Source organism: Anastrepha obliqua, chromosome 4, assembly GCF_027943255.1.
Source record: "Anastrepha obliqua isolate idAnaObli1 chromosome 4, idAnaObli1_1.0, whole genome shotgun sequence".
Taxonomy (NCBI): domain Eukaryota; kingdom Metazoa; phylum Arthropoda; class Insecta; order Diptera; family Tephritidae; genus Anastrepha; species Anastrepha obliqua.
The window spans coordinates 50848314-50953942 of record NC_072895.1 but is presented as its reverse complement, the minus strand read 5'-3'; the positions used below and the strand labels follow the sequence as shown (position 1 = coordinate 50953942).

Sequence of the window (105629 nt, the reverse complement as noted above, 5' to 3'; positions counted from 1 at the left end):
GTTTCTAGTCGACACGGGGGCAAACAAAAATTACATCAGTGAACGCGTAGCACGCAACACCGTGCCAGTGGAAAAGCCATTCAAAGTAACCTCTGCCGGTGGCGACATAAAAGTAGACAGAAAAGTATGTGGATATTTTTTTAAGTTTGTAGGCAAGGACACTCCCACCACATTTTTCGTCCTCCCAGGACTCAAATCGTTCGACGGGATCATAGGCGACGACACGTTGACTGAAGTCAAAGCGGTAATAGATAGAGAACTCAACGTCCTGATGCTGAAACCAAATGTAGTATTGCCCCTTAAGCGAAAAATAGCGCAACAAGTTAATAAAATAGAAACAAACATCCCGCTGGATCCAAATATCACTAACCTTACTAAAAATAAGCTCTACCAAATATTAAATAAATACGAAACCTTGTTTGGTCCGGTTGACCGCAGTATGGAAATCCAAACCAATGTCCAAGCCGAAATAAGAACTAATACCGGAAACCCTATCTACACAAAAAGTTACCCCTACCCTGTAAACATGCGCGAAGAAGTTGAGAAGCAAATCCAGAATTTACTTTCAGAAGGAATAATTCGTCCTTCAAAAAGCCCATACAATTCGCCCATATGGATTGTGCCGAAAAAATCTCAGTCTGATGGGGAAAAGAAATATCGAATGGTCATAGATTTCAAGCGGTTAAACGCAGTAACTGTCCCTGACACGTATCCTATACCTGACATTAATGGCACCATCGCGAGTCTTGGTAATGCTAAATATTTCACAACACTTGACCTCACTTCGGGATTTCACCAAATTCCAATGAAGGACAGCGACATCGCAAAAACGGCATTTTCCACAATGAATGGAAAATACGAATTTTTGCGGCTTCCTTTTGGTCTCAAAAATGCACCCTCTATCTTTCAACGAATGATAGACGACGTGCTCAAAGAATTCATAGGTCGTACATGTTTCGTATACATCGACGACATCATAATTTTCAGCAAAGACCAGGATACTCATTTAAGGGACATCGAGACCATTCTCCACAGGCTTTTGAACGCAGGTCTCAGAGTTAATCTAGAAAAAACGCAATTCCTTAAAACAAGCGTAGAGTTTCTAGGTTATATTGTGACCTCCGAGGGAATACTCCCAGACCCAAAAAAAGTAGATTCAATAAGAAAAATGCTTCCTCCTTCCAGCTTAAAGGAACTTAAAAGTTTCCTAGGTTTAACATCATATTATAGAAAATTCATCCGAGATTACGCTAAAATTGCAAAACCGCTTACCAACCTCACACGAGGAGAGCACGCACAGATAAAGGCAACGCAATCCAAAAAGGTACCCATAAGCTTGGACACAGAAGCGCTAAAGGCATTCATTGATCTCAAGGAGATACTGACGACATCGGAAGTCCTAACCTTCCCCAACTTCGACAAACCCTTCAATCTAACAACTGACGCCTCCGACTTCGCTATTGGTGCCGTGTTGTCACAAGATTACGATGGTAAGGATAAACCAATAGCATTTATATCAAGAAGCCTAAGTACTACGGAAGAAGCATATGCGACCAACGAAAAGGAAATGCTCGCCATTGTTTGGGCATTGGACAATCTCCGGAACTACCTATATGGCGCTAAGAGAATACGAATATTCACCGACCATCAACCATTGACGTTTTCCCTCAGCAACCGGAACTACAATGCAAAACTAAAGCGATGGAAGTCTAGGATCGAGGAATATAATTATGAAATAATATACAAACCAGGTAAATCAAACGTCGTGGCAGACGCTCTTTCCCGCTTAAAAACTCAGGCGAATCCCCTTACATCGATAAGCGACGACGATTCAACAGGCAACACCGTCCACAGTGCGGAGCAAGACAATTCGGATCTGATACCGTTCGTGGAAGCGCCAATAAACGCATTCAGAAACCAACTTCTATTTGGAGGTAGGTTGGAAATATTCGAGGAACCCCATCCCGGTTACTCGCGACACTATCTAGGGTCAGAGGGAATTAGCGAAGCAGAGCTTATCGACGTCCTCAAGAAAAAACTAAGACCAAACGTAATCAATGGTATTAAGATTCCAGAAGCTCAATTAGGACTACTCCAGAAGGTATATTTAGAAAATTTTATGCAATATAAGATCCGAGTAGCTCAGACTATGGTAGAAGATTTGAGGGATCCGGATAGGATTTGCGATATAATATGGGCAGAACATAAAAGGGCTCACCGCAATGCCACAGAGAATAAGAAACAACTCCTGGAGAAATACTACTTTCCCAGAATGAACAGTATAATCAAAGGATATGTCTCGTCCTGCGAAACTTGTAAGGTCAGTAAATACGATAGGCATCCGAATGCACCAGAGCTGCAAAAAACACCAATCCCATCACGTCCTTGTGAGATAATCCATTTGGACATTTTCGAAATTCAAGGGGAGAAATTCCTCAGTGTTATCGACAAATTCTCAAAATTTGCGAAACTTTTCCATTTACGTAACAAGTCCACTTTGCACCTTAAAGACAAAATAATAAAACTCCTACACTATTTCACAACACCTGATATTCTCGTGACCGACAACGAGCGCGGTTTAATTAGTCCAATTATCCAGAACCTGTTAGACTCTTTAAGAATAAAATTGTATCGCACACCATCCCAAAGAAGCGAAGTGAATGGTCAGGTAGAAAGACTCCACTCTACCTTAATTGAAATAATTAGATGCCTGAAGATAGACAACCCAAAGTTAAGGACAAAAGAATTAGTTAACATAGCAGTGGATCGATACAATAATTCAATTCACTCGGTTATAAACCAAAAACCAAGTGAAATATTTTTTAATCGAGCAAAATCCTCTAACTATCAGGAGCTGTTAGAAAAAAGTAGAAAAACTAATAAATACTTGAAAGCCTTGCTGACAAAAAAACAGCTAGACCAGATCAAACGTCACAATAAGAAAAGATCTCTTCCGGAGCGTTATGACGAAAACGATGTCATATACGTAAAGGACAAGCAGATTAAGGGAAAGCAAAAACCCGTGTATAAAAAAGAAATTGTTGCAAAAGACAATAAAGTATCAGTCACCACGCTAAGTGGCAAGAAAATACATAAAACTCACATAAAAAATGTGAGACGCAGGAATACATATCCTAGCACCTAAACAAAAAAAATATAAAACAAACAAAAAATTTTTTAATAAAAAATAATAAAGAAATATAATGAAATAAATTAACATAAGAAAGAAAACTTGGTACTAAGGGGTAGTTAATCTAACAAGAGCGGGCTTGTAAGTGGGACAAATCGTGCCTTAACCGGATAACGCGATTCTCCATAGCTGGTTCGAGAAATGATAACACCTCTAGTCCAGAACAAAAGGAAATGGTCATTACTACAAGAGCGGGCTTGTTAGTGGGATGAATCGTGCCCTAGTAGGCTCGTAGTGCCATCGAATTTGACAAATGGCTACACTACTTCCAAACGGGATTCTGGCGATCTCTCCGTAGCTGGTTCGAGAACAGTATGGCCCTCTGTCCTATACCAAAATTTAAAATGCCTCCCCCGCATAATCGGCTGGAGAAGAAAGAAAAAAAAAAAAATTTTAAAATGCCTCCCCCGCATAATCGGCTGGAGAAGAACAAAAAAAAAAAATTTAAAATGCCTCCCCCGCATAATCGGCTGGAGAAGAAAGAAAAAAAACAAAATTTAAAATGCCTCCCCCGCATAATCGGCTGGAGAAGAAAGAAAAAAAACAAAATTTAAAATGCCTCCCCCGCATAATCGGCTGGAGAAGAAAGAAAAAAAAAAAAAAAAAATTTTTTTTTTAAATGCCTCCCCCGCATAATCGGCTGGAGAAGAAAGGAAAAAAAAAAAAAAAAAAAAAACACAAACCCAACATATTTCCCATTTTGTTTTTTTCCTAATTTTCTGTTCCTTTTCATTTCTATTTATGAATATTTTTGTAATAACAATATAAAGTAAATTTAAACAAATTTTTCTTTTTAATATTCCCTACTAATCATTATAAAAAAATCGTTTTATCCAAAAGAAAAAAAATATACAAAAAGAACATAACTTGTAAACCACTTGTAAACTTTAAACCACTAACACACTAACAAAATAATATCGCAGGAAAAGCTAAAATCCTAAACCAGGATAGTAACACTAGTTTAATGATATTCAATCTAATCCTGAGAATTCCGCTTACTAATAATACCTTCCTACTATCAACAACATTTTTCGCTTTTTACGAAATACCTTCTTAGAACCTAACAACTACTAACTTACTAACTACATTAAAATAGAATTAACATCTTGCGTTGCAGATTCCCACTGCTGGCAAATGCCATCAGCGGTCTGAACATTTTCAATTACAAGGCTCCGATCGTAACAATCCAAAATGGAAACGGGTGGATCATTGGCGGGTCATTCAAACTGGTACACGTCATCAATCTACAACAATATGCTACAACCTTGAGGCAAATGGAAAACTTAACAAACCGAATTGAGGACCAGATATTAACACAGCACTACATCAATCAAACGCTAGAACGACTTCATGAACTAATGGGCAACACAGGTAGAGCAAGAAATACTCGATCTATCGACTGGCTAGGCTCAGCGTGGAAATGGATAGCAGGATCACCTGACGCAACGGATTGGAACAATATCCTGCACAGTCAAAATCAAATAATTCAGAATAACAACCATCAGTACAGGGTTAATAAGAAACTATTCACGGCTACACAGGAGGTATTGGAAAAAATCGACGAGGTCGTGGATCGCACGAATAACGTGGTAAAGGAAACAGAAATCATGGAATTCAGACAAAACGCACTTCACAACATTTTTCTTCTTCGCGAGGATGTAAACGAAATGGTGCGGGGATGTCAGTTGGCAAAGAATGGAATTGTCAACACCAACCTACTGGATATGGACGAAATTAACCAAATTCTATCAGAAATAGAAACGCTCCCATATCAGAATATAATAGAAGCAATCGAATATGGCCAACCGTCGGTACTGACTAACGGGACACTTCTCCTCTACGTCCTTTCAATGCCAAAAGTAACAACTAAAAAATATAATCTCCTGGTTACTCGTGCTGGAATCTATGGAGGCAAGCAACTAAATCTCCCTTTTGACAGGATGCTTGTCAACCAGGAAGAGACGTACGGTCTAACAAAGAATTGCCTGGTAATCAGCTCGTCCACGGTATGTAAATCAGAATCCTTGATTAAACTGGAAGAAAGCAGTTGCCTACCGCGACTCCTAAAAGGTGGAGAAGCCAACTGCGAATTCATCAGACAGAATGGGTCACAAATAGAGCTGATAAACGAGAACACCGTGTTTATATCAAACTTCCAAGGAGTAATCAAAAATAGCAATGCCTCTATTACGGTAAATGGCACCTACGTAATCCAGTTAAATAACGAAACAGTCACCATTGGTGACCAAGTATTTTCTAGTTATGAAACTATTATCGCACAGGCCCTTCCAGCAGTACTATCGAAGGTGAAGAGCCATACAATGAAGGTCAACCTAGAATACGTCCACGACCTGACCATGGAAAACATAAGGTATCTTGGGTACGTTAATGAAAAGGTAAATTTCTCTCTCGCTTCAGAAATCCTCTCGATATGCGCAATTGTTCTTATTGCCGCCATGCTGTGGAGATGCTACAATAGAAAGCTAGACCTTCCGCCAGTTGAAATCCCGACTCATTGGTCAGATAACACTAACAACAGCAAAATAATTAGAGGAAAGTCTGCTCCTGAAATCCATCGCCTGGACAATAGCCTACCAGCCACACCAGTCAGTATCAACATGTCGCCAGGAAACTGTAACTACTCTCTACAACATTTTAACCCCTCACAATTTTCGTCTTTTGATCTGCGAGACGCAGATCTTTAAAGGGGGAGGAGTTATGTCACCACTATACTTCCCAACGTCGCACCCTGTGATCACATTGCACTACACGTGAGTTCATAGCTCCAATTAAAGTTCACACAAGAACTTTCGCTGACGCGACACACGCGCAAGCGATCAATTGCAATATCCAATGCTTGGGAATTGCAAGGCCAGCATATTGGCCAACACGCGCAACCCAACGATTGCGAAATACCAGCAAGTGGTGGGAACTGCAACGTTGGCGAATTAGCTTAGGTTAAGAAGCTAGTTGGTAAGAATTATAATTTGTAAAGTTTAGTTAGAGTCAGAACCGCAACTAGTGCGGAATAAAATTTATTTGTGAAAACCTAAAATCGCGTTTTTTATGTTATCGGTGAACAGTTGGTTCACCGCAACTTTAATTTTTTCAAAGCCCCTATCGGTCAGGGCTTAAGTTACATACATTTTATTTGTTCATTGACTATAAAAAGAAGTAAACTGAAAAGTTTTGAAAAATACGTTAGAACTTTGAGATTCCGTCAATGTTGAAAAGTTATACTCGTTTATTTTTAGCATTTAGCCTTTTTATAATATAAATATTTCTTACTTTAATTTTTTTAGAGTAAAATATGATATTGAAAAAAAAATTATATTATAAGTTGGGAAAAAATTATTTTATTTAAAAAATTTTGGCAGAGAAATTTATTTTTGTTCTTTTTTGAAATAATTTTCAAAATACTGCTCTAGCGAAGCCCTAGCATACGTATTCGTTAAATGGGCTACTCTAGCGTCTCACATTGTATATATATATATATAAATATGTATGTACGCTAGTAACTGCGCACTGAGCACTATTTTCACAGATTTTTTTGTATGTTGAAGCTGATCTCCATTGAAAGGCTATTTTTAAGTTACACCTACTTACAAAAGAGACGTGTCCATATGTGAAAATGTGTTAAAACATAATAAAATTAATTTTCAAACTGCATTCAATCAAATATTACTTCAGATTAAGGATACCGTTTTTCCTTGTAAGGCATTGAACTGTTTAGCTTTACTCTAAATTAGTCATATTTATTAACTATCTTTTATACCTGTTCAAATTTTAAAAACAGTATAATTTTTTTTCGAAAAATTGCTATTTGGGATAAGCAAGAATAAGCAGACAAAGCGGAAATGAAAATCTACGGTCTCCCATTTCTATGATATATCGGCTGATTTGTTATTACTTTGTTTACTACTTTTTCGTACATACTGCGTTAAATATGTTAACTCTATAGGACTTATGGACAAGTGTTAACATTTTTTTTTTTGATAATTTATAATATTTTATAACAATTTCTTTATGGATGTGTAGTTAATTCTCCTACAAAAACTATACAAATCCAAACACTTAACCTTGTGCAAATTTTAAATAAATTTAAGGGGTTAGGGATAGTCAGAATTTTCAAAAAAAAAATTTCGTATTCTTAAAGTATCTTAAAAATATGGTGTAAAAATTTGCAGTGAATCCGACAAATACTTTTCGAGTTATTCAACAATTAACAAAGGGCGCTTGGGCGCTCCGGAGCGTTCGAAAAAATGGATGTTGCACGTATGAAAGTGGCAGATAGGCGCGCTAACGATAACACTCGAGAAGGTAGAATGCTACGTAGGCAACAACAAATCGATATTTTGGAAGCTGCTATGACGGCTAAAGAACTATTATATGGCTTACGAATAGATGACACAGTGTAAGTAATTAAATAATTCGTATAACTCTATATAAATCGATAGCAAAACTTTAAATGCGTTTTTCACAAAACTATACTTTTTCAGCTGGTGATCAGTGTAACTTAAAAACCGCTTGGTAGATTTTAATAAAATTTATATTGCTTTCGAAAAACACAAAAAACACGTGCCTGATTGAAGATTTTTTTTTCTTCAAATTTTTCGATTTTTTTTAAACAATTAGTTCTCCGTTTTTTTCTCGAAAATCTGAAAAATATTTCCTGAGGCCGCCATATTGTTAATTTTGTAAAAAATTAAGCTTCGTTCATGCACAAGATTATCTATTAATAAAACTAATTTCTCTTGTCCGATTGATTTGAATCTGAAAGGACTTGTGATGATCCCGCAAGGGACTTCTGGAGACGCGGGCTCCTCACAAACAGCGATAACTCTTACAATTACTAATTTTTTTTTTTTTTAATTTTGCTAAACTCAAGCCACTATGTTTTCATTTTTGTAAAATACTAGGAAAAAAACAATTATTGAAAATCATCATTTTTTCGGGCCTCTGACTACCCCCAACCCCTTAATAAATTTTTATTAATCATTTTTAGAAAATTTTCGAGTATTCCATTTTATAGCCCATATTTTAAGGATGTTGACGATGACATTGTTGTGCCTTATTTTATATTAAATTCAAATAATTATATATATTATATATATATATAATTAGCGCGGACACCCTTTTTGGGTGCTTGACCGAGCTCCTGCTCCTCTTTGTGGTGTGCGTCTTGATGTTGTTCCACAAATGGATGGACCTACAGTTTGAAGCCGAGTCCGAACGGCAGATATTTTTTATGAGGAGCTTTTTCATGGCAGAAATACACTCGGAGGTTTGCCATTGCCTGCCGAGGGGCGACCGCTATTAATTTCGATTTTTCACCCAGATTCGAACCGACATTCTCTTTATGTATTCCAAATGGTAGTCACACACCAACCCGTTCGGCTACGGCAGCCGCCATAATTAATTTTAAATAATTACAATGGCATAATAACATAGCATAAATAACAGAGCATACGGCTTACGGTCGTTAGTCGAGTTTTGCACATAGCTATTGTTTACTTATTACTTTTTCAAAAATGATTCCTAAAATGAATATATAAATTAATCGGTATACAGCAAATAACGGTCAGGTTACGAGAATTCATTAAAAATAAGCTCCCTCTATTTGAGGAAGCCGGATAAGAATTTGTAGAGAGCTTTTCAATCATTTCTGTTCAAAATCATTTTTGTATTTAAGAGATCCAATGTACTTTCACCAAAATGGTCATAATGAAAATTTGTATAGGCAGAAAAATGATGTGCTGAATATTTTCTGGGACATTCAAGTTACAAAGGAAAGGGCACTCAAGCGCGAAAGATCAAACTTTAGCATGTACAGGCAAGTTGTCACTGAAATAGTTGATGTTTGTAAGCGATAGACCAGGATACGAATCGGGAGATGTAGATTTTTTGGCTGAGTTTAGAAATAATGAGAAATCTCTTCCAGAATATATGCTTTCACGGAAGTAGAAGAAAAGACATTTAGAGGATCCATATTCAAAGTTTGCGATAAATCTTTTCATATCTTAGCCCATGTACATAAGACGAACTGTCTCTTTGGCAAAGAGATACCAAAGTCTGGCATTTTACAGAGAAAACCAATGCAAAGTACCTATATAATACATAGGTATGAGCTCTAAGAGCATGAAAATATTGCGGAAGTAGATTGGTTTCAATGTGGATCGTGTAATTCGGCGTGTTTGGAGGGAAAAATATCAGCTTTTTATTAAAAAACGCAAAAGTCACTCCACTGGCTTACATTTTTCTATACCCCAAGCCTGTACACCAGAAAACATAATCGATCTTGAACACGCATCAAACAAATTTGGTGTTTTAGAAGTAGAAATCTGAGGGTTATTCATATAAATATTTTAGCTATATAGCGTTTAGTGCTCTTTGAGAGCGGGTAAGCTTTAAATTCAAGTGTTTGTTGTAAGGCAGTTTGTAGTTAATCAATACGCCGAGATATTTTTATTCAATGACAGTCTCTCTTTCATTGCCAAACTTCCAACTGTATGAAGCAGGAACTCTGGTGCACTCCCTAAACACCACCACATTTAGACTTAGACAAATAACTTTAAACAAGTTCGGACTTGACAGGCAACCTTGTCTAACGCCTTGATTTACAAACCGTGAGGAGGAGAGTTGCTCTTGCAGCCAAATCTGGTTTGATGTATCTATGTAGAAAAGTTTTGGAATTTCGATTATTTAACTAAAAAGGCTATAAGGAGCTAGTCTATAAATATGCATACCTCGAGAGATAGTATCGAATGCACATGAGAAGTCAACAAAAAATGCAAATGTTATCTTTTTAGTCTTAAAGTCAAGATACACAATTCAAGACATGTCAAAAAGAGTATCTATTGTTGAGTATCCTCTCCAAAAACCTGTTTGAAATTCAGTAATTATTTGTTCATATCCGCTCAAACATTGGTGGGTGTTAAAAGAAGACCAATAAAGACGTTGCGCAAAGTATCAAGCAGAAAAGACCCCTATAATTTGGAGTGGGACACGAATCTCATTTTTTGAGCAGACAAACGAATACAGATTTTCGAAACGCGATTGGAATTTGGTTTTTTTTTAAATATTGTGTTGAAAATTAATTAATTATTACATATACTTATATACTATAATGTGCAAGTTGAGCTGGGTCAAACATCGTACTGGTTTTTGACAAATTTTTTTGCTTACGTCCTTGTGCGCGTTCTGAAGAATATGAATATGAAGAATGCTCGAACTTATTTTTATTAAGCGAAAATACAAAAAGACCACCATTCAAATAATTATTTTAAATAAAAGTCAACGCAGTTTTCTAGCCACTTCAAATTTGCTTTTTGCTATACCGAAATTAAATGGCATATAAAGTTGCGTGCTCAGAATTTTTCTACAGATTCAGAATAAAAAGTCTGAAAGTTTAATGAACAATTGTTGAACTAAAAAAGAAGAAATTGTGCAAAGTTTCAAGCTGTAAGTTGTTGCTGTAGTATACCTATGTTTTTTTTTAATTAAAAAAAAAAATTCATAAAAAAATAAATAAATTGTCAAAACTTCGCAATATGTCCCGCTGCTACTATTGTGTACACAGGTGTAATTATGTAATTGGATTCACAGGTGATTGACTAAGGTATTCCTCCAATGTGCTGTACCATAGTGATGCGTTGTTGTAGTTGTATTAATGCATGGGCCTACCATTATATGCCGCTTATGAATGGTAGATGGTTTTTAGGAGAAAATTTTTCAAGAACACAGACCGCCTTATGGCGACCGCTACTAGAAGAAACTATTTTAGTATATAATTTGGTGTTTTATATCCACAGTGGACACTAAAGACTAGAACAACAGAGTAAATTATAGTTACACCGAAGCTTCGCCATAATAGAAACTCAATATATATGTTCTTTTGACGCCCGAACCATCTCAGAAGTACATTTTAAATAATTAATGTAAAGACTAGAAAATAAAATATTAAAGTATTAAATATTGATTAAGGCACAGCTCCACCATATATGGAACTCATTACTTCTCCACATTCACAGCGTATTCTATAATTATTTGATCACCGGTGATAATCATCTCAGTAGAAAATAGTGTTTTTGAGAAAAATAAAAAAAATAAATAATTGGCGCGTACACTTCTGTTAGGTGTTTGGCCGAGCTCCTCCTCCTACTTGTGGTGTGCGTCTTGGTGTTGTTCCACAAATGGAGGGACCTACAGTTTCAAGCCGACTCCGAACGGCAGATATTTTTATGAGGAGCTTTTTCATGGCAGAAATACACTCGGAGGTTTACCATTGCCTGCCGAGGGGCGACCGCTATTAGAAAAATGTTTTTATTAATTTTGCTTTCACCGAGATTCGAACCAACGACCTCTCAGTGAATTCCGAATGGTGATCACGCACCAACCCATTCGGCTACGGCGGCCGCTTCCAGTTTATTATTACTTGTGAGACATGCAGCTATTTTCTGGTATCACATTTTCGATCCATGGTCTAGTGAAAGTAGGACATTAGTAAAAGCAGCCAGTCCCTTTTCTTTTTACATAGAAAGATGTGCATTATCATATGGCGGTAGCAGTTAAATAAATTTAACGAAAACACAATTAACAACAATGCACTATGTTGCCAGAGCTGTTAAATCACTTAACCCAAATCACATTCGGTCAATTCAACTGTCAGCACTTTCTAAATAACACTCAAAATAGTTATCTATTATTTCTTAATTTTTTGTTTGTTTGTGGAACAGCACTTATCACTTGGCTCTTAAAGGTCAACCGTTTCGAACTTACGCGCCTCATATCCTGCCGCTGACTGTGACTTACCGTATTTGAAACGGTTGTTTTATCTAATTTCTTTCTTAGCACGCAGCAGCGACTATTCTAGCGCTGGTTCATACAATTGGGGCAATTCTACAAATAAGTATCTGTATGTTTGTATGTATGTATGCATGTCGACACAGGCATAAATAAATGTTCGACGATATTGCAGTCATAGGCACTCTGTGTTGGATTCACATTATTGGCCCAATCCATTTGCCCTACTCTACTTACACACGCACACACCTGCAATCAGCCACATCCCTGCTGGAAAAAAACAAACTAGTGTGGAAATGTTGGTGCCAAGAGAGAGGTATTTAATAGAAGAAATCACAGGGAAGTAAAATTATTAGTTGACTTTTATAGATAAGAAAGTGAATGCTGGCCTATGTATCTATTTCAAAAACACTATTTCTAAAAATATCCTAAATCCTAGCGAATAAAGGCAACACTTTATTATCCTTCTTCTTCTTTATTTTAAAATTCTGAATACAGATCATTTTATCGCATCATTCATTTTTATATAAATACAGGGGTATGACAAAAAATGTCTTTTATTGTAATATTTTACTTTTTAACAAAACTATTCAACTTTACTTTGGGGAAAAGAAATGAAATATTTTTGCGTAAAATTGTAAACTTTATTGAAGATGTTGCCAATTGTGAGATTTGGTCAAATTTGCACAATTTTGTTGCCATTTTAAAGGTAGCTTCATAATGTTTCTTTCATAGAAGTATTGGCCCTTATAGGTGAAAAACTCTAGTAATCGATTTTCAAAATCTTCCCCTGATAGTACTTTCTTATTTGGTGGGTGCATTAAAATTTTCCAACCAAGCCCCCGGAGTTTTTGACGAGTTACTACAGACGTGTGTGCAATTGCGTTGTCCTGATGGAACACAGCACCTCTTCTGTTGGCCAATTGTGAACATTTCTTCAAACGGTCCAATTGATGGCAATAGAGATCTGAATTTAGTGTTTCGCTTTACGGGAGCAACTCATTATAAATGATCCCTTTCAAGGCCCACCGAAATACACATTACAGCGTCCGGCACTCGAAGTGTAACCAATTAAAAAGGTCATAAATTTAATTTGGAAAATTACTTTTATTCAATTCAAAGTAAACAATGTGTGAAAATAACACAAAATTAAAAACCAATTTTCTTTTGCTCGATATGACCACCTTTTGCCTTGACTATGATCTGGAGACGGTTCAGAAACGAATCGCAATCTGCCCGAAAGTGCCTTGCAGGTATTTTGGCCCACTCGCGGACAATGACTTTTTTCAGCGGCTCGCGACTAGTGAATCTTTTAGTTCGGGCCTTGCTGTTTAAAATGGCCCAAAGAGAATAACACCCATCTGGTGAATTCCAGAGGCATTGTGTGGACGTTATGAAGTTCGGAACGTCGTTTTTTAGCCATTCTTGGTTCACTCGAGCTCTGTGAGACGATGCCGAGTCCTGTCGAAACGTCCATGGCCTGTCACCGAAATGTTTGGCTGCCTACGACTTCAAAGCTACCTTCAGAATATTTTCCCGATAATATTTCGCATTTATCTTGACGCCAAGCACGATGAAAACGATTGGAAAGTGCCCATCTGCGGTTAGAGCGGCTCAAATTATTACCTCTAGCGGGTGCTACCTCCTGCTGGCCAATCGTTGACTCAAATTCTCGTATGAACGGTCGGTCAAATAAGCCCTATCGTTTTGAGAGTTTACGAATTGCTCAATTTGAAAAATTGTCTCATCAGAAAACACTATGTTCGGAAATTGACCGCTTTCGGCCAAGCGAAGCAACTCCTTCGCTCTCTCAAGTTTGACTTGTTGCTGCTTCAGTGTGAGAACATGCGCCTTTTAGATCTCGTAAGGCTTGACTTTGAGATCATTTTTTAGTATGAGGCGGATGCTACGGTCAGATATTTTCAGTTCTTTTGCCATTTGATTGGCACGTCTTCGGGGATTTCGCTGAAGTCGCTCCTTCACTTTTTGAACCATTTGACGTGACGTTGCAGTCTTTTGATGACCACCTCCATGACGTTTCACGATGCTACCAGTATCATTGTTATGAGTAATGGTTAACATAAGCAAAAAGATAGAACACGAACTGGTTGGGCTGAAAAGTGAACTGGTAGTATTGGAACTCAGAACTACTAATTTTCCCTGCAGGGATGTAACTTCCCACATAAGCTCTCGTATATTCATATATTTTCGTGTTCTTATTTGCTTTTCCTTTCCTTCAATGCAGTTTAACATTTTGACGATTTGCATATCGTTTAGCTTTCGCATGTTTCCTTCCTCTACAGACAACACTTTCACTGTTTTTCCATTTCCTTGTCTGCTCGCCCTCAACGAATCGTATTTGCTCTACAAAATACACATACACACCATAGCTATGCATAGATATTCCAACAACTAGTAATTTTACAGTTCAATATTCATTTTCGCATTTCGCTTTCGTTGGCGTCCACAATTTTCACTTTTCATTTTCCACTTCCTCTTTCACTTTCGTTGAAGAAGGATTTCTAGAATGTTGCTACTTTTCTGTTAAGCTACTGTTGTAGTCCGCTTTCAGGCGGGTGTTGTTGTTTTCAACCTTTGTTGCTGTTAGCATAATTCTGTTTTCTGCATTGTTGTTGTTGTATGCTAATGGAATTTCACTGTTCGCGTGCTAAACGAACTCCATTCATAATGTGGTGTCGTATTTCTTCTACGAAACTATTGCATTGTAGTATCTACCGAAATTCTTCTTCATATACAACAATATTTTGCACAACTCCTGCTACTTCTTTCCTTCGCCATTACTCTTTATTAGTTGAAGTGGATTCAACTACACACCTACATACACATGTATACATACATATTAAGGTACAAACTAGTCTAATAGGCCCAGACCAAAGGTGTGGCATGTTACACCTTAGTAGCTGTGAATATTCAATACTTGCCACCTTGATTTCTTCCATTGGCATACAAATTGCTGAAGTGATGCCTATGAAAGTTAGTTTTATGACAGGCCGGATAATGCAGTAAATTTATTTTTCAATATTTCACATATCCATCCGGGAAAAATATGTGCTTCGTGCATGTGAATCGTGTATATTCAACTAAATATAGGCAAACCTAAGAATATTTACATATAACAGGTGTTTTTTTAGGCGCATGGAGTTTTTGTAGCCATGCCTTCCTAGCAAACCAGCGAACCAAGTAAACACTTGCGAGCGATTTTCTATTAAGGGATGCAAGCATTTTTTTATTTCTAGGCTTCTTTTGTAATACACTGGAAAAATTTAAAAAGTATTTAGTATTTTCAAATTGAAAATTTCAGTGTTGAAAATTTTGGTATAGAGTTGTTTAAAGTTAATTATGTTCCTTCATTTTTAAAATTTTTATAATTTTTGTTATAATTTTCTTTTGGCAAGATTTTTTTTTTTGTTAAACATTTTTGGAAAATTTTGTTTGTTTGTTTATAATTTGAGCATAAAATATCAAATAGCAAGCACCCACAGGATATTTTCTCTGGCATGAGTAGGCGCTGGTGTCCTATAGCTGCAACTCGAGCGTTGGTTAGCTTGGTAGATGGATCTCTCTGTAACACCTTTCTAAACCGTCTCTGCACTTTCATTACATACTCACACTTATGGGAACACTTTAAAAAGAATTTTGCATAAGATATACCTTGAAAAGAAAAAAATAAACCAGAGAAAACAACACATTAAAGTTCGTGTACCCTTTTTGGGGAGTCTGCTTTTCACTTTCTTTTTATTCATTGCCATCAGGACCGAACAATCTTCAACTTTGCAATTTCGAACTATTCGTTTTTTTTAAAAGCCCTCTGAGATTTTCGATGTGGTTCGGTATATCGGTTTCTATACATTGTTTTTTTGCCATGCGCTACATTTCAGTTGGTTGTCCTGCTTATAAATTTTGGTAACTAATATAACGTCATCACAATTTGTGTACCACATCTACTCCAGCAACATGCCTCGCGCTAAATTGAATAAATTTCGATGAACGAACTCAAGATTTTCTTTTCAACGAACGTTTTTTTTTTCATCAAAAGAAAATAAATTAATTTTACTTTTTGTTAGAGCCCAGAGACTGTACTTTATTTTAGACTCTAAGTGTTTTTTGTAATTTCCAGAGACTTCTTCCAAGAAATAATTTTCCGCAGTTGTTTTTACACAATTTCCTTCTGACTGTTTTCACTGCATTGCTCAAAAACACTTTTTTTTTACTTTTCGCACTTTCCGTTAGAAATCAGGACATTGCTGAGGATCCTTTTTCCCGGAAAAATTTCTGTTCATATAAGTTTTTTTCAGCTACTGCACAGCGCTGAAAATGATCGCCGTTTAGACATAATTTATTTGCAGACGGGATTTTGCTTATTGAAAACTCTGAAAAAATATGAAAGTTTACTTACATGGAATTTATCGAAAATACAGCTTTTCTCCATTACAATAATTTTCTTCTTTTTTTTTTGTGTGCATATTAAGGTTCGCAAGAAAGTAGAGAATGATATCACTTTTCTTGGGTAACTAATGAAAGGAAAAAACTTTGATAAATGGAAAATTTTTTGATTTTCACTCTCAATGTTAAGGCGAAACGTATTTTTTGATCAGTTTATTAATTTTTCTTAAGAAGTTATTTAACATTTTTTTATTTTTTCCCAAAATTAATGGTCGCAATAAGTTGAGATTTGTGGTTTGGATGGAAAATCTGGAACACCAAAACTTCTTGAAAAAAATATTCTGAATAAATCTAACCATACTCAAGAATAAATTTATAGATTTAGTTTTTCATTCCTTTTTTCTTGTTAACAAAATCACTAAGACTTAATTCTTATTTCATTTACTATCCAATTCATAGGTGAAGCTTCGATATATTATATTTAGTTTTACTTTTTGAAAATTTCTAAAGGTCTTATTTAGAAACAAAAACGAGAAATGAAATAAATTTCTACTATTTTCATAGTTTGTTAGAATTTTCTTCAGTGCCTATTCATACATATTTGTTAGTTAGTCAACTGTAGCTATTTATATACCATATTTGTCCATGTATATTCGTTAAACCGTTAAATGTCAGCATATTGAACCCTAATCGATTTCTTATTGCTCAGACTAATAACTGCAAATTACACTTTTGCTTAGTTATTTGTTTTGTTATTGCTTTTATTCATAAGTGAATTTTGACTAATAGTGCGTAGTATGCTTTCAGGCGCATTTGAGCACACATTTAAGGATTCCAAAAAGTAGTCTTAAACAAAAATTAACCGGGTGCTTATGAAAGAAAAATACAAAAATAAAATCATATGTAGGGTGAATAACAGAAAAGTCCAAAGAAACTTTAGTACAGGGTAGCCCAAAGAAAACTGTATACATTCGTTTCTTTAAACAGATCACTCAATAAATGAATTACACCAAAGGGCAGCGGGGCGTATGCAGGCGTTCGGCCAGCATTTGGATGTTCACACACTGTCAGGCACGAAGTACGAAGGAGGCTAAGCAGTTTCTATATAAATACACATATATTAATGTTACACCAACAACAAATAGTTTCACAAAAGAAAAGAAATAAACATAAGTTCAGGCGCCAACCTCATAGCACATAAACGATAATGTGGGACGTGTAAATCAGTTATTTCCTGATAATGCGGAACGGCCTAAATTGCCAAGATTCCTTAATAAAAAATAAGAAGCATTGATCCTACAGAATGCAGCATCGCTCACTTTAGATTTTAGAGTTTCTAAGAGACTGCGAAAGATCTTAGCTTACCTCAACTCAACGAAAAAAACGGCAGTAGGTACACGAGGGGATGTTAAAGAGTGCACGGGATGGAAAGTTGAGGAAAATAGTAATTATTCGGCTCTATGTACTTTGTATCAATAAGTTTCAGAATCAGTTCATTGTGGAAAAGGAATCATCAGATATAAAATATGAAATCCAATAATTAATTAGTGATCCGGTATATTCAAGAAATTGGCAAAGTCAATTGTAGACGCTCAGCGCTCAGTCCGACTGATTAAGGTGATGATCTCAGATATGGTTGAAAGCACTTTAACACTTGTTAAAAAAAACTTTTTCTGAATATGATAATTTGAGGAAGAGAGAAAATGTAGAAATTGTGATAGTATTCAGTCGTTCATTTGAACGACATATACAATGTTTTAACTAATTATAGCACTAGGAATTAGTGATAAGTTTTTACCGCTTATTTGGTTGTTTTATAATTTAAATTTCTGATGATCTTGGGCGATCCCTCCTTATAACGAATGTTCGAGAATTCTTGTATACGGATGAAAATACTCAACATCTTTAGTAGAAAAAAATTATCAAAAATCAACGAGATTTTTGAGCTACTATAAAATTGTTAACACGGAATTTTTCGAAAAATTTTGAAATTTTTTTGAATTTGCAAAAATTTAGAAACATGGATTTATATGAAGACTGAACTATATATTCTCAAAAATAAAAAAATGCGTGTAGCGTAGTACACATAACAGAAGTGAAACTTTCAAGGCAAACAAGGAAAGAGGGAAAGACCCGAGAGAGAACGAGAGAGAAAGAGAGAAAGAATAAATATCTAAATAAATTCGCAAAATTTGCAAAGAATACAAATAGACAAAATTTACACAAAAATCAAGAGCAAATAGCCAAACATATGCAAACATATATCTAATATATGTATATATGTACTTTTACATATATCATACATATGTATGTATGCATTAGGCCGGGTCGATTTGTGGGGAGGCAAAAAAATCGCCCATTGCTCTGTGAAAATCATATTCTAGGGATCAAAATAAGAAACTTTGCCGAAGGAACCATACCTCTAAAACGAATTCTGATGTCCGCCAATTTGGGTCGAACGAAAAATCCCACTTTGACCCATTTAGAGTGCTCCAATCGAGTCCTAATGTATGACCGACCCCCACTAACTTTGGACGGCCGATCCACCCATGCCAGTGGCACACCCCCTGGAACTCCCCTGGGGGGTTCCCCATACAATCATTTCAAAATATCACCGTTTTTGGCCTTTACATGAGAAAAGAAACTAAAAAGTTCGACCCAAATTGGGGGACATCAGAATTCGTTTTGGAGGTATGGTTCCTTCGGCAAAGTTTCTTAGTTTGATCCCTAGAATATGATTTTCACAGAGCAATGGGCAATTTTTTTGTATAGTGTATAAGGATCAGAAATTTCAGATGAATTGCGACGAGTGAAGCCTAGAACCGAGTAAGATTTTGAAAGAGTTCTTATGCGTACATTTTGCCTATCCATAAATTAAATAATAATAGTGGTTTTGTTAATTCAATTTATTTATCTTCTATATATTCAGACAATAAAAACATTTTCAAGCATAGTGTTTATGCACTATGTTGTATATGTATTTGCTTTACATCTATATAATTTGTTGAAAAAAACTTAAGATCAATTCGAAAGCTATGATTTGTTTAAAATCCTAATGAAAATATCACTACAATAGCGCACAAGCAGTACGAACTAAATACATACAAAACATACTCGTACAGTACGCCAACTGCATCACATACTCGTACAATAAATATTCATATGATATGTATGTAAATACGTGTATTATATAAGTATGTATATAAATTAAATATCTATAAATAATTTTCTTTTCGAATTTGGTCACTGTAATCCATACAAAATAGATATTGATGATGGGTACGAGCCAGCTTCATTTGCTTCCTTCGTCCGTTGCTAAGTTTATGGGATTGCTAAATTCGATGTGATCGCGCATGAGTAACTCTTCTGAAATAAAAAGGAAAAAAGTATGAAAATAACTTTTTTATACTATGTATCTTCCATCAGAGAATTTATTGAAAAAAAATTATATATACAACGCATCGCTTGCATCATTGTAACATAAAATGCATACAGCATACAGCAGAAGTCTTGATACCACACCGCTTCAAAGATGTTTTATAAAAAATATCACGAAGGTTTTTGACTATTTTAATGTTTCATTCAAAATTAAATAAATCCAATTATTCCCGTGTAAAATATAAGAAAATATAAAATATAAACTAGCTCATTCTCAAATAAGAAGGAAAAACCATATCGCACCCTAAATACAAAAGGGTCACAACTCAAAATTTTCCACACTTGAGCTTGACTTGTTTACAGTAGCACAGAAAATACTCTTGATACTTTTGCAATAAAGTATTTATGTATAACAAGTTTAATAACGGTTTGAGAAAAATTACATTTAATATTTAGTAGGATATTGTGGTAATCGAATAACATCTTTTAATCGGTCAAGCATTGAGTGAATCAAGTTTTTTGTATAATCCGAATCCATATTTTGCCATTCGACTTGGGGCAAGTTTTTAAGTTGATTTTTGGAAGTTATATGGTGTCTCCTTAATCGTTTTTGCAAAAGATCTCATAAATGCTCTATAAGGCTCATATCTGGACTCTGTGGATACGTTGATAACAATTGAGGTACCTTATGTATTAACCAAATCTTCACTATGTGCGCGGTGTGTTTGGGAGCGTTGTCCTGCTAGAAATAATCCCATTTTTTCAGCTCTTTGTAAGAAGGATTTTTAAATATACTTCTTTTGTCATTATTTCATCAATAAAAACAAGATTGCCAACACCTGATGTGGACATGTAGCCCCAAAATATGATGCCTTCACCTCCATGCTTGACCGTTTAAATTATATTTTCTGGATTTAATCCTTCACTTCGCTTCCTCTACACTTTGAGTCGCACATCATATTCTATTATACTCGTATTATATTTAGACTCGTCGGAGAAATTTACTTTGTCCCAGAAGTAAAATTCTTTAAGTTGACAAAGGGTTTTTTCTAGCATGCCTTATATCCATTTCTTTTGATTGACTTTCGCACTGTATACGATGGAACAATGGTGTTTAGAGATGTTTGCAATACAGTAGCTATATTCGGAACACTTTCGAAATGATTTTTTTCTATTGTTCTCTTGATAAGGCGTTCATCTCTCTCAGTTAACTTCCTATCGTGGCCTGATCTCTGCTTATTTTCAATCTTTTTCTCATTTTTGAATCTTTGTATTACCTTTGGCACTGTTGCTTTACTTCTGCTAATGGTTTTCCCGATTCCTGAATATGATTTTATGTCTTTATGCATGCGTACAACAATTTCTCTCTCCTCCAATGTCAATTCTTTTCCAGACATGATTGGACACATACAAAAGTAAACACAGATGCGCCAAAATGAACAATGAATTTCATCAGTAATACTGAAAATAGTCTGCCAACAAATATTATTTCGACGCATCGCAAATCAAAACTAGTGTTATTTCGCGCTTTGGCTACTTCAAAAGGCGAGCGTATCAACACTTCTGATGTTCGAATTTCTTACTTACAGTTACATTTTTGCTTGCCGTTGTTGATGCAGCGGACAAAGTTGGTTCTTTGTTTTTATATATTAATAAAGTTTTTCAGACTCTATAATAATGTGAGAAATTTCTTATAATTATTTTTAGAAATGGTAGGGCATTAAGATTTATGCCATGCACTGTATGTAGTACTCATATAGACACAAATGTTGATATTAATTTTATTTTTTATTTAATTTCTGAAATCAATAAATAATTGAAAAAGCAACTTTAAAAAAAATAAAGTTAAATTACAATACAATCCTTGTCTAAAAGTTACATTACAGTAGACAGTTTAATTGGGCAGAAAAACATAGTTTAGAATTCGAAATCTCACTGATCTTATGAAGAGAGCGAGCAATAACAGTATTGCAGGCATAATTCGTTCTTAACCTATTCAAATGGAACGCATATTTATTCCATAAAGATCAGGTAGGAGCCGAGAAGTTAATTATTTCTAGAAGAGAGGAACAGTCAATTCCGCCCCTGATAATATTAAGCAAAAAAGACAGCAACAAAATCGATCGTCTACTATTTCAAAAGAATTAGAAGAAAACGGAGTTTATATGGTGTGTCAGGATCAGCAAAAGCCCATAGCTTTTAAAGCTTGTCGGTTCTGAGCGATAAGACACTTAATCCAATAAAAATCCTACAAGTAAAAGAACATCATTAAAAAGTTGTCACCTTTGAATTGAACTTTTTAGTTATTATTTTACATTTCCATGGTACTATTAATCATTATTCTGGAATAGTACAGACTTCGATATTCAAAATAGATTTTGATTGTAAATTATAATAAAGTTCTGGGTAAATCAGTAATTTTTCTTATCAATTTTTCAAATTGCTCTGGTTTCTACAAAAACAAACTTTGATAAAAAAAAAGTATTTTTTTCTTAATAGTAAAGTAAAAGAAACAAAAATTTGATAGTCAGCAGCCAGACTCGGAAATCGTGTCGACCTGTATTATACTTGCACTAACCGCCCTAGCGACTACAAAAACAAAATGTATTAATAGCCGCAGCCGTAGCGGCCATCATTCTAGTTGCCATAGTGCTGAACAGTCTGAAATAGCCGCGGCGGCGTCGAACAGTTTCAACTATTGTATTGTACAACAAAAACTCATCATGAAATATATATAAGGCAACGCTCTCCCCCTCCTTTTCCTCTACGTTATATCTTTTTTCTCTCTCGCAGAACGAAAAAGCCCAAAACGTTGCATGGCCTTGAAATTTTACCCTCCGTTTTCGCTCGCCCATCGACGCCTAAGAAGTTTCACTTCAAAAATATTAAAAATAAATAAGAATTCAATAAAATGTAAAAGTTGTAAATAAGTTATTCAACGCAGTGTATATACCCAGCTAATATTGAGAAAAAGTGTTCTACATCATCTTCAGTCGCGACTTGGGCATCGCCACTTTTGCTGATCCCTCTCCCCTCTTTTTTGCACACTTGTAATTTTAATTTCTGCTCGTATACACCTAGTTGCAAAATTATAAGCACACTACTATTTTTTTATAAATATATATTTCATACAACAGCAAAAACCATATATAATTAAAATTTTCAAAAATTTCTCAAATTTTTCTTGATATTTTATCAAAACTTTCAAATTCTTAACCAGAATTCTCAGAATTTTTTTGGGTATGCAGCTTTATAGCCTAATGAGTTTTGGTAGTTTCAAGTGGCTATTTATAATAATATAATAATAAATAAATCATCACCTTCACATTCTCTTACCTTCCACATGCTCCTGCTCAAAGTCTATTATACTCCTGACAATATTATTTATAAAATCTTGTGTAATCGTCTCCGTAATATTAACCGGATCAAAGTAGAGATAGCTGCGCCGCTGCCGAGCACTGGATTCCGCCGTCTGCTCATCCAGCACGGTTTGCTGTGCTGGCAAAGAACGTCGACTACGAAACAAGGCCAAGCTGATATGCGACTGCTGCAACGGTATATTGTTTGAGCCAAATTCCAAACACTTGCCATTAACGCAATAACGCTCCTCTATATTCGAACATTTGGTGCCAAGCGGAAAATGGCCATAACGGCCGTTAACCAAATAGAAACGATATTTTATAAATTCGTCTTGGCAACCAACACGACAACTCCTATCTGGCTCGTCAACACTCGCCGCAATTTGCGTGCCATAGCCGGAGAGGCCACGCACCTTTAGTTTGTAGCGGCCACAAGTGTTTTCCGCGTGTTCGGTGGCCGTCAGCAAACGCTCACAAGGCTGCAATAATTCAACCAAAATTAATTCAATAATATAAAAGAAAATAAATTTGAAAAAAGGTATATAAAAGAAGTGAAAATTTAATTTGCACAGAATTTGCGTACCTTGGCAGTGTGCGTGCACAGTTGAATGTTGTTGGCACCAGTACGACGCGAGGTCACCACTTGAATGCCCTTCGATTTGGCCATACAACTCGAGTGACAGCCCGATTTGACAATCCACTCCGACTCCGGCGACGCCGTTGCTGCTGATGCTGCCGGGTTCACGAGTACTAAAGAAGCAGAGACGGGGGGTAGCGGCTTCGGTGGTTGTGGCTGTGCCACAGGTTGGGCTGAGTCGCGTAGTGGATAATTGTATTTATTCCACGGTTGATATGCGTCCGATTTACGTTTGTAAGGCGGTTCCCGCTCCTGGCCATGGAAACTGCGCACCGCCACCTCTAAAATAAATATCAAAATACAAATGGTGCGTGGGAGGCAGATATGAATTAAAGTTGTACAATCTAATAAACCCTCTATAAAATAAAGAAATGCAATGACTCACCGTTCTCGTATTTACTGCGATATGTTGTTGGCGCATAGATGTTGTAATTTGGTATGTTGTTGTTGCCATTTAAATTTTTATAATTTACTGTCGGACTGCTAGCAGCAGTAGCATGCACTGTATTGTAGCGGCGACTCTCCGATTCCTCTGCACGTTTTGGCGGTTTGCGTTGCTGGCAAAAGTTCGGATCCAATTTGTAGTAATTTTGTGTGGAATTATCACAAGAAAATTTCTCGCAACGCCCGGCCACACAATAAGAAATATCTTCGGGTTTGTAAAGTATTGAACGACAGCTGGTGCCTTCTGGGAAAGTCCATCGACGCGTTTTGGTGCCATTCGATTTCGTGCGACAATATACTTTGCACGATTCCTCTGCAATAAAAATTTACGAGCTCATATAAATTACTCGCATAAATATTCAAAAACTTTTGTTACCTACCAATATCGCCAATTATTTGCATTCCTTCGCCCGACAATTCCGCATCCGATTTTTGCGCTCGACTGCATTTGTCATAGGCGAATTCGTCGATTGTCATAACGATTTTCAAGCTGTAGCAATTCTTGTCTTTGCACGTCTCATACTTAGCGTTGCTTCCAAGACAACGCCTACGATGATCAACGCATCTACGCGAGTACGTTCGCAGACCAGTGCTGCCTTCGAGCAAGCGACGAGAGGGTCCATAAAGACAGCCAGACGCACATTCACTTGCCTCGCTCCACTCACTCCAACTTAAGGGCTGCGTTTAAAGTGAAATATGGAGAATCAAATGAAATTTGTATTTAAATTTAACTTCAAGAATGTTGTCATGAGTAAAAACTATTATTTCGAATACAGATAATAATATAGGGTGGTTTTTTAGGGCCTCAATAAAACGAATGACAAGGATTAGTGTCAATGTTTGGTAGTTAACTACAAAAATTTGTGTACTTCACCTGATCACGATTTTGTTTTTTAAATTCGAATCTAAATTTTTTGGGCTAAGACGGCATTATTGTAATTTATTTTAAAAATTTTACATTAGGGTGCATACAAAAGAAAAGTATACAGTTATTTTATCTGATATTTAAAATTTATTATATTTTAAGACTTCTTTTAAAATACCTTTTTTATAAATAAAATTTCTTTCTAAGCACATTTTTCTCAAAAAATCACCTCAGATGATGGAAAAGTTTGAGTTTAGGTCTGCATAACAATGGTTAAAATTTTTGTCAGTGTAATCAAAGGAGCGCTGGTGCGTTGTTATTTTCTACAAAAAAAAACACACAATTGAGACGTGAATCGCTTCATTTTGAAGAGATGAAAAGAGTGAAAACATTTATCCAAAATGATGTCTTAATTGTTATGGGCAGTCTACAAATAAGCCAGTTTTCAGAAAAATTTAAGACCATCTCCAAAATAATTGGATCACTTAGGATGGAATCACTCAGGTGTGAAAGTTTCAGAGCTTCACTATGTGGGGTTATAGGTAATTTCGCAGGTAGGTAGGTGGGTGTGGTAGCTGAAGGACCAGTCTAGCACTCCCCAAGTAACACTTGGTACCATTTAAAGTTCTCTAGTGGGCAGATATCTACAGCCAATGTGATTTAGGTTGGAGCACTGCACCAGACTGTCGAAGAAATAAGCACCCAGTGACCTTAATCGTGTGGCTGCCCAACCTGTACATTTACAGGGAAAGTGCTCAAATGTCTCCCTCTCTGAAAGGTCCCCACAGCCTCGACAATGGATATTAAATGGTAAACCTACCTTTCCTGCGTGTGTGCCGATCCCCCCATGGCCAGTAAACATAGCTAACAGTTTGGGAAATGAACAGCATGGAGTCCACAGAACTTTCGGCGTCCTATTTATTCTATTATACTGGGCCCAAAGGGTTTTCGAAATAGCACACGAAGAAATAGATTTCTATTTCTTCTGCGCTTTACTGAGAAATAAGTTGGGCAATTCCCCTTTAACCGATGATACCTATGACCGGATGGGAGACCTCTGAAACCAATTCAGTCAGTTCCTTCGTGGCAAGCTCATCAGCAATTTCATTTCCCTCTACGTTCGTATAACTTGACTCGTATAACATTCCTCACAGGAATTTACCAGTTTAGATCTGCAACATGGCGTCGTCAGAGCTTTGGAAAAAATGTTAATATCTCCCTTGTCCAACGTTCCCTAAGTATTTTGCATGCTTGCAGGATCGCAAAGGCTTCTGCCTGAATAACACTAGCAGTATTCGGCAGATTAAGAAAATAAAAAGATAAATTGGCTGATTTAGAGAAAACCTATGCTTCGACTCCAGATTCCATCTTGGAGCCGTCAGTGAAGACGTCGATCCAATCCAGCATACTTAGAAAGATTACCATGACACGACTCTCAAACTCCAATTTGGGATAAATTTTTACTAATAATGTTTTTTTTTTCGGAAATACAAGGTGAAGTCCAAAATAAACAAAACTGAGCCAAAATGGAAACGACAGGAGCTTTGTTCTGATAACTTCGAGTTTTTTATTCAAAATAGTCCCCTTTGGCCCGATACACTCTTTTGCACGATCTAAAAGCTTTTCGAAAGAGTGCTTCAGGTCATTGACCAGAATGCCCTACAGTATGTCGCTACAAGCCTTTTGGATGGCCTCGATGGACACAAAACGTTTTCCTTTCATGGCCAAATGCAATTTTCCGAATAAGTAGAAGTCACAGAGAGCCTTATAAGCGAATACGGTGAGTGATTGCTGGTTAAAATGCGATTTCTAGTCAAAAAATTAGTCACAAGAGTGGATCGATGAGTTGGTGCAATATCATGCAATAAGCGCCAGCTTCCTCCTTCACGTTATTCAGACCGAATTCGTCGAATGCGATGCACTAAACGCTTCAAAACGCCAAGATAGAAACTTGCATTGACGTTTTGGCCTATTGGCAGGAACTCTTTGAGGACAATTCTTTTGGAATCGTAAAAACAAATGAGCATCGACTTGATTTTTGGCTCCGCCAAATGCGAGTTTTTGGGTAGTGGCTCGCCTGGGACCTTCCACTCGACACTTTGACGTTTAATTTCATGTTCATGTTGGAAACACCACGTTTCATCACCAGTTACAATATTGTAGAGGAAGTTCTCGTATTTTCTCGCCTCTTTAATTAGGTCTTTCGAATGTTGAATTCTGAGCAATTTTTGGTCCTCACTTAACTTGTGCGGAATGAAACGTGCACAGATCTTTCGTGAGTCCCAAGTATCAATTAAAATGCAATAAATCGATGTTTTGGAGATATTCAACTCTGATTCCATCAATTTCAAATATAATTTCTGTTCATTTTTGATCAATTTACGAACAATTTCGATGGAGTTTTCGGTGATTACTGATTTTGGGCGGCCCGTGTCTTCATAGCCATTTATGTACTCACAACCAACTCTGACACGAGATAGACAATCATCGCCATAGATTTTTTCATCAATACAAATATTTCGGCAAACGTTTTACCGATATTAAAACAAAATTGGATATTGGATCTTTGTTCGAAACTCATTTTTGTACCGATGACACAAACATACTGATGCTTTAGACGGAATAACTTCGCTTCCACTCAACCGATTGTCACCCAGCATTCACTGGAAATCAGCTAAGAATGTAACTTCCAACGCATTAACTCACTAAAAAGATGGTATCATCAAAAACATTTTTATGACGCCAGTCCTGGTTATTTTCTACTTCACTTGTATGCTAAGCATGCCCACCTTAGATTGCAATACAGTTCTGCGAGATTTTAAATGTTTTCAGCAACGATAATAATCGGAGGTTTTTCTTGAGTGCTTTTTAACACTGAATACCTATCTAAAATCAAACGAGGTTCATCACGTCAGGATTTTCATTAATTCCAGATCAATTAACCCAGACTTGACCACTTTTGTAATTTTGTAATTTTTTCAAGAAATTTCACACTTCAAAATTGTATCATGTGGTACAATTTCAAAATTGTACGATGTGGTACGTTTCTTAAGGCTTTACCTTCATATTTAAATGGTGATTTAAAATACTTTCAGAAAAAGTTGTGAATATTTGCCTGTTAAACTATATAAAATAAAATAAAAAATAACAGATAAAAAACAAAACATTTAACTAACCTTATTGTAATTGTACTCATGCAACAAATGACCCATTTTACTGGACTCCAAGAAATTTGCTTTGTCGTAGCCTCCTTTGCCAGCGTTTGTGACCTGTTTAGGCAGATGATATGGCTCTATAAAAGCGGGACGTACAACACAAGTACCGCTACGACACCACTAATAACAATAATAATTTAGTACTAAAACAAAAATTTCCAAGCAATCTTCATCTACCATATTTTGTCCACACTCAGTGCCCTCCAGAGCCGGATGTGATGTCCAAGTATGACGTTCGCGCTGACAATGCAAATCCGTGCATATGTCTGATTGCTTTTGATTTTTGGCACGCATTGAGTTGTGACCATACTTTAGCATACATTGTTGGTCAGCATCGAAACGTTCGCCTGGTAGTATGCCCTCAGCAGAGTGATCTAAATTGTTCGCGAACTGACCGTGATCGAATAGGCAGCTGCCTAAACCTTTTCTGAAAAATAAATCAAAATAATTGTATTAAAATTGAAATCATTATCTTACTTTTTTATAAAAAATTAGTTTATTAATATTTTTATTTATTTTCTTTTTATTTTTGTGATTTTTAATATGACTTTTCCACTTTCCCACCTCAAGAATATCTCCAAATAATCACGTGAACAATCCGACCATGTGGTCTTTCCACTGCCCAATGTGGGCGACATTATATACCGCGTGGGATCGCAATTCCGTTCGCTTATTGTATCATGACGCATGCCAAGGCTAAAGCAAAAAGAAAATATAAAAACAAGCAAATCAAAATTTCGCCATAAAAACAATTTTACAGCGCCAAAAGGAATCTCAAACTCTTAAATGCATTTTGCATTACATGAAATCACTCACTTATGTCCGATCTCGTGCGCCACAACGAAAACACTTTCGAAATGTTTGCCCTCGTTAATAGTGCATGAAGAAGTGTTCGTGCACATACCGGACACTGGTGCTAGACCAACCACCTGACTAATCTTCTTGCCGCCTTTATCTACCACATACAAGTCGAGACCTGAAGAAATTAAAAAGAATAAGTTAAGCAAATTAAGAAGCCGGAAAGGAATTAAAAAGTGGGAAGGAAATTATTACCGAATTATACAAATAGGTAAAAAGCATTTGTTCAATTTTCATGATCAGTATTAAAAGATTAATAGAATTATAATATTAAGTACCCCTTTCAGATCGCCCATCAAGTACTCAAAGATGGGCAAACGTTTTATTAGTATGTTATTACTATGCAAGCATGAAACATTACACTATTCAGCAAAAAAAAGCAGTACCCGTATAAGCTGGAATAAAATTATATTTAAATCTTATCTTTAAGTTAATTTTTACCACTAATCTGAACGACTTTGCGACCATAGACTTAATAAATGAAAATGAGGAGAAAAAAATTAAGACAAAAAAATGACTAAATGAGCTGAATCTGAATCCGCCCTAATGATTTACATTTAGTTGTAATCCTAAAGCAAATACCTCAAATCACTGGAATGGTCTCTTTATTACTTTTCTGCGTTATTTAAGCCTAATCAGGCTATGGTAGAAGTCGACCAGGTTATAATTAAATTAATAATTTAAAAAACGGCGAGCCTACTGAGGTGGATTGTGCTGAGATATCTAAGCAAACTTAGCCACAGTTGAATAGAATCAGTTATTAATGTGGACCTGATGGAACGAATTTTTAAGTGTAAGTCCAGTATACGAGCTAGATCGGAAAATCAATGGAATCCCTTGACCCACAAAATACATGAAATAACGCAAAATTAGCAGGAATTGATTTCAAACTAAACTTTATTATCATAAAACGTTAACCCGATCAGATTATCTTCACCCGACTCGAAAAAAACTGCACTAAACTCCACTAAAATCCTTAAAACTGCACTCAGTTCCACAAAAGGCAGAGACGAAGAGAGAAATGAAGAGCAAGAAAGAAAATAACTTTAACTTTACATAGATCTTTAGAATATAAAGACACTTAACCGGAGCATGTTGCGCCCCATCGTTTGTGACTTGATTGGGGACCAGTGATCAACCCGATTTCAGCCCTATCTAACTAAAGATCTCGTGCCCTTTCTACTGATCGGACAACCAAATAGCTTCATCTATCCACGGCTCGCTATTTCTGCTCAGTTTTTATAGTTTAATCAAAAAATGCTGTAAAAAGAATTTAATCAACCAAATCATAGACGAGAGGGCAAGAGGTGCGCTATTTTTTGTTGCCTTCTAAGCAAAAACTTTTTCAGTATTTCTATAGTAGCTATTCACATGTATAAGTATGTATTGTATAATGGAAAATAATTTTGTGTTCACCATAATTTACAAATTGCAGGTATAGTTCGTTCAAAACAAATCAGGCTTCAGAATCCCCAACCATAACTTCAAGAACGATATTGCGGTACGGAAAGAAAAGGTGACTGGTAGATTCGACATTGAAATCTACACTGACGATTCTAAGATGCACTGTGGTGTGGGAGCTGGCCTCTATTCGGAGCCAGTCAACTTATCCGAATCAATTCGACTTCCAGACTATTTCAACACCTTCCAGGTAGAACTATTAGCAATCAGAGAAGCATTCCGATCACTAAAACACTACAAAGAAATTGTTGCAAGAGCAGCTATATCTATCAGCTAGTGAAGCAGCTATCAAGGCCTTAGATTCCAATTACATTACAAATCTAAACAAGTTTTACAGTGTGGAGATGAACTAGAATTGCTCGGTCATTGGCTTCAAATTACTCTGATATGGGTTCCTGGTCATAAGAATATAGAGGCTATTTAGATAGCATATGAGCTAGCAAAAAAAGATTCCACACTAGACATAACAGAGGCGGTGCTAGTTGGTACCCCATTCAACAAAATAAAAATTTACGTTGCTTCACACGGCTATGCTTTGGCCGAAAGAAGACGAAAACAATTAACGACATGCACTACAGCAAGGAAAACATGGGCGTCGTACAACATCCAGACGACGAATTACCTGTTAGGATGCTCTTGCCAAAACGTTTCACGTATAACTCTTACAGGTCACCGGAAGGTATGTGATCTTGCAGCCAAAATGGGGCGAAAGAAAGTATTTTCCACTATTTATGTGAATGTCTAGATCCAGCTAGAGTAAGACTTCGCTCTTTTGGCATACAGCCTTTCCTTGAAAGCTTGTTGTTATACTTGGATCTCAGGAAATGGATCTGACTCAAACAAAAAAACAACAAGAACAAGACATTACACGAAAGCAGTGGTAGTAAAACGGCGCTAGTCGCTTATTAGGATTATTTCAGTGGAAATACGCAACCACTTCAACAACAACAACAACAGCAACAACAGTGGGTTCAACCTCAACTCGTTCAAAAAAAGGAAGAAAAGCTGTGTAGCTGAGAATTTCTTTTGTACAACATTACTTTGAAAATCACAAAATAATTTATAAAGCTTATGATAAAGACTAGGATCAGTTAATGACCTTTTGCGGAATTTTCCTTTACTACGTTGTCCCGCTGACAAAAAAAATGCCAAATATCCTTATTTTTCCCACCGCTGCAGTGGTCGCCTTCTTCCTTTAGTTCTTTAGACTTTAATTGGAGTTATATAAAAAAATAAGTGTTTTCCAAAGATTACAAAAAAAGTACAATAGTATAAAAAGTATATAGTATAATTTTTTAAATATTTTTTTTTTAATATATTTTATGCTTAAAAACATAAAAAAGTTAAGAAGAACCCGATGGTTCTAATTTTAATTTTAATTGTCAACATTGCATAAATCTCAAGATTATCATTTTTTTAACTTTTTACAGTTTACTTCTTATTATACTCAGGCCTGCAAATAAACCGAATACTAGCAAACAGCCGACATTTGCTGCTCTGCCGTTACGGTACTCGTAAAAGTTCGAATTAAAAATAGATGAATGATAAGATGTAAATCTTAAATTAGCATTTATATGATTGGTATGGATTTATATGGTTTTTGTTAGACGAAAAGCTAACACATGGGCTGAAAAGTCCCGGGCCTAACAGAGAAAACACTTTTTTTGTTCAAACTTAGCTTTATTCATCAACGTAATTTCCATGAAGAACAACGCAATCATTCCAGCGCTGCTCTAGCATTTCAATACCACTTTTGTAGAACGATTTATCTTTTGCCTTAAAATAGTCTTCAGTTTCAATGATATTCTCTTTATTCGAATGAAATTTCTTACCGGCGAGCATTTTTTTAGGTCTGCTATAGAGGACAGTCAGTAGTCGCTGGGAGCTAAATCTGGCGAATACGGTGAATGTGGGCGCAATTCGAAGTTCAATTCATGTAGTTTTGCCATTGCTCAGAATCATCAACGTTCCTGTTTTTGATCAACAGTGAGCAAACACGGCACACACTTTGAACGAGCTTTCTCATAGTCAAATGCCCATGCAAAATAAAGCGAACGCGTTTTTTTCATATCTTTATGATGTCAACTAACTCACGCAACTTCACTTTTCGAAACGATTTTGTAGATTTTTTTGATGTTTTCTGGTGTTACCGCCTCATTTGGACATCTACTGCGTTGAAAATCATCGGTGTCTCTACGACCACATTTGAAGTCAGTAAACTATCGTTGTATTGTTGCTTCTGATGAAGCAGAGTACCCATAACACTTTTCAAGTCATTGCTTAACTTGATCGGTATTTTTTCTCATCAAGAAGTGTAAAATTAAAACACGAAATTCTTTTTGATCCATTATTTTGAAAATAACAAAAGTAGCGTTACTCTTAGCCCGACAACGGAGCACCTAATGAATAGAATATCATGAAATTTGAACAGCTGTCCTTTTACGGTATGAACGAATTGAAACAGAGGTGAATGCAATAAAACTAGTGCCATCTATGTGCCGAACTTTTCAGCCCATATGTTATGCTTTGACAAAAAATAATGTGCATTAAAAACATAAAAGTAGTCAAAATGTTGAAATGGTATCGTTTTGTCGCGGGGTGTATGTTATATATGAGAGAATACTGAGTTACACAATAAGAAATTGACAGATAAAGAAATCAGAGAGTGTGAATTTTTCATCTTTGCTTTGTGTGCTAAGTCCCGCTTATAGAGTTTGACTAACAACAAACATATCAAATACAGAAACAGCAACTTATAAAAAAATGTTTCTTTTGTTTTCAAAACTTGAATAGTATAACAAGAAAAATTGTATTTATCAATTCTATTAATGCGAAATGATAGTAAACACTTGAAAGTGGTACGGCAAGAAAGCAGTAATCCTATTGGATGATTAGTTTTTGATTTATTGCAGTTTGAAAACCAATTTTATAATGTTTTAACACATTTTGGCTTATATGCACGCTTCTTTTATAATTTAATGCAATTTATGTCGAAAAAACCTTTCAGGAGAAATTAGCTTCAAAATATGTATAAAAAATCGTGCAAAATATTCTGAGCGAAGTTATTAGCACACATGCATACATATTTTGGGACTTCATTTTGTAAGGCATGGAGATAAAAAAAAATATGAAAAGAAAAATAAATTAAAACAATTTATAGGTTTTAATTTTAAATACGCTCGTAGCTAAAGCTTCCCGAAGTCAGAGATGAAGACTTTAAAACTTACAGTTGAATTTATAAATTTTCATCTCAGAAATTATCGAATTTTCGTTGCATATAATTGTGGTCTTTATATAATCATTTTCCAGCAAAGAGCCACTTCAAATCAAAAGCAAACAACTTCATCGCTACTCCTCACTACATTAATTTCACACACCCACCTGTCAAGATTACCGCGTGGTCATAATGCATTGTGTCGGTATCCAGCGGCGGATTTAAGCGTTGTTGCCACTCACAAAAATTACTCAAATACGTATCAATATCATCGGAGCGCCGTAAGCTAGCCGGATCGTTGTAAAGTATCTCCAAACGTTTTAATACGAAATTGATGCGACGCCCCAATGAACGATCATGATACAACAGCTGTACGGCATTTATCATTGCCAATACGAAACGTATCATTTGGCTTTCGGTATTATCGGGAAAATTCTTTGACATATGCTTGAAGAGATCACGATCGACAAAGATCGCCGTCTCAATGTATAGATCTTGTGGTATCTTCGAATTGCCAGAGGCAATATAGCGACGGCGGCGACGTCGACGTTTTTGACTGTTTTTATTGGTTTCACGGTCATTTTCATTGCTGTTCTTATTGTTTTTATTGTAAGTTGTATCGTTGTGCTCAAGTGGTGGCAATGTTGCATGCGATTGTGTATGGTGATGTTCTTTTTGTTTTCTTTGGCGTTGTTGCAATTTATCTGACTTCTGTTTGTTCGTTTGTTGTTGCTGTGAGTGTTGCCGATGCAGATGCTGCAGGTGTTGATGTTGGTGATTATGTTGTTGGCGCCGCTGCCACTGCTGCTGTTCTACGCTGTTGTGATGATAGTGTGGCTTGTAGCGTAAATTTAATTCCACATATTTTTTTGATTTATCGCCTTTGCCTATGTGATGGTATGTGTAGTTATGTGTTGCTGCTTGTTCGTTTCCTTGATAGAAATCATAATCGGTATTACGTGCGGGACGTGAAGTGTTTCCCAACACAGTGGACACTAAATCGAAATCATTAATCTCGTTGAAGTCCTGCTCTTCGGGCTCAAAATATAGACTTGTGTTGAGCGCAGTTGCTGCCAGAGGCATAGAGATGGATTCCCTGAAGTTCTTAGGTGGCAAGTGATAGTTGGACTCGAGTATTACATGGCTAGAGTTACCAAAACGTGCTGGCAAGGGATGTATAATATAGTTGGTGGAATTGTGATGAAAGACACCGCGCTGAAATGTGAAAACCAATTTTTAGAAATGGATCATATTAAACCACTTATGTATGTATAATTATTTATAAACCCTGTATGGGTGTGACGTATTTGTTCTGTATATATAAAGGCTTTTTAGATAGTTATAACAAAAACGTTCATTCTAAATATAAAATAACAAAATAATTGCGCATTCGGGCATGAAAGGCTTAAGTTGAGGGGCTCCTATAGCTTTAGGTATTAATACTGAGCGATTTACAACTGAGGAGGATGGTTCCATGTGTAGAAGTCCACGCAAGTGGGGAAAGTTACTGATCGCCATTCACTTGGGAATGGCCTGGACGATTCTTCTGCATATGGTTCAAGCAGCTCACAACTAATACGGCTATGTAAGATGACGTTGCTCAACACCAGCAGCGCCGTCAGAATTGGGAAGGACCTCTCCGAGCCGTTTGACACCAAACGAGGTTTCAGACAGGGTGACTCGCTGTCGTGTGACTTCTTTAACCTGATGTTGGAGAGCATGGTACGAGCCGCAGAACTTAATAGCTCAGGCACAATTTTTTATAAGAGCGTACAATTGCTGGCGTATGCCGATGATATTGACAACATCGGCCTTAACAACCGCGCTGTTAGCTCTGCCTTCTCCAAACTGGATAAAGAGCCAAAGCGAATGGGTCTGGTGGTGAACGAGGACAAAACGAAGTACCTCCTGTCTTCAAACAAACTGTCGGCGCACTCGCGTATCGGCACCCACGTCACTGTAGACAGTTATAATTTTGAGGTTGTAAAAGACTTCGTGTATTTAGGAACCAGCATTAACACCGATAACAATGTCAGCCTTGAAATCCAACGTAGAATCTCTTGCCAACAAGTGCTACTTTGGACTAAGTAGGCAACTGAACAGTAAAGTCCTCTCTCGACGAACAAAACTAACACGATACAAGACTCTCATCATGCCCGTCCTAACGTATGGCGCAGAAGCTTGGACGATGATAACATCCGATGAAGCGACGCTTGGAGTGTTCGAGAGAAAGATTCTGCGTAAGATTTTTGGACCTTTGCACGTTGGCAACGGCGAATATCGCAGACGATGGAACGATGAGCTGTATGAGCTTTACGACGACATAGACATAGCGCAGGGAATAAAGATCCAGCGGCCACATTGGCTGGGTCATGTCGTCCGAATGGATACAAACGCTCCGGCTTTTAAAGTATTCGATGCGGTACCAGCTGGTGGTAGCAGAGGAAGAGGGCGGCCTCCTCTGCGTTGGAAAGATCAGGTGGAGAAGGACTTGGCTTCACTTGGTGTGTCCAATTGGCGCCGGTTAGCACGAGAAAGAAACGACTGGCGCGCTTTGTTAAAGTCGGCCAAAATCGCGTAAGCGGTTATAGCGCCAATTAAGAAGAAGAAGAAGAAGATTTACAACTGATACCTTGACAAGCCACGTTGCAAAAATACAACTGAAGGTTTAGAATCAGCTGCCGGGAAAAGCTTTTGGACAACGAAAATATACTAATATATAATATGCTGATGATTTGAAGGTGTATATGCCGGGTCTCGATTGCACTAGTTGACATTCGTTTGAAGCGTAAAGATCCTTTTTTATCTGACGTCAAAAATATTTACGTTCGTCCCGAAAAAACTGCGCTTCCGGGAAGTCATGCTTAATTATTACCTTTTAAATAAAAGTGCACATAAAATGGGTCGTATATTGATCAATATATACGGTAATCAAGCTCCATCAAATACGACTTGTAAAGAGTGGTTCGACGCTTCAAAAGTGGCAATCTCGACGTGAGTGATAGAGATCACGAAGGGGCACCGAAAAAATTCGAATATACTCAACAATTATTGGATGAAGACGCATGTCGAACCCTTGATGGTATGTCTTAAAAATTGGATGTTGACAGATCAACCGTCAGTAAAAGTTTTCACGTGATGGGGATGGCAGGTAACTGGGTACCACATCAATTGAAGGAGAGGGATATCGAGAGACGTTTTGTGACGCATGAAATGCTTCTTGAACGGCAGAAAAAAAAGTGTTCTGCATCGCATCGTCACTGACGATGAAAAATAGATATATTATGATAAATAGATTATAAAATAGAAATATTATGATAACCCTACGTGTCGGAAAAGTTGGAGCCTGCCAGGTGAACCAGGTCCATCGACATCGAAAAAAAAAAATATTCCTGCACCAAAGGTTATGTTTGCATCTGGTGAAATCTGAATGGTGGTATCTATTATGAACCCCTTAATTCATCTGAGACCATCACTGGCGATCGTTACCGACTGCAGCTAAAGCGTTTCAATCGAGATCTCAAAGAAAAGCGGCCGGAATGGGACGGTAGACATCACAAACTGATTTTGCTGCATGACAACGCCAGGCAACACGTTGCTAAATTGGTTCAGAAATATTTAGACGGACTAAATTGGGAAATCTTGTCCCACCCTCCTTATTCCACAAATATTACACCTTCGGATTGCCATCTGTTCAGATCAATGCAGTCAGCCATTATTGGAGAGCGGTTCACTTCTTACGAGAGCATCGCAAACTGGCCCAATGAATGGATCAAGTCGAAAGAAGTCAAATTTTTCGTCAGAGAAATCCGTTTGCTCCCTGAAAGATGGAGTAAAGTTGTAGCTTCCAATGGCACGTACTTCACATAATATCATGTATTATTAAATTGTTTAAATAATTCAAAACTTTGGCTAAGAAAGGATGCAAACTTATTCTCGTACCAATAAAAAAAATTTTTGTTTTTTAATTCCTACAAAGAATACGTTGTGTCAGCTTCTAAAGGGAGGTGTAAGCTTCTTAAGGGGACAGCTCCTCCATACAACCAGTTTGCAGTAATTTTTGCGAAAAACTGAGAATTTTTTCTGAACATAAATTACATATTAATATTCATGCTTAAATGAACATACAAAATTTTTTTTTTTAAATAAAAAAAAGCTGTAGCGTCCAGCTGCTCAAACGTGGCTCCGTCAATTTGCGCCGTGGAATGTGCGGCCTCTTATAATCAACTGATATCAATCAGACAAAAATTTTTCATTATAATAAATTATTCCGCTTTGCACTTACATACATATTTTTAACAAAAAAAAAGAAAAATGAAAATTAAACTTTTTGTTTTATCAACAAATTAGTCAAAACAATAATTTTAATGATAATTACTAACATTTGAGGTGCATGCAAATGCCAATATATTAAAGAACAGAGTACTGAGAAATTTTAAGTTGATATCTTGATTAATTTTTGAGTTATATTCGACAGCGCGGAAAAACCCATATTTCAAGAAAAACGCGATTTAAGTTTTCGTTCTTATTTATATTTCGTTCCACACTCATCTTTTCACTGACTTTATAAAGGCTTTTTAGACTTTCTATTGCACTTAAAAAGATGAAAAATTGAAAAAATGTTCTTTAGATTGTAAATGAATATTTAAAGCCAAAAAATGGTAAATTTTGAAGTGTTTGAGGAGCTGCCGCCTTACCTAATATAAGAAACGAATTTTCAAAAATATATTACAAAAAAAATTATAAAAGAACCATAAACGAATTCACTTTTAAATTCTTAATTACGATAAGAATAAAATTAAAAAAATAAATTTAATTAAATTCTAAAACAATTCCAACAAAAAATGTGTTCTCAACTTCTTAATTAATGTAAGAAACAAATTTCCCCAAATAATTTACAAAAATAAATCGAGAAAATAAATGAAAAAGAAAATTACTAGAAAAAAATATTTTTAACATGTGAATGAAAGTTTAAAAATATTTAAAAAAAAATGTAAATGGCATTTAGATAGACATTTTTCTTATTAACTTCGGGTATTTTTAGGAGAATATTATATTTTACATTATGGGATTAAAAAGAAAGCCAAACTTTTTCAAATTTTCAACTAAAATTTTGCAAAGAAAAAGAAATTGTGAAACTAAACATGTATCTATTAACATGGTATTTTTTTAAATATTTTTTTAATAAATACTCACATAGGAGTCTTTCTATAACGATATACGTCTTCCTTAAACTAAAGAAACATTTTTTCCATTCTGTTTTTGTGTTTAACTTTTTTTAGAGGGCGCAAATATAAAGTCACCGTAAAATCCTTTGCTCATGACGAACAGTTAACTTCAGGATTGCGAAGTATAGAAAATTCAGAAATAATCTTAACAAGAAAAGGTTTTCGCATGGAAATTCACCATCCTTTTTGGAAAAGAAAGTAAATTTACATAAAGTGTTCCACCTTGAGCCATGGATATATAGAACGCAGGCAAAAAAGTTCAATAAAAAACTCATGGATTTGTATGGCAAACTATCTTCTGAAGTTTCAATAGTCTACCATCACCAGGATCCCAAATACAAATAACTTTCCAAACTCGCATCGATCGTTCTCTCAAAAACGGAAGTTCAGATAACGAAGACCCGACTTGTACTGCCAACTCTCAGTGCAGCTATAAGATTTAACATAGCATTTACATTATTTTCATCGGAATTATAAAATTTATTATATTTTAGACTTTTATCAAAACCTGCAAAATTGAGCTGAGCTGATTTGAAAATACCTAAAGAAATCGGATTATGTCAAACGCTTTAAACTTGTTGCAACAGAGTCAAAATAATGCAATTTTTTGTTTTTGTTTTTGGAGCATAAGTTTAAGGAAAATTTGCATACGTATATAACTCAACCTATCTAAACTTCAAAGGTATCATTGGAAAGGCATTTTTTTACACATTTTATTTCCTGCCCATATATGCCCCAAATTTTGTTTTTTAAACATTTTTGTGTAGGCCTTTTAAGTATTAACTCTTCTATCATCTGAGGAAAATTTTTTAACAAATATTTCTAAATTTCTTATAAAAAACTCGATTTTTAAAGGTATTTTCAGATAAATCAAAATATGTTTCTAAAATAAATACAAGTTTGGGGAAAAAGAAATCTATTATTTTTATTTTTTATTTTGCGCAAATGGCTTAAAAGCTTTTTATGGTCGACCTTTAGCTCCTGGACGATGCTACGATATTCCGGTGAACTTTGATTGTTTCTGTGATTTTATCGACATTTTCGACATTATTGATATTTTCTTTCACATAAAAAATGCCTGAATGAAATCGACGAAGCCAAAATTGCAGTATCGGTACCATAAACACTATTCACAATTTCAGCGGTCTTGCTTGCATGTTCGCCTTTCTCAAAATAAAACTTTTCTCTTTGTTGACTTCCATTAAAAAAAGATTTTTTTAGTATGAAATGTCAACTTGACAATGGGCATAAACTTAAAATTGTTTGGCCGTTACTTTACGAAATATCGATCACTAAACCCATCTATCGAGAAAATAATGGATTTCTTTTCCCCAAACTAATATTCTGGCGGAAGTCTTAAAATACTATTGTATATAATAAATTGATTAATTTCATTGAAAAACCCCAATTCTGTCAGTGAGGCACCCTGATGAGAATGTATGGTAGGAAACCTAGGCAGCCTAGAAAATTGTTTGAAATTGAATTCCTTTACATTTCTAGTATATTTCATTGATATTTTCCTTGTGCTGTGGCAAATGACCCATTCACTCTACTTTCCACATACACGCCCAACTGACGTACTATGCAAATTAATATTTTGCCACCTCAGCAACAGTTTACACGCTTGCGGTTTACGCGCTCCTCACCATCTACTCACGCGTCACACCACAATTATTCCACCTCTTCGATTGTTGTACATTTATCCTTTTATTTCTTTTACATTTTTTTGCTTCTGTATTTCATATTTTTTGCTACTTACCACATTTTCATCATCACAAAGGTCAAGTGCTGAATTTTCATTACTGTAAAAGCAACGCTCATACCGCTCTGCTAATTTATGCGAATCCTCAATGAACTGCGTCGAGTTGGCGTAGCGTCGAATGAATACAAATGCATCGTCGATTAGTTTCGGTGTCTGGCGTAGCTGTAGGTGCACTGATTGTTCGTTGTCTGCAACAGCAAGATGAAAAAATATGAAACAATTGTATTGAAAATCCGCAATATGAAAAATAGAAATTTGCAGTATATAGGTTGGCAAAAAAAAGAAAAATTATGCAAAAAGGGGTTCAGAAGAAATAATGTCGCACATGGACAGAGTCAAATACAGCTACGGACATACAAATGCACTCAAGTGGTAAGCTCGAATTTCAAAGGTAATAGGGTGGCACAATTTGCGTAATCGCCGACGGCCGGATATATCTAGAAGAATCACCAGATAAACAAAGAATGCATTTAGAGACAGCCGAAGGCATTAGCGCAAGGCTGAAAAAGAATGGTACTACCGCAGTTTTAACAAGAACTTTTTCCATCTTCTTTCTTCGCATTGACCTACCTAGCTTTTAAGACTCCAAATGCGAAAACCCCACAGAAAAGATTCTCAGACCAGAGTTATAGGGTGACAGTTGTCACCATAATTATACTAACGGCTCAAAGATGAAAAATGGCACTGGATCGGGAGTGTTCTCGGAACAACTATCCTTAAATTAAAAACGATAAGACAAATGGACCTACTCCCAGAAAAACTTTACCATTTTCGTTGATAGTCAAGCACTGGCCTCAGCGCATATCTATTCAAGATGTGTTAAAGAATGTAGAAGGTCGCTCTCGCTTATCCAACAACACAACATCACTTTTTGTTGGGTCCCCGGCCAATTTCGATTGGAGGGGAATGAAAGAACGGCTGAGTGTGCAGGGAAAGACTCTGAGCTTGATCTCAAAACTGAATATTAAAAGAACAAAATGTCAGTTTGGATGCAACAGATCAACTATCAGCGTTCTCAGGGGTGTTATAACGGGGCCCTGCACTATTGACATCCTAACCAGTAGAATGAGTGTACCTAACAATGACGTCTGCACTAGTTGTGGAGTTGAAGAAGAAATTAGTCGATGCAACACTTCCTCTGTAAAAGCACAACAATATTTCTTGGAAGACCCGGGAAATTTGCAAAATGTGTCATTGGAGGGACTAGTTACCTCTTAAAAGGATCTAAGTGGCTTAAGCAACTTAGTTCTTCTTCTTAATTGGCGCGATAACCGCTTACGCGATTTTGGCTGAGTTTAACAAAGCGCGCCAGTCGTTTCTTTCTCGTGCTAATCGGCGCCAATTGGACACACCAAGTGAAGCCAAGTCCTTCTCCACCTGATCATTCCAACGCAGAGGAGGCCTTCCTCTTCCTCTGCTACCACCAGCTGGTACTGCATCGAATACCTTCAGGGCTGGAGCGTTTGTATCCATTCGGACGACATGACCCAGCCAACATAGCCGCTGGATCTTTATTCGCTGCGGTATGTCTATGTCATCATAAAGGTCATATAACTCATCGTTTCGTCGCCTGCGATATTCGCCGTTGCCAACGTGCAAAGGTCCAAAAATCTTTCGCAAAAAGTTTCTCTCATACACTCCAAGCGTCGCTTCATCGGATGTCGGCATCGTCCACGCTTCTGCGCCTTACGTTAGCAACTTAGTTAGGAGATGGAAATTAAATGCAGGTATCACATTGGGCTTCATGTTAGACAAGGTATGTCTTGTTTTAGACAAGCAACCTGGCTAACCTAGTCTAGCTTTTCATTTGTGTTTAAAAGTCTTCGCTATTTCGATACTCTCTTATTAGTTCTCTCGCATGCCACATTAAATATTATGCCACGACAAAGTTACGCCTTTTCTTCAAATTTGTTTGTCTATGATGCTAGATTTATCGGCTTATTAAAAAAAATAGAACACGTACTTTGTATGGAAGAAAAGGCGTGAACCCCCAGCGCAGACATATTTTCAAAAATCAACGGGATTTTGGAGTCACTCGAAATTGATACTTTATTGGGCTATTTATTGGGATATTAAACTCCATACTTAGAAAAATTCTGAAAATTCTGGTTAAACAGTTTAAAGTTTTTATGAAAACCATTGCGTTTCATTGTTTTTTTTTTTTTTTTGTAGTAAGAACTAAATTTTTTAAATTTTTTTGGAAATTTTGAAACGTTGCGTTCCATGGTTTTTGATGTGGGATGAACTATATTAATATAATATAAAAAAATGGTGTTTTTACAATTTTGAAACGGGGTGTATATGAGAAGAAAATGTAAGTGTGCTAATTAGTAGGCGCAAGTTTATTGAAAAGGAAAGAAACGGATTTATTTTTATTGTGAAATCGTGGAATTTTAATAGATGTGCTATTTTAAGGTTTCTCATGTACATATATGTTATGAAAAAGTTATAATTAAAAATCCTAAAATTGTATTTTTCACTGTTTAACGTTATTTCTCTTTAGAGATATATGAAATCCGAATAATTATTTTTTAATGATAAATGTATTCACGACTTTTTACAGGCACTTAAAATATGCTAATAAATGAATCATTCCATAGTACTTATGAAAAATATTGAGCGATTTTTATTTTTTTATTAATTTATATTATACGATTTTTTCTAGCCCATCCTATGATTTGCCTTACATTGGAACCTAGTATATATGTATATATAAAAGATGCACTGTGAGTAATAGCCCTTGTTGCATACCACAGTGTAGACTCTTCAATCAATGCTGCACTACATCTACATCTCCTAATGCATTGCTCTTTCCCTCATCTCACACGCACCATAATTCAGTTGCATTGACCGGAATAATAAGTTTTGCTTCAGAAGCCGCATACAATAAAATCAAAGAATGCATTAAATCATTTGCGGTTATGAGCCAAGTGCAAAATATAGATAAAAAGTAGCGCCATGTTAAGAGTATTTGAAATGAAAAGCTATGCAGCCAGCCGTAGATTTGCCGACAAAATAAAAAAATTCAAAAGATTTGAAAAGCAATGTGAACCAAAAAACGTGGATCATGGCCTTTAGGTAGTGGATAAATGTATTTGTGAGTTAAAATAGGAATTACTATAGTAGCCTACAAAGCTTCAGACAAAAATATTTATATATTTCGCGTGTTTGCTGAAAACTCCTCTACGTAAATCAATGACCAACGCTTTTGAAAAAAAAAAATGTACATTAGGATGGTTCATATTTAGATTTTAAAGAAGATAATTTCTATGTGAACCTATAAAAAAATTTAAATAAATATTCAATAAATAGATAATTATTAAGACTATATGGTTTTAAGACAAATATCTTTTGCGAGTTGAAAAATATTATTTTTAGTGATTTTCTATCAAGTTTTTGTATTTATATTTATGTAGATTATGGTGGCCCAAAATTAATTATTAATAATAAATGTTATTATTATTTTTTTTTTGTTTTGTTAATAAAACCTGGAGTACAATACTTGCACATTGAAGAGAGGACAATACATAGATAACCTCAATCTTTAAACATTTCATACCAAAATTTACGAAAAAGTCCATTTCCCCGTTGGAATTCAATAATAATTTTCAAAGCGATGGCGGCAAGGATAAATACTAAATAAAAAAATGGTGATGCTATTAGCCTAATTTTTTTTGTTACATTGGTACACTCTTGTTAAACATATGAACTTATATGAAGTTGCATTTCAATCTACCCATTCATTCTTTATTTCCAAGACATATAGTATCAACGTGTCACAATATTTTTAATGTAGCAAGTTTAACAGCGAAGCAAATTTCTGAACGAATGTTTAAAATGTCTAAAGTTGAAAGTGAAAGTGGGTTTCTGAATTTAAATGGCCGTACAAGCCTTGAAGACGATCCACGTCAAAGACGTCCAAAAGCAGCAACAACACCAGAAATCATAGAAAAAATACAGGATATCGTATTGCAAAATTGTCAAGTGACTGAAAAAGATTGAGTAGAAGCACTAGGCATCTCACTGGGCAATGTAAGATATATTTTGACTAAAGTATTGGGGTTCAGAAAGCTGTGTGCATAATGGGTGCCTTCTTCTTCTTAATTGGCGCGATAACCGCTTACGCGATTTTGGCCGAGTTTAACAAAGCGCGCCAGTCGTTTCTTTCTCGTGCTAACCGGCGCCAATTGGACGCACCAAGTGAAGCCAAGTCCTTCTCCACCTGATCTTTCCAACGCAGAGGAGGCCTTCCTCTTCCTCTACTACCACCAGCTGGTACCGCATCGAATACTTTCAAAGCCGGAGCGTTTGTATCCATTCGGACGACATGACCCAGCCAACGTAGCCGCTGGATCTTTATTCGCTGCGCTATGTCTATGTCGTCGTAAAGCTCATACAGCTCATCGTTCCATCGTCTGCGATATTCGCCCTTGCCAACGTGCAAAGGTCCAAAAATCTTACGCAGAATCTTTCTCTCGAACACTCCAAGCGTCGCTTCATCGGATGTTGTCATCGTCCAAGCTTCTGCGCCATACGTCAGGACGGGCATGATGAGAGTCTTGTAGAGTGTTAGTTTTGTTCGTCGAGAGAGGACTTTACTGCTCAGTTGCCTACTTAGTTCGAAGTAGCACTTGTTGGCAAAAGAGATTCTACGTTGGATTTCAAGGCTGACATTGTTATCGGTGTTAATGCTGGTTCCTAAATAAACGAAGTCTTTTACAACCTCGAAATTATAACTGTCTACAGTGACGTGGGAGCCGATACGCGAGTGCGCCGACTGTTTGTTTGAAGACAGGAGGTACTTCGTTTTGTCCTCGTTCACCACCAAACCCATTCGCTTTGCCTCTTTATCCAGTTTGGAGAAGGCAGAACTAACAGAGCGGTTGTTAAGGCCGATGATGTCAATATCATGTCAATGGGTGCCGCATTCGCTAATAATGGAACCAAAACACATTCAAATGCGCCTTTCTCAGCAACATTTAGAGCGTTTTCAAAGGGACGAAATGAATTTTGTGCATCGATTCATCACTATGGATAAGACTTAGGTCTATCACCATGATCCTAAATCAAAAGATGGTCCTTCGTCTCCGAAACGAGTTCGTGTCCAGAAATCGGTCAAAAAGGTGATAGCAGCCGCTTTTGTGGGATGCGAAATTAATTTTGGTTGTGGAATACTTGCAAACTGGTATACTTACAATAAATTCTGAATATAATTGTAAGCTTTTAGATCAGCTGAAGGAAAAAATTCGTGAAGAAAGTCTCAGTTTGTAAAAGAAACAAATTCCTTTTCATCAGGACAATGCACCGTGTCACAAGCGGATTTTGATAATGGCTAAAATCCATGAATTAAAATTCGAATTGTTGTAGCATCCACCACATTCACCAGATTTACCCCTGTCGACTTCCATCTGTTTCCAGACCGAAAAAAATGCATGCATGGAATGCGTTTTTCATCAAATGATGAGGTCATAACAGCTGTAGAAGCGTATTTTGCAACCCTTCCAGATTCTCACTTCAGGGATGGAATTCAAAAATTGAAATCACATTGGAACAAGTGTATTGATGTTCAAGTAGACTATATTGCATAATAAAGTGTATTTTAAACCATAAAATTGTATTTTTCTTATCGAACCACAAAACTTATTGAACAACCTAGTACGCATATTCAATGTTTGGGCTTTTTGTGGAACACCCTAATGTAAATTACTACTAAAAATTGTGAACGAAGCATAATAATTAAATATTTAATTACAATAAAAAAAATAATTTTAGTAAAAAAAATTATTTTAGTAAATATTCTATTCGTATTCCTCATTTGTTCACAACAGTGTCGAATGGCAGCAGTCGAATTTCCACAAAAAGAGAAAACTTATTAGTGCAACTCTACTAAATCGAATGTAATATTCCAATTTGACTTGCTTTCTGATATTTGCAATTCCAAGTTTTCTTAAAAGTTAAACAGAAGTTCCGCTAACTACTTTTTTGGCAGAGTAAAAAATTTGTACGGCAAAAACTGTGAATTGAAAAGTCATTTCGCTAGCAATTTCTGGTCGCACCTTTACAGTGGCTGCTACATACAGTTTCAATCCAATAACACTTATCAGTAGATACATACATTTGTACATATATAAGTGCTCACTAAACCACTCCAGCACACACCCCAACTAACCTTAAACTCTCATTTTTATTCACGAACCTACGAATGCATTCACGCAAAAGCACATTCCAATTGGAACAAATAATGCGATGTGATTGCCGTTGGCTTACCTTTTATTTGTACAGAAACAATCTCTTCACTTTGGCTTGCCGTTTGCGCTTGGGCGCCGCTTTGACGCTCTGCGGTGGCGCTGGTGTCAGAACGTTTGACACGATGCGATGTTTCGTGCGCTTTTTCTTGTTGCTCATATTGTTGTTTTTGTTTTGCCTGTATTGAAACAGCAGCAGCAGCACTGGTTGCTCCATCGACTGCATTGGCATCTGTTAGATGTTGCAAATGCACCAATTTGAGTGGACGCCCTGCAAGCAAAGATCAATGTTAGTAATTATTTTCACGCACAAACATGTGTATACTTGTATGTGATCAAATATAAATAAAATACAAACATGTATTTAGTAATAAATCCCCATGGAAGCAGAGGTGTGTCCACTGTCTGCCAGTATTTGCTCTATTTCAGCTTCTATCTATTCTACGAACTCATATATGTCTATGTACTTGTGTGCCTTTCTGTCGGTTTTTTTTATCCGTTTGACTATTCGAGTGTACCGCCTTTAGCAGCTTGAAGTGTTGTTAGTGATTGCTCGCAGCCACTGTTATTGATTCCACTTGGAATTCATAGTCAGTAGTGCAAATTGCGATGCTGTCGATATCGAAGATCAGATATTTTAAGATTTATTATAAATGTTTTTGTACGATTATTATAGAGTGCATATAGGGTGCCACACAAAATCAAGTTTCGGTTTTCCACCGGAATTATAAGATTTATTATCTTAAGCCAAAATATGTCGTGAAAAATTAAGATTTTCGTGAGCTGGACCAATTTGAAAGTACCTTCAAAAATAAGTTGTCAATAATACAATAAAATTGGTTTCTAAAAATATATTTTTTAAAACAAATGCTATGTGGAAGAAAACACCTTGTCGGCTACAAAAAAATGTAAATCAATGCGATTTTGAACCTTCAAAATAGCACCTTATTACACCCAAATTCAATGGGCTATAAAACGGCGAACTCGTAATTTTTTCTAAAAATTCTAATGGAATTCTGATGGAAAGTTCTTAATTTTTTTTCCTATTTGCGCAAAGTTTGAAATTTTGATTTATATAAATGGTCAAAACTTGTCAATAAGACCATGAGTATGAGAAGTGCATTTCATGTATACATTTGTATTTACATGTATGGATAAGTCCAGTTGAGTTGGGTAATTTGAAATTGAGGTGAGTGCGTTTAGTGCATTCAGGTGAGGTGTGGCGTTCTGAGTTTTTCGATTTGCCAAAAAAAAAAAAACCAATTTCTTGTCAGAAAATTCTTGTTTTTACTTATATATGTACGAGTCATGTCAGTAATGAACTTCTCTGCACAGTCAAATAAGTAAAAACAAACGTTTTGATACCATATTTGAGTTAGAAATCCCTTTTGATTTGGGCTCGTGTCATATCTTATAAATAGCTTAGACAGACGGCGGTATTAATCGGGTGCACCGGTGCAGTTAATTCAGATTAAAATTGTTGCGTGACAAACAGCTATGTAAGTCTTCATTTGTTATATACCAGGGTGCATTTACGATAGTCTTTAAAATTTTTGATTGAGGTCTTTGAATTATTTGTATATTTGATTTGCATGCTGTCCCCCGTAGTTCTATGCCGTATCTCCAGATAGGTATTTATTATCATTGTCTTATATATTAGTTGTTTGTTGTATACTGACAGTTTTGAGTCCTTATTGAGTAGCCAATACAGTTGTCTGAATCTGTTTTTCACTTTGTTCCTTTTTTGGATTATGTGATCCTTCCATGTGAGTTTTGCGTCAATGATCATGTCCAGGTACTTAGCTTTTGTGCTTTGAGTGAGACTGTGTTAATAATTCTTATCATACGATGGTCATGTTTGCGGTTGGTATATATTACTTGGACCGTTTTGTCTGTGTTTACTTGGATTCCCCATTTTCCAAATCAAGTCAACATTGTGTCAATTAGATTTTGTAGCTTCAATGAAGCGACATTTATATTCCTATCAGACGTAATTAATACTGTGTCGTCGGCGAAAGTAGCAATCATGCTGTCGGCATTTGAATAGGGAATGTCATATGTGTAAATTATATACAACAATGGCCCCAGTACGCTGCCTTGTGGTACTCCGGCATCCATTTTTTATGCCTCCGAGCATTCGTCCTGATGTTTAACATAGAAGTACCGGTCGCTTAGGTAACTTCGCAGTAATATGTAGATAGTAGTCAAATGTTAATATTTGTCTTAACTTATATAGTAGTTCTGGGTGCCATACGCCGTCAAAAGCTTTCGCTACGTCGAGATAAGTTGCAACACAGTAGTTTGTCTTGTCAATATCATTAATGATTTTGTTAGTTACTCGGTGTAATTGTTGAATGATCGAATGCTTATGTCGGAATCCAAACTGGTGAAAGGGAATTATGCTCTTCGCTTATATGATGTTTTAAAAGAATTGATAAGAAACTTATAGGTCTATATGATGATGGTTTACTGGCGTCATTATTTGGTTTCGGCAATGCTATTATTTCTGAAACTTTCCATGGAAGGGGAAATATTTTAGTCTAATGGATGAGCTAAAGATGTTTCTGAAGTATATTATTCCATCGTCATGTAGCTTCTTTAATATTTGTCCATTGATTTTGTCCTATCCAGGATATTTTTTGTTGTTTATGGCCTTGATTTTACGTCGAATTTCGTCCGGAATTACTCTCTTGATTGGTTTGTTGGCTGTGTCAGATGTAGCAGGCAGTTTATAATTTTGAGTGTCCTTGTGATTTTTTAATGTCTTTTTGAAGTGTCTGGCGAGCCTTTTCTAGTGGCGTTTTGGCCCGTGTGTTGTTTTCGTTTAAAATTGCATGTTGGTGAAGTGTTGTTTTCTTGATCTTCGATGCTGTCCGCCAGAGTGAGTAATTGATGCTTTTGGTGGATTTAGGTAGGACAAAAAGTTCTGCATTTTTTTGTCCTCGAAGTCCGTAAGCATTTCTTTAATGTCCTTTGTCATCTTGTTAAGTTGTGCTTTATCTGTGTTGTCTTGTTGTTGATGTTTGTATTACATGGTTTTCTGTGGTTTATTTCGATGCCAGGTGTGGTGAGAAATGTCAAGAATATTGGTGAGTGGTCGGATGATAGATCATAGTTTAATTCTATTGTCAAGTAGTATCGCTTTACATTTTTATAGATATAGAAGTCAATCAGGTCTGGCTTCTTTTTCATGTCAGTGGGCCAGTAGGTGGGCTCACCAGTGCTTATAATGGTCACTTTTGTTTGTTTTAACCGCGTCGAGTAATTCATTGCCTTTTTTATTTGTCAGCCTTGATCCCCATGCTGTATTTTTTGCATTGCAGTCGCCTCCGGCAATAAAACGGCTACCAAGAGTTCTCAGGTAGTTGAGATATTGGTTAGACGTGTTGTTGTACTTCGGTGGGCGGTAGGTAATGTAATTTCGAACGTGTTAATGCAAACTAGCATTGCATCAAGTCTTTCTTGTTATTCTCTTTGAAAGCCTCATTTTGTTCACTCACAATAGATATTAACTGCCATTTTTCGGCAATGTTGACATCGAAAACTTCCCTAATTCGCTTAAATTATGAGAATTAAATCTAGTTGTCAATGCGCATTAGTTGCAGTTTGTTTCTGACTTAATTCCGAATTAAGTCGTTCTGTCCAAGCCATCAAAAAAGTACGCAGAGTACATAATCTACTATAGCATTCAAATTTTTCACTGTTTACTGGTATCCAGAGGATTACCTAAAGCCCTGGGCCCTTACGCTGTAATACTATGTGAATGTATTATTGTTCGCATAGGCAAGGAAGGTACCCTTTAATACGACAATCGCACAAAAATTTTCGATTTTCGCACCTTATATCTCCCTTTCGCAAATGTAGCGCTTTGTTATGCGAATGTAGCTGTTAAATGAATGCAACAAATGCAATTTTTCATCTACTGTTGGAAAGCAAACGGACATGTGGCAGTGGCAGACGTTCTTTAAATCAACTCTCTTAGACTGTTGCCGATCCTTTGTGATAATATACAAATATTAGTAAAATGCAAAATATAAATTATAAATTGTTTATATTAACTCCTTGCTCCTAGCCTACAAGAGGGCCTACCTAACAGCTAATGATCGGTGACACAAGCCACGACCTTCGAAATGTTTTCTCCTGAGAGGTTGATCAATTCTGCTGACCTTTTCTTATCTCTTTACGGTCAAATTAGGTTGCTTTTAAACACAAGTATTTTCCTCTCACCATGACTTCTGGAGAATATTACTTTTTTTCCTTAATTTGCAAGTTGCCATAAGAATTCCAATATTGCCTCTGTTTCCAAACAATGGAAGATTAGTACTCTTTCTGATTAGCTCATCGGACTTTCAATTTTCTGCAATATTTCTATGTCCCGGAACCCATATAAGACTGGCCTTGAAGATGGTGCTAAAATCATTTAAAGCTGCCAGGCATTATTGAGCAACCTTACTCCTTCAAAGAAATCTTCACACTCTTGAATATTTGAGGGAAGACTGTAGGCAGTCTATGTCTCCTTGTAAAGAGAATTAGTTCAGTTTTATCGCGGTTTATTATACTAAGTGTGGCCAAATTAGAGCGCAGAATATCCATAAGTGTGTTGGGATACTTGCCTTTAACTGCGATTGCCAAATCGGGAAGGTAAGCTGTGACGCGGCCACCCCATCTCTCTAAGGTCAGCAGCAAAGAGTTCACTGTCAAAATCTAGAGGAGAGGGGAGACCCCTTCCTGAAGAATACCTTTGCAGACCTATATGCTTATCATTGTGATACCTAATCTGGCAATTAACCTTTCTTCTGACAAATATAGTCTCGATCAGAGTGCCCTCAAAGTCTTCCAATACAAACTCTTTTTCTGCAAGGCTCTTTTCCACGAACCCAAAAAGCAAGTTTAAAGCGGTTTTTGTAGATATTCCTTTTATAACGACCCGTAAATATTCATCGACAATCATTTCTAGAGTTTTGCGGAGGAAAGACGTCTCCATCCAGTACTAAAACTTAACCAGAAGCAGTCCATAACGTGACAAACTTCTGAAATATAACTTGGTATGGCTTGTTGTTGTTGTCATGTCCAATAAATTGTTGATATATGTACACCTTAAGTACGAAATTTTAAGGTGGTCAAAAGTTTCACCATGTCAGAGACTGCGATCTTCGACTGTAGATCTTTGAGAGCATTTTAATTCACTTTGCATGCAGTCCAGCAGGTACTTAAATACTTCTTTACTCAGCCGAAAATTTTTTGCACAAAACTGAGGGTATGTTTTTAAATTTGCAAAGTAATACACGCCAACATTGGGGCACACCTTTTATCACTTGGGGTCATTATATTCGAGTTATCTTGCATAGTTCTCTTCTCAACCCTCTCCTCTCTCAGAAAATCATCCCATGAAGCGAGAGATTTCATATGTATATAATCAATCTGATTAAATGTTTTTATTAAATATCTATTTCTTTGACGTTTCTCTCAGTAATACCAATTTGAGGAAGAATTAAGCGAAAAAGAAAAGTGGGCCATATTGATAGAGATTCGAAAGCAATAAAGAGTGCGAAATGTCTCCCACATTGCATTTAGTTTTCGAATTGCATTGCTTTGCGTATGAAATTACAGAGTAACCCCTCAAAGCAAAAGCAAACAAAAAAATGTACAAATACATATGTTTAGAATTTGATGGCAAAAGAGCAGAGGCTTATTTAGCCTCCTTAGATCAGTAAAATCAAATTGAGATAAAATGAGTAAAATCTGAAAAATCAGAAATTACTTTTAAAGGCAAATGCATTATACTAGGGAAATACCCTTTTTACACACAGATTTAATCAGTTATCTGTTCATTGCAAAGTTGAATGAAACTTGCGTTACCAACGTCATTCACATCAATTGATTGACAGATTTGCAGGCGTTTAATTTTTAATAAACATTTTGTAATTCAAATCATTAAATTTGCAAAATCATCATTTTCACTTTTAGACTAAAAACTCACGATTAAAATTATTCACAAATGTATGTGCGTAAATATGTACTCGTATGATTACAATAAATTAATATTAGAAATTTTTATTTTTTTTATTTTTTTGTATTATTTTTTTTTTATTTCTATTTATTATTTTAAATATTTCTACGTCTATAAACGTGTTTATATTTTTGCTGATAAAAACAAAAATGTCATCATTCACATAAATGATTCCGTTCAAGATTGAAGTTTCTAATAAGCAATTCTACTATAAGCAAGTATGGTGTGGAGGTGGCGCAAAATTAATAATTTGGTTTTGAATCACTTTTCACTAAATAAAAAAGTTTTTTTGAGTGATGGAAATATTTATTTTGACCTTTATGCGCTCCCTGGCTTGTCTGTTTATATACTGCAACTGTCTAGTTCACAAGTCTCAAGCGTAATTGATATATGAATATTATTGTGGAGCTGTAAAAAGTGGGTGTAGGAGGAAATATAAGATATAAATAGATAATTCATCTAATACTCTGCAGGAAAACATCTCCTGGTGAAATAAATTCCAGGCTGAATAATATTATTATGTTCATTATTCCATAAATCATCCGCTGAAACTTATTGTCAAACACTCTAAGAGCTACCTAATCAAAATTTGTCATCGTCCAACTTTCTGTGCATAATGAGGTGTGATTTTGATAAGAGTGGCATTTATGTTAATAGTCAATTCTATACTCAGTCTAAACGAGCATTTTTTGGCAAGAGAGACTCCCTATTTGCAGTCTGCTATTATTAACGGTGTTAATGCTGGTTCTCAAATAAATTAGTAATACAAAATTATAACAATCAATAGGTAATGTGAATGCTGAGCTGTGACAATTTGTTTTTTTTTTTTTTGGTACAGGAAATACTTCGCAGTATCCGCATTCCCCAACACGTTGCTTCTTTATCCAGTTAAGGAAAGGCAAATGTTACGGCAAGGTTAGAGAGACCGATTATGTCAATATTGTCGACAAGCGCCATTTAAAAAAATATGTTTTAACTATACAGTTTGTGCAATCATTCCCATCGTCAGTTTATAGACTGCGCACGATAAGTAGGAACTCTGTCTACAAATTTGTTGGGTGCTGTATGGCTCGAAGAGGTCTTTCTCAATGTGGAAGGACGTGGTAGTACTGCTCAACATTCTTTTGCACAGCCAGAATTTGTTTTTTTTACTGACTACAATATTTATTGCTCAGTTAAGTATTATTTACAATATTTGAAAACTTACTTAAAAAAAAATTAATTCAATAGAAACATAAATAAACAAAAGACATGTGATCACCAACAAAATTATATGCTCAATAGAGTAATTCGGGTGAGGCTTTTCTTTTAAACCTCTTATGACGACTGTGTTCTCTCATTAGACAGGATGTCAAAGTATTTGGGTGCAAGAATAATCTCTTTTCTTAAAGCGGTGCTGTGTTTTTGTTTCCCCTTTAACTGTCGGTTGTTGGAAATCCCAGTAGATTTGAACATTAGAAACTTACAACTGGCATCTCTGTAGTATTTCGATATTTGAATTGGTTGCTGTAGCTCATAGCTGAATGCCATATGTACCAAAGGGGTTTGAGAATGGCCTTTTACAAAAAAATTTTATTTATTTTTATTTATTCATTATTCGGATTTTTTCTTTAGTAACCAGTCGAGAGAAGAAAGTTTTAAACAAAATGATGTTCTCTTGGTGGGGATGTGAGCTTTCCAAGTGAATTTTGAGCCCATATGGATGTCTAAATAAAAGATTTTCCAATAACAGGTGTAATTGGTGAATGGATTGCGCTATCGAGAGATGATTAACAATTTTTTATGGCTGGAATTGGATGGTATTGATCTGGACAACGCTTATTTTCAACAAGACGGCGCTACGTGCTACACAAGCAACGAAATCATTGATCTTTTACGGGAAAAGTTTCCGGACCGTGTTATCTCTCGGAGAGGTGATCACAATGGGCCACCAAGATCTTGTGATTTAAAACCTTGTGACTTTTTTCTTAGGGACCACGTGAAAGAGAAGGTCTACGCCAACAGCCCAGGGTCGATTCAAGACCTCAAAGATGGAATTCGTGAGATTATCGAGGACATAGGGCAACCACTTTTCAATTCGGTTATGGAAAATTTCATGAAAAGGATATTGTCCTGTAAGCGTAGTCGTGGTGGTCATTTGCCTGGTGTTATTTGCCACTATTAACGGCATACCTTCCTCTTTATAATGAAATGAATTTTTCTTTGAATATCAAAATAAATCAAATCTTATTGGAAAACCCTATATTAAGTTTCATTGAATTGTGTGAACTCCATGCCTTTGATTTGGTCTCATTCGCTTTAATATGCCAGTTTTGTAGCCATTGGGCAATGCCATCGAGACATTTTTTGCAATTTTATATATTCTTAGTTGGCGATTTCATCTACAGCTAGCACAGCTGCATCATCAGTAAATGTCCCGATTAGGGCAACAGATGAGGGATGCAGATCATGCGTGAATAACAGGTATAAGGTTCCATCTAGGACAGAGCCTTGAGGTACATCAGCATTTATTTTGTGGATATTGGTTACTTCATCGCCTTGTTTGAAAAAAAAGACTCTACCAGCTAGATACGAGTTTATATTGGTAGGAAAATTTATTGGGAGCATTTTTTTACTTTGTGAAATAGGCCCTTGAGCCACACTTTGTTAAAAGTTTGAGAGATATTGAGAAAAGCTGATGTGCAAAATTCTTTGCGTTAGCCAGAAGATGAATAGGAAACATTTCATGTTGCAGGAACGAACCGTTTTATGAATTAAAAAAATAGAAACATTTGATCAATTCTTATACAGCTTCCCTCTCAGACTACCAATAATAAATAAAATATATACGAGTATCAATAAAGAAGAGACGCCTAGATGTGAATGGTGAATAATTTGACATTTGGCAAGTAGACAGATGTAAAATGTTTTATGTTAGAACAACACGGTAAAATTATTGATTGATCTTTAAGAACAACATAGCGCAAAATGCGTAATTTTTTAGTGGAAATATTCATCCGAATGAGTCGGCTCTTCAACGGTTGTAGAGAAATTTCAAGAAAGTTTATCTGTCGAGGATAGAAAAAGGAGTGGCAGACCAAAAACTGGACGTTCTGTAGACACTATTGCTGCTGTGGCGCAAAGTACAGCTGAACGAACTTCAACATCGACTTCTCGAAGTTCTCAACAATTAGGCATTCATGAATCGACTGTTTGCGAATATTTAAATGATTTCATTTTTCACATAATTGTTAGGAGCCGTATTTTGAATAAAAGTAGGTAAACCTGAAAGAATCTACATTTGTGCATGTCTTTTCAAAGGCCCTTTATTTAATTGGTCTAATTTTATTTTTATTATTGATAAAGTTATTATTTTTGAATAATTTTTTAGACTTACTTGTTTTCACTTTTCCGAAAATTAATTCCTTTTCATGCTCTGCCAAATGATCTGCGAGTGATTGTTCGTCAATCTAAAATGAAAAGAAAAGTTACAAAACAAGTTATTGATGAATTTTAACTTATTTATTTCTATTCTTCTAGTTTTATTATTATTCTTATTTTTTGTGCAAATTTAACAAAATAAAAGCAGTTTCAACAAATTTGAATCAAAAATTTCACACTTTTTAATCAGAATTTTTAGGAACAATTTGCAGTATGCAGTTTTATAACCCTTTGAAGTTTGGTATAATAAAGTGCAAGTTTGAAGTAGCAGCCAGCCAGCTGAGACAACCACTTTTTTGAATTTTAAAAAAGACGTCACTACCACTATATGCGACACCCTGTATTTGAATTAAATAATAATAGTCTTGATAAGAAAAAAATATCACCGCAATGCACTAATTATCGTAGCGCACCTTTTTAATACTAAAGTATATAGTAGTATAATATGCAAATTTTTACGCAGGGGTAGGGGAAGAACATAGAAGGTGCTCTAGCCTTTCCCTCTCTTTTAGGTGTTTTTTTTAGAGGTTAGACTTTCAAGATGAAATAAAACGTATATAATTTAATGTTATGGCCAAGAATTTAGCTTTATTATAAAGATAAGGGTTTGCCATTATGTTTTAAAAATGATTTCGGGCAAGTGGCCGCCGCGGCTGGCTCGAATAAATTCCAGCCGAGAGGCCTAATTTTCGACCACTTTTTGCAGCAATTGGGGCCGTATGTCAGCAATAACGCGCCGAATATTCTCTTCCAAGACGTCAATCGTCTCGGGCTTATCTGCGTAGACAAGCGACTTCACATAGCCCCACAAGAAATAGTCCAGCGGTGTTATATCGCACGATCTTGGAGGCCACGCCACAGGTCCACGGCGCGAGATAATGCGCTCACCAAAAGTTTCCTTCAATAAATCGATTGTTGCGTTGGCTGTATGGCATGTAGCGCCGTCTTGTTGGAACCAAAGGTCGTCCACATCAACAAGTAACTTTATGGCCGGCTTAATTTTTAAAGAAATGTGGACCAACGATTCCCTCTGCCCATAGAGCACAGCAAACAGTGACTTTTTGAGGATGTAACGGCGTCTCAGCAATGGCTTGTGGATTATATTCACTCTAAATGCGACAATTTTGCTTATTGACATACCCATTCAACCAAAAGTGAGCTTCATCGCTGAACAAAATTTTCTTGTGAAAATCGGGATCGGTGGCCATCTCGTTTTGGGCCCATTCACCGAACGTGCGACGCGCTTGATGGTCGTTCGGCTTCAGTTCTTGCACGAGTTGGATTTTGTAAGCCCGCAAACCAAGATCCCTCCGCAAAGTCTTCCATAAAGTGGATGGGCACATATCCAATTGCTGCGCGTAATGGCGGATGGACTCATTCGGGTCTTCTTCGATACTCTGCTCCACAGCAGCAATAGCGTCTTCGGTGCGCACTGTACGACGTCTCTGAGGATGCGTATTATCCACTAGAGCAAACGTGGTGCGAAACCGATCTATGGTTAATCGAATTAGTGACTCTGATGGACAATTATGTCGACCGAATATTGGACGCAGCGCGCGATGCGTCGCGCGAACCGAACCATTATTTTCGTAATAAATTTGCACGATTTGCAAACGTTGTTCAGGTGTAAGTCTATTCATTATGAAATGGCAAACCAAACTGAGCATAAATTAAGTGACAGCTGTCAAAAAGACTATCTACGAAAAAAGTAGTGCCAACTTGAAAACCTAACCTCTAAAAAAACACACTGTAGTTCATAGCAAAATCTGCAGCTATCGTTGTTTATAATTCCTATCTTGCATACATGTGGCACTAACAAATTGTAGCCTGTCAGCTACGATAGTTCTGCTTTCCTATCTAGGGCGGGGCTAGTACGAATCTGGCGTATTTATCTGCACTCTGTGTACACATGATTTTCGCGGTTTTAGAAGTGGCTAGATTATTCCATCTCCTGTCTATACGTGTTTTCATGTCCACAGTGATGCCATTGTATACCATATTTAAAGGTTTCAGTATGTCGTTTTCTTGTTCAAATTGCATTTAAACAGCGCTTTTGACAATCTCATCTCAATTTCATCACAATTTCGTTTCCTGTAATGCCCTTATGTCCGGGTACCCAATAGATGTGTAACAGTCTGTCTGCGGTTAGTCTCTCTATGGATTCCCTGGTCCTAAGAACGTTTTTAGATGAAATTTTATATGAGTTTATTGCCTTTATTGCCGCTTGACTGTCAACGTATATAAAGAGTTTTCCAATAAAAGGTATTCTTTTGATATTCAAAGAAAAATTATATTTTTTAATATAAATGATCGGATGTTCAATTCATTATAAAGAGGAAGGTATGCCATTAATAATGCAAAATAATATAACATCAGGCAAATGACCTCCACGACCACGCTTACATGAAATTTTCCATATCCGAATTGCAAAGTGGCTGGGCTGTTGGCGTAGACCTTCTCTTTCATGTAGCCCCAAAGAAAAAAGTCACAAGGTGTTAAATCACAAGATCTCAGTGGCCAATTGTGACCACCTCTTCGAGAGATAACCCGGTAAGGAAACTTTTCCCGTAAAAGATCAATGGTTTCGTTGCTTCGGTTCACCCAATCGTATTTCAGAGTCATCTAGTCGTCTTGGTCCGATAACTCATACCTGTCGAGCTATGTCCGGATATTTTACACGTAAATTTACCCGTTGCGTTAAGTCTTGTGGCAGTTCAAGCTGCTAGACCTTCTGCCGCAATGTCAATCGGTGGTAGGTTGAGTATTCTTCCAAGTGCTACCGTATGAGTAGTTTTAATTGCCCCCGTCGTGCACCAGACGTTGAATACTTTCAATAGGTGTTTTGTGTGTCGTTTTTCTCAACGCAGTTCACCCCCCTAGAGCACCATAGAGTAATATTGTCTTTACTAAATCTGAGTAGCGCAAAAACATAATTGAAGGAGATAGACCCCACGTAACGCATTCTTTTACATGCATATAAATGGTGATTTTTTAGCTATTATCTTTTTAAACATTTGGTTTAAACAGCTGACGCACGTTTCGTGTTTTGTTTCACTGTCAAATATCTTCAGTTTGGTCTATAATTTAACCATGAATCGTCTTACAAACGAACAACGCTTGCAAATCATTGAATTTTATTATAAAAATGCGTGTTCTGTTAAGAAAGTTTAAGATCCACTTTTTTATCGAAAAATTGTGTTCAGCGACGAAGCTCATCTTTGGATCAATGGGTACGCAAATAAGCAGAATTGTCAATTTTGGAGTGAAGATCAGCCTGAAGAATTGCAAGAGACACCAATGTATCCAGAAAAGGTCACAGTTTGGTGCGGTTTATGGGCTGGACGTATCATTGGACCGTACTTCTTTAAAGATGCTGCGAATCGTAACGTAACTGTGAATGGTGAGCGCTACCGTGAAATGATATCCAACTTTTTTTTTGCCCAAAATGCAAGAGCTTGACTTACATGACATGTGGTTTCAGCAAGATGGTGCCACATGCCACACAGCACGCGTATCAATGGACTTGTTGAGAGGCGAGTTCTGTGAACATTTTATTTCACGTTCGGGACCTGTCAATTGGCCACCCAGATCGTGCGATATAACGCCTTTAGATTATTTTCCGTGAATGTGAACAAAATTTGGCGTTTATATTCAACAGCACTAGTATTAGAATCATCATTCGAGATTTTTGGCGGTAAAAGAGCCAAAAGAATATCATTTGAGAAAAATTATCTAACGTTCCGAATATATTTAGGAATTTTGCAGATTTGGGAGCTTTAGCCATAACGAAGGCTGGAATCCGGCTTCAGGTCGTTCACACAGTGAATTATTTAAAGTAAAATATGATTTCATAAAAAAAAAGTAAAAGTCGCAGCAGCAGCGGAAATTTCTCATTTAGCTGTGTATCGCACTTTGACTGAGTTATTCAGTCGTAACTACTTAAATATCGAAACATTAGCAGCTGACCTTAGCGGTCTTAAAGAGCATTCCCGAAAAGGTTCAGCATTCGCTAACAATGGAACAAAAACAAATTCGAATACGACTTCCTCAGCAACATTTAAAGTGATTTCAAAAGGATAAAGTGAATTTTGTGGGTCGATTCATTCTCCATGATCCTTAATCAAAACAACAGGCTAAAGAGTGGTGTGAACCGGTTCTTTGGCTCCGAAACATGTTCTTATTCAGAAACCGGCCATGAAGGTTTTAATATCATTTTTTTAGGATGCAAAAAGAAATTATGTTTGTGGATTACTTGCAAACTGGTAAAACAATAAATTCTGAGTATTTAAAGATTCGTGAAAAAAGACTCAGTTTGCAAAGGAAACAAATTCTTTTTCATCAGGGTAATACACAGTGTCTCAAGAGCATTTTGACAATGACTGAAATCTCTAAATTAAAATTCGAATTGTTGGAGTATCCAACGTATTCACCAGGTTTAGCCCCTGTCGACTTCCATCTGTTTCTAGACCTAAAAAAATGCATGCATGGAAAGCGTTTTTCATCAAATGATGAGGTCATAACAGTTGTGGAAGCGTACTTTGCAGTCCTTCCAGATTCTCACTTCAGGGATGGAATTCATAAATTGGAAATTCGTTGCAAGAAGTGATTTTTTGTTCAAGGGGACTATACTGAACAATAGAGTGTATTTCAAACCATAAAACTGTGTTTTTCTAATCGAACCGCAAAACTTATTGAGAACTCTACACTGTCTATGCCACACATTATTACATTTTTAAAATTTACTTTCTTTATAATTGATTTACAAAACTATTGCATGACATTTTCCATTTAATTGCCCACTACAAGATTGAGAAAGTTGATTCTTGACGTTTCAGATCACCAAGCTATTCTGCAAGTCTGCTGATACAAAATATCTGCCCCCCTGGGCTTCATCGTCAAAGATTACATACATTTTATGTTTATAGAAGTACACTTGCATATATATATTTTTTTTTGTTTCTTAAATAGGTATATATATTTTTTGGAATTTAATTTTTTTTACTTGCAATTTTTTTTTTTACATTTACATATAATTTGTTTTTATTTTAATATTTCCTTTATTTAAATTTGAAATACAGGCTTTCGCTAACACTCTATAGATGAGGTTCCATTTTCGGCGTCATTAACGCCCACATACAAAAAATTGCTTTGAAATTTTACAAGTTTGCTTTTAATTTATTTTGCCTTTTGTTCTTTTTTTGTCTTTATGGCAAATGAAATTGACAACAGCTGCCTGAAATGCTAAGTAAATGACGGAATAAGCAACTAATGACTGACTAGAAGAGTGACAAGCCACCAACCAGCAATTTTAGCGGTGATGCATAGAATTTCGGCAACATTTGAAAATATTTTGAAACTTTCCGCACATCAAAACAAAAAAGAAGAAATTAAACGAAATTAGTTGCAATTTAACGCAAATATGCGCTCCAACTAGCTATAGCAGAAAATTTGCCACATAATTTGAAAATTACTGAAAACCTCTAATAGCTGCACAAAGCACCGAAAGCAATGGGCAAAATATATGCAACAACTGTGTTAACACTTTGACTGCCACACAGAAATTGGTGAAAAAATGCAAACTGTTGGAACAAGTTAGTGATGTGAAGAATAAACCCCGTGAACGTCGCTCACGAACAGCCGAAAATATAGCTGTTGTAGCCGAAAGTGTTGAAGAAAACCCAGGTTTGTCCATTCCTCGTCGTTCTTTGGATGTAGGCATGCCACAAACGTCATTACATCGTATTTTGCATAAAGATTTGGGTCATAAGGCTTATAAAGTCCAGTTAACACAAGAACTCAAGCCGACCGAGCATCAACAACGGCGTGTCTTTACTGATTGGGTCGTTAAAATGCGTGAAAATAATCCGGAATTCCATCGAAAAATCATCTGGAGTGATGAGCCACCTCGCTGGCTTCGTCAACAAGCAAAATTGTCGGATCTGGGGCTCAGAAAATCCATGAGTTTCTGTCGAAAAGCCTTTCTATTATCAACCTGTGACTGTTTGGTGTGGTTTATGGTCCGGCGGAGTCATTGCACCTTACTTTTTCGAAAATGAAGCTGGAGCAACAGTTACGGTGAATGAATTGCGCTATCGAGAGATGATTAACGATTGTTTATGGCCGAAATTGGATGGTATTGATCTGAACAACGTTTATTTTCAACCAGACGGCGCTCCGTGCCACACAAGCAACGAAACAATTGATCTTTTACGGGAAAAGGCCTTCAATAACACATCTTATTGGAAAACCCTTTACAAGTATTTGCAGATTAAAGAGAAAGAGTACGAAAGTGATTAAAAAAGGAAATGTCAAAAAAGCGAAAGTTGGTAAACAAAAATGGGAAGTCAGGTTAGGATAACGTAAACGTAGAAGAGAACAGAAAAGAGAATAGATAGAAAAAAAATGTTTGTAGCTTCTGCTCAAATATGAACGAGACGGTATCAATAAAACGGTCCGCGGATGACATATGGCAAAAATAAATTTTTTGTTTTTTGGTATGACTGTTATAAGCTTACATGGCAAATTTCAGCGTGATATGTCACATAGTTTGTTTTCTGTGCTACTGTAAACAAGTCAAGCTCGAGTGTGTTCTTCGAATTTAACGATGGAAATTCAAGTTGAACAAAGAATTTGTTTGAAATTTTATTATTCCAACAAAATTTCGGCTTCAGACGCCTTAAAAATGTTGCAGACAACCTATGGAGACTCTGCTCTATCGCTTGCACGTGCTTTTCAGTGGTACAAATCGTTCAAAGAGGGACGTACATCGGTTGAAAACTTGCCTTATGAACGTCGTCCAGTAACATCAGTAAACGACGAAAACATCGGAAAATAAAGGAAATTGCGCTTGAAAATCACACAAATTGCAAAATCGGTTAACGCTAAATATTATTCAGACGTTTTAAAGCGTTTGCGCGAGAACATTCGTCTTAAAAGGAAGGAATTGTGGGACAACAAGTCATGGTTCTTGCATCACGATAATGCACCAGCTCACACATCACGTCTTGTTCGCGATTATTTGAACAGAAATAATGTTAATATTGTTCCGCAAGCACCGTATTCGCCTGATATGGCTCCATGTGACTTTTTCCTGTTTCCCAAGCTCAAGTTGCCGCTCCGTGGAAAACATTTTGAGACAATTGAAGTCATAAAAGAGAATTCGAAGAACACACTCGAGCTTGACTTGTTTACAGTAGCACAGAAAACAAACTATGTGACATATCACGCTGAAATTTGCCATGTAAGCTTATAACAGTCATACCAAAAAACAAAAAATTTATTTTTGCCATATGTCATCCGCGGACCGTTTTATTGATAACGTCTCGTTCATATTTGAGTAGAAGATATAGAAAATAACTATAAAGAATCCTGCTGAAAAAATTGACATATGCTCAATAGCTGATACTGTTGTGCGCAACTTTGAGTATTCCTGTATAACTGTAGCGCTATCCCATGATTACACAGTAATGAAGCATTTTTGAGCAAAATCTAGGAGTTCGGTTGAGGTCACGTCATAATAAAAACAATTCTTAGCAAAAAAAAGTGTTTTCCATAAGTGCTTCCGGGTTTATGTGCTCTTTTAGCCTTTTTCATGCTTTGATAAATATGCAGAAATGGCCACAAGCTATGGTGGAAAGATTTTTAGAGGTGTTCTCTTTAGCACTCTTTAGCACATTCGGCTCTGAGCGAATTTGACAGAATCAATTGATTGGCCGACGTGTGTTTATAAAAAAACTGAGAATGTGATATGAAACAGAAAGCAGCCAATGGCACCTCGTTGCCGTATTTACGAGTATGAGAATACATGTGAAATGATCGTGCAAAATTCGGCTGAATCAACCAAGTAACGTGGCAGGCGAAGTTCCCCTCACAATTTTCTATTCCACCATAGTTAAAGCGCAAAGCGAATTGAGTACTGAAGGTGGCGCCATAAAAAAACACTTACTTCTACTACTCTGACGTCAGCTCCTTTCGCTATACAAAACAACAAAAGTAAGAGAAATTGCATGTTCGTGAAAATTCAGTGAATGGCTGGGTTATATTGAGATCTGTTAGATTAAATCTAAACAAAGTAATGCAAACGAAGTGCTATCTTAAAAGCACAAATGCAGTTCTTTGCGTTCTTGTGCGGAAGACGTCGTGACAAGAAAGTATGTGTATGTGCGTATAAGTTCTTGTGTTTGGTTGTTTCCACTGTTAATTTTCGCCTACTCTTCTTCTTCACAAACAAGTAGTTCCCCTTTCTATTGTTTATTTATTGATGGACTCTTACGATACGGCGAATTCGGAAGGTGCAATCTCTTTCTCTATTATTCTTGGTTAAAGAGAAAGCCTGATAAATCTCTCATCCATCACCGTAAGTACTTCTTTGTGCATTCATAGCGATAGCAATTCTATATCTCGTTAGATGAAATATGTCATTGATTTGTAATTTTTTTTTTCTGCGTATGATCTTGAGAATGTTCTACATATGAATTACCTGCTAAGCTATGTAGAGTTATTGAAGGCGAGTCCACCATACTCGCCAACAGAGAAATCTGACGATGAGAAAGAAACAAACGCATTAAATGCATTGGATGAGTACCGTAGTTTGCTCTACCAAATTTTGTTGAATTAAGCTCGACTTGAAGCACTCATACTGTAGATAGCTGTTTCCGGCTCTATGCATAGATCTAAGATTCGTCACGGACGTGCTTTGAACCAACGCGGCTGAATTTTTTCAAAATTTTTTTGCACCAATCGACTTGAGTCATTTTTTGGGCTTATTGCCAAATCCGGCGGGATTCAAAGAGAACAAATCGTCTTGACGATCAAATTTTCATGCAGTATTGAATGTATGCAAAGTGCGCCAGTCATTTCTTTCTCCTGACACACCAAGTGAAGCCAAGTCCTTGTCCACTTGATATTTCCAACGCATTGCAGCTCTTCCTCTTCCTCTGCTACCACCAGCTGGTACCGCATCGAATACTTTCAGAGCCGGAGCGTTTGTATCCATTCGAACGACATGGATCTGCCAACGAAGCCACTGGATCTCTATTCACTGCGCTATGTCTATGGTGTCGTAAGGCTCATACAACTCTCGAGTATCCTCTCCAGCACTTTCTGGAGCGTCTGCCTTAAATGAATTGAACTGAGTTCGGATCATCATTTTGTAGCCAATTATCAGCAAAGTTCAAGCCGTACAATTATGATTACAATACAGAAAAAAAGCTTCTTTAGTCTACTTTGGCGGTCAAAGTGTTAAGAATACATAATCTTGCGGCTTCCGGAAGTCTATCTAAGTTCAAAGTTAAAGTTAAGTTGTATACCACAGCTAAATAGCTGTTAACAACGACACACCACCAGCGATAACAACAACACGAAGAAGAAGTTCAGCGACATACTGGCGAAGCGACTTATTTTCAATGCATGCAACGGACCGTGAAGCACCCAGCAGCAATATTTACTGACGCTCTGCAACAACTGTTGTGGTAAATAGCACTGATAGCCGGCAAGGGCATTGAGGGCTAGCAGCAGTAGTAACCAACAACAACAGCAACGTTAAAACACTAAATATACACACAAAACAAAACCAAAAAAATAGCAAATAATCTCAATTAAAATAGTCCAAATCAAAGTCAAATTAACCAAAAATTGTTCACACACACACACTCACATACGCATAATAAGTGGCGTTGAAAATAGCCGGAAAGGCACGCACTATTTTGACGCGCTTGAATTGAATGATTGTGCATAAAAAACAACAATAATGTTTTCACCAAAGATAGCTGAACAGAAAAACAAAAAAATTAAAAAAAATTAAAATAAAGGGCACAATAATCAGCGAACCGAAATAATAGAATCGGCAATGCTGATTTGTGGTAGTGCTCACAGCGGAGGTATGAATCTTCCGCAGTTGGCAAAAAGAGGCGGTAGGCATCCATAATGGCCATTTGTGTATTTATTTATTATTTACATACCTATATGTATATATGACATATATGTCACAGCGCAACTACAATCATACACGAATACGCATGTGCGGCATCCCTGCAGGGAAATGCAGAACTAGTGAAACTACTTGAACTGATTCGGCACTAGTCTGATTTTGCTAAATGCAAACCACTTCACTATCTTACTACCTCACTGTTGGCAATTAAAAGCAGAGTGTGACAGTGCCAAAGCGGCAGAATAGTGTGCTCAACAATAATTGGAGTGTAATAACTGCAGCTTCTCACACATAAATTTTTCTTTTTCATATACAGGGTGAACGATAAGAAGTGTTACCAACTTCACCTGCTTGTATCTGTTTTACAGACAGACATCAACGTCAAAATTGTTCTAATGATAGTTCAATATATTGTTTATAAGCCATCAAAAGCATTTGCGTCTCAGTTTTGTTGAATTTTTTTTTTTCATGTGATGGAATTCAAACCTAATAGCGTGATTGCATTATATTTGGCTGGAAAATCACAACCAGCCATTGTTCGTGAGCTCCGTCACCTCAAAGTGAATAACATGTTTGTGTATGGCACTATAAAATGTTACAATGATATTACTAGCATTGCAAAACGCTATGGAGGTGGACCAAAAAAAACCGCAATAACGCCAGAAATGGTTCGGAAAGTGAAGGCTCGACTTGAACGAAATCCACGTCGAAGTGGAAGAAAAATGGCCAAAAAACTGAAAATATCGCAAGACAGCATTCGACGCATACCTATATTGAAAAATGAGCTCAAGGTCAAGGCTTACAAGTTCCGAAAAGCACACGATCTTTCACCCCAGCAAAACAAAGTTCGGTGCAAAAAAGCAAAGGAGTTGTTGCGCTTGCACGAACGTGGCGAATTTCCTAACATTGTGTTTTCTGATGAAAAAAATGTCCCAATTCAGCAGTTCATAAACACTCAAAACGATCGTGTTTACTTGAACGAACGCTCATACGAGAATTTGAGCCTACATCCGGCCACTCGAAGCGAATTCCCATCGCAAGTAATGGTTTGGGCCGCACTGACCGCTGAAGGAGGCTCTCCAATCGTTTTTATCGAGCCTGGTGTCAAAAAAAATGCGACTTATTATCGAGAAAATGTTTTAGAAGCTGCTTTAGAGCCGTGGACACTCAAACATTTCGGTCGTAGACCATGGATGTTCCAACGGGACTTGGCACCGTCTCATAAAGCTCGAGTGAACCAAGAATGGTTAAAAAATCATGTTCCACACTTCATTTCGTCCACACAATGGCTTTCGAATTCGCCAGACGCAAGTCCGTTGGACTATTCCATCTGGTCCATTTTGGAGAGCAAGGTGAGGACTAAAAAATATGCCAGTATGGATGCGCTGAAAAAAGCGATTATACGATAATGGGCCAAAATACTTCAAGATCACATTCGTGCAGCATGCAACTAATTTTTTTACCGTTTGAAGGCTATAGTCAAGGCAAAAGGTGGTCATATCGAGCTAAAGTGAAGGGTGCGCCTTGTAAAATTTGCTTTTTGAATCGGCTATAAAAAAAAAACTAATTAATATTTTTTCAAACTTTTTTTTTTTATTTTGAAGATTGAACATTGTCATTTATGAATGAAAAATAATATCGTTCAAATGACTGCCACGACTGGCTTTACAGTAGACCATTCGATCAACCCAATTTTTAAGCACATTTTCGATGGTTTGGGCTACAATTTCATGAATGGCAACTTCGATTTCGTATTTTAAAGCATCAATCGTCTCTGGATGGTTCGCATGGCATTTGTCCTTAACGGCTCCCCACAAAAAAATAGTCCAACGGGCTTAAATCACAGCTCCGAGGCGGCCAATTGATATCGGAATTCAAAAACGGTAGTCAAAGTTCGCATCAGCTACGCGAGCGGTCTGAAGTTGGTTACTCTTCAAGTGCCGGACCTTGTACATAAACAAAAATTTTTTCAATAGCATTTCCCTTTATATGACTAAATGACACGATTATGCAAAATTAAAAAAACTAAAATTAAACTAAGTTTTTATAAATACATATTTCCTTATCTGGCTACTTTAGTACAAATACTGATTTTTCTCTGCCAATAACCCATTCACAAAAATTTGGTATTATTTGGTCGTTAAATATAGTAATTGACTCAAAGAAGGCTAATTTATTAAAGGTTATATCAGTAGACCAGCTGATTTTTTTCGATTTTTTTTCTTTCGCCGTGTACCAGGGGTGTCAACACAAAGTGAAATGATGAAAAGCCGTTCCATTCGCATCAACGACGTATGCTTCTATGTAGCTTCAACTGTATGTCGGCTGTTCAACGTAGTTCTACATCTTTTGGTCGTGACATTCTAATATACAAAACGTTGTTGTTGATCTACTGTCACCAGCTTTAATATAAGTAGATTCGCCTTGGGCTCCAGTTTGTCTTTGCATTTGTTTTTTTTTTTTAATTTAATTCACAAAAATGTTTTGGCTAAACAGTAGCTATTGAGCTATTGCGTGACATATATATACACAAATTTATCAAAGCACTCTTTAATGTACTATTTTTTTCCAACGACGTGAATTCATTTTTGTAATATTTTATTTTTTTTTTTGTTTTTTTTGTTCATTAAACTTTTCTAGTCATTAGGAACTTTGTTTTCATTATTCATGTGACTGCACGCAAATATCTTGTAATCACTGTGGAAAAGTTTTCATGCGCATGCGCAGCTTCTTAATGCTCATTAGCAGAATGATGCAATTATGCAAGTACGTATATATGTATGTGTGTATAAATATATTGTACATTGTGAGAGACTTGTTTTGACACTCTCTTATCTGGATGCCGTACTTGTGGAGGTATGTGAAAAATAGAGAAAAAGAAGACCAGTTTGTGAAAAATTACTAAATTTAGTACACTTTTTTGTGCTCATAATCTAATCACAAATAATAGACTTCGTATACAATCGACCTTCCTAATGCTCATAGCTGTATGTGTTTACAATGTTTCTATACCAAATGGGCAGTAAGAAGGCAAAATGGGAGGAACTTCGAAGGGATCTAAATAGCAATCCTTGGGGTCTGAGCTATAAAATTGTAACGGGGAAACTAAACGCCAACTCTACAGCCGTACAGCTATACAGTGATGCTATCAGCGAAATAGTGGACATACGGTTGCCCCCGCACCCTATACTGTGTGGAGACCGAGATTCCCAAGGTGACGAGATGCTCCCACCCTTCACTGCGGAAGTGCTTAAAAACGCGGCAAGAAGCCTCAAAAGCAACAAATCTCCAGGCACATATACGGCTTGCGGCTCCCAAAGCAGCAGAGGTCATGGGTATGCTAAGTAGATTAATGGCAAACATCGGTGGGCCAACACAGAGCAGAAGAAAGCTAATTATGGCGGCCACAAACTCAATTCTCCCGTACGGCAGCGAAGTATGGGGAATTGTGCTAAATTGTAAAACCAAGCGCAAAGCACTGGAGGCAGTGCAACGAACAGCAGCTCCCAAAATTGCCTCAGCCTACCGCACTGTCTCAGGTGCAGCAATTTTCGTCATTAGCGGGCAGATACCCGTCAACCTCATGGTCCTAAAGCGAATGGATGCGTGGGACTCCATGAAGAAACACGTCATGACTAGCTTCTCAGAACGGAGATGCCAAGCCATGCTGCGGTGGCGAAACCGATGGGACACTGAACCGAGTGGCAGATAGACGGCGAAACTTATTCCATCAATTGCCAAATGGCTCCAAAGGAACTTCGGGGAAGTGGACTACTTCTTAACTCAGTTCCTCTCGGGCCACGGACACTTCCGGAGATACCTATACCGCATGGGCAAGGTAACCAATTCCTAGTGCATATACTGCGAAGCGCTGAGCGATGAGTGTGTTCAGCACGTTTTTTAGTTGTAACAGATAGCTCGCGGAAAGAAATGCTCTGAGGGAGCAGATTGGCGACTTCGCACCGAGGAACATAATGAGCAAAATGCTCGAACGCGGTAACGTACTACGAGGAAAAAATATTGACCTAGACACAGTGTAACAAAACGAAGCCGCACAGATAGAGACACAAGAAGTCAAGCCTATAGCATGAAAGCTGGATGAATAGAATTGGACCTTTATGGATGCCGTTCTGGGTCCTCCCGAAGTAATATAGAAAGCAGTTCCGGGAAGAGTGTCTGCCCAGAAGAAGAGAAAGGATCGTTTTAGTGGCCACACCACACAACGCAGTAGACGACAGTCGTTGTAAGTGTGAGGGCATTTTCAACCCTAACTCACCCACCAAAAAAAAGAAAACAAAAACCAAATGGGAAAAGATTGGGCAAAGCTTTCTTGCGCACTCATCTTCTACTACAACAGTTTGAGGACAGAAATTATATTTGAGATCGTTTTATATATAATATTTGCGATAAACTATTCACACTTTCGTCCAAAATTTTAAAACTTTATGCCTACATAAAAAAACTCAAACTCTTTGGACTTGTACTGTCTTCGGCAAAGTTGGTTCTGAAAGCATTATTGAAAATTAACTTCCTCTACCAGATAAGCTTTGTAAGCTTAATAGTTTTTGCCCAGTAATTAGAATAACCAGTTGGACAATGCAGTTTGGATAATACGAACTTCGCAAAAAGTTCTTTGCACTCTTTCTATTTTATTTGAATGAATTTCGTAGTAAGGGTTCCAAGTTATGCAACATTAATCTAGGAGACTGCGTACCAACGAAACATTCAGCTCTTTTAGAGTCATTGGATCAGAGAAATCTTCGGATAATAAATCCAATCCAATCCTACAAATAAATCCAATCATTGAAAATGCTTTAGACTCAAGAAGGTCCATATGCTCCACAAAAGTTAGTTTGGATTCCAAAATCAGGCCCACGTATTTTATCTTACTATTATTATTATTATTTTTTTTCAATATCTTGCCATCCAAATTGTAATTGAAAGTATAAGGACTAGTCCTCGTAGAATATGACACAATGCAACATTTTTGAAAATTTAGATGTAAATTTTCCACTGTGACCCACGTATGAAAATTTCAAATCCAATTTGAAGATTACTGCAATCAGTCACGTTACGCCTTAAGAATTAAATTTGGTAAATCATTAATAAAAGTGAGAAACAATAGTGAACTGCAGTGTGTCCCCTAAGATATATCAGATCACGCGTTTACTATTACGGACGACTTGACCGTACCCATTTTTACAAAAAGCTTACTCTAGGTTAAAAAACTACTAAGAAATTTGGAAAGTGCTCCTTTAATTCCGAAGACAGAGAGTTTATTCATAAGAATAGTATGATTAACTCTGTTGAAGGTTTTTAAAAAATATGTATAAATATAATCAAGATGAGCTATACTTTAGTGGCATAGGACCAAATATACATATAAATAAATATTTATATGCTAAAATACTACATTCACATAGGTGCGTGAGATGGAGTATTCATATAATTTTCATAATTTTCCCTTTGCCTACTCTAAATTCAGGTTATTAATTTTACCATTTTCCTGTCCACGCTCATCTTACTAACCGATTATATTGTTCTATACCGGAACGAACTTCACTTCTCTGATATGCTTTACTTGCAATTACTTTTCTTTAGGGTGCTTCATTTGAGCATGCGGTCATTCAATTATTTTGCTTATTACTTTGTTGCTGTGTATCTACCTACTTGCGCATATGAACTTCTTATTACTTATTTATTTAATGAGATTCCTTAACCAAGGTCAATAACTTGAAGCTCAAAGTAGTTTGCTTCATGTAACTAGTCTGCTCGATTTTCACTTATGCATAGGAATATAAGATTGCATACATACATACACACATACTTGTAATTACTTGGGGCATATGATAAAAGTTTGTGAGTCATAGGTATATGAATACAAGAATGAATAGGATAATAGGAAATATGAATGAAATTGAAAATATCTACTACTAAGCAATACATCACATGAAAATCATAGGGCTTAATTGCAAATATTACAAAAAAAATAAATGTTTAAATTAAGTAGCGATTTAAAATAAGAGACGGGCAAAATAAAATAAGTAAAGGTAGGAAGGTAAGTACGGCATTATACAGCCTAATAAAATAAGAGCACAATACTGATAGGGAATTATAACGGGACAATCCACCAGCTTTGAAGCACTCACGAGCACTTTCCAAATGTTAAAGCCTAAAGAATCTTAAGAATTATGGGGTTAATTCTGAAATGGCATTATAGGCTGAACTATCCGAAATTCAAAATATAGTAGAATAATGGTATTTGCGTATTTGGGAAGATTGCAGGGAAAATACTCTGCAATAAAAATTTAACTTTATGAAAATATTCAATTAAATTACTTAAGAAATGGGTGAATATATCCGAGATATACATATGTACAAAATAAATGTATAAATAAAAGCCTGATATACGGATGAGTCAGTAACTTTTTTTATTCTTAATCTTATTCATTTTTTAGAGGCGTTGCGCCTATTAAATGTAAGATGATACTAATAAGCAATTTTCATTTTATAATTTAACTTGTTTTAAGAAGCATTTTGCAATAAAATCGCTATTCGCTCTCCATAAGGTCTACTACCGCTGTGCCCTTTAATGGTCTTCGAGAAGAATTCAGCCGAAGTAAGGTGGATGCTTAATAACGTTAGCACTGATGCTATCCAAAGAGCGTTAATAGACTTAGGGGTGGAAAATTGTATCAGCAATTGGATCTATGCTAGAAACCAGGATGATCAAAGCTAACATGAGTAATATCAACATAACTAAGAGAGTCCATAGGGGTACTCCACAAGGGGGAATATTATCTGTACTTCTTTGGTTATGTGTGATTAGCAAAATCTTAATAAAACTTAATAAAGATGGGGTAAAAGCGGTAGGGTACGCCGATGATGTGGTGTTAATGGCATCAGGACTGTGCCCCAATACGATCAGTGGGATCATTCAAAGGGCATTAGGCGAGCTTAATTCTTGGGCAACAGGCTGTGGCCTAAGTTTAAGCCCGCGTAAAACAGAACTCATGCTCTTTGCCACCAGATATAAGGTACCAATACCTACCCTACCAAATATTAAGGGACAAACCCTCTCACTTTCACCCAGTGCAAAGTACTTAGGGGTAATTTTGGACTCCAAACTTAGCTGGAAATTAAACGTCGAAGAACGAGTAAGGAAAATGCTTTATATGCCTGTAAACATATGCTTGGAAGAAGATGGGGTCTTCAACCTAAGCATACATTATGGTTGTATAAGGCGGTTATACGACCAATTTGATCGTATGGTTCGGTAGTTTGGTGGAAAGCTCTAGGGAGAGATTACGATACCAAATTACTCGGCAGAATACAAAGATCAGCCTGTGCAATAACGGTCGGTGCAGTCGGATCATGTCCTAGGGAGGCTCTCAATGCACTGACACACGTTATTCCAATAGACCTACACATTAAGAAGACGGCAACCATGAGAACATTCAGGTTAAACGAAACGGGTCGCTGGAAAGAAAAAACGTATGGTCATGCCAGTGTACTATTGCGACAAACTCAGTTAACCTCGGTGAGGACCGACTACATCGTCCCGACGGTAACATTCAATAGGAATTTTGCCACTCTCTTTTCATCTAAGGAGGAATGGAATAAGGGATTCTCACTAAACAACTTCGACACTACAGTCTATACAGATGGTTCTAAAATGGAGTGTGGTGTTGGAGCTGGTATATACTCTCATAGACTTAAAACTGAAAAATCTGTGCGTCTCCCCAATGCTTGCAGTGTCTTCCAGGCGGAAGTACTGGCAATTGGGGAAGCTTGTAGGCTACTAATCGCAGATTTCTCTTTTAAGGGCAATATCGCTATTCCTTCGGATAGCCAAGCTGCAATCCTGGCACTGGATTCAGCTACTACAAACTCTATGGCGGTGAAACAAAGTAGGACTAGCCTCACCACCTTGAGTGTATACCATAAAGTTACTTTAATCTGGGTGCCGGGACATCGGAATATTGAAGCTAACGAAAAAACTCTTGCAAAATCACACCATTAGGTGCAGTCAAGAGTACAATTTCCTTAAAATACCTTCGAATTGCGGATTGTAGATGGAGAGACCAGACGAAATGCAAAATCAGCAGAACGTTATGGCCCACCTACAACCTCAAACAATCGTCGACATTGATAAACATGAAACGACGGAACGCCTGGAGACTAACAAGCTAGAACAAGCAGCCAAAATGGGCATCCCTCAGAACACATACTGTCACAGTTGTAAACAACCGGAGAAAAAGGAAACAATCTTACATTTCCGCTGTGAATGCCTTGCCCTATGGAAGAACAGAATATTAACCCTGGGAGGGTCGCTGTTCGAGAGTCTCGAACAACTGTCTGGCTTAGATGTCAACAACCTAATAAGGTTCTTAAACCGCACAGACTGGATATAGTCATGCCGTAAATAACTGGTAAACAAGTTGGTAACGAGGATGTGGCAACAAAATGGTGCGGAAGCGCTAGTTGAATTCTGGAAGAATCGTCACTAAAACCAATCAACCAACCAAGGTGGATGCTGCATCTTTCACATAATTTTTTAGTAGCTGTGAAGTGCACGCAAAACTTTAGACGCGATTATCTCGAAGTCGTGTTTTTTGAAAATTACCGTCCACGGTACCACGGTGATCATTATTTATCAGAAACTATTTCACCGATTTGCATAAACTTTTTTTTTTAATTATTCGAAGTTACAACCTCGTGAAACTGATTGGTTCACTTTTTGTAAATATTTGCTGGAATTAATTTTTTTTTTAATTTTTCAACCTCTCAAAAATCGTTTTTTTTTTTTTGTGCAAAGCGGTTTTCATATCGAGAAAAATTTTGTTTGGGTAAATAAACCGTTCAGATTCACTAAAAAACATTTTTCTACAATAATAATTTAATTTTTTTGATTTCAGTTGAGCTGCTCCTGCGCTGCCGTGATTTGTGCTGCATCTTGCGGCATTAATAGGTGTACTAGTGAGTGATTCGGGCAAAAGTCAAAACCTTCAGTAACCGACAAATGGGCTGTCTGAATGTTTTTGTAGACGAAAAAATTCTCCTTGTATCCCATGGCCAATAAGTCGGTTTAAAAGTTAAAATTAGATTACAGCCTGCACACTACAAACCCTTATCCAATTATCGTCCTTTGGTCGTACTGAGCCTTCAGTCCATACTGTGTGCTTCACGTTAAGGTCGTCACCAATTATAGAGCAACCTTGAAAGCAGTAACTGAAGAAGGTATCGTATGAAATTAAATTTAAATTATCGATTTCATTCACAGGACCAGAGCTTTATATATATATATATATATATATATATATATATATACCCTTTCTATACCCGGGGGGCGACCGCTAATGTCTAACGAGTACAGAGACATACAAACAATGGGACATCTACAGAATCGCCCCACAACTCTTGTCGGCTCACAATACTAAGCGCACAAAATCTCTGCTTAACCAAAATAAGCTAAGCCTTAGCATACCGATTTCTGTGAAGGATTATAGATTACTAGGCTTCACCATCAGTTATGGTAAAAAAATAAAATTGTCCAAGTAACCTTACCACGTTATCCTCATACTAGTCCAACCAGTTGCTATTCAGACAGCAGCGTAGTAACATGGTCGAAAATTGTGTCGATTTTTGTCGTATATCACCAAAACGATTTCGTAAACAATACGTTGTCATGATCCATGTGGCGTCAGCCAAGCAGCTGATTCTTTCAAATTCGATGAGTGCCGTTTAACGGTTTGATACCGGTCACACCTCTGAAATCTTTTCGCATGGATTTTTGTTATAGCGGAACACTTCCTAACAGGCAAACATGATATGATACTAGAACAACATTTATGATACTAAAACAACAAGAATAACGATTTTACACATTCTGTGCCACTATCCTGCTATATCCGAACGAAGATTCACCTCTTTAAGTAGACAATTCTTTAATGAATTAAAAGATCTCAAAACAGTGGAAGTCGGGGATCAGATCAGATGAAAGATCAGGAAAGTTTCTCATATCACAGAGGAGGCAAGAGCTACAACTTAATTATATATATATATGGGGCGTTCCACGTCAACCGGACCAAAGCTCTGTCCAAAATTCTATGGGATGAAAATAATCATATAATATGTTAAAATACTCGTAAACTCATGCCCTTTCAATTGCAAAGTGGCAAATTTGAAAATTCAAAATGGCGTCATTACTGTGTCACCTCAAAGATACTAAATTCCAAAATTTGCAAATATATCTATCAATTACTTTTAAAAATAGGTTCAAAAATGATGACTCATGATATATTTGAATGTTTTTGGGGTCGCTGATTACGAATCTGAAATCAGATTTTCAAAATTCAAAATGGCGGATCCAATATGGCGGACATTTTTCGAAAATTTTTTTGGATTCGCTTGAAACTCATCACTTGGGGGAGTTCGGGGTCGCTGATGACGAATCCGATGTCAGTTTTTCAAAATTCAAAATGGCGGATCCAATATGGCGACTGAAATTTTAAAAGAATAATTGAATTTACATGAACTATGTTACTCGGAGGTATTTGAGGTCGCAGATCACGAGTATGATGTTAGAATTTAAAAAATTTTAAATAGTGGATTCAATGTGAAAGATAATTTTTAAGAAACGTATTGAATTATTTGAAAGTTTGTAAGTTCTTAGGTAGCTGATCGCAATTCTGACTTCAGTATTCTAAAAATTCAATAAGTGTTGACTATTCGTTTAACACTATTCAGTTGTTTACGTAACAATCTCATCATGTTAGAATTTCTTCCCCTGTATTTGTTTTTGTACTAACACTAAAGTCTTGGATTTTATTTTATTATTTATCATTTAATAGAGTCTAAGATCTTAACTTGTTAGCCAAAGAAGTTAATTCTCTTTCAAAATATTCCATTTGTTGCGTCTAAGACTTCAACATGTTAAGTATGGTTCATCTTCATTTGTTTTTGTACTTAACATTCAACTGTTAGATTCTCTTTCGTCATATTTCATTTGTTTTCATCTAAAACCTTAGTGGGTGAAGCTTGTTTCGTGTGCATTTGTTTTTGTAGTAACATTGAAGGGGTTGAATTTCTTTACACATTTTTCTTTGTTTACGTCTAAGACCTTAATGTGTGAAGGTTGCTTCGACTTCATTTGTTTTTGTACGAACACTGAAGTGCTAAACTTTGTTTCGTCATTTATAACTTGTTCCCTATAATATTAATGTGTTTAACTTTGTGTTCGTTTCTTTATTTGTTTTTGTAAAAGCATTGAAGAATTCGATTTCATTTCGATTTATATGTCATTTTTTGTTTGGTCTTCAAGATTTGTTTTTCAATTTCATTTGGCGTAGCAACGTTGATTTTTGTAACTTAATTAGCCATCATGGCGGATAATAAAATGGAAGCTTATATTTATATGAATCTTGCTAACCATAAAGGGATTAATTTAAGAAAACTGTCCAAGACACTGTTAAAAAAGTTTCCTCTGGTAGCAGAAAATGCAAGAGTTTGCCATCAGTGTCGTAAATTGTGCAATAGCAACGATTATGATACTAATCAGGATGATTCTGTAACAGAAGAACCTGAAATAAAGAAGAAATGTGTTTCAAGAGAAGAGCAATTAGAGCAATTATTAAACGGCCTAAAAGAAAAATTTACTTCTTTACCGAAAAATGATCCACTTCGCATATCTATCCTAACCATAGCTCCTGACTGTTGGACAGTAAGACAAATTGCTTCAGAGTTTGGCACTTCCGAGATACAAGCTAGACAAGCTAAACATTTGAAAAATGTTGGCGGAATTTTTGCCAAACCTGAATTAAAACAAGGAAAAACATTACCTGAGGAAACGATTAATAAAGTTCAGGAGTTTTATGAGTGTGATCAAAATAGCCGTTTAATGCCGGGAAGAAAAGACACTGTATCCGCTAAAGTCAATGGAGAAAAACGATTATTACAAAAAAGACTCTTGCTTACCGATATTAAAGTAATGCATGCAGAATTTAAGGAAAAATATCCTGATTTGCCGATTGGCATGTCAAAGTTTGCTGCTTTGAGGCCAAAAAATTGTGTTTGTGCGGGATCGGCTGGCACTCATAGCGTTTGCGTCTGCTTAATTCATCAAAATTTTAAATTAATGATTGATGAGTTGAATTTTGAAAAACTGGCACCTGATTCAGAGCTTTTAATTAAAAATTATAAGGATTGTTTTAATTTTGTTTTATGTAAAATTCCTCAGCCCTCTTGTTTTCTTTTAGAATGCACCTCATGTCCTGGAATTGAAACCTTTTTAAATAAAGTGTCAACTGCTTTAGAAGCTAATGAAATTAGTGAAATTATTTGAAGATCCTGGCAATCGACTGATAGGTGTACTCTGAAGAAAATGTTCTTTTCCTCAGAAGATTTTATAGGAGAAATGTCCACTCAGTTTAAGAAACTTTTACCGCATCATTTTATTGCTAAGAGGCAGTCTGAGTACTTTCAGGAAAAAAAAAATAATCTTCAAGACGGCGAAGTAATATTGCAGTGTGATTTTTCTGAAAACTATGCTTATGTTGCGCAGGATGCTGTGCAAGGATTTCATTATAATAATGATCAATGCACAGTACATCCTGCAGTTTTCTATTACAAGGAAGGGAATGAAATGAAGCACCGCAGTATTGTATTACTGTCAGACTGTACAACGCATGATACTGCAGCAGTTTACATATTACAGCAGACAGTAATACCGGAAATAAAGAAAGTATGCCCAAATGTCAAAAAAATATACTATTTTACTGACGGGGCTAAACAGCACTACAAAAATCGGTACCAAATAATAAATTTAATAAACCACGAAAAAGATTTTAATGTAAAGGGTGAGTGGCATTTCCATGCAACTGCTCATGGGAAAGGAGCATGCGATGGCGTTGGAGCAGTTTTAAAAAGAGAAGCAACGCGTGCCAGTTTACAACGTAAACCTCAAGACGCCATTTTGAATGCCAAAGCTCTTTTTGATTGGGCAAAAGAGCACATTAAATCGATTCAATTTTTTATTTATTCAAAACAGCAACATGAAAAAATGAAACGTTCGCTAAACAAGAGATTTTCCGCGGCACCTTCTGTAACAAAAATCCAATCAGCACATTGTTTTATAGTTACACCACATGATAAACTCAACGTTTATAGGTACTCGAATGACCATGAACCGCTCGCCATTGTCCAATACTAATCAGCCGTTTTGAAATATAAAACCATTTAAAGAGAGTTACTATCAATCAGCCCTTTTCAGAGCTAATAAATTAATTAAAACACCAAAAAATAAACCTTTAATCAGCCCCTTTCAGGGCTAATAAAGTACCTAAAACACCAAAAAATAAATCATCAATCAGCCCTTTTTAGGGCTATAAAACAACATTGATTTGACATATTGGATCCGCCATTTTGAATTTGAAAAACTGATATCGGATTCGTCATTAGCGACCTCGAAAACCCCCGAGTAACACATTTTAAGCAAATTAAAAAAAATTTCGAAAATATCCGCCATATTGGATCCGCCATTTTGAATTTTGAAAAACTGACATCGGATTCGTCATCAGCGACCCCGAACTCCCCCAAGTGATGAGTTTCAAGCGAATCCAAAAAAATTTTCGAAAAATGTCCGCCATATTGGATCCGCCATTTTGAATTTTGAAAATCTGATTTCAGATTCGTAATCAGCGACCCCAAAAACATTCAAATATATCATGAGTCATCATTTTTGAACCTATTTTTAAAAGTAATTGATAGATATATTTGCAAATTTTGGAATTTAGTGTCTTTGAGGTGACACAGTAATGACGCCATTTTGAATTTTCAAATTTGCCACTTTGCAATTGAAAGGGCATGAGTTTACGAGTATTTTGACATATTATATGATTATTTTCATCCCATAGAATTTTGGGCAGAGCTTTGGTCCGGTTGACGTGGAACGCCCCATATATACATATATATATATATATAATTGGCGCGAACTCCCTTTTTGGGTGTTTGGCCGTGCTGCTCCTCCTATTTGTGGCGTGCGATTTGATGTTGTTCCACAAATGGAGGGATCTACAGTTTCAAGCCGACTCCGAACGGCAGATATTTTATGAGGAGCTTTTTCATAGCAGTGTTTCACCGAGATTCGGACCTATGTACGTTCTCTCTGTGAATTCCGAATAGTAGTCACCCACCAACCCATTCGGCTACAACGGCCGACAATACTGATAATGATTATTTACACACTGACAGTAAATTAGATTTAAAAAATTTTTCTACAAAGATTTAGCAACAGGTCCATAGACCCAGAGGAATTAAGCTATTTGTGTATACAAAATTTTGAGTTATCTAAATGGAAAATAGTTTACAGTCGGAGCCGCTGGCGTCATCTAGTAATTACATACGAATATGTATGAAATCAATATAAAATGCTTTACGACGTTTATCTCCCTGAGCCTTGAGTTTCCAATTAGCCCGATTCTCAACCAGTTACCCTGAGAAAAAAATGCACGCCATTATAAATAGTATTTGATTAAAATCGATATGATAATTAGAGTACACATAAAGAAACGAGTTAATACATTGTACGAACGGGTATAAAAAATCAATACCTAAGTCGAACGATCATCATATTAATTATAGTGGATGAGATTACTGATTGAATGAACTGTGCCAGTAAAAAAACAAATCTTGATAATTAACAACTGCGGTGTCAGAATTACTTCGCATTCATTAAATTGAACTGTGACACATACTTAGCACGTAATCAGTGACAATTAATTAACACACATAAAATACAACAACAATATGCTCGTAAATGTAAGTGTGTCAGTACATATAGTATAAACATATGACTATGCACTTCAAAGCACGATTGGCCGACGATTACACATAGCAACTAATTCAAAGTAACATCTGAGGAGCATCTGGTAATTAATATGTTGAGAACTGCACCCACATACGCATATACATACATATACGTACATGTATGATATTATATTATGCATGCAAGAATTTGCGAATACAAAATAAATTATTTTGAGAAAAAAATTTTTCATCAACAATAACGACAATATATGATTAGTTCTTGTGAAATATAAGACTAAACCATGCAGCTGTGTGTTTTTGGTTTTTTGTTTGTTTAATTTTTTGTTTTTTGTTTGTGAAGCAAAAAATGTGCAACAACTATACCGACAATTAAGCGCGCTAGATTTTCACAAGAAAGAATATATCTATGAAGTAACTATTTAAAAATGCCACAAAAAAGCAACAACAACAAAAAGTAACAAACTGTCTATGACAAGTGTGAATGCACCGCTCAAATTATTTGCTGATTATGCGATTTTGCTTTTGGCGTCAAAACGATGACATGCCGAAAGCAAAACAAGAGACGTCCAATGGAAAAAATTAGAGACAGAAAGACATGAAAACGGCTAGATTCAGCTTACAAAAATATACTATCAATTATATTGCTAGTAGACACGTTTGATAAAAAATTAAAAAAAAAAATTATATAAAAATATAAAAATTAAAAAAACTACAAAAGAATAAAAGTTAGATAGAGGGTTTTTCGAAAGGTAAAATTCGCGTTTCCATATCGAATGATTGAAGTATTTTGAAAATGATCAAAAATGTTTAGTCAAATTGGTGTATGTGAAGAATTGAATATAATAAAAAATAAACTGAAAAATTAATAATTTTGAGATTTTGCAAAGTTGAAAATTTTTGTTTGGAGTTTTTCAAAGTCAAATATATTGAATTATTGTCAATGCTTTTAAGAATTTAAGTTAATTTTTTTTTGTATTTTAGTATAAAATATACTTTTTTATAAAAATTTTGTTTCCTTTCTTATTTTTTTCTTTACTGACACAATGAAATTATTTTTTTTTTTTAAGATTTTCACAAGCCTTTTTTTAATTTTTAAGGTAAAATATATAAATATAATAAAAATTTTTTTGTCATTTTGGAAAAACACCCCCTTTTAGATTTTGTTCTTACTTATATTCTTTAATTAGGTAAAAAAATGGCTTTTCACAAATAACACAAAAACAAAATTCACAAAAATTGTAAACAAATAGACAAAAAATGTTGTTCGAATTTTGAACAAAAAAATAAAACAACAATTTCAAAAAAAATTTTTAAACGTATATTCGATCCTTCATAATTAAATAAAAAATTGTAAAAGTGTTAAAAAAAATCGCTTAAAAAAACGCTCAATATTTTCAATATTGAAAGAATCTCAAAATTATTAAATTTTTCAAATTTGTTCTCTATTTCTTCTTATTACGTAAATAAATCCGTTCGTAAAAAATTAAGACTAAATCCAAAATACTTAGATCACTTGACGTGGAAGCGCTGGGCTAGCAAACAGAATTCAAATTTAATATTAAAGTCTGTGCTTAGTTCACCAAACTTTTGGCAAGAAAATCAGCTTCAGTGTAGCGGCTCATTTCTGGTGAATAAGTAAAATTTCTTGATGTAGAGCGACGAAAATATACCAGAAATTCGCCAGGCATCACTACTTTGTGAAAAAGCTACCGGGTTGGTACGGATTTTGGTTCGACGATATTATCGATTTTATTTCTTCAAAGATTCAAAAAATGTGTTCCATATGTTCCCTGGCAATACCAACTTATATCAGATGATGATAAAAAACTTGTATGTGATGTGTATGGTTCCAACAGAATGACGCCACTTGCCAGCTTGCTCGGGAAGCATTGAATTTATTACATGAGAAGTTCCAAGGCTTCGTCAGCTCGAGTGGCGGCGGCATTTACTGACCGCTGAGATGGTGTGACCTAGTGCCGCTCGGCCATTTTTTATGGAACTGCGTGAAATCTCTATCCAATGTAGCTAAACCACCTGCAATACATAACTCATGTTCTTCATGAACCTCATCAGCCCCATTTAGGCAAGATGTTACTCAAAAATGGTCCACTAGGAGAAAATGAACCGCATATTGCGAAGGCACAGCTGTCGTTTGCTAGGCATTATATCCCATAGTCAACGTCATCGAATGCATACCACTTAAATTATTTCACGCTGAATGGAAGACCCCTTTGTACCTATATATTCGCGTGGTAAGTGTGTAGCACACAACTCTCCAAGTGTCAATTGCTGCCATAAGTGTGGCTATTGCTGTTATTTTTAGCGTTGTTAGCACTAATTGCAGCTGGATTAAGCATTTGTGTTGGTGTCTGTGCGCAATCGGTAAAGTTCATTAGACGCGAAAAATATTTTTATATTCAATTTTTGTTTGAATTAAAACCAGGTGGGATACAGGTGACTTTCCTCATTTGATTCAATATTCGATGGGGTTTTGAGCTAATAAATGCTAGAAAAAGTATTTTGCAAAAGCGATCACCGGTAAACCTCCGAGCGCACTTCTACATGAAAAAGTTGCTTATGATATAAAATCAAGAAAATCATTAACACCATTTTTCTAATGGAGATTTACACATTCGAAATGTATAGTAGCGAATGCCTCGCATATTCTCATCCAGGTAGTTTTATTTGGTAAACGAAGCACATTATGAACTATGCTTCAATAATCTCTCATCTCATATTCACCTATACTCGTATTTATATTGTTACTATTGAATTAATATTATTTTAAAATAAGATTTCGAATATTGTAAATTTTAATTAACAGACGCAATAAATAATAAAGTCAACACCCAAAAAGTTTGTGAAACTCATAGTTGCCTCGACAAGAGGACAAAACTATTTGCTTTCCTCTAAAATTTCAGCATAATGTCACACCAAAACGTACAGCTCTTCAAGCAGTCGATCTTTTGTGCATTTGGTTCGGTATTCTTAGACTTTTTGTATTGCGTTAGAGACTGGACTTATCTGAATCCGTACTCTGATTATCAGTCAAACCATTCCCGAGATCGTGAAAAATTTAGTTGAATTGATAACTTGAATAAAATGCCAAATCGGGTAAACTCAACCAGAATTAAAATAGGTGTACGAACATGCGATGTTTGAAGATCTTTAAAACCATCTCCACTTGTAAAAGAGCTCAAGGTGAAGGGTGGGTACTCAACCCCAGCTTTCAAAGGCCAACTACACAATATTTGTAAATTATACTAGTATATTCCTGAGTGGAGGGATCGTATGCAGGTCCACCTTGACGCAGATATCTAAGAAGATTTGTATAAATTGGCAATCTGAAAGTCATTCACGACTTAATCTAAATTATGGGTAGTGTTTGGAGTGTTTGAGAGAAGGATGCTGAGGAAAATGTTTGGACCTTGGCACGTATGACTGGCAATGGAGGAATATGCTATATGAGCTTTACGACAACATCGACAGAGTGCAGCGAATAAAGATCAAGTGGCTTAGATGGTTGAAAGTATTCGAAGCGGTACCAGCAGCCGGTTAGTAAGCGCTTTGTTAAACTCGATCAAAATCGCTTGAGTGGTTAACGCGCCATCAAAAAGAAGAAGAAGAAATTAGGTAGAAATGTAAGAAGCCTGCAGACTTTCTTAAGAGGCACTGCCAGAAGTATTTCGAAGAATGTGAAAGCAGGAAAATGTAGGTGGAAAGGGTATGAGAGAGAACCGATCGGAAATCGAAACTAAACAAACAAACCTACATATCTAAGGTTTGTATTATCACAAGTTGAAAAGAAAGCTGGAACAACCACTAATAACAGGTGGACTAATCTGGACAACTACAGAGTGTCTTGTTCTCTTTAGCCATCGCTCGATGAGCAGGAAACACTTGCACCGCCTGAAAGCTTCCTGAGCATATGACGGGAATACTGACGGAGAATCGGTCTACTAGCTGCAAAAGCTATAGAGATGAGAAAAAGGTAGAATCCATACAGCATTTCCCATCTATGGAGTGGCTGATTGGAATCGCCAAAAAATCGAGATAGCTGAGGTATATATGGATATGCTTTCAAGTGAATTTTTGATTAAAGAGCCGCCCATCTCACCATCTAAATTTCTTTTAAATTAGCATGAAATTTTATACATACAATTCTTCATATTTATACAAGCTGTGTTGAAAACATTGCACTCGCTTCCCTCCTAAATACTTTTAATTTTGATTTTCGGTAGTTTAGAGGTTGGCGTGCAATATTTGTAATAAACTCGTAAAAAGCCCGTTTACGATCAGCAATTTTTTGCGTCGTTAAGGTCATCAATTTCTTATATGTTCGTGTAAATACATATATGATTTCATTTTACTACTTCATACTATTATACATACATACCTATATGTATGTATGCATGCATATATACAGAATTTTTTCGTAGAGGTGGCTTGCGTATTTTTGTTTACGTTTTAAATGCAACAACAATAATTGCATGACTCAACATGTTGACATTAGGCATCCATCCGTCTTAAGCCAATTTTTTCTGCGGGTTTTTTTTTGTCAACCAAGCGTTTTTGCTTTTTGCTAACTAAATCAAAAAATGTAAAATGCCCAAGCAATAAATACATGTAAACATGCATATCGCCTGATACTCACCTGTTCGATTATAAAGCGTAACTGAGATATAGTACGTTTGTATGTATGTAAATACTGCATATGTATAGGTGCATGTAAGAGGTCATTTACTTATACGAAATAAGAAAACGGTGCCTTTTTTCAACTCTACTCACGCCATAATTACGTAAATTCATGCATATCAATATTCTGAGTAAGCTTGGTAGTTTATTTATTTACAATTACCTAAAAGTATGTATGTATGTATGCAGAGGTTAAGGTATGGCAATTGCATTTTAGTGAAAAGATAAACTACTCAGCAAAGATTCTAGTTCATGAGCTGGTCTTTGATCGAAGAAGTTGTACTTGGTCGAGAGTGACTAAATTTGTACCAGTTGCAAAATGACCAATTAGAGGTGCATAAAAAAATACATTCTTCTAATACTACAAATAGAGAATGTTTCAATCATTAGGGATGCACGAAATGAGCATTAGACGAATATAAATTCTGATGGTGTCAATCAGCTGGTTCTTTAGAGCTGGCAGTTGCTGGCCAGGCTGCCTGATGTAGAGCCTGGCAATTCATATTTCATGAAACTTCGTCGCATATGAAAAAAAATTGGATATTTATTTATTTTCTTTCTTATTGCAGTTTTCTTCAATAAAAATATAATTAATTCTGAAACAATGTCCATGTTCAAACTTTGTAAAAGATTTATAAAAATTCGAAAAATGTTCAACCAAATTTAAAAATGTTTAATCTGAGTTTAAAAAACAATCTATAGTCCATGCAATTATAGACTCATGAAATTCAAGTTTGAAGTGACTGCAAATTCTCATTGTTCATTCTAAACAAAGTCCTTAATAATCCAAGCTTCAAACTATTTACAAGATTTATAAAACTTCAACAAAGTTTCAACAAAATTGGCGTGCTAACCGGCGCCAGTTGGACACACCAAGTGAAGTCAAATCTTTCTCCATCTGATCTTTCCAACGCAGAGGAGGTCTTCCTCTTCCTCTGCTACCACCAGCTGGTATTTCATCGAATACTTTCAGAGTCGGAGCGTTTGTATCCTTTAAGCTCACATATGTAGCTCATTGTTCCAACGCCTACGATACTCGCCGTCATTAAGCTGTCTCGATCACAATTGTCAAATATGACTGACGTAAGACTACTTGCAAAAATTTTAAATCTTTTGATAGGGTAATTCATTTTTCGCCCCCCTATATATGTCTTACTCGATTTCTGATAGAAATATTATTTACGATATTCTACTTATTTGTGATGTAGAATTTCACGACGATAATTTTTGTGATATAGCCTAACCCTCCAGCCTTCCTTTTGGCTGGTCAATTCGATCAATTTTTTAAGACAAGTTCAAATAGGAATTTTAAGATCATTTGTTCACAAATCTATATTTTTTTAGTGGTCCGCTTACCACCATTTAATTCTTATGTAGAATCACTCGCTGATTTCCGAAATCGAGTTAATTTTTTTATTTATGGATATAAAGTTATTAAGAAGGCTATAACAGATCGTGTATTCCTTTTCCAGATAGTATATTTTTCGTTGCGTAGAACCCAAATATTATTTAATTTTCACAACAATTGCGAGAACTTTATTCAAAAAGTTCAAATGTTCGAGTGCGCAAAACGCAAAAGAACTTTTTGGATTGAGTGTTGCATGCACTTCTTTGCTAAAAGGTAGGTAACTGATTCGAGTCATTTTTGAAGTTGATGATAACTGGCATTGAAGATTGAGTTACTACGGAAGCAATAGCTGAGAAAAATCGTAATTGATTCGTGGTTAGCCCTCGCAAATCAGCACAAAAATTACCCACTATGAGCTACTCCCTTCAGGCCAAACATTCAATAGCAATTTTTTCTATAAAGAAATGTCTAGATTGATCAAAAGAGTCCAGAATTGGTGAATATGACGAGTATTGATTTTTATATATATATATATTAGGGTGGTCCAAAAAAATTTGTATGCTGCCGCCCCCCAAAATAGTAAAGAATGAAAAATAAAAAGACCCGTATTTTTTTTTTTTTAATCAGACCATATTTAATGGTGCCGCCGGGGCTTTGAAATATCCCATGTATTTTGCATGGGAAAAAAATACTTTTTCGTAGATTTCATGTAAAAACCTGGAAAATGAATATATTTTAACCGGATAACTCAGTTTCTCTTCATAATTGTTCAGGGAATAACAACCAATTATGAAATAATTAATTTTTTTTGTAATATAATAATATAATATAAGTAATATAATATAAAATATTAGATTTTCGTTTTATGGGGGCTTTTTGGGGTTCTATAAAAAATAGTTAATACAAAAAAATTAATTATTTCATAATTGGTTGTTATTCCCTGACCAATTATGAAGAGAAACTGAGGTATCCGGTTAAAATATATTCATTTTCCAGGTTTTTACATGAAATCTACGAAAAAGTATTTTTTTCCCATGCAAAATACATGGGATATTTCAAAGCCCCCGCGGCACCATTAAATATGGTCTGATTAAAAAAAAAAAATACGGTCTTTTTATTTTTCATTCTTTACCATTATGGGGGGCGGCAGCATAAAAATTTTAATATAAATTTTTTCCCATGCATTTTTGGACCACCCTAATATATATTATATATAAATTTCATATAGTATGGATACTAATGTGAATTTAATTATTTGCGTATATCAGTCAAATAAATAACCTATTAAAGAAATAACTATTTACATTTTTTCTTTGACAATTAAACTTAAACAAATATGCTAATGATATGCAACAGCTGTCAAAGTATCGCCAATGCAGGCATCACAGATATGAATAGCAATCTATCACGTGCCAAATGTACAGATGGAAATACGAAATGCATATATGTACATACATACAATACATACATACAAATACATAGATCTCTTATAAATAGTTCTTAGTGCATGTGCAGGCGAGTCAACCAATTTAGTAATTCTCTGTATTGCATTTATTATTACATTAAATTGTCAGTCTCGCCTGTCGGTCGCTCAACTTTTGAATGGCAAATTTTGTCGTTAAATCGCTGCAAAGTTGATTAATTTGCGACACTTTTATTCAATGCTGGCATGCGTAATTTTTCATGCATACTAATGCCAGACTGAGCTGCCGTATAGGTGTGTAAATGTGCTCGGCATTTTGATCAATCGGAAGTTGTGAGTTCGCGCCCAAACTTCGGGCGATTAAAAAGCTTCTCATAACAAAGATCAGCTGTTAAAAATCAAACAAGACATTAGAAATTTCAATTGAAAAAGATAAAGTGCACACATCGATCAGCAGAAGTGAGAAAATTTAACTTCCCTATTGCCTACACATTTCTCAGTGAAACTTGAACACTAATATTGAAAGGTTTCTAAACATTAAAGGAGACTTTATGCCACGATTTATTACGATTTTCGACATGGATTATCGAGACAGGAGTGCATTTATCAACTTACTTTGACTTTTAACGTTAAAGCACCACACTTAGCCACTGCGAAATGCTGAAACAATGAGCTCCAAAGTGGCTGTTGATCCTTGCAGGATGTATTTCGTGAAGATCGTCCAAAAACCGTTGTTGTGCCAGAAACAATCAATGCTATGCATCAATTGATAATACAAGGTCTTCATGTGACATATGGCAAGAGAAAGGCATCTTTGGTCATAAGTGCGACTAGGATTTCGATGGTTTTCGAGAAAAGCGACACAACTCAAAATTAACTCAAATTCGGAGTTTTGCCGTTAAAAGCAAAAATCAACTACAGAGTTTATATATTTTTATCTGGAAAAGCGTCATAAGCGAATCTTAAAGCAATTCTGAGAGATGGCGTTAGTGTCGTTTTGTCAGGTGATCGAATTGGCGCGTCACTTATCTAGAAAACTGACCCAACTCAGTATTTTGTATTTTTGAATTATGTCACTTTTCTCGAAAACCATCGATTTGTTCTCGTCGTATCCCGCCCAGTTCGACAATTACCCAAAAAAGACTCATATCGATTGGTGTAAAGAAATTTTGAAGAAATTCAGCCGCTTTGATTTGAAGCCCGTCCGTGACCTAACGTAACAGGTGGCATGTTTTGGATCAGTATGGGTGTTCCAAGGCGAACGTAATCCAACAAAATTGTCCGCGGAGGAAGCACCTCAAAGCAAATGGTCGCCGGTTTCATCGGAAAACTTAAAACAATCAATTTCGGAGAATTAAGGAAAATCAACAGTGGCCACTGTAGCCGAATGGGTTGGTACGTGACTACCATTCGGAATTCAGAGAGAACATAGTTTTGAATCTCGGTGAAAGATCAAAATTAAGAAAAAGTTTTTTCTAATAGCGGTCGCCCCTTGGCAGGCAATGGCAAACCTCCGAGTGTATTTCTGCCATGAAAAAGCTCCTCATAAAAAATATCTGCCGTTCGGAGTCGGCTTGAAACTGTAGGTCCCTCTATTTGTGGAACAACGTCAAGTCGCATACCATAAATAGGAGGAGGAGCTCGGCCAAACACCTAAAAAAGGGTGTACGCGCAATTATATATATATACCTATTTATAGCGAATCATCCTTCACCAAGACAATGTGAGTTCTCACAATATTCAATGAATATTGCGTCAATGAATCATCCTCCCTAAAATCCCGATTTGGTACCTAATGATTTTTTTTGTTCCCGAACATAAAACAAAACGAAGTCAAAGTTTTTCAAGGCCTAAAGAAGCTGTTTGTTTTGAAGGTATTTCCTTCTTAGTGCTTTAAAAATTGGTTCAGAAAAATTTCAAATACACAGCTCTTACGATAATCCAACCACTTTAAATTAAGGAAAATTATCGAGAATCAGCATTTCTATCCCTTCTCTCTTATGTACACTCCTTTATATTGTGCTTATACATATCCCCCATTTTCATCTTTTCCACTCCAAAAAACCGTCCCAGCCACTTAGCGGTTTGCCCAATCGCAACGATGTTAAAAAAGTTTTATCCGTCAGAAAGCATTTTTAGTTTCTCCTGGAAGGAAATACATCAGCCGGAACTAGAGCTTCTGGAAAAATGGTCTAAAACGGAATCTGAGTCCCAGCTATAGAAGATGTAGTAAGAAAACTTTTACATGCAGTTTCTCCAGTCCAATATACACCGTAGTCTCTTACTTCACTTAAAATTGAAATAACGAAGATTCTATATGAGGGGGAAAATAATTTATTTTTCACCTTAGTCCCTTTTTAACTCACTTCATCCAACGTTTCTCCAATTGTGCTGTGTTCTTCAGAAAATTCGATTTCTTCAGTTTCTCTCATCTATTTGCAGCGATGATCTCTTCATTCTACACAAATATCTTACCGCCGAGCCAATTGTTGCTAGCCTAGCTATATCTGCAGAATGTGCTATTTTGACGCACACTACCTCGATTGTTTCTTATTCTCTGATGTGTTGTGAAAAGTCCATGTTTCGTTCCCCATTACGTCGGCATACATGTATTCTTCATAACCAAAAATTTTCGTAATACTGAAACAACTGATTCAAGTTTGTGCACCTTTTTCCACCGATTGTTCCCTCACACTGTAAATTAATCATCTGTTTCTTAAATGGTAGCTTGAATTTGGTGACCGATTTCACTTGTGCTGGCATGACGCTACAGGAATTGAGTTAACTAGTGGTGGTTGGCTCTTTCGATGTTGAAGATTCTCCACACTATACGCTGGATGCTTTCCCGACAAAAATAATGGTTAATGAGTACAAAAAATTGAAAAATCTGTGCGTCTCCCTAATATTAGCAGTGTCTTCCAAGCGGAAGTACTGGCAATTGAGGAAGCTTGTAGGCTACTAATCGTAGATTTCTCTTTTAAGGGAAATATCACTATTCTTTCGGATAGCCAAGTTGCAATTCAGGCACTGGATTCGGCTACAACAACTTCTGAGTTAGTACAAAGTAGGAATAGCCTTACCAACTTGAGTGAAAACCATAAAGTTACTTAAATCTGGATCTACTATGAATAAGGCTCTTGCAGAATCGGTATTCACACCATTAGATGCAGTCAAGAATACAATTTCCGTAAAATACCTCCGAATCACGGATTGTAGATGGAGAGACCAGACGAAGTGCAAAATTAGCAGAACGTTATGGCCCACTTACAACCTCAAGCAATCGTTGACATTGATCACCATGAAACGACGGGACGCCTGGAGACTAACGGTTCTTAAACCGCACCGACTGGTTATAGTCTTACTGTAAATAGCCGTTAAACAAGTTGGTAACGAGGTTGTGTCAACAAAATGATGCGGAAGCGCTAGTTGGATTCTGGATGAATCCCCACTTGAACCAACCAGTCAGAAAATTAATATGCTATTTTTTTTAAGATTTTTCATGTGGCATAATTCACAAGAACTTTTTATCCCAGGCTATGAATTGTAGGTATTTCTGCCAGTCGCATCCTGAAGAAGAAGATGGATCCTTCTTTAATGAATAACGGCTAAGTACTTTCTTTCCAATATATACCTGACAATTTGGGTGTCCAAGTTGAAATCGTGTGTAGGCTGTATTACGTTTTCTAAGCATGGTTACATGACGCATAATTACTTATTCTGTGTAAGATTGTGGGAGCGTTGATAGATCAATGGATTAGATAGTCAGAAGTTAAATATATCAATTTTTTTCTATTTTACATTTTCTTATAGCAAAATAGTTATAACTACTATAGCAAGGGTGTCCAAACTCCTTGATAGTCCAGGCCATTTTCAAAATTTTAAATTTTTCGCCAGCCGCAATTAAATACGTATTTTACAGATATTATATTTATTGAAAACATATAAATAAAAGCACATATACATATTGCATTGAGTTTAAATATTAAACATTAATTAAATTTTTTTAATTCAGGATACTTCGATTCTGGCACAAAATTTCCAAAATTCAGTGATCCACGTCGACTCATATTTTAACTGTAGAGCTTGCTCTTCTTCCATCTCTATTAATTCAAATTCTTCATATGTTTTTTGGATCATAATTATTTTGGAAATAAAAAACTCACCTTGAACTAAGTTAATTTCAAATGGATTCAGAAAAAATATAAAAAAAACGTTCTTACAGCCGCGTGTGGCTCGCGAGTCACTATAGTATAATGTATATTCTCTTAAAAATTTGAGTCAACTGAATATGTTCCAAGATACCCGATGATGTGTCTTGATGCCTAAGAGGAAAACTTTAAACGCGTTTTTCTCGAAACTAAGTATTCAAGTTCGGCAACTATTGTAACTGATGAATTTGATGGATTTAATTCTTAGGTGCGCAACTAGGTTATCGCTGTTTTTTTGATAAATATACAACTTTATTCTGAAAAAATGTTTACAAGTGAATCATTCTAAGTATTGCCCATCGCTGACTACTACTTTTTCCCATCTTTCTGGTAGATCTCGTATACCGTCGCGGTAAATCTGTTCATCATTTGAGGCTATCCACGGATCAAGCCATTTTTTGATATCTTCACATGAATGGAACTGCTGGTCAGCTAGACCATGAGCCATCGATCGGAACAGGTGATAATCGGACGGCGCAATGTCTGGAAAATATGGCGGGTGGGATAGGATTTCCCATTTCAGTGTTTCCAGGTAGGTTTTAACGGGTTTGGCAACGTGAGGCCGAGCGTTGTCATGCTGTAGAATCACTTTTTCATCCCTCTCGCCGTATTGCGGCCACTTCTCGGGCAGTGCTCGACTCAATCGCATCAATTGAAGTCGATACCGATCCCCAGTGATGGTTTCGCTTGGTTTTAACAGTTCATAATAATAAATAACACCAACTTGGTCCCACCAAATACATAGCATAACCTTCGCAGCGTGAATATTCGGCCTAGGCGACGACGTAGAAGCATGACCGGGCATGACCAAATTGGAAAATACGAGACACTCCTCATAAAATTATTTATTACCATATTTTATCCTTGCCTACTTAAATAATAAATATTTAATTCAGGGCTGCTTAAGTGTAAGAAACTATGCAGCAGCTTTAGGAATTTACACAATATCATATATTTATATGTATGTGCACATATAATACATTCATACATATATTCATTTATGTGTGTATGTATGCATCTACAAATGTGAATTAACATAATCCTATTTATTATTAATAATAACAATATTCAAATAAATCTGCAGATACTTTTGAATTATCATAACTTTGCTGGGATATGATTTAATAAATGTATACATACATACATACATACACAGAAGTAAATTTGTACTCCATTAAATAGGTTGGTATATAGCCATTATAAGTCAACGTTCAACCTTCGTCAACTCCAGCAGAGGTTTTGTTCCAATTCTGTTCACATTTAGTTCACGTTTTCAACTTTTTTATTTGAGAAAACCGAGAACAATTCTTTAATCCAATTTTTCTAACATTTTTTCATATGACGCTTTTCATTAAATTGTTCATGACGCGTGCGCACGTTTGCTATGCTTCAGAGATTTGCTGTATGCAGAGGAATTTTACTAATTTAAACTAACGACAAGAAAAAAGGTTTATATAGGTGTATATGTATGATTCCAAATTTGTTTGCTTTTTTGGAAAATTCCATTGTAGCAATTGAAAGAATTCATAAATGGTTAGGCTGTAGTGCTCAATTGATTAAAAGAAAAAGTAGGCTCCAAATAACTTTTTTGTAGTAATAAATTCTTGAGTTTCGTGCATAGAGCGAACTATGCTACGTAATATCTATGGTTCTGTTCACATGGACGACGAGTACTAAAGAAGATGGAATAGTAAAATATACGAGCTCGAGTTTTGGTGATGTAATGGTTTCGCGATGCTGTACACCTAGATGAGGATACTCCGTTGAAAAGACACTTCGAAACGAAAAGTAAAGATTGTATAAGTTCAGAAGAGATCACCTGCGCAACTTCACTGAGGAGAAAGTAAGCTGGGGAATTTTTTTTTCTCTGCACCCAATAAAAAGAGATTCGATACCTTCAAAACAGTCATCCCAAAGGTCCGAGAATGACTACAACCGAGACCATTAAGTACTTAAAAAAGTCAAGTCACTTTGTAAGAAAGTGAAATCATAAATTCAAGGTTGATGGCAACGTCGACGATAAGCCCAGCAGAGGTTTCACCGAAGCAACCTCAGGAAACGATGGCAAAGCCATTGCAAGTTTATTCGTATAAAATCCTACCTCAAGTCTAAGGCAAGCGAAACAAAAGCTTTCGTCAAAAAGCAAATCTTTTTTTGGCTGAAGCGCATATTCAAAAACGATTAGTATGGACAAACGAAAATTTTAATCCTGATTTGACCAAGGTTATGTTCACAGACGAATGATATTTTGCTGTTTAGAATTCCTGAATACGGATGGTCTTCGAGAAAAAGACTCGATGCTGTCTTTACACAAAATCTCGACGCAAAGTTACGATCAAACTTTATGAGAACTGTTTGTTAAAGCCTCTTGAAAGGTTTTTGGGGAGCGAATGCAACGGATTGGATACTTCACGAAGCCAATAACCCAAAACACCGATTTCGACCTTCCACTTCTTGGAAAGCAGAAAAAAGGCAAATAACAGCGTGGATGGCCTTCACAAAGGCCAGACGCAAATTCAATTAAAAATGTGTGCATTCTAATGAAACTGAAGATTCGTGGAAAAAGAAAGTATACAGCAATACAGATTGCCATGACGTCAAACAAAATTTCGCAGGATATTTCTTCAGATTACGCTGAATACAAAGCGAAAGTTGCTTAAAGTGATCTCAAGCTATTAAAGACTGCAATGAGGAGTGTGAATTATACTTATATGTATAACTAAAAACAAAATATAAAAATTTTGCAAACTTTTTCCTTAAAATTTCACAGGCGAATATATTCTATGAAACTCACTATAGAAAGAGAAAAAGAAATATGCTTATTTTTGAATAACTTTCATGACAACAGAGCAAGTTGCCACCGTGCCAATAGATGTGCGAAGAATGGTATATTTAATTACTTTATATCATATTTTTTAAGTATTTAAATCATGTTCTGTAGTTATTCTTTGTATCATTGTAATTAGTCTGTAAGAAACTTGTGTTCATAAACAAAATAATAATAAATAAAATAATAAATAAATAAAATAAATAATAAAAATTCTAATTGGCACACCACCATTTCGTTCCTAGAAGTTTTCGCCTTATCGGCTTAAAGAAGTGTGTTTTTGAGTTTTTAACATATCCAAAAAGTACTGGTATTATTTTTATTTTTAATGCGTAATTTCGAGTTTTGAATATTATCAAAAACAAAACTGGAGAAATACTAAGAAATAAACAGCAAATTACACTGTGGTACAAAAAAAAAAGTTGCAAAAAAACTTTGGATCGGACATGGTGAGGGTTGTAGCTTATGAAAAACTGAAAAGAATGGTATGTAATAAATTTTGAATACACCCTCAAAATCTCGTTTTAGAGCCAAAAAACCGTTTTTAGGCATATTCATGTACAAAATACATCGTATCTTTGTCATTTTTTGACGAAATTAAATTTTTTTTTTTCATTTTCCAGCTAAAAGTTTAACCTTTCCAACCGTGAAAGAATTTTTTTATTATCTTTTGAATTCATGGAGATAGAGACCAAAAACTTTCAAAAAATTTGATTTTTTTACTTATTTTTCAACTTTGTATCTTTAGCACATAAACGACATGACAGTTCCGTTTTATTGATTGATAAAGGAGTCCTATGCTACAATGGAGAAAATACTTCAAATGATAAAATATAATGAGCATAAGTGGCGAATTGTTGCAGATTTAAAAATTTAACAATTTAGTTGGCATGCAAGATGGATATACCAAAAATCTATACTATTTTTTTTTGACTCTAAAACGAGATTTTGAGGGTGTATTCAAAATTTAATACATACCATTCTTTTCAGTTTTTCATAAGCTATAAGCCTCACCATGTCCGATCCAAAGTTTTTTTGCAACTTTTTTTTTTGTACCACAGTGTTATTCACCGTTGGAAGGAATATTTCAATGAAACTCTAAATGTACAAAAAGAAGAAGGAGAAACACCAGAATTGCATACCCTGAGATGAATATAAGCAGCCCCAGTTTTGAGGAAATAAAAACCGCGATAAACCAACTGAAAAATTGTAAAAGTAGTGGCGATGATGGGGCTCCAGATGAATAACAAAAATATGGTGGAATAGAGTTGGACAAACATCTGCACAACCTAATAATAAAAATATGGGAAACCAACACCTTACCTACAGAAGGGTTGACAAGCATTACCTACATACACATACATAAAAAAGGCGATAAAGCAAACTGCCGAAATTGCAGAGTACAGAGTATTGTCTTAGGAGTTAAACAAACAGATGCCCTCTCAATGCTGATATTTAACCTGGTGCTACATGTAATACTATATAAAATAAACCCGAATGGAAGCATCTACAACAAGCCATTCTAAATGTGTGCCTATGCAGATGATACACTAATAATGGCAAAAACTAGATATGAGCTGCAGGCTGCGTTCAAAAAGCTGGAGGAAAGAATACATCTAGCAGGACTGATAATTATCATTGATTATAATCAATGCAGAAAAAACTAAATATGTGGTCCGATCAAGATCAAACATTGTATCCAATGATCTGGAGTGTGGAGCATAGACAATCCAATGTGTAACTGAGTTCATCTACTTGGGCATTACATTATCAACCAAGACATGTCGGTAACAATCAATGGCAGAATACGGGCAGCCAACAAAGCATATAATGCTAATCTAAAATTGCATGAGCAAAAAGTAAGACTGTAGGTATAAAGCACTGATACGACCTGTGCTTACATATGGCTGTGAACTATGGACGCTGAAAGCTAACGAGACAAAACAGCTGATGTGCTTTGAAAGAAGAGTGCTCCGAAATATCTATGGTCCGCTTAGACTGGCAGATGGCACTTATCGCATTAGGCACAATGCCGAACTGGAAGACATAGTTAAGAAAGAAACTATAATAAGATTTATTAAGTCTTAACGACTTAGATGGCTGGGACATGTGGCTAAAATGCCAAGGAAGCGATCAACGAGAAAGACACTAGATCTTTGCCCAATTGGAGAAAGAAAAAGGAGACGCCCGAGGAAAAGGTGGCTAGAAGATGTGGAAGCTGATCTTATCAAAATGCGCGTACAATGTTGGAGAGAAATGGCCGTAAATCGATATCGATGGCAAGAAGCTGTGAAGTAAGCAAGGGTTCGCCAAGATCTGTGACACTAAGAAGAAGAAGAAGAACTTCGAGTGTTGAGCATAATTATGTGACATAATCTATTTTTATTATTATTACTTTTTTTTTAATATTCCTCAATTAAGTTTGTGACCACATCCGGCCATACTGGGTCCAGCAACTTAACTTATCGATGTATACATTTTTTAGTATTAGCGTCGATTTTAACGAAAAATAAGGATAGATGTTTCTTTAGCGCCAATTTATATGTATGTATATTAAGGCTGCTGTAGCCGAATGGAATGGTACGTGACTACCATTCGGGGGTGCATAGGTTCGAATCTCCAGGCACGAGGCAGCAAAGTTATAGAAAAAGTTTTTTTCTATTAAATAGCGGTCGCCTCGCGGCAGGCCATGGCAAACCTCCGTGTGTATTTTTGCCATGAAAAAGGATTTTGATTTGCATTACTCAGAATATTTTTGTTCTCATGTAGTAAAAAAAATATATTAATTTAAATTAGTTAGTTTTGCTTTTCATTATTTTGTATTTGGAGTAAGCAGAAAGATGCAGAAGGTTTATTTGAAATGTGGATCAGTTCTCCCCAAGTTCACGTGATTTGACAACGCTTGATTTCATAATATAAAACTTTCATCTGCGCTACGCTCTTAAGCGTATGTGGGGGGTCAAAAAATAGACAATTTTTGGGAACTTTTTTGGAAGTAGGAATGATTATTCGAGGATCGGACAAAAGGCAATTTATTATATATACCTATGTATATTAAACTAAGTTGTTGTCAATTTTTATTAAAAAATATTGGTGGCAGCGATACAGCAATGAATAATCATCTGAAATCAAAACACCAAAAATTTTATTAATCTACACAATAGTGACTATCGTTATACGTAGCGGGTTTTTGTTTTTTGTTGTTGACAAAATGGTGGTCATTTGAATTTCGATGTGTGTTTTTCACCATTTTTTTGATTTTCAACAGGCCCAAAAAAATAGCGATAGCCAATGCAATAACAAAAATTTTGAAAAAAAGAAAATTAAAATCAGTTCATTACTCTTCGAGAAATCGTTGGCACCGCATTCAAAAGTCGTTTCGAGAAAAACGCGTTTGAAATAAAGCATCGTATCGTAAGCGCGTCGTGGCCGAACCGACGGGCGCTCCCTTAAGTGCACATAGAATCGGGAATAAAGCGAATTTCGCTTTAAAATTTTTACCAGTTTTTCTTGAGTAGTTAAACTAACAACTTATGCAAAAAAAATCATTTTTTTTTTAATTTTCACAGTGGCGTTCCCCCTTAAGAAAATAGTTGTAATAATGAGGCCTGACTCGAATGGCACACATGAGAACAAACGAGCTGTCAAATTGAGTGTTACTATAAGTAATGTTTCCAAGTCGAAAGCCAAAATTTGATTCAAAAGCTATCTACAAATTTTTTCATTTAAGATGGGATGAAGAAAGTCACGGATTTTTCTTGTTTTGTTTCAGCAACTAACTATGGAAAATATTTAAGCGCATGAATCAAAGCATCAGAACTGATATCTCAAAAAGCAAAATCATATGTTTCTCAAAAAAAAAAAAAAACAGCCAAATTCGCTTTTATTAAGTGATATAAAAATTAATTAATTGCTCCCCTCACTTTATATAACTGAAGCCATAAACGTTTAATGCTTTCATAACATCGTAAATATGATTTCATTTATTCAAAAAGCTCCTTTCATACATCAACCACTGTTTCTGTTGCTGGAGTTTTTTTTTTGTTATTTTTCCAAACTTATTGCAAACTGTGTTATAGCACAATGCACCCATTTTTCCGCTACTCATTTTTTGGGAAGATGTTACCCAACACAAGAAATAATAACAATCATTAATAAAAGGGAAACAAAAGAAAAAATCATTTTATTGCATTTTTTAAGTTTTCTCTGCCAGTATTTACATAAATTACGTCAGTTCGGTCGAAAAGCGTGAAAATTTGTGCAGAGCCAAGAAAACAAACAAACAAACAGAAACCGCTGCTTGTGGGTGAGCTAGAAATGATTAAAAAATTTCAAATGACTTCACAGAGCCATTTCATTTTATGCAGAGTGCATTACACAAATACATGCGTGCATACATACGTGCACATCTAAGTGTATGTCTTGCAAGTTTTCATTGTATAGGGCTAATAAAGAAAAGCGCAAGTAATTAAGCGATTGTAAAAACCGAAGTGAATGTTACTTTCATAACTAAATAATCCTCACAGTAAAACGTTAGGCAATCTCCAAAAGTGGATGTATTTTTTTTTAAACTTCGTTTTATAAGCAACAGAACATAAAAATTATTTTTTCGACATTAAAATATTTTCAAGACAGTTCCAACGTGGAATCTAATATCAGGACAATGGCGGAGAAAGCACAGTAGAGAGAATTCGGTAGGTGTGGCCAATATCAGACCGTTAACCGGCTCTCAGCAATTTTGAAGGAATATGCTGATTTGCTGACGTAATCGATGTTCTAAAAACGGTTTGTGTATAACAAAGGTTGGCAAAATCTGGAAAAAAATTATACTTCGTAAGATACGTGTGAAATGAGCAGAGATGTGAATTTTGGTGCTGAATCTCTGAAGGCATGACAGCCGAAGTTACTCTCACAATTTTGCTTCGAATGTGCAACGCCTTGTAATCTATCATATTTGTGAAATGTAGCTTCTTGAGTCCGCCTTTTCCAAAGGCACAAATTTTGCGGTCGAAGTAGAAGGTTGCTCAAAATAAATATAAATGAACGCGATAACGAAATTGAGTCCATTCCCGGAACCTATCGACCACCGGCTGAAATAAATTTTGTTTTTTGTGGGTGTGCAGAGGCTACTGAGACGCCAGAAAAATATACCTATGAAAAGGGGAGTCTTTGAAGTCAATCTCTCCACAGTAATTTTTTTTCTCAGCGGCGGTGTGGTCTTGGCAGAATTTTTGATCAATCAGGAAAGCTGTCATTTATATATATATATAATTGCCGGGTGTACCCTTTTTGGCTGTTTGGCCGAGCTCCTCCTCCTATTTATGGTGCGCGTCTTGATGTTGTTCCACAAATGGAGGGACCTACAGTTTTAAGCCGACTCTGAACGGCAGATATTTTATTTTTATTTTTATGAGGAACTTTTTCATGGCAGAAATACACTCGGAGGTTGGCCACTGCCTGCCGGGAGGCGGCCGCTATTAGAAAAAACTGTTTTCTTCATTTTGGTCTTTCATCGAGATTTGAACCTACGTTCTCTCTGAATTCCGAATTGTAGTCACGCACCAACCCATTCGGCTACGGCCGCCGCCATTTACTTGTTTGACTTAAGCTCGAACAATCCGAGAGTGTGAATTAATGTGTAACTAAGGACTCGGGACTGAAAACGCGTACAAAATTTTGGAACATCAAGTCAAACATTAGTAGGGGTGAGTATCTTTCAAACTATGTATGTTCATATATTTTGAAAAATAAGACGTCTCTTACTCTGATCATAATTAAGGAAAGTTAACTTTAAAATAAACCAAATGAAGCGAGGTGGCTTCATCATTGCGATTCTGTGGATTCCATGGTTGATGCCTGCAGTGGGCATGAAACTTCAAATAACAGAAAACGTTTTTCATATTAACGATGGCCTTAAGGCAGGCAATGGTAAGCCACCGAGAGCTCTTCTACTATGAATAGTTTTTACTTTCGAAGGTGGTATCCACTAAATTTATTCTATAATCAAAAACAAATGGGGCATCCGAGCTATTCCATGTCAAGTGATTCAAGTATTTTGGGCATGGTTTTAAATTTTTTTTTAATCTTTTTCCTGAAATCCAGATAAGAGTAATGTTGCCTGCACACCCAAATGATCTCCTCCTTACTGAAAGAGTTTGGATCTTCCCCGCTCCCACGTTCCCTAAGCATTATGCTTCTTCCTGAAACACGCTAGCGGTAGTTTTAAGGAAATATAACTAGATAAAGTGGCTTATTTAAAGAAAACCCCAGCTCCGACTCTCGATTCCATCTTGGACCCGTCAGTGAAGACAGAGGTACCTGTATCGGTACATACTTTCCTTTCGTTCCAATCCTGCCTACTTGGAACGATTGCCCAGGTACGCCCCTCAAACTCCAATTTGCGAATAGAGAGATCTGTACGAAGTTCAGAGAAATGCGGAGTTAACGGCCTAAAAATACTACCATGTCCCTTGAGAGATTGCCTCTGAGCAGCGATGGAAATAACGTAAAAATGGATGAGAAGTAAGTGTAAGACGACATTCAAGTTCTAAATGCTCCGGAGATGCCAATACAACCAGTCCTTTGCACCCTAACTATTTTAGTGATATTATAGCCCTTCCGAAAAGCTTCCCACCAAACCAGGCATTCGTACGTTAAAATTGGCAGAACCACTACGTTGTACATCCAAAGAACGATCTGTGGCCTTGAGTCTCCATTTTTTGCCAAATATAGATTTGCAGGAGTAGAAAGCTATATTGATTGACCTTATTTACCCTCTTTTCAATGCGTAGCCTCCAATGGAGTTAATTAAAAACTATAGTACCATAACTATTTGACCTATTTGGACCACTTTTCTTCCGCTTTTTAATTTTTTTATAAAAATAAAATTTATTTTCAGATTTATAAAAATTCTACAAATCTCCAATAAAAATAAGTCGAATAAACGTAGCTCGCGAAATTTGAAAATTCATCTTATTTTTTGAACATACCTCGTACATACATGCATATGTGCGAAAAAATAAGACAATATGATATAAGTATATATACCAAATTTTTAAAACTTATAGCATTACACTGACTACAATACCATTCATAAGTAGAATAAAACTAAGAAATCACAAGAGTTCATATGTATAAGTATGTATGTATGTATGCACTTGATACTGACCTATTTTGAGTACGAGTATCGTACGAGATTCAGAGAGATACCATTCTTTTGCATTTCCATTGACCTCAAAGCGAAACAAGACAAAACTATATTGCCCACAGTTATTCTTATTGTTTTACCAAAATAAACTGCTGACCCACAAAAGTGCAAATCAGGAAACAATCAGAACTTACCTCGACACCGTTCAGATGAACGCTATGCTTCCGCGTGATATCAATGTGCAAGCGGCGACCGCCAACAGCGGCATTGTTGTTGGGATTAGTAGCCCCATTGCCGCCGCTGGAAGAGTGGTGGGTGCTCGTACTACTGTTACTACTGCTTCTACTGCTGCTACTACTCCCACTATCATTTACATCAAGACCATCTGCAAAGCGACGATCGGCCGCATCATGATTGTGGCTCGCTGTGCTAAAGTACGAGCCACTGTAATTGCTGGTGGTTTCGTTTTTATTGCTATTGGCGTTGTCGTTGTGATTGCGCACTGCACAACCAAAATGCAAACAATTCCAAATTAAAGTTGTAATTAAAATCAAAACGAAGCCACTAGGTGAGCACATCATCATCTTCGTCGTCGTCGTCGTCGTCGACGCTCTAAACAGCGGCTGTGATGGCTCTGTAACTGTGGCTATGGCTATGACTATTGCCGCCGTACAAAACGCGTTGGTGTTGAAAAATTTCAGCAAAACAAAACTCACAAAAAAGGAATTTAAATAGAAATTGAAAATACAAAGCGTGGAAAAACGAAAGCCACGCAATAAAATCAAAATCTGATGTCAACGAAAGGGGTTCGGAGTTGGAAACGCGTGCGCTCAGCGTGACGTATTTTGTGAGTTGGGCATAAATGGGGGCAACATAGCCGCCAACTATAAAAAAGCGAGCTGTTAGCCACGCGATCGCAGAGGCAAACACTTCTGCAATGAAACCACACTTAAGACAATTGTTGTTGAGGCTCTCTGTGTTGTTGCCTGAGCATAGCGTAGGGTTGGCGTTTGTTTACACTGGTTAGCCTGCTAGATGGGCGTGTGCGCGCACACAAACACCAGTTGTATTGTGACTGGCGGTATTTTAGTTATTTTGTTTTTTTATTACTTTTCATACGCTTTTCCACAGCGCTGCTAAAACTTTTTGCAGAGTCTTGAATTTTTTGCGTTTTGTGATTTTCGTTTTTTGTTTCTTTGCTTTTGTGTATTTTATATTGTAAAATGTGGGCTGATTTTGCTATGTTCAACGTGTTGTTTAATTGCTACTTTTATGGTGGCCGATGTTGATAATTTGCGTTTTCTTTATGATTGAATTTGTTGTTTTTGCTATTAGTGCTGTTTTTGTTTTTAATTTTGTGAATGTTACTGTTGTAAAGTTTCCTTTCTTTTTAGTAATTTTTCACTTATATTGCTCTTTTTTATTATTATTGTTGTTGTCATTTTAATAATTGTTGCTTTATTTTAATTGTTGCATAAGTTTGAGTGTTTGCTGCAATATTATTACTTCTAACGCTGCTTCTTTCTTGGCTGCAATAGACCAAAATATTATGTCAATTCGGTTTCGATAAAACCTCCATATGAGAAGTTTCGAAATCATATTTAAAGAAAAACGTCTTTTTGATATAAGGATTTATTTTTTATTGCTATTTTCTTTAAACTATTTAACTTGACCTTTTGTTTTGTAATGGTAAACTTTAATAAAATTTCCTAAAAAAAATTGTTATCATTTTTTTAATGTTATTATTAAATTTCTTTAGAAAAGCTACTTTGTTTTGCAAAGCTTTTATTTTTATTATCATATTCTTTTTTGATAAACTACTTTACTTTATTATTTTTTTCTTTTTTTTTGATATATTTTTAAAGAAAAATATAAAATTTTATTATTTGTATTATTATAATTTTTTTTAATATAACTAATCCACTTTATAATTTTATTATTTTTATTGTTATATTTTTTAAACTAATTTGCTTTATAATTTTTTTATTTTTACTATTAAGTTTTTTATTAATTTTATTTAACATTTTTTTACCATTTCTTCTTATTATCAATAAATTTTTTTTAGAAAAACTACTTTGCTTTATAATACCTTTATTTTTATTATAATATTATTTTAGATAAACTACTTATTTTATATTTTTTATTTTTATTGCTATAGTTTTATAGAAAAACTTTTTTATGTAATTTTATTATTATTACTATCGTATTTCTTTTTTTGAATAACTATTTTATTTTGCTTCTTAATAAACACTTTTTAAGAAAAACTACTTTAAATAATCCTTTTTAATGTTTATTATTATTTTTTTTATATAATGCCAATACTTTATAATTTTTTTATTTTTATTGTTAGTTATTGTTATTTTTTAGTAAAACTACCCTTCATAATTTTTTAATTTTTGATACCAACTTTTTTTTAAAACTTACTTTTTAATATAATTTTGTTATTCTTTTTTTTTAAAGCTGCTTTTCTTTATAACTTGTATTTGTTTATTTTTGTAATTAAATGTATTTAGAAAAACTATTTTTATTATTATATATATTATATATATGTTTTTTTTTTATTTGAAAATTGGAAAAGTAATGAATTACAATAACAATGAATTAAAAAAGCATTATTTTTTCTTAAAAACAATTCACTTCAAAATTATTTTCATTTTTATTACTACATTTTTTAGAAAAATTTACTTTTAATATTATGTTTTACAATAGTCTACTTTTTATTATTCTTTTGTTCA

The 105629-nt window shown here is 35.9% G+C and overlaps 1 protein-coding gene across 2 annotated transcripts; it reads right to left on the bottom strand.

Moving 5' to 3' along the window:
* Positions 1-19321: 19321 nt before the first annotated feature.
* Positions 19322-103805, bottom strand: LOC129244685 (uncharacterized). Of its 2 annotated transcripts, none has more exons than XM_054882460.1 (14): positions 103089-103805; positions 56449-56521; positions 47085-47333; positions 40815-41005; positions 33995-35042; positions 29111-29270; positions 28859-28990; positions 28472-28721; positions 28256-28414; positions 24595-24892; positions 24156-24527; positions 23717-24051; positions 23111-23612; positions 19322-19762 (listed from the first exon to the last, which is right to left on the bottom strand). In XM_054882460.1, exons 1-14 carry the CDS (start codon positions 103476-103478, stop codon positions 19689-19691), a joined length of 4233 nt encoding a protein of 1410 aa, XP_054738435.1. In that variant the 5' UTR covers positions 103479-103805; the 3' UTR covers positions 19322-19688. The 2 variants fall into 2 exon arrangements, with proteins under 2 accessions (XP_054738435.1, XP_054738436.1); XM_054882461.1 differs by having other exon boundaries at positions 19322-19759.
* Positions 103806-105629: the final 1824 nt, after the last annotated feature.

Excerpts from the sequence above, each read along its gene's own strand:
- LOC129244685 (XM_054882460.1), bottom strand. The coding sequence starts at position 103,478 with ATGATGATGTGCTCACCTAGTGGCTTCGTTTTGATTTTAATTACAACT. Across the intron at positions 24,528-24,594 it reads GCAAATAATTGGCGATATTG|AGGAATCGTGCAAAGTATAT; the intron begins GTAGGTAACAAA and ends TTTTTATTGCAG. Across the intron at positions 23,613-23,716 it reads TGTGCACGCACACTGCCAAG|CCTTGTGAGCGTTTGCTGAC; the intron begins GTACGCAAATTC and ends GAATTATTGCAG.